At 38.4% G+C, this 142,242-nt stretch overlaps 12 protein-coding genes and 1 non-coding gene across 15 annotated transcripts in view; 4 read left to right on the plus strand and 9 right to left on the minus strand.

Annotated features, from left to right (window-relative positions):
- Positions 1-11,659: 11,659 nt before the first annotated feature.
- LOC121979712 lies at positions 11,660-15,481 on the plus strand. Its single transcript, XM_042531697.1, has 6 exons — positions 11,660-12,517; positions 12,698-13,015; positions 13,088-13,253; positions 13,443-13,760; positions 13,962-14,187; positions 14,740-15,481. The coding sequence occupies exons 1-6, from the start codon at positions 11,660-11,662 to the stop codon at positions 15,479-15,481; spliced, it is 2,628 nt and encodes an 875-aa protein (XP_042387631.1).
- A 5,010-nt stretch (positions 15,482-20,491) lies between these two features.
- LOC121980776 (plant intracellular Ras-group-related LRR protein 5-like) lies at positions 20,492-22,398 on the minus strand. Its single transcript, XM_042532981.1, has 2 exons — positions 21,809-22,398; positions 20,492-21,189 (listed from the first exon to the last, which is right to left on the minus strand). The coding sequence occupies exons 1-2, from the start codon at positions 22,308-22,310 to the stop codon at positions 20,492-20,494; spliced, it is 1,200 nt and encodes a 399-aa protein (XP_042388915.1). The 5' UTR covers positions 22,311-22,398.
- Positions 22,399-22,748: 350 nt separating this feature from the next.
- LOC121980777 lies at positions 22,749-25,567 on the minus strand. Its single transcript, XM_042532982.1, has 5 exons — positions 25,113-25,567; positions 23,730-23,884; positions 23,506-23,572; positions 23,290-23,341; positions 22,749-23,210 (listed from the first exon to the last, which is right to left on the minus strand). The coding sequence occupies exons 1-5, from the start codon at positions 25,531-25,533 to the stop codon at positions 23,126-23,128; spliced, it is 780 nt and encodes a 259-aa protein (XP_042388916.1). The 5' UTR covers positions 25,534-25,567; the 3' UTR covers positions 22,749-23,125.
- A 1,197-nt stretch (positions 25,568-26,764) lies between these two features.
- LOC121980778 (CAAX prenyl protease 1 homolog) lies at positions 26,765-36,817 on the minus strand. The gene is made up of 14 exons (XM_042532983.1): positions 36,601-36,817; positions 35,597-35,744; positions 35,322-35,406; positions 35,146-35,241; positions 34,509-34,574; positions 34,253-34,351; positions 34,036-34,149; positions 33,562-33,672; positions 31,891-31,953; positions 30,943-31,035; positions 28,431-28,544; positions 27,560-27,631; positions 27,368-27,433; positions 26,765-27,177 (listed from the first exon to the last, which is right to left on the minus strand). The coding sequence occupies exons 1-14, from the start codon at positions 36,629-36,631 to the stop codon at positions 27,055-27,057; spliced, it is 1,281 nt and encodes a 426-aa protein (XP_042388917.1). The 5' UTR covers positions 36,632-36,817; the 3' UTR covers positions 26,765-27,054.
- An 8,266-nt stretch (positions 36,818-45,083) lies between these two features.
- LOC121980779 (DNA-directed primase/polymerase protein-like) lies at positions 45,084-60,087 on the minus strand. The gene is made up of 14 exons (XM_042532984.1): positions 59,867-60,087; positions 59,614-59,744; positions 56,563-56,732; positions 56,158-56,304; positions 55,858-55,909; positions 55,506-55,680; positions 54,944-55,026; positions 53,265-53,471; positions 52,567-52,683; positions 51,188-51,335; positions 50,895-51,002; positions 45,851-45,916; positions 45,529-45,779; positions 45,084-45,279 (listed from the first exon to the last, which is right to left on the minus strand). Exons 1-14 carry the CDS (start codon positions 59,934-59,936, stop codon positions 45,199-45,201), a joined length of 1,806 nt encoding a protein of 601 aa, XP_042388918.1. The 5' UTR covers positions 59,937-60,087; the 3' UTR covers positions 45,084-45,198.
- Positions 60,088-61,923: 1,836 nt separating this feature from the next.
- LOC121980781 (heavy metal-associated isoprenylated plant protein 39-like) lies at positions 61,924-62,840 on the plus strand. The gene is made up of 3 exons (XM_042532988.1): positions 61,924-62,055; positions 62,114-62,189; positions 62,270-62,840. Exons 1-3 carry the CDS (start codon positions 61,942-61,944, stop codon positions 62,620-62,622), a joined length of 543 nt encoding a protein of 180 aa, XP_042388922.1. The 5' UTR covers positions 61,924-61,941; the 3' UTR covers positions 62,623-62,840.
- An 83-nt stretch (positions 62,841-62,923) lies between these two features.
- Positions 62,924-66,304, minus strand: LOC121980780 (F-box protein At4g00755-like). 2 transcript variants are annotated; one of them, XM_042532986.1, is made up of 7 exons: positions 66,183-66,304; positions 65,958-66,094; positions 65,335-65,470; positions 65,066-65,247; positions 64,805-64,971; positions 63,396-63,514; positions 62,924-63,214 (listed from the first exon to the last, which is right to left on the minus strand). In XM_042532986.1, the coding sequence occupies exons 2-7, from the start codon at positions 66,082-66,084 to the stop codon at positions 63,103-63,105; spliced, it is 843 nt and encodes a 280-aa protein (XP_042388920.1). In that variant the 5' UTR covers positions 66,085-66,094; positions 66,183-66,304; the 3' UTR covers positions 62,924-63,102. The 2 variants fall into 2 exon arrangements, with proteins under 2 accessions (XP_042388920.1, XP_042388919.1); XM_042532985.1 differs by having other exon boundaries at positions 65,066-65,470.
- Positions 66,305-66,648: 344 nt separating this feature from the next.
- TRNAN-GUU lies at positions 66,649-66,722 on the plus strand. The gene has a single exon. It is a non-coding gene; the product is annotated as a tRNA-Asn (tRNA).
- Positions 66,723-97,427: 30,705 nt separating this feature from the next.
- LOC121980782 (aluminum-activated malate transporter 10-like) lies at positions 97,428-99,226 on the plus strand. Its single transcript, XM_042532989.1, has 3 exons — positions 97,428-98,008; positions 98,109-98,641; positions 98,726-99,226. The coding sequence occupies exons 1-3, from the start codon at positions 97,516-97,518 to the stop codon at positions 99,146-99,148; spliced, it is 1,449 nt and encodes a 482-aa protein (XP_042388923.1). The 5' UTR covers positions 97,428-97,515; the 3' UTR covers positions 99,149-99,226.
- Positions 99,181-101,177, minus strand: LOC121980783 (DNA-directed RNA polymerase III subunit RPC10-like). Its single transcript, XM_042532990.1, has 3 exons — positions 100,609-101,177; positions 100,389-100,476; positions 99,181-99,529 (listed from the first exon to the last, which is right to left on the minus strand). The coding sequence occupies exons 1-3, from the start codon at positions 100,717-100,719 to the stop codon at positions 99,399-99,401; spliced, it is 330 nt and encodes a 109-aa protein (XP_042388924.1). The 5' UTR covers positions 100,720-101,177; the 3' UTR covers positions 99,181-99,398.
- Positions 101,178-103,281: 2,104 nt separating this feature from the next.
- Positions 103,282-124,258, minus strand: LOC121980784 (sphingoid long-chain bases kinase 1-like). Its single transcript, XM_042532991.1, has 9 exons — positions 123,863-124,258; positions 121,681-122,231; positions 121,211-121,582; positions 120,991-121,084; positions 120,873-120,910; positions 119,538-119,684; positions 119,162-119,261; positions 108,288-109,255; positions 103,282-103,719 (listed from the first exon to the last, which is right to left on the minus strand). Exons 2-9 carry the CDS (start codon positions 122,095-122,097, stop codon positions 103,570-103,572), a joined length of 2,286 nt encoding a protein of 761 aa, XP_042388925.1. The 5' UTR covers positions 122,098-122,231; positions 123,863-124,258; the 3' UTR covers positions 103,282-103,569.
- A 4,108-nt stretch (positions 124,259-128,366) lies between these two features.
- LOC121980785 (formin-like protein 3) overlaps positions 128,367-142,242 on the minus strand; it is a 30,382-nt gene continuing 16,506 nt past the window's right edge. The window contains exons 9-21 of one of the 2 annotated variants that reach the window (XM_042532992.1): positions 138,441-138,539; positions 137,401-137,442; positions 137,243-137,323; positions 137,098-137,148; positions 136,938-137,019; positions 136,760-136,854; positions 135,755-135,826; positions 135,487-135,603; positions 134,598-134,666; positions 134,452-134,518; positions 131,550-132,501; positions 131,396-131,462; positions 128,367-129,653 (exon numbers count right to left, since the gene is read on the minus strand). In XM_042532992.1, coding sequence (XP_042388926.1) covers positions 132,350-132,501; positions 134,452-134,518; positions 134,598-134,666; positions 135,487-135,603; positions 135,755-135,826; positions 136,760-136,854; positions 136,938-137,019; positions 137,098-137,148; positions 137,243-137,323; positions 137,401-137,442; positions 138,441-138,539 — 927 coding nt within the window. In that variant the 3' untranslated portion in view covers positions 128,367-129,653; positions 131,396-131,462; positions 131,550-132,349. Of the gene's footprint in view, positions 129,654-131,395; positions 131,463-131,549; positions 132,502-134,451; positions 134,519-134,597; positions 134,667-135,486; positions 135,604-135,754; positions 135,827-136,759; positions 136,855-136,937; positions 137,020-137,097; positions 137,149-137,242; positions 137,324-137,400; positions 137,443-138,440; positions 138,540-142,242 lie in introns of those variants that run through there. The other variant, XM_042532993.1, reaches the window with a different exon arrangement.
- On the minus strand, positions 128,527-129,633 carry LOC121979716 (UPF0496 protein 4-like). Its single transcript, XM_042531699.1, has one exon. It carries the CDS (start codon positions 129,631-129,633, stop codon positions 128,527-128,529), a length of 1,107 nt encoding a protein of 368 aa, XP_042387633.1.

Consider the following 142,242-nt stretch of genomic DNA (forward strand, 5'->3'; position numbering starts at 1 on the left):
ATATAAACAAGAAATTGGCAAATCCATGAGTTTTACATCAATTCACATCACAATTATTCCTTTAATCTTAGAACAAGAGATCTACTCCATAACTAGGAAGAGAGAATCCAAAGACATCAAGATCTAAGCCAAAAACACCGAAACTCAATAAGAGAAGGGAAGAAGGCTTATCTTATATGAAGAGTAGTCTTCGAATCCTAAGCTTCTGGAGTGATGGAGATGCTGAATTTGGTTTCAGGTCATCCAAGGATGTGATGAAGAAGTTCATATCTTGCCCAAGTTGGATCTCCTAAAGGGGAGAACATTTCTCCCTTGGAGAAGGGGAAGAACTTCCCTTAAATAGAGCTGGGCATTGGCCGGGTACAGTCGTGCCATGACTGTGTGGAATCCATACGGCCGAAGCCTACATTGGCTCTGGTCCAATGGCACAACCATGTGGATTACACACGACCATGTGCTGATTCAGCTATGGAAATTGACACGACCGTGTGGATTCCACATGGCTATGTGGTTGCTTACTCTGCTTTATGGCACGACCGTGTGCGTTCACACAGCCATGGCCTTCTCCTCCTCCGGGCATGTGGCACAACCATGTGGATTTCACACAACCGAACCCTTTTTCTTCATTTGTTCTCCAAGTCATCTACGAACGTCGTTTTCACTCCAAAAGCACATCCTGTCAATAAGAAAATACACAAAGAGCATATCTTTGCTAAAGAAGAGTAATTATACTGAAAATATGATAAGAGGTATAAAAGTACATAGATCAAACACAAATAAAGTACGTGAATGTGCATTAAAGCATGCATAAAAGTGTAGATAATCTACGCACATTATACCCTCAAATTTGAACCTTTGCTTGTCCTCAAGCAAAAGACCGCAATCTAAATTCATGTACTCCTATAATATATCATAATCTCTAGTACACTTGCTTAACTCTACCAACTACAACTAGTTTCATTTGTGAGTATGATTGTAGAATAACCTAAGTATGCCCTAAACATAAATTTTTGTGCATAATGCAATAAGTGACCGAAGCTTTTCAAGTTTCAATCTCTATCCTTATCAAGTCGTCATCCAATTGAGTTCCTTATTCTCTCGGTGATAGATACTTACCTGCCACACACTTGATTCATATTCTTAGACTATACTGTTGGTTGCTACTCGGAAAACCTAATGGTTCCACTGTATAAAAATTTTGTACAAAGGTCTGAACCTTTTCCTAGCTACCATGTGTTCTTTTAAATTAAACTTGGATCGCCTGCGGAACTTAACACGTTTGATCCAAAGTTTAATCTATTTGTTCTTTTAGGTTTAGACTTGGATCTCCTGCGGAACTTAACACGTTCGATCCAAATCACCTAGGTTATTAATTTCATTAAATATTAATTTCCAAAATTGGCTTCCAGTACTGACGTGACGAGGCGCATGACCTTCTTGGATATGGGAACAACCACCACCGACTAGACAAAGCCTTTTAAGGAAAGTTAATATTTAATTTCCTTAAATAACTTTAGGTCAACCGAAAAGAACAATCAAATCACAAGGAAAAGAAAACAAAAAAAACAAAAGAACACAACATCGAAAACAAATTCGAAATACTAGAATCGCATGCCTCTTGTATTTGGTATTATTTCCAAAAATAACTAGTATGATGCGGAAAGGAAAAATACTAGTTATACCTTTAAGAAAGACCTCTTGATCTTCTACCGTATTACTCTTCTAACCTCGGACGTTGTGTGGGCAATGATCTTCCGAGATGAGAAACCACCAAAGCACCTTCTTCTCCTTTTTTCAAGTTTCGGCCAAGCACAATGCTTCCAAAAGATGAAGATCTTTTTCCACCAACCAAGCTCCAAGGGATGCATGAAACAAGACTCCTTTCTCTCCTTTTCTCCAAGCTAGATCCGACCACTTCTATGCCTCCAAGAGATGATGAAGTCTCGGCCACAAGAAGGAGAAGAGAGAAGGAGAAGGGGAACCTCTAGGGGCCGGCCACACCAAGGAAGAAAAGAGAGGAAGAAAAAAAATAGAGTCGTTCACCATGAAGCCTCTTCTACCCCCTCTTTTATAATCCTTGGTCTTGGCAAATAAGGAAATTTAAATAAAAACTTCCTTAATTCTTTTGCCATGAAAAGGAAAATTTATTTAATTAAAAATAATTTTCTCTTCTCTAATTTATTTGGCCGGCCACCTCTTTCCCCAAAACAAGGAGAGTTTTAATTAAAACAAAAATTAAAACTTCCTAATTTGTTTCTAGAAATTTATAAAAATTTCTCCAATAATTTTAATCCCTTCATGATTGGTTAATAAAAAGAAATTTTATAAATTAAAATCTTTCTTTTAAACATGTGGATAATTTCCAAAAAGGAAAGTTATCTCTAAAAATTAAAATCTCCTTTCAATCTACAAATAAGGAAAGATATTAAATCTTTTCTTAATCTTTTGTAGAAACTAATAAAAGAGAATTTTTAATTTTTAAACTTTCTTTTAAATCATGAACATAATTAAAAGGAAAGTTTTTACCAAAATTAAAATCAACCTTTTAATCTACAAATAAGGAAAGAGATTTAGCTCTTCTCTTAATCTTTTGTAGAATCTTATAAAAGGAAAGATTTAAAATTTTCAACTCTCTTTTAAATCATGTTATCCACATAAGAAAATTTTAAATAAATAAAAAACCTTTTATTTTAATTTGGGCCGGCCACACCAAGCTTGAACCCAAGCTAGGGCCGGCCACCTTGAAGCACCCATGAACCAAACTTTGGCCGGCCCTAGCTTGGTCTCCAAGCTAGCTTGGCCGACCCCTATGGGATGGGTAAGAAGGTGGGTATAGGTGGGTATAGTACTCTATAATTAAGAGGCTACGATAGGGACCGAGAGGAGGAATTGGTTTTGGTCTCCCGATAAAATTAAGCATCCTGTGTTCGCCCCGAACACACAACTTAATTTTATCAATAATAATTCATTCCACTAGAGAACTATTATTGAACTACCGCACCAATCCCAAATTACATTTTGGGCTCCTTCTTATTATGAGTGTGTTAGTCTCCCTGTGTTTAAGATAACAAATGTCCATTAATTAAGTAAGTTACTGACAACTCACTTAATTAATATCTTGCTCCAAGAGTAGTACCACTCAACTTCATCGTCATGTCGGACTAAGTCCACCTGCAGGATTTAACATGACAATCCTTATGAGCTCCTCTTGGGGACATTCTCAACCTAGATCACTAGGACACAGTTTCCTTCTATAATCAACAACACACACTATAAGTGATATCATTTCCCAACTTATCGGGCTTATTGATTTATCGAACTAAATCTCACCCATTGATAAATTAAAGAAATAAATATCAAATATATGTGCTTGTTATTATATCAAATAAATGTAGACATTTGACCAATGTGATTCTTATTTCTAGATAAATGTTTATACCAAAAGCTAGGCTTTTAGTATACATTCTAACATGTACAAGGTCTCAAAGGACTACTCGGAATCAAGAGAAACATAACATTTATTTTCCCAGTAACCTAACTCAGTCTCAAAGGGGTAAATTATTAGTTTCCACTTACGATAATTGTTTTTATCTCTTTATTTATATATTTTTTTTTTCAGTGCTTAATAAGGTGAAGCATTGATACATATGTAAATATAATACAAATGTAGGGATTTTATTTTTTTCAAGTGAGTTACCATGATCCGAGGTCATCTAGTAATCAAACTGTAGTCCAAGAAATCACCATAGGAACCTAAGTACTAAATAATTAAGATGAATTATGACTATTCCAAAGTTATCTACTATTTAAGCTTAAGTGAAGTGAAGGTAAGAATCTTAAGGTTAGACCAAAATTTAAATTTATTTCCTTACAATACTTAGCTCACTTCATACTACTAAAGATAGAGAAAAGAGATCCACTAAACATACTAGCACTATCTCCACAACAACATGAATGAAGAAATGAATGTGCTAACCACTTTGTTATTGGATAAGTCAGCAGTAATATGAGGATTGATGTTCTCAATATGCCACAAAACAACAAGAAAAATTAAAACTAAATATAAAACAAGAAAAAATGTTGAAAATGCAAAGAAAGGAAATAAGACTATGTATAACATCCCCCCCCCTCCAAACTTAGACTTTTCATCATCCCGATGAAATCAATATGGTGATGGAGGTGGAAGATCAGGGAAATCTAAAATTTCAGGCAATAATTTAATAAATCATTTCACCTTATCTCTCACAAATTTATGATATGAAAATAGTTCATTGATATCATTTTGAAGAAATATCATGAATCCCCTAAAATCCTCATTTAATATCATTTGATTTCTATGAGCTTCCATGAATTCAGTCTTTTTTTTTTTTGCACAATTTTTTCTCACTCCTAAAATAATCTTGCAAATATTTAAATTGTTCATCCGACATATAAATGTCATTTGTCAACAGCTTTTTGTGTAGTTCATGATTGTTATGAAGGCTATCTAAAATAGAGTGAAACTCATGGAAGTTAAATCTAGCAAGGTCTCAACTGACTAAAGGGACGCCCATGTGGCCTAAAGTGAGGGGGATACTAAAATGTTGGTTGGCCAAAGACAAGCACCAATTATCTTTAATTTAAATTGTAGTCAATCTCTGATTAGGCAACCATAAAGGAAAGTTATTTTTAAGTAAAAGATTATAATCGTATCTATCACATTGTATCATACATATTACCAAATATGAATTTAAATCTATTCCTGGGACATTTTTGACCATCTCTAAATTATCGAGGTCACATCCTAACACTAGTGTCATGCGAGTAAGCATCCCTCCTAGAACAACGGGACTAGTAGAAGACACCTTCCCTAATTTCACTAGGTGTTTTAGATAGTTATATCTAGAATTGATTGAAACATTTTCTACCATTGTCCATAAACAATATAAATCAAAAAGTCTCATTATTCCTTCATTATCTCCACATTCAAATATAGTATTCCTCATAATCAATTGAAGATATTGAAAGACCGAGTTAATGATACTAGTAGCCTTAGATGAGTGTAGGTTATAATGAGATTGCTCAGTGATTGATTGTCATATATTTGAATTTTTGAATTCAGGGAGTATTATAGTATTATATTTGTTTCATCTCTGTGCAAATCAAAGCATGCATTAAAATCATCAAGTGTCCACTCATAATCATCATTAAGCACACAAAATTTAATTATCCCACCTCCTTGAACATTATCAACATTGATGGAGGTTAAGATTTCTAAGACAATTCTAGGGTAAGTTGTGTATTTCATGCTCATCAAGTTGTTCCATCCTATCCTCTCAAGGAGTCAATCATGTTGGTACAGTGAGCACCAGATAATCGAACCTGAGTTTTGATTATGGCAAAGGGTTCAAAGTTAAGCTGTGGTGTTATCTAACAAGGTTCATGGAGCTTACAGGAAAGTCCTAAGTGATGCTTAGGCAAAAGTCCTAACTGCGGTTAGGCAAGGTAAAAACCTAAGGGGGGTAACCACCTTAGGTCATAGGGGGTGGTAACCCTAGGTGAAGGAAAAATCCTAAGGGGGGGCAACCTTAGGTCCTAGGGGGTGGTAACCCTAGGTGGCGGAAAACCCTAAGGGGCGGCAACCTTAGGTCATAGGGGGTGGTAACCCTAGGTGGAGAAAAACCCTATGGGGTGGTAACCCTAGGTCCTAGGGGGTGGTAACCCTAGGCGGAAAGTCCAGTCGGTCTGGAGAATCGGACTGGCATCAGGTAATCTCTCCTGAGGGGAGTAGGTGAGGACAATCTAGGGTTTTCGGTTGGAAATCCGAAGTCAGACCCGGACAGTCCGATGACTGTCAAACTTCATATTCATGATATTATATGTGCTAACTTTTGTTTTGCAAGATATGTTTGTGTTTTGTATCTAACATGTCTTGCAGGTACGAAAGAACAAGGTTAAGCCTCGGATAAACAGTGTCTGAGGCGCCTCCATGGAGCTTGGAGGTGCCTCGGGCGCAAAAGATGAGCTGGCTGCGAAGAAGGCTTGGAGGCGCCTTGAAGGAAGCTCAAGGCACCTTGGACTGGTGGATGAAGGCGCCTTGGAGAGCAAAGAAGGCGCCTTGAACCTGATAAGGTTCGACCAGTTCAACCCTTATCTCAGCGTGTGACTCAGCTAGCATGAAGGCACCTTGGATGGCTTTCAAGGCGCCTTGAACACCCTTTATAAGAGGGTCTCGACCAGCAGCTAAGAACAATGAATTCAAAGCTTCTCTTCTTCAACGTGCTGCCAACGAAACAATACCGAAGTGCTGCAACGACATCCCGACGAACCAGAGCTTCATTTTTGACTTTATTGTTGTCGGTATAAAGTTTAATTCAGTTTATAATTGTACTTAATTTGTAATACTTATCGTGAATATAGTTGTTGCCCACGGAAAGTAAATTCCTTCGAGTAGGAGTCGTCACAGGCTCCGAACGAAGTAAATTCCTTCGTGTCTGTGTGCTTGTTCTAATTTTCCGATGCTTATTACTATGTTAGTTTTTCGTACGATTTACGAATTCGAAAAGTGAAAGCCATGAGCGCTATTCACCCCCCTCTAGCGCTTCTTGATCCAACAAATCCATATCATCTTGAAAACCTAAAACATCTAAGGTTACATGATCCATGAATGTAGTGCTCAAAATGGAATATTTAGATAATGAATTATAGCGATGCATTTGTTTATCACTAGAAAACATAATACCGAAGTTATTAGACATACCCTTGAAATGTGCATTTTGTTCTCTTAAAGAATCTATCTTCTCCTTTCCTTTTTTTTGTTGGAGTGCTTTCTTTAATGAGATTTGATATTGTAGATGATGGAGAAGTCGAGTCTAAAGTGGGGTGAAAACTCTAGGAAGAGGGAAGGAAGTGGAAGGTGGGAGTTGAAGGAAGCAAGTTGAGGGCTTTTGGAAAGAGAGGGAATTGGAAAGGGGTGTGGAAGAAGGAGGAATCAGCGGGCATGGTCCTGTGGTTTCCACACACCCATGTCCTAGCTAGGGTTTATATGGACTAGGTTGTGTGGTGCTACACGGCCATGTTCACAGTTTTTTTTACACGGTCATGTCAAATGACATGGTTTTGGTCTTCTTTGCCTCGGTTGAAATCACACGGTCATGTCGAATGACACAGCCACACCCTACTCCCTCTCTAGTTGAGTCACATGGCTGTGCCATTTAACACGGCCACACCCTCCTTTCTCTCTGCTAGATTGACATGGCCATGTCATTTGACACAACCATCCCTTATTTGCTCTCGGCCAACCCCACACGATCGCATGGATTCATACGACTTTAGTCCTCTTTCTCTCGGCTAGCCTCACACGGTCATGTGAGGTCATACGACCGACTCCTTGACATATGCGAGGGATGAGTTCTTCTATAGCTTTTCTCCTCTTCAACTTCACCAGCATCTCTACACTAATGAGAGGATCATGGACATCTTGTGGAGGCTGTGTAAAACCTGAAAACAAAATTAAAAGATCAATAAAACAACTAATTAAAGAAAGAAGATTACAATCTAAACGAAATAGAACATTTGGGTTGTTGCTTCCCAAGCAGTGCTTGTTTTAGGTCTTTAGCTCGACCCCTTGTTTAGTTCACTCAGGTGGTCGTGGTTCAGAAAAGTATAGCTTTTCACATTCATTAATTGGTGATCCAAGGAAATACTTCTTAAGACGCTGCCCGTTTACCTTGCAAAGTCCGGATTCTTTGTTCCAAATATCAATTACTCCGTATGGATACACTTTTTGAATTTTAAATGATTTTGTCTGTAAGTACCTGATAAGCTATGAATTGGCACATTAATTTTGGGTTAATATTTGGTATTCTTTATATATTTGCACATGTTTAATTCCAATTTTGATCATGTTTCCCCAAACAAGGTTTTTATGAGCTTTATGATGTTCTTCCATCTTATGCATGATTTATTTCTCATTATGTGAATTTGGTCTTGTAGGGTACTAATGGGTTCATGATTCAAGTGGAGGTATGGTTCACTCAACCAAATGGAGCCCAAAACCCTAACTGACCCCAATTGAGCTTGGATTCGAGTCAAACCCCAGCTGGACCAAACCCTAGGTATAAAAGGGAATTTTTGGCACGGTGAACAGTGAGCTCGCGCTACTGTTCATCGTGCCAGTTTCTTGACGGCGCGAACGCAACTCCCTCTCTTCGTTCAGATCTTCCATCCAGCTTGTATTCGTCGGCGTGAAGTTCCTCAGCCACCAGTGATCAGATTCCGACCATAGTGCTTCGCCAGAAAGAAGATTTCGGGCGTGGATTACTGTTCCTGGGAGTCGCGCGTTTTCTCTCGGGTTGGAGGTGTTCTTCCGATTCGAGCTTCCCCTCCTCTACAGAATCATCGGCGGTGGCCCTCCGGTGATTCTGAGTCATTTCCGACATCACTTCATCTCTCGCAGCTTATTTCCAGCGTCGCGTATCCAAAATCAGGAACCCCAGAACGCGACAGAGCATAACGCCTGAGTTCCAGGCTTGTTGAAGATTTCTGTGGTTCATTCAGTGAATCTGAGTTCATCTTGAAGCTTGAGGGAACCATATCGATAACAGTTGGAGTGTTCTCTGTTGTTCCCTTGTGTGACGGCAAGGAGAAGACAAGTTTGGTCCGAGATTTGGGTGTAGAGATGATTAGCTTTCCTGAACTTTGTTTCTTAGCTTAGATTATCCTGTTCTTGAAATTTTGTTCTTGAATTTGTTATTTTATAGTTTGGATTTAGTTGTAGTTTCATTTTCTACATGAATCTGATATGCTTAATTCTGTTTTTGTGTGCTGTCTAGTTCTGTTCGTGCAGCATAATTGCTGCAAATTTTGTTTTCTTTGTTTGATATCAGCATTTATGTTTTAACCTTCTATCCATTGATAATTTAGTTGGAGTATAGAATAGAGAATTTGTAGTGTGATGAGTTAGATGTGATGTTAAGCTCTTGCATGTTTTGGTTATGCAGTTAATTACATTGAATTCTGCAACTTGGTTCCCATTTGGTCAATTAAAGTAGTTAAGTGCATTCAGTTCAGATTAGTTTCAAATAACCAAAGATTAGTTCTTAAATTTGTCTAGGAATAAGTTAGAATCTGTGGTTCTCACAAGTGAAATTTGGTTGCATTCCATTTAATGCAAATGTGGTTTAAGTGTTTCATTCCTAGCTTGTTTTAAAATTCATTGCTGAAAAATTAACTATTGCCAGCAAGTTCAATTCTGTTCTCTTTTGCATTTTAATACCAAACCCCTATTTTTATATCTAGGAAACCCAAAAAGAGTGTTCTTAATCCAAGACAAGCATGTTTCTAGCATAATCCTTGAAAAATTCGACTCGGGCCTTATACTAAAACATTTCCTTGTGTAGTTGTGGGTTTTCGATCATAACATTAATTTGGGAGTTTATTTGTGACATCGAATTTGATAGCTACCAAATTTTGGCGCCGTTGCCGGGGAACTTTAAACTTTGCTAGATTTGTTTGTTTGTTTTGGATTGTGAATAATTTTCTCAGCTTTAGTTTGCTGATTTTTTCTGATTTCATTGAATATCTACTGAATTTTGATTGTTGAATTGCTTGCATGACTAGGTCTTCCTTTGTAACATTGCTTGAACTTGACTCGGAGATTGAGAGAACCTTTTGGGCTTTAAGGAGACAAGCTAGGTCAGCAGCAACTTATAAGAGCAGAATTTCAGAGATGGATAATCAGATAACAGAAGGGGATCGAACTATGAAAGAGCTTGCAGCACCAGATGTGGCTTATAAGTACTCATGCATCACTTATCCAGATTTGGCAGGAGATTTTGAACTCAGATAAGGACTTATTCATCTGCTTCCCAAATTTCAAGGCTTATCAGGAGAGGATCCCAACCGCCATCTACATGAATTCCATGTGGTTTGTTCAACCATGAAGCCACAGGGGATTTCAGAAGAAGACATTAAGTTGAGGGCTTTTCCATTCTCTTTGACGGGAGCAGCTAAAGACTAGTTATATTGCCTTCCAGCTGGATACATTACAAGTTGGATTGATATGAAGAAAGCCTTTTTAGAGAAATTTTTCTCAGCTTCTAGGACTGCAACTATCAGGAAGAGCATTTGTGGTATTCAACAAGTAGTGGGAGAGACTCTGTATGACTATTGGAAGAGATTCAAGAAGCTGTGTTCGAGTTGTCCACAACATAAAATTAGTGACCAGCTCCTTGTTCAATATTTTTATGAGGGTTTACTTCCCATGGATAGGAGCATGATAGATGCAGCAGCTGGAGGAGCTTTGGTGAATAAGACTCCAAATCAAGCAAGAGAGCTAATTTCAAATATGGTGGAAAACTCACAGCAATTTGGGAGTAGAGCTCTTGGTACTAGAGTGGTTAATGAAACTCATTTGGTTTCAACTGAACAACAAGAAATTAGGAACAATTTGCAAGAATTGACTTCTCTAGTAAAGCAAATGGCGTTGCAAAATTCGAGTCATGTTTCAAATTTTCCTTTACCAATGATGAAGTTGTGTGGAATTTGTGCAAGCCAAGATCACTCTTTGGATCATTGTCCTAATCTACATCAAGATGAATCCGTTGCAGTCATTTCAAGACCTCAAATTCAGCAACACAAATATGATCCCAACTCTTCAACTTACAATCCAGGATGGAGGGATCACCCTAATTTGAGGTATGGGAATGCATTTTATCAGCAACAACCACAAGGGCAGATTCATTAGCCATATTATCAGCATCAACAGAATCAACATTATTACCAGAATCATCTAGCAAGTCATTCACAGCAATTTCAGCAACAACAACAGCCTCAATTTCAGCAAAATTTCAGCCAAAATTAGCAATTTCAACCATTTCAGAATTTCCAGCATTCAAATATTGCAAGTCAGCCACAGTTTCAGAATTCACAGAATTAGCACACACATTTCCAGCATGTTCAACAACCTTTGCAGAATTTTCAGCAGCCAAGTAGTGCAAATCAGCACTAATCTCAACTTGCACTACCTTCTTCTACAAGCCCAAGATCAATGCAACCTCAGCAGAACTTTAGTAGCTAAAAAATTGAGGATTTGATGCAGCAAGTGCTTCAACAACAATAGCAAATGATGCAACAGTAGCAACATCAGCAAAGGACTGATATAACACTGCAAAATATTGAAAGGCAGATTGGGCAACTGGCTAGTAATATTAATCAGATGCAAAATCAAGGATCTGGACAATTGCCTTCACAACCGACTCCAAATCCTAAAGGAAATGTGAGTGCATTAACTCTTCGCAGTGGTAAAACAATTTCAGACCCAAATCCGAATTTTTTAGCAGGAGCACAGCAGAATATTTTCAGGCCATTTGCAGCTTCGAGTTCACAAAATTTCCAGAATTTTCCAGCGAATTCATAGCAGCCAGATTCTGCACAGCATGGGAGTATTGGAGCTGATCAGCAACATTTTAATCAACCTGCAACTTCAGAATCTGATCAATTAGATGGAGCAGATTTCGGCTTGGAATTTACTCCAGCATCAGCTTCAAATTCAGCTCCAAATTCAGCACAGAATCTAGAAAATTCTGCACAGAATCTAGACAGCAATATTACCCAGCAAGGAGCTGAGTCTTCCATTCCGTTACCTTTCCCTCAAAGAAGTGTACAACCAAGAAAAGAAATGGAGGAAGAAAAGGCTAGGGAATATCAAGAATTGGTGAAATTATTCAGCAAGGTTGAAGTGAATGTGCCTTTGCTTACCATGATCAAGCAAATTCCAAAATATGCCAAATTCCTCAAGGATCTTTGTGTGCACAAAAAGAAATTAAAGGGGAATGAATTGATAAGTATGGGAAAGAATGTTTCAGCATTACTTCAGCCAGTACCTCAGAAGTGTGAAGATCCAGGAGTTTTCACCGTGCCTTGTGTGATAGGAGATTGTATCTTTGAGGATGCGATGTTAGATCTTGGAGCTTCTATTAATGTGATGCCTAAATCAGTTTTTCAGTCATTAAGAATTGGACCTTTGCAGCCTACAGGTGTAGTGATTCAGTTGGCCAACCGTAGTCAAGCACACCTAGCAGGAGTGATTGAGGATGTATTGGTAAAAGTGAGGGAGTTAATTTTTCCTGCAGATTTTTACATCTTAGATATGGAGGGTGATGTGCTTGCAAACAGGGCTCTGCTTATTCTTGGACGCTCATTCTTGAAGACTGCTAGAACCAAGATAGATGTACATGCAGGAACTCTTTCTATGGAGATAGGAGACACAGTGGTTCATTTCAGCATTTTTGAGGCTATGAAGCATCCTAGAGAGGATCATTCTATACTTAGCATGGATATCTCGGAGGAATTGGATGGCATGGAGTTCTTGTCAGATATTGATTCAGACTTAGAGGTTTCTGATTTTGGTATGGAGAATGAATTCGTTGCATTGTTGGAAGATATTTTAGATGTGGAATCTGATGTTAACTTAAGTGAATGCGTAGGGGATTGCTTAGGAGAAGCATTACCCCTAGGATCGCTCAGAGAGGAAGAGGTATGTGTAGGGGATTGCTCAGCAGCACTACCCCTAGAATCACCTACTATTGACCAGACACAGGAGGAATTAAAGCCATTGCCTCAGCATTTGAAGTATGCCTATTTGGGAGAGAATCAGCAACTACCTGTCATCATAGCTCAGAATTTGGAACCGGATCAGGAGGAATGATTGCTACAGATTCTGAGACAGCATAGGAAGGCAATTGGATGGACTCTGGCAGACATTCCTGGGATCATTCCTTCCATTTGTATGCATAAGATTCACTTAGAGGAGGATGTGAGGCCAGTGAGACAACCACAGAGACGACTGAACCCTTTGATTTTGGATGTGGTAAAGAAGGAGGTGACTAGACTCTTACAGGCTGGCATTATTTATCCAATTTCTGATAGTAAATGGGTCAGTCTCATCCATGTGGTTCTGAAGAAGTCAGGGGTGACAGTGGTAGCTAATGAAGAGAATGAACTGGTGCCCACGGGAGTGAAGAATTCCTGGAGAGTATGTGTGGACTATAGGAAGTTGAATCAAGCAAGCTGAAAGGATCATTATCCACTTCCTTTTATTGATTAGATGTTAGAGCGGCTGGCAGGTAAATCCCATTATTGTTTTCTTGACGGTTATACTGGTTATTTTCATATTTGCATCGACCCAGAGGACCAGGAGAAGACTACCTTCACCTCCCCTTTTGGTACATTCGCATATCGTAGGATGCCATTTGGATTGTGCAACGCTCCAGGTACTTTTCAGCGATGCATGGTGAGTATTTTTGGTGATTTATTAGAGCATTGCATGGAAGTATTCATGGATGATTTTTCTGTTTATGGCTCTTCTTTTGATGCATGTTTGGAAAACTTGTCTCGAGTTTTGAGTAGATGTATCGACACGGATTTGGTGTTAAATTTTGAAAAGTGTCACTTTATGGTAGAGTATGGTATTGTTTTAGGTCATATAGTCTCTAGGAAGGGCATTGAAGTAGATTCTGCTAAAGTTAGCACTATATCTTCTTTATCTTACCCCGCATGCGTGCGGGAGGTTCGAGCTTTTCTTGGACATGCAGGTTTCTACAGGAGATTTATTAGAGACTTCAGTAAGATTGCTCTACCATTGTCTCAGCTGCTTCAGAAGGATGTTTTGTTTGATTTCGATCAGAGGTGCAGAGAGGCTTTTGACAGATTGAAGGAGGCTCTTACTTCAGCACCTATTATCAGACCCCCAGACTGGTCCTTACCTTTCGAGTTGATGTGTGACGCTTCAGATTATGCAGTGGGAGCGGTACTAGCGCAGAGAGTGGATGGAGCACCACATGCTATTTGCTACGCTTCCAAGACTTTGGACTCAGCTCAAGCAAACTACTCAACAACAGAAAAAGAGCTTCTTTCTATTGTTTTTGCTTTAGATAAATTCAGATCATATCTTCTTTGTTCTCATGTGATTATTTTTTCAGATCATGCAGCTTTGAAGTATCTCCTCAAGAAGCCTGATGCAAAGCCTAGATTAATCAGATGGATGCTTCTGCTTCAAGAATTCGACGTAGAGATACGTGATAGGAGCGGGAAGGAGAACTTGGTTGCCGATCACTTGAGCAGGATTGAAGGAGACTTGGACCATTCAGCTATTGATGATGATTTCAGGGATGAACAGCTTCTACAGCTGCAGGGTGAGTCTCCATGGTATGCGGATCTAGTGAATTTCTTAGTTGCACATGTTTATCCCAAATAATTTTTGAAAGCTCAAAGAGATAAATTAAAAAGTGATTCAAAATTCTATGTTTGGGATGATCCTTATTTGTGGAAGTTTTGTAATGATCAGATCATTAGGAGATGCATACCTGACTCTGAGTTTCAGTCTGTACTTACTTTTTGTCATTCTTTTGAGTGTGGAGGACATTTTGGACCACAAAGAACTGCTAGGAAAGTTTTAGAATGTAGTTTGTATTGGTCTACCCTTTTTCATGATGCTTATGCTTTTTATCGATCATGTGATAGGTGTCAACGAACTGGGAACATAGGACTTAGAAATGAAATGCCTCAACAATTCATATTATTTTGTGAGATTTTTGATGTTTGGGGTATTGACTTTATGGGTCCATTTCCTGGCTCTTTCGGTTTTGCTTACATTTTATTGGCAGTTGATTATGTTTCCAAATAGGTGGAGGGTATTCCCACTCGGACTGATGACTCTTCTGTTGTTGTTAGCTTTGTCGGGTCTCACATATTTTGCAGGTTTGGAGTACCCAAGGCGATCATAAGTGATCAAGGGTCTCATTTTTGTAACAGATACATGAAGGCTTTGCTACATAAGTATGGGGTTACACATAAAGTTTCTACATCATATCATCCTCAAACAAATGGGCAAGCAGAAGTGTCTAACAGGGAGGTGAAATCAATTCTTGGAAAGACTGTGAGACCGGATAGAAAGGATTGGAGTAAGAGACTTGAAGATGCACTATGGGCTTATAGGACTGCTTTCAAGACCCTTATAGGAATGTCTCCATATAGGATTGTGTATGGAAAAGCTTGCCATTTACCCGTGGAGATTGAGCATAGGGCGTATTGGGCGGTTAAAGCATGCAATCTTGATAGTGAAACGGTTGGAGAAGAAAGGAAATTGCAACTTCAAGAACTTGAAGAGATTAGATTGGAAGCTTATGAGAACTCACGGATTTATAAAGAAAAGACCAAGAGATTTCATGACAAACAAATTGAGGTGAAAGACTTCCAAATTGGTGACAAAGTACTTTTATATCGATCTCGTCTCAAATTGATTAAAGGTAAGTTGAGATCTAGATGGGAAGGACCTTATTGTGTTACTAATGTTTTCTTTTATGGAGTGGTTGAGATCCAGGATATGTCTACTGGCCAGATTTTTAAAGTTAATGGACAAAGGCTTAAAAAGTTTCATGAAGGAGTTAAGGGCTTGGTGGTGGAGGAAATGGAACATGTTGATGCTATCTACCCGAGTTAGAGGGGAGTTTCACTTTATCTTTTGTTTCTTTGCAAATGAATAAATTTTTGGTGCTAGAAATTTTCTTATTTGTTTAGGAAAAGTTTCGGTTTCATTTAGAATTTTCTTGCATAAATAAATTTTGAGTCTCATTAGTAGTTTTTATTTTTGCATAGTTATAGTTTTGGAATTTAGGTTTTATGTTCATGGTAGTTACCATTTCTTTGAGTTTGATAGTCTTTGTTTTAGGAATAAATGGTACTTCCTTCTTTTGACATTTCTTTGTATCATTTTTAGGGATTTGAAAAGGAATGTTAAATTTGATTATCATGTTTAAAGACTTTATGGCATGATTGAACTCTAGGATTGCAAGAGGTTGATACTAGTGATGGATTCTTTATTGATGGAATGGTATGATAACTTTTATTTACCTAGTGAGGTTTGAGCCTATTTTAAGTGATGCACTTGTAACTTATTTCACTCTAGAACTTGCTTCAAATCTGATTTATACCTTTAGATCATTGTTGAGTCATTTTTATGAAACTTACTCCATTATCACATTGTCCTCACATATTTTTGCTATTTCTCTTGTCATGAATCATCATATCTTTATTCTTTTCTCATGTTCTATTTCTTTGGATGTGGTTAATTTGGATAATATGTGATGATTTTATTTGGCCGGGACGGACAAATGAGTAAGTGTGGGGGAGGTGTTTAGTTTGAAATTGGAGTTCTTTTGAGCTGGAATCAGAAATGTATTAAGCTGGAAAGAGGAAGCACAGTGGGAGTTGGCTGTGTTATATTGTTTCGGTAATTGATACATTTGAGTGTGAGAAGATATATTGTGATTAGCTTGGAATTCTGGAAACTGAGTAGCTGTGGAAATCTGTAGGAATTCAGGTGCAGAGCTGAAATCTTGTGTATCAGTTTTAGTATCAAAATCAGAATGCAAGATTCTAAGTGAAGGAAGTTTAGTTAGAATTTGAGAAGATGTTGAAACAAATGGTATACAATATTTTTATTGCATATGCAAACACAAGGAATGATGGCTTCAGAATTTATTCTGAACAAAAAGAATGCCGGAACAATTCAGTGAGGAAATTGAAGGAAAGGGGCAGCAATTGAACTAATACAGTGAGGAAAATGCCAGAAACAGAATTCAGAAAAAAAATAAACAACAAACTGTGCAACTCTGAATTATCATACTTTGAAAACCTTAGGAACTCTTAAGATTCCAGCAGCAATTGTTGTTTAAATCTTGATAGCACTCTCAACCGGCTGGAAGAATTCTGGTAGTAGTAACTTGCTGAAATTCTGAATTTTCAGCAACTTCTAAGTGATGTTATTAGCTGAAATAAGATGGAAATCAAGTTATCTTTTGACTTAAATGATTGTAAAGATTAGTGAGTTGTTGCAGCATGAAGTGAAGCAGCAACATTAGGTGAGGATACTAAGTATTAAGTTGAAAATTCAGAGAACGGTGAAGAAGATTGTGACATTCTGTGAAGATGAAGTTGAGAGCTGTTGGAGTAGTAAAAAAAAAAAAATTCAACAATGGTTTCAAGGAGAAGAGAAGCTCAGATGAAGTGTTGAAATTCGAAGTAACAAATGGGACGTTAGCATAAATAGCTTCTACAAAAATGCAATTCAATCATTGAAATCTAGAAATGGCAAGTCATTTGATAGTACTTGAAAGGCTGAATTTTGGTGAATGAGAGGAGTAAAAGAAGACAATGATAGGTCTCAAGTTGGGAAGTGAAATTCAATTCAATGAAGAACAAGTGAAAATCAAAAGGAAGGGTTGTAACGACCCGATTTTCCCTATTTCAAGTTCCAAATGTCCATAAAAATATTTGGAAATACTTTTAAAATATTCTAGAGATTTTTAGAAATTTTTAGAGTATTTTTACGTAATTTTTTGAGGTCGTTTAGTATGTTTACAAAAAGAAAGAGATTTTGAAAAAAATCGTTGAAGGCGAGGTTCGAACCCACGACCTCGGGTCGGACGGACCCAAGCCAAAACCGGCTTGACCAATTGAGCTAGGAGAATTTTGTTAACTCTATATAGAAAGAATTAAGGATATAGTATAGTTTGGAATAAAACCCTTATATATATAAGGGAATTAGGTTTTGGATTTTTCCAAAAACCCAACATCTTCTCCCGAATCTCCTCTCCTCCCACGCACGGCGCGGCAATTTACTCCTGCTCGGGCGACGGCGAAGAAAAGGCTGGGTTTCAATTTCCGGCGCCGGCGAAGCTTCCTCCCGGCTAGTTTTAATCCGTGGGTGGTTGTCTCGACAGAGGAGAACTTGGGAGCACGAAGGGATCGCCGGGAAAAGTAGCTACCCGAACCCTAGAAGCTTCCTTTCCTTCTTTCCGGTTGTAAGTGCAAGAAACCCTAAGTAAGTACTACTCACCTGTAGTAGGATAGCTTCGAAGTCTAATTCTTGTAATTTTCTTCTTGTTCCTGAAGTTTCGGTTGAAACTTAGGGCTGTGGATGAGATTGGATTCGAGTTTTCTGTAGTGAATGGTGTTCGGCATTCTGCGTGAAACCTGCTTGTTTAAATGTGAGACAGAGATGGCTGTTATGATTTGTGCTCTATATGAAACTTTGGATTTGGTTGAGATCTTAGAGTAGATTTTATGCTACCTAATTGCACCTGTGTTGACCACTACAGAACTTTGTTTTTAAGCATGCATAAAGTCTTATTACAAACTTGAACCACAATAATTCTCTAGATCTTTAATGTTGCACGTAGTTGGAAACTTCTTTGTTGTTTGTTGCTTGTTACATCTATAGATTCCAAGCTAATTAATGGAAGTGCGTCTGATATTAATTTGGCTAGCTTTACAGTTCTATGTAGAGAATTAAGGCATGAGATGAATTTTGGAAAGTTGGAAAACTACTCTTACAGAATCATAGCAATAGCACATTTTAGATGTTACAAAGATGCAACAAAATGGATTTTTCCAGAGTTCGGATAGTCTTTTAAGTTGACTTTTGAAGTAGTACACCTTGCCTTTTTGGAATAGACATGCTTAGCTTGGATGGGAACTTTATTTTCAGATTATTTAATTAACATTTTCAAAAAAAAATAGCATGCTTAGAAAGTCCAAGTTAGCTCTCTTTTGCTCTATTTTATAGCATGATTAATAAGTTCAGATGTGCCTTCTTTTCCTTTATTTACAGTATGTTTAGAAAGTTCAGATTTGCTTTCTTTTGCTTTGTTTTATAACATGCTTAGAGAGTTTAGATTTGTTTCCCTTGTGTTATTTTTATATAGCATGCTTGGTTAATTGTAATCGTATACTTGTTAGATATATCTAAAGGATTATAATAAACTCTAATAAAGGATTATGAGAAGAATGAGTAAAGAAAAAGACCAAGGTCTAGTTAAAAAGATATAACAAGTAAACCAAAGTAAGAGGCTAGTATCCAACTTCCAAGATTGTCGTTAAATAAATCCAGATGACCAATTCCAAGGTCTTGGCCCTGGTAAGACCAAGGTCTTTACCTCATAGGACTAGAGGCTCGCTACCTCAGTCACTATTAGAGAGCGCGCAAAACAAAGATGGTACTAAGCCTGGGCCCAAAGAAAAGTAAAAAAAAAAAGAAAGAAAAGAACAAGTAGAAGAAAGTAAAATAGAAATTAAAAGATTAATTTCTAGTATAAGGATATAAGAAAATGAAGTAAGTTTTATGCTTAGAATCAATAAAAGTTTAGTTTCTTTAATTCTAAGCTTATAGTGTTAATTTCCTTATTATCCTGTCAGTTAGTGAGCATGTTTAGTATTCAGTTTTATTTCTGTATACCATGAGTACATGCAGTTTTGCTTTAGCATTTCAGTTTCAGTATTATTGCATTACTTTTATGCACTTCGAGTTTTTATGAGATAGATTAGTACTTACTAAGCGTTTTCGCTTATAGTTTTGTTTTCTTTCCTCCTACTGCAGATAAAGGAAAAGCTAAGATATGAAAGGGAGGCGACAGGGTGGTGGTGGTGATGAAGGTGTGTGGTGACTGGACTATGGAGAGATCCAAAGAGTGCTACCAAACCTGCAAGACCTATTTGATTAGAGTTTATGCTTTAGTTCTTTTCTTTAACACTATTATGAAGTTTGTGAGATTGTAGTTGAGTTTATTTCCGCATATGCACTTAGTCACTTTAATTATTTGTGGAGTGAGATAGTTGGTTGTTTTACTGTTATTTTTATAACTGCATGGTTGTGAAAAATGAGTTCCAGCCGCCTGTGGCTGCGTATATATCTTATGTACTATGGATTTGGTCACCGGTACAGGGGAGACTCTGCCGAAATTTTCTGTAGGAATTCCTCTGAACCGTGATAAATCTAAGTATTACTAATACTAGCGTCAGTGACACTAGTAAGTAGAGTAGTAATTAGGTAACGGTCGCCCTTAGAGAATAGTAGTAAGAAGGGTGGGTTGTTACAGTTGGTATCAGAGCAGTGTTCCATTCTCCAGCATCACACACATATCAACATCATCCTCGCCGTCTCCAAGTAAGAAAGTATTTAAATCCTTTCTTTATTCTGCTTTTCTTATTATTAACTGCAGTATAGAGTACTTTTTTTTTTTGAGTACTAAAGTAAGATAGAAGATTTAGTTTCCCTTTTCTTTATTAATATTTATGTATGATTAGAAGGGTTAGAGAGAGGATACCAAGTCTTTTTCCTTGCATAATTAGATGTTAAGAAAAAGGATGTCCCCGTACCGTTCGTACGAACCAAGATCAGGAGAACGAAGAGCTTAGATCAACTGAGCCCAATCTCTCTGAAGTTGTTGCCTAACCCGTAGACAAGTAGCGTAACAACAACAAGTGATTGTCAATGATGGCAAACAGCTGCCAGGCCTCTCCCTCCTCCTCCTATCACTACAGAGGCTCCGTGGTAATTGAGACTCACCACCACCTGTGGAGCCACCACAAGATCCCAGACCGTATACCTATACAAGGTCAAGTCGAAACCAGAGCTTCAGCACGATCGAGCCCCGGGATGCCTGTGCTTGGTTTAAACACTCAAGCAAAGGCTCTCAGGGATCGACTCAAGCTCATTGAAGCTGACATTGAGTTCTTTAAGCTTAGAAAGTGAAGACATAGTACTAGGCAATGATTTAACTCTATTGTAGTGCAGTGTAAGAATTTCCAAGCACTCGAGTTTCCCGATTGCTTCAGGTAATGCTTTTAGCTGATTGAAATCTAACCTGAGCTCGATGAGAGCAGTACACGATCCAATAGTGTAAGGGAGCTCTTCAAGTTCATTTGTCTCGATGTTCAACCATCTCAAATTTGTTAGGTTCCCTATTGTGTGGGGAAGAACATAGAACTGGTTAGAACTCAGATTGAGGTTGACTAGATTTGTAAGGTTCCCAAATGTAGAAGGCAGAGTTTTTAGGCGGTTTGCATGCAAATCGAGATCGATCAGATTGGATAGTTCTCCAAATGATTCAGGTAGGTTTATGAGTTGATTGGAGTGGATGTCAAGCTTTGTTAAGCATTTCAAGCTTCCTATAGACGTTGGAAGAGCCATGATTCGGTTCTCTGATATCTTCAATTCAGTGGCTTCTTGTAATTTTCCAAGTGAGTTTGGAAGCCACTCGATTTGGTCCATTAGCTTGCCTTGGAGATCAATGACTCGAACTCCTTTCTTAGCTGAAGTTTCAATTAAGTTTGCCACTTGGATGAGGCTTAGCTTTGTATCGCCATTAACTATAGGGAGAATGAGACAGATTTTGAGAGCACGAGGATACCAAAAATTCAAATATCTATGTCGAGTGAATAGACACAATGAAACAACAAATTTATATCCCAATAGTTTGAGTTTGGCTGAGTGAATCTTATCATGCTAAACAAATTAAGGTCGCTTAGATTAATCATACTTTAAACTCTAAATGAGCCAATCCATCAAGTTAAGAAATCTAGGTCGTCTTTGAGCATTCCAAAACACCAAGTTGAATCTTTAACAAGGCAACAAGTAAGAAAATATAATAATATTACCTAAGATTTTTTACCTAGCAACAATCAAATGGTTAATCACAAAGGCATGCATGATCTTAAATTGTTAGATAGTACCTTAAAGGTTGGCATGAATCTTGCTCTTTTTCACTTATTTATTTTAGCAAAATGGCAATGGAATTCGAAAGGCTTGAAGAAAAATTTGCCTTGGGACCTTCAAATTGCCCCGTGCTTACAACTCTATGAGCTCAAGAAGCACTCTTCACAAACAATCATTCAATCAACAAACTTACTTCAACATAATTGAAGAAAGAATTAAGCAAAGAAAGCATCCATTGCAGAGAAAATAAGCTCAAGCAGAGAATAAACTGACCTGAGTGGGCATCATCAAGCTTCGATAAAGAATTCGCCTCCTCTTTCTTCTCATCCTTCAATTTTTCGACCAAACTCAAACTTCTACCAATCCCATCGTTAACTTCCTCCTTCCACTTCTCCTCTTCCTCCTCCTCTTCGGTTTCCTCTCCTGAGACAGTCTTAGATACTCTCTGAATCAATTCATCAAACACTTGAAGGCTCTTATCCAGCTCCAGCAAGGCCATGGCCTCCCTCCTATGCTGCTGGCTCTGCAACAGGGCTAGGTTCCTCTTTACCTCCTGCAGCAAAGAGAAGAGCTTCTGCGGAACATCAGGGGGCCTCTGCGTCTTGGCAATCTCCCAGACTCTGAGCTCCTGCTCACTGTCTGCTGTCCTGATCACAGCTATGGCTGCCTCAACTTCCTCTATGGACGGCCTTGGTGGCAGGGACCTGTAGGCCATCATGATCTCCTCCACAGCCTCTATCACCCCAACGGAGGTTGATTGTGTTGGATTCCCCATTGCTTTTCAATTCTGAACTCTCTTTCACAAAACTCCCTTAAGAGGATCTGCTTTGTATATGACGATGAGTTGGAGCGACCTGGACTCTTCTTTTATATTATTATTATTATTATTATTATTATTATTATTAATCCATCTTCGAATCCATTAATATCGGATATGATTGATCCAGGCTCGCAGAAATTTTTCACCAAGATAAATCTAGAATTATAACCAATTGTCTTTGTACTGGATTAAGATTAAGTGTGTCACAATTAAAAAAAAAAATTAAATAAATCCAGTTAGCCTTAATAAATACATATAAAGGGAACATTCTCTAGAGTGCAAAAGTGATCCAGAGGATCCCGCCTGACAACTTGAACCTACTGCTGTATTATAGTCCCGAAGACGTCACAATTAAGAATTGATATGTGAAATCAAGAGTATAAATAGATTTAGTAAGCATCTAAGAGTTCATCGATTTTGATTTGATTTGAAGTGATTCTAAATTCTCCGTGTCCGTGAGAAACCTACATGTAAATTGTAAAATACCAAATGACAAAATAGCCATTACGTGTACGAACCCACATTTTCTATCCGAAGGAAATACCGCATGCTTTCTGAGTTTTTCTGCATTCCAGTGCCATAGTCATGCACTATGTGGCATCACTCACTGATTCCCTAAACAGCCTAATGAGCTTCTATTTGACATTTATATACTAGAGATGAGAAAGAACACGCCATGTAACAGCTTTGCGGCGGACCTTTGCCAACCATTAGTACCAGCTGAGATTTCTCATGGCTCTAGGAATTTCGAATCTTTGCATTGAAGTCTTTCAGCGCGTCTCCCATACCCAGCGGCTGGGTCTGAATATTTGCTTAAGAAGTGCCATTTTTGGAACATTCCAATGCTCCACATGCCTGCATAAGAACCAAACTCAATCATCTGTTCATGAAAAATGGAACTATTGACTTTGTGGTTGCAGAATAATTTCATTGCCTGCAAACCCTCCCGGATTCAGCATCGAAATAGTATTCTGTATAGCCAGTAGCTGCACAAAAACAACAGATGAAACGAAAGAATGAATGTATCGAGAAGTTGGAATGAAATACTCAGGTAACACAAAGGACATCAATTTCATGTACATAATCAAGAAATTAATCATATGGGGGGATAACAGAAAAAGTAAACTCTTGAAGGCGGGATCAGATATACCGGAAAGAATTGGTCTCCAAGGAAATGACATGATGCAACTGAAACGCCAATGTCCAATTGATTTATCCTGAGATCAACTACTTTGGCTGTAATGTTTGATAAATATACAAATGTATCAACTCAGAATGAGGATGATAGCTGACGAGTGAGATGCATGCAACTTTTGCAGCCTTGCATTTACTTGGGGAGAGATCATATCCTACCAAATATGAAAACCACTTTACCTCAAAATCCTCCCATTTTGTGAGTTTCATGTTAGATTTTTCAAGCAGTGATCCGAAATTTGAACAATTTCTTTTAAAACGACGTAGACCTCTGAAAGAACCTGCTGGGTCAGCAAATTCACAGTCATCTTCATAAGCATTCGGTGTCAAGTTCCCTGTATCAAAACCAATGACAAAATAGACTTTACAAGTGAATGTCGAAAGTAGATCAAAGACTTACCTGTCTTAATAGACAAGCGTTTTAGAATGATCTAAAAAGGCCCATAAAAATTGTCATTGTTGCACTTTAATAATACTCATAAGCAAGTGCCTATAATTGTGGGCAAGGGAAGTATTGAATGCTGATGGAGAGTAACTCCAGTGTGATGTGTGACAGAAATTTAAACACTCAGATTGATGAATGGATGTTTTCCCACATGAACTACAAGGATAGCACTTGTTAAAGGAATATTATTAATCTCCTGCTGATTTGCATCGATATTCTTAGAGCTACAAACGAGCTGAACCAAGTTGAGTTTGATGATGTTCAAGCTCGTTTGTTTATCTTATCGAGCTTATTCAAGCTTGTTCGCTATTAAGCTCAAGCCAAGGTGAAGCATCAGCTGAGCTCAACTAGCAACATGTTTGCCCATAGTTAACCTATTGACAAAATAAATAAAACTTCCATTATTACTGATATTATAGATAATCAAAAAGGGTAACATTTGTAAGGTAAAAAAAAGACACGACACTCAGATTATATTCTTGAAATGTTTGAATTAAAAACCAAACAAACTAAGATCATAATGTAACTTTAGATAAGTTTACAAATAACTTGGTTCGTAAAATATTTGGAAGCTTTATTCACGAACTTTATCGAAGTTAAGCTCTTATTGAGTGAATATCAATCTTGTTAATGGATAATATGCCCGTTTACAGCCTTAGATATATTACTATGTTCCATCACAATTGTTCCCTACATGATATTGAATACAATCATTTCCCCACAATATCTATCGATAAAATCTCAAAAAGTGTTGTAGCTACCAAATTCACGTGATTTACAACAAAGTTAACCACAAAAATGCAATCTTGTGGTATTTGTGTCACCGAATATATCATAAGAGTCAGAAGATTGGTAGAAAATATCCATAAATCTATGCTGGTGAATGAAATTACACAAACTTCCATGAAGTTTAAATTAGTTTCGACCCTATGCCATTCCAAAATTTTAGTTCATGAATGAGCATGAAAAGAAGAGTAGCGGCCTAAAATCCATCAATCCAAAATTTATAGTTCATGAATGGAAACGAAATTAAGAAGTGTAGCAGACTAAATCCAAAAGCTCAACAGATGCAAACGTTCTTCGTTGGAAACCCTAGGAATGGAAGTTCTTTTACAAACCTGTGACGAAGTAGGAGCGGGCGAAGTCCTCCTTGATGGCTTCCGCAACCTGCGCTCTGCCAGTCAACAATCCGATCGCGCCGGCGGAGACCTCCTCAGCGGGGCCAGTCGGCGGAGACGGCCGGAAGAGAGAAGCGGCGATACCGAGGAGCTCGGAGCCGTACCAGGCCAGCTTGAGAACAACGTTTTCCGACTTGGACCCCTCGCGGCTCGCAGGCGAAGGGCTCCTGCCCTCGCACCGGACTTGAGTAGGCCTCCCGGAGGCAGCCTGGCGGCGGAAGCAGACGATGCGGGGTGGTGCGGGCGAGAGGCGGAGGACCGAAGCCATGGCTTTCCGCTGTTGCCCTGGGCAACGCGAAGGAAATGGTATACTTGCCGTATACCGTAACGGTGAGAGTAGAGTTCCTGTCACCGCCGCCATTCTCTCCTCAGACTCGTTGCCTGGCTTCCAAAAATCGAACATGTTTAATAATTTTTCAAGACGAATTTAAACTCATGATATTTTATCCAATGATTTGCCAGCCGCTGATGAACTTTATATATTTATTATTCTTTATTATATTATACAATAAATATACTTTCATTTCCAATATGTTTCCATTCAACTTTGAATAATTCAAATTATACTTGAATTTGTCATTTCAAATTGATGCAACAATGCAAACCAAATTTAACTTCGAATTTAAATAAAATTAATATTTCATAAAATTTCGCCATTTTTTTGCTACTCTAAAAAGTACAACTATAATAGTTAATTACTAAGTGCTATTTTGGATAAAATGATAATTATTCCATGAGTAACAAATAAAAAAGTTTATATTGTTTCCTAAATTAGAGGATGTTTGGCAAGTTGTTTTGAACTTATAAGCTCTTTCGTAATTTTTTTTATAAATAATTTATAAGTGGTCAAAATAAATTGTTTTTAAAAAAGTGCTTATTTTAAAAAACAATTAAGGGAGATCCTATTTTTTTTTAAAAAAAAATATTTTTTATTAATTTTCTTCTCTAAAATATCTTTATATATTTTTATTAATCTCCATCTTATCCTCTATAAAATTTTACTTTTTTTTTTTTGCCTAACTTTATCTTAAGATTTAGAAAAATAAAAATATCAAATATATTATTGATCAATTTTTAACTTATAATTTTTATTTGAAATATTAATGATATCATTAAATTTTTTTGAAAAAATCTAAATCAAATTATCAAATAATTTTATTTTTTTTATATAAGTTTAACCCATTATAAAATTATAAATTATTATACACAATATATTAATAGTATTATACCCTTTTGATAATTTTGATAATAAAACGATTTTATAATATTAAACACATCAATATTTTTAAATTATTTAAAATAAATCCATCCAAACATTTTAATAACTTATTTTTAAAATAAGACCTATAAACTGCTTTTAATCAATTTAGCCAAACAATCTCTTAATATTAAAAATATCCTAAAACAAAATAACCTCAAAGAACACTAAACAGTCCTTATTTCAAATATATATCGTAATCTGTGAAGTGTAACAATCTCTCTTTTCATTTCTTCTTAGATTTTTCAATTCCAAATTTTATCCGAGTCTGATTGCAATGAATAAACCAGCATCATAGCTATCAGCTCCAAATCCCTAATCCACACAGCAAAAATAAGACAGTTCAAAATATGCCCAATTAATCTGCAAGTACATCTTTCACTATGTGTCATCCTAAAGGAGTAGAAAGATTTGCAAATTCACATATAACAATCCTAATTCTAGGAAACAAACAGCGTCGATAACTAACACGAGAAGACTTGTTTGGACCAACATCTACTACACGAGAAGACTTGAAGAAATACGGTCTACCATTGCACATAACAGCAATCTATATCATCCATGTAAACCGATTGAACCAGATGGCCAAAACTTTTCATGTTCTAAGAGCAATACGCATTCGCACTAGTCCTCTTTCTTAGCTGTCTCAGGTTCTTCGATTGCAGCTAATCTTTCAACAAGAGGTGGATGGGAGTAATGGTATGCTGAATACCATGGATCAGTGTTCATGGCAGAAAGGTTCTCCTCCTGAATGGGGACGGAAAAAAAAGATGTGTGACCCAGAATGATATCTCAAATCATAAATTCTATCAGCGGGCATTCGGAGATTAGCAGAGGAAAGCAGAAAACTTCTCAAATGTTTACGTTGCAATCTAGATAAGAAAATGCGAGGCGATGAGGGAATATCAAATGCGAAGAGAAGGTTACTAAAACTCACTTGCAATTTGACAAGGCCTGCACGAAGCGGTTTGGCATAACCTAGTTTCTTGGCAAAAGCATCAGCCTATTATGCACATAAAATTACATTTAAGAATACACGGCGTACCAAGGTAAGAAAACAATATGAACATCTATGATGGAAACCAAATAACTCCATTGTTACAGGATAATAACATACTAACTAAAGTACCTGAAATTCGAATGTCCGGCTTACAAGATTGAGACCAAAGTTCAGAAGGTGCTGGAGGGGTATAACAGTATGCTGGAAATAAGATACTCTAAATTAGTACAATGTGATGCTGTCAATCTAAACACATTGCACATGGTGCTCCTGTGTAGACACATGGCAATAAGGAACCTGCACTAATAATTAAAAACAAGGCAGTGATATCTACATGAGATTTAAGATACAGAATTCAAGAGTCATGCCATGATGAAAGTTCAAGGCACTCGGTTTGACTTGCCATCTATGTCATGTATAATTTGGTCAAACATTTTGTTCGTTTCAAAGCTACTAGTGCAGTAATATTTCTCATCTATAACACTGCTCCATTCACAAGTTCTAATTTCAAGATATACTACAGTACGTCTTACAAGGATTATTCATTTATTCCAATCTTCAAGACACTGAACAGACAGACAATACCAAAACAAAGGAAGCAGAAATAGTACTCGACCTCAGAAAGCTACATAGTTCTAACCTTTCAAATTTTGTAGTTCAAATTTTCCGCATGTGTCATTTTCAACATGCAATGGAACAAATTGAACAAAGGTGAATTTGCTATTATTATTGTTAAAATTATCAGCATTTCTATAATTAAACATGATCTTCAATTAAAATCAACATGCTGTACCAACTCCACTTTCACTTAAGAATAACTTTCCAAGTTAGTTGCAAAGTAAATTAAGGGGATACTAAAGTCAACTGACTAACTTTTAAGTCCAAAAAAAAAAAAAAATTAGTAAAGATTATGTAGAACGCTGGTAAGGATACTACTAATAGAAGAGATGTTACTATAATGAAAGCATTGAAAATAAAACAAAATGCAGAGGAAAGACACCTGAAATATTATGAGACCAATAAGTATTGGCTGAGTATCAAAGCCAAAACTTTCAAAAAGATCTTTTGAGTTCCTCACAAGAGTGTATCCTCCAAATTGCAAAAGTGTGAGAATCTGCAAAAATAAATAAACAAGTTATTAAGTCATAGCAGTCAGGTAGTATTAGGATATCAGACAAAGGTAACTTTTAGCTATCTCGATTTATAAAAGCTCAACCTGAGCCTCTTACCACAACAAAAATAAAAAAGTCTACCAGTAAAGGAACCAAAAGTATTTAGTACATAATCTTCATGTTTTTAATACCAATACAATTGCATCAGTCCCTAAAACAAATAGCATTGCCGAAGGGCAACTTTAATGGATGTTTTACTACTGCATATATGCATTTAATAGGATATGTTCAAGGAACAGAGACATAACTCTCCAATTATCATGGATAAAACAATTGATACACAAATGCTCAAGATGGACATGATTTATCATGGATAAAATAATTGATAGATAAATGTTAAAGATAAAAACATGATTCTTACAATCAAATTTATCTAGCTTTGCTATTACAACAAAGCAATTACGAGAACATATTCATGGTTGTGCTCATTGAAGCCGGAGAAAATTGTCCTGATCCTTGGTAAAAATTGATGAGAAAACATTTGGGATAAGCACTAAACAGAAATCCTTCAAATTTACAAACATTATCAAGATATACGTGGGCATTTGCAATCTTAATAACTACCATTTGGTAATTATTCTCTATCTGAGTTAATTGATTTCATATCGCAAGTTTAGCCATTAGGTATTTTATTTAGGCCTCAAATATAGTTGTACAAATCAGAACAAATATTACATTAAAGATTTCTTCCACTTCGATCACCTTGAGGGGAGGGCTCAAATCTATTGAAATCATACGACCTTACCTCCGCTGTTCTCCTCATTCCCCCCTCCACAGATCATGATATCTACCAATTCTTGGCGGTTAGATAGCATGTAGCATGAATCCTCACAGAATCCTTCCCTATACCATTGGTCCATTGTATCCATGAGCCAAAAAATGCTGAATGATAGGATCGAGACCAACCACACTATCACAGCCTACTTTCTATTTCTGCATGATCCCTGGCTACACCTATTTTGTGTATCATGCAATGCAAACCAGGTCATTAAATCCCTAGATCACACCTTTGCTGCTTCCTCTAGATCTTTGTTCTGAAAATCAAATACAAAATCCTCAGATTGGGTGAAAATAATGCTCACAACCACACGACAGATCCAATCAACACCTTGACAAATCTAAATGCCAGTTAAGATCCAGGCCTTGCAGCCAATAATTTGAATCTGCGTCTAGGCTCCAGTTCTTATGCACCTTTAAATTGAGGCATCGTGAGTTCACCAAAGTGTAAAAAGGCTCCATGGCACACTAAACCCACCTAGAGAATAACTTAAAATCCTCCAATAAGTATCTTTCGGTCATAATGCATGCAAAATGCTTTTCATAGTTTGTGCTGTAACCATTTTTTTGCATCTTCCATCTTAGAAGACAGATGACAAACAACAGAAAAAAAAATACAAGTCTTGTGATGAAAGTTAGAAGCCTTGTGATGCTAATGACAATATAATTTTTTGCATGACAAGGATAATTGAATCTTTTAGATAGTACATAGGAGGTAGATGAGCATTAAAACCACATATTTATCCCATTCTTTTGATTTCTGATTCATGGGTGAAAATTGAATGTTTCATATGTGAATTATAATGTGCATCAATGATACAAATTGTGAATTTGTATGATTCAACAATTATGCATGTTCCTACGCCTTGCACCTTGCCTCTTAGGTCCTATTATGTCTTAGTACCTAGTTGGACTAGTGCCTTCGAATACATTGCTTGTAGCAATCACATTCAATAAGTTGTGAGACCTGCCCTTATGATGCTTATCCTCGTGTCCTCCAAATTGCCACCCAGTAACCAGGATTACTCTGTTAATCACTTGTTTTCTCACCTATCTCCTTCATGAAACTTCTCAACACTACCCACAGCTTCTATGCCCTATACCTCTCCTTACTCCTTCATGACACTACTTTTCATTGAAGGACAGGAAGCTACTATTACCAAGCCTGCCAAAATCCAGTACCTCTTAATGTATAAAATTGGGAAGGAAGCAAGGGTGTGGCCCCTGCACCCCTCACGTGACCAAAAATGAGAGAACCTTGGGGATGCCTATAAGTAAAAAAAAAAAGGAAAGAAGAAAAAATGGGGAAGAAAAGCTTAAGTAGGCAAAAAAGGATTTAGCAAGCAAATTTGAAAGTCTTCATTAAGTCACTCCCTATTGCAGGTAGTAACATTAATTCAATGTTGTAAATTAATCCTCCTAATTAACAAAATACACATGCTTAGCAACTTAAACAACTAAATTATATCAGATGTCAAAATCAAAATCATGATTTTACAAATATTATGGCATTAAACATGATAAGAAGCTTCAGAAATATTGAAGTGGAGTATAAAAAAGCACCTGAACAGCAATGAAAGAATACATTGTGTGATTGAGTTTCCAATGTCCAAGTTCATGGGCAATAACTGCAACAACTTCCTCTTCATCTTTGCACTACCAAAATTTTTTATTTTAAATATTCAGCAATGGAAAAGCATTTAGTTCCGATGAAATATCAATAGTGTTTGTGCTCAATCATCAGACTCATCTAAGTAACATATTTGATCAACCAGTTTATTATTAACAAAATTGGTAATTTTGAGTGAGTTCAATTTCTATATGGAAGAAAATTAACTTTTAAATAGGAACACAATCAGAATGAAATTCAACCTTGCAAAATTTGCATATCAACAAAGCCTTGGGTAATTAATTTACAAATCAAAACATGGGATGTTCACAAAGAGAAAGATAAAAGAGAACTATTGTAAAGGTAGATTGAGCATGGAGAGAGAAGCAAGAAAATCAAGTGATCCTAGAAATGAAGCATCACGTCGAGCAAAAGAAATACCACCTTGGAACCAACTGAAATAAGGTCATCATAATAAGCTTTAACACAGAAAGAAATACAAAGTTCTTTTTTCTCAATTATGCTGACAAATACTCAATCATGCTGCAAAATTTCCATTTCATTACGAGAAATTAGCTATTGTATAAGGCAGAGATATCAAAACTTGGTGAATAATAACTAGGTTGACAGTTAGTTCGAACATAATTCCTGATAAGGCAAAATAAATTGGGACTAACATGCTAATGTCTCAATTTAAATTATCAAGATCCTAAAGAACTAAGTCAATATATTCACACAATGAGATTCATGTTTCTCCTATCTCTGTTAAGCAAACTATTTGTTTCTTATTGAAGAATTTTACAAGAAGAAGAAATTTGGTATATTTTCATTCATTTTATGAAGAGCGCCAACAGATAATGAAGTGAAAAATAAATACAAATGAAAATTGAACCAAAACAAACCTGTTGGATCAAGGTGTCATAGAGAACAATACGTTTATTCTTTAAAAATCCATACATATAAGCCTGTTGAGTAGAAAATACATAAAGAATTAGAGCTTGTGTGAGGTGGATATTAGGTTAAATCATTGCATAGTGCATTTGTATTATGCAAGCACATGCACAGATACATATGCAATCCTGTTAAGTAAAATATGATTTACATAATATTTAAGAGCTTAATCAACATAATAAAATCATAAAAAATAAAATTCACTTATCATAGGATGAATAACAAATGCAAATAACATCTAAAATACTGCCAATTGTATGGAAAAAAATTATTTTTTATTCTAATGGATATCAAAAGTATTTATGTGAAGGAGCAAATTAGTGTGATCTGGATAAGGCAAATGATTGATTGAAGCAATATGCGATCACATGGATAGCAGGTAATATTCTATATATGTGGAAGTAGTAAGAGAATGGAATTCACCAGTACCCAGACTTTGTACCAGAGCCTATACTATGTAAACACAAAAGAGAGGGACAGACTCATAGTACAGAAAATTTAGCTCCCAATACAAGAATTTTTCTGCAGTGTTGTGCATTTAGGTCTGTAAGTTAAAAATATTTACACAAATAGGACTATAAATTCGTGATCCAGAAACCTTTTATCAAATAGGTCCATTGTCAAACCAATGTCTAATGCACAGTATCTGGTAAATCTTCAGATTGCTTGAAGAGCAGCTAACAAGTAAAGATTATAACTTAGGTAGACTTCTATATGAGAAGCAACAGTAAGAAACTATTGCTCAGAGAGACGAGACGCTGACTTGTGCTCTTGCAAGTCAATCAAAGAAATCATACTTGATATCAAGGACAATTTGTTAAGACTAAGAAATCTTTTCCAATTAAACATATCATTCAAAACACTTCAAGAGAGAGACACTAAGGACAGCAACTACATTTCATCAACATATGCAATTCATCTATCGAAAGAATTTCCCGATACAGAAACTATGTCAATAGCCACCAAACGCACAAACCCAAAACACTGCAGGATCAAGGGTATGCTTAATGTGCAGCACTTTACTTTTGCAGCTTTACTTTTAAAGAAACCATTGTAAGTCAACATAAGTCAGCTTTCCACAATTTCATTGTCATTTTTCACAATATAATGGGCAATTGCCTCAAAAATAGACCAAGAATTTGCAATGAGCAGAATGTGAACATAATAGAACCAACCATGAGAATTTAATTACCCTGAGAAGCACAGATACTGAATGTTGGACAAGATTCCCACGATTGTCAAAAACACAAACAACACATAGCCCAAAGAATATTTATCAAGCGTGGAAAATTCAATGCTAAGCAATGAGAAACTATCTAACATTTGGCTACTAAAAAGGTCTGTCCACAACTTCTGACTTCATCTTAAAACAGGATGGATCTGTGTCATGGGTGAGTTTTATTCACTACCTCTCAAACAGCTCAGATAAGAAGCCACTTTCACTCATTTTGTCACAAATAGTATAGTATGTTTAACCATGAAGAAAATTTACATTGAACAGACAACTACTACAACAATGGGATTGAAATAAGGAAATCATCAGCGAGATTCAATGCTGAATAAAACATATAATATTATTAGTAAAAAACGAAATTCAAGTTTCATATAAAAAAATCGCTCACATTGCTATGTTTAGACCTTGTCGATCCATCAACAACAAAGAGCTTCTTCAAAGGGAACTTCAGTGAAGCAGCAAGCTTTTCTATTTTCTCCCTCAGCTCTCCAGCGGGAAGCTGTTAAAAAGTGATTACACAAACTAATAAATATATTTTGGATTGCCTTGATTCTATAAGTTTATTAATGCTTAATAACAAAAAAAACATGCAACTTATAATACTAGCTAGAGAAAAAAGCTTTCAAATAATTGAGACTATAAAGGGTCCATATGTGATGGATGAAATGCAAAAAGTGTGTGCTGCATTTGTGTTTTTTTATCTACTAATTGCTAGAGCCTAGAAGAGCATCGTGTCAAGTCATAGCCGGAGTATTCTTCAACATATTATAATCTATAACATATAAGAAAGTAAATTAGCATTATGCCATTATATGCTCTGCATACAAACAACTAAGCGACTAAGTGGCAAAAAGATACTTACAGGAGTGAACTTATTAAACAGAGGCGCTATTAAAATGGGATACACTGTCATCATCGCGAGGCAAAGAACAAGGATGAAAACCCAAAGATATATTGCCAGGTATGGACCTCCTTTCTGCAGCAAACCAGAGTAAAAATTGAAAAATATTGACAAATTATAGAAAATAAGCCTCAATCTCGCCAACAATCAGCTTATATAAATGGCTCAAGATTATAACCTGGACTATGACTATAATTGCTGCAACAATTGGTGGGCCAAGGAAGATAGAGATGCAAATTCCCTTAAACATGTCCATCAGAAAAAGCCGTAGTGATTGCTGCACGAAGTGCACGAAATTAAAACTAAGTGTAGTGATTGGTGCACAAAGTGCACAAAATTAAAACTAACCTAAGTTAGCATCTAAGTTTTGATCAAAATCATAAAAAAAAAATTACAAAATTATCATATAGAAAAGAGAATTGAAGTTGACAAACCTTGTTAAACCCATGTCGTGCCTCAATCACAAATGTAGAATAAAGCGAAAATGGCAAATCAGTTATCTGCACGATGGAAGCCATAGCGGTAAATACATTATTGTGTAAAAGAGAATCCCTGAGCACAAAGTTTATCACCAAAAATAGCAATTGCCAATAGTAAGTGTAACTTTAATTCTAAAATTTAATAATTGTCAAGAAGTAACCCAATTGAACTTCCTTCATAACAGCAAAAAAATAGATATGATGTCACACTAATCTGCTTAGGTGCCCTAACATATTTATCCAATAGCTTATAGATTCAAACATGCAAAATTCAGAAGATACTTTAAGTGCAACAGAATGAAGAACAAAAGTACAGTTTAATGGTTTAGGTGAGATCTTAGATTTTTTAAATTTTGCTCCAATTCTTTGTAAAGTTGCTCACACCATAACCAAATTGGACTGGTGCAAGAATGTCATTTGAACTTTAAAAACCACTGAATAATATCACTAAGTCATACTCATTTGAACTTTAAAAGAACTATATTATGATCTTGTTCAACTATCATGAGCATGCAAGAATGTTAATGAGGGTAAATATCAGAAGAAAAAAATGTTGATGACCTGAAGGTTGTTAAGAAGAATAAATACATACCTGTGACCAAACCATAACACCAGCCAGAAATGACAATGTATGTATGATTTCATTCTTTGGATTTAAACCGATGTACAAAGCAAAGTTCCCAGATAGCTGTTGTGAAATATATATTACAAATGAAACAATAATAAGAAAATGTTAAATATAAAACAAAACAAAGGCTATTACTTTACCTTCCAAAACCAAGGTAATATTTTATAGTATAGAATTGCAGTGTCCATCACTATGGTCACAGCTTCATGAACAAAGTGAAAGTAGCTGAAGAATCAAAGACAAGAGACATGTTATCAAGATGAAAAATGGTCTAGCTAACATAATACCTGAAAAGTAACCTAAACCAAAGCAATAAGTATTAAATTTGGTTGTGCACAAAAGACCGCACATTACTAAAACTGCATCATTTGGGGCAAAATCATCAGTATTAATAAGATAAGTAAATAAAATAAACCTTTTATCAATGCTATAAGCTCGAGCTCTTTCAAATTTTTCATCACTAATTACTCCCAGCAGCGGCTTAGGTAAGTTGGGTAGTTTAAGAGCTGCATGTTGCCGAATATCTAAGTATGTTTCAAAGATATACATACAGATCATAAAGCCTGCCATAAAGTGAAAAATTAGTCAATGACAAAATAACACACTAGACCATCTTCTCATCCAATTTTGAATAAAAAAATGCAACCAGTAAATTGCTCAAATTATCAAGAATATCCATCATCTACAGAACAAATGATCCACAACAAACATCTTGTACAATTAAGAACTGTTGAAATCCCAATGCCTTTTTGTGTAAGAAAAACTGCAAATCAGGTTTCATATCAGACATAGATCACTGAATTGTAATATGGTGAGTCAATTTGCTGGTATGTGAAATGTGAAGTTAATAATTTAGCAAGATGTTAATCACAAAGGATGAAAATGTGAAAAGATTCTCCATATTCCAGTACACAGTCCAATCATTTTAGAAAGAAAAACGTATTAATATTTGTACTAAATCTAGCAGGAAAACCTCAATGAAGTTCATTGGTGGGATCAAATTCATACCGATAAACCCAAATAATTTGAACTCACGTCCTTTCGTTGTTGGTAGAAGGAAAGTCTCAGTATTTACAAGACATTGTTCATAAAACCTAGTGACCAATCACGGTACTGAAATATGAGATGAACAACACAAATCGAACGAAACAGGACTTTTGATCCACCTCAGGTGTCTTCCTTATATCGCAGACACCAAAATAAACAACGATCTATATTTTAAAAAAAAAAAAAGAAAAAAAAAACGACATGGAAATGAAAATTGAAGCAGCAGAAATAGAAGGGCGAAAATCCGACAAACGCCTTGCATTTCCCAATCACGAAATCTCGTGGATGAACCAGGAACTCGAAATCGAGCAAGCCCAATGGGTCAACCCCAAAACCCATGGGAGATCAACAGAGGCAAGAGAAAGTGCCCACCTAGGACAGCCTCGAGGTAAGGGAACTCCATCTTTTGCGGAGAGGAAGAGGAAGAAGAAGAAGAAGAAGAAGAACAGCGGCTGTCGGAGACTACAGCAGCCGTGTAGAGCAGCGTCTGGTCGGGGGAATGGAGAGAAGCGGCCGACGTTGCCGAGAACTGCGTCGTCTGCGATCGCGTAGAAACTGCTCGATGGGGAACTAATTGCGACCTAATGACCGTAAATTTCTTGTTAAATAGGTCCTTTATTTTATTGGTTTTGCTTAATTGCTGCCCGAGAAAAACTTTTTTAAAGTATAACCGTGAACCTGTCTGTATTTAGAGGTGTTTGGTTTAGAGGAATAAAAGTGGACATGGGAATAATAATTATTCATTGTTATTGTTAATATTTGAATTACATGAATAAAATTTTTATAATTAGATAATCATTTATTCTCATATTTCTTTTTAAATGAGTTATTACATTATTTTCAACAATTAAAATATTCTCTTATTCTAAAAATATCTTTTGATCTAAAATTAAAATTTACCTATTAATATCAAATATCAAAATATATTTATTTAATTTTTCTTTCATATTATTTTATTTTTCATTGTTCTCTCTCATCATATTTTCTCTTTTCTTGTCCCCTCGGATGGGTCTAGTGGTTAGCACATGAGGTGTTGCCACAATATCTTCTCTTTTCTTATTTTATCACAACTTTCTCTCTCCTCAATCTCTCTGTAAAGCCTGAAAAATTCCCGAATTTATTTTAGAAATATCCTATGATTTCTCAAGATTTTTAGGATATTTTTACATAATTTTTTGAGTACCGGAAGTAGTAAAAACAAATAAGTCGCAAAATGTTTACGCGGGAATCGAACCCGGGACCCATCGAAGCCTACGACTTATTATGTGTTCCGGAAACCAAGTGAACCCAGCAGGGCCGTGCTGAAAGGATAGGAAATCAAATATATTTATATTTGATTTGGGAGAAATAACTATTCGATATAAATAGAAAACTTAAGTGGGATTGGTTTATTTCTTTTGGGTTCGGCATTTTCTCTCCTCACCGAAGCCTTTCTCTCCCTCTCCCGTTTCTTTCTCTCGGCGCAGCAAACAAAGCAAAGGAGACCTAGGGTTCCTTCCCTAGGATAGTGTGTTCACTTTCCGGCGACAACACCAGCACGAAGTCGGTTCTTCTCCGCGAGAGCGAGGGCGTAAGCGGTCGTCGAGCAGGCGATTTTCCGAAAACCTAGCGGATAGGATCGTGAAAACCTTACAATTGAAGTAAGAAACCCCTCACTGCGGTATAATTGCTCTCGCTTGTTAGTTTTGGCATTAGTTCGGTAGTTCTACAGTTTTCGGTTTTAGGGTGTGCTTTTAGTGCACACCAAGCATTCGGTAGAATGCACCAGTAGGCGTCCTAACAGCATGAAAAATGTATTAGAAACATTTTATTCACTTATTATCGGTTATTACAGCTATATGGATCGGATATCCATTGACACAGTAGCCTCTAGGTTCGGATAACCTAGCTCTAGGTTCGGATAACCTAGAAGTAAAATAAAACAATATTCAGTATTTTACTTTTATTCAGATGGTACTGTACTTGGATCGAGATATCCATGGGTTGGACTCCTCGTCCCTAGGTTGAGATAACCTAGTAACCGGATTGTTGGAATGCACGCACGTAGGTACAGTTGCCAGGGCCCCAGCAGCATGTTTAGTATTTTCATCTATTATTATATATAGTTTTTCCAAATATATACTCAGTGATGGAAACACTAACTTAGTTTCAGTTTCAGTTAATTATCTCAGTTAAGTTTCATGATTTGAGTTCATGACCAGTTAGATGTATATGCATGACCAGTTCAGTATTTCTGCTTAGTTTCAGATACAGTATGCTATGCTCAGCTTGTTCGTATGCCATGATTAGTTCAGTACATGTTTGTATGCCATGCCATGTTGTCATGCTCAGTTCAGTTTTCAAACAGCATGTTTTTAAAAACATAATCGCATCGTTGCATGTTTTTGTGAAGTAGATGGTTTCTTACTAAGCTTCTTAGCTTACAAATGTTACTTTTCTTATACTGCATATACCGGTAAAAGAAAAGTGGACTAGCGGAGGCTGGAGGGCGATGCTACGATGATGTGTGTGTGCAAGGGGTCTGGAATAAAGATCCTTGGGATCTACACGCTTTTATTTCAGTTTTAGTACTTAACATGTCTAGTTCTATGACTTAGTCTTGTTACTAGGTGTTATAGCTTAGTAAACTATGCCTTGTTTAGTTTATCATGTTTAGAATGTTAGTATTTACATGCTAGAGTATTTTTCATGTATCTAGAGCTTGTGTATGTGACTTTTGGCACGAATCAGTGCTGGAAATCAGAAATTCTGATTTCGTTTCAGACTATCAGAACCTGGATCGGTCATCAGACCGATCCAGTGCCATTCCTTTTCCTGGATCGGTCAGCCGACCGATCCAGATGGATACAGTAGCCTACTGTATCTCCCTGGATCGGTCAACCGACCGACCTAGCATCGAACAGAAGGCATCCCAGCGTCTCCAGGTGCCTGGATCGGTCTGCAGACCGATCCAGACACACCTGGATCGGTCTTGCCGACCGATCCAGCAAGGCACAGAATCGCGGCAAGTTTGATCGATCCGTGGATCGAACAGCAGCTAGCTGGGAAGTTAGCTTTGAGTTCTAGCTCAGATGGGAGGTTAAGTATCCTCCTTAGCACATATACCCCAACCGGAAAGGTCTTGAACCCTTCCTTATAACAGCATGGGTGTACCAGTTGTCAGTTTAATAGAGTCAGTTAGTGAAATTTTATTTTACCCAGTTTCCGCACAGTACAGCACAGTAGCTTGAGTAGTTAATGTAGCGTTTCCAGCTCACAGCTTAGTACCCAGGAGTTGGGTCGTTACACTCTCTCATCGCACTCTCTTCCTTCTTTTTTTCTCATCACACTTTCTCTCTCATCATATTTTCTCTCCCCTCAATCTCTCTCATCACACTCTCTTTTCTCTTTTTCTCAAGAAAAGTAAGCTATGAGCACACAAGGCTCAGTAAGATCCTTCCTACTCACAAAAAACCGTAAAGCATAGCATATTCATAAGGCATAAAGCATAAAGACAACTCATCATATCATGTATAAAAGCATCATATCGTAACATAATCGTAAGGTATCATTGCATATCATAAAGTGCATCCTATCACAATATAACATAATCGTAGTATCATGGCATATCATAACATAATCATAAAGTGCATCCTAACATAACATAACATAATCGTAGTATCATGGCATATCATAACATAATCATAAAGTGCATCCTAGCAGATCATAACATAGTCATAGGTATTATGCAAGATGACTTTCAAAAACATGTATCATGAAAAATATATGCAACATGTCTTTTGAAAACTTATTACATACATACTTAAACATAATCTCAACATGATTAGGGCCTCCGGCTTATACCACATACATAAATACGCGCGTCCTATGTAGGTCCAAGGTAGCAAGTCTTGAACCCTACAAGGCATACATACTAGGCCCGTTTCTTAGTCCATCGACCTAGGGGCAATTAGGAGTCCATCCCTAACGAGGCTCGTTTCTTAGTCCATCGACCCCGGGGCGCTTATGGAGCCCACCCTTGGTACAAGCCATATAAAGTAAAGTAGCATGTCATACATATCATGGTTCTTATTATTTCATGCATATCATATTTCTTAACATATCATAAACATGCATAATCTGGGCACACAGCTCCTCATAATAGCATGCATAAGTTTCGGCACACAGCACTTCATAAAAACATGCATAACTTGGGCACACAGCTCATCATAATAGCATGCATAATTTGGGCACACAACACATCATATAAACATGCATAATTTTGGGCACACGGCACATCATAAGGGTTATCCACATGCATAGGTCATGAGCATACATAAACATAAAAGCATAGCAAGTTCTTATCATAACATGGAGCATTACATGTGAGACACATAGGAATCATAATTAGGTCTCTAACCCTAATATCATATAGTGGCCGAACATATAATGATAGCTTAGGTTAACCATCAACATACAAGCATGTGAACCCTAAATCAATATCATATCATACATCATAAGGAACATCATAAACATGTTTAGTTTAGGTTCTAGGTTTCCTAAGCTTATAAACTTATCATGGCCGAATCTTATCAAGCATTTCATTTGGTTAAAATCAACATACAAGCATGTGAACTCTAAACCAATATCATATCATATATCATGAGGAACATCATAAGCATGTATAGTTTAGGTTCTAGGTTTCCTAAGCTTATGAACTTATCATGGCCGAATCTTATCAAGCATGTCATTTGGTTAAAATCAACATACAAGCATGTGAACTATAAACCAATATCATATCATATATCATGAGGAACATCATAAGCATGTATAGTTTAGTTTCTAGGTTTCCTAAGCTTATAAGCTTGTCATGGCCGAAACTTGTGAACCATGTAACTAGGTTTCATGTGGCATAAAAGCATGGAAACCCTAGCCTATTTTCATAGTATTTATTATCAAGAACATCATGAGCATGTATAGTTCAAATTCTAGGTTTTCCTAGGCTTATAAACTTGTTGTGGCCGAAAGTTCATGGAGCATGAAATAAGGTTCTAACTAACTTACAAGCATGAGTATATCATATTAATTTCATATCTTGTCTTAGGGAGAATCATGGCATGCTTAGTTTAGGTTTAAAGATTTCCTAGGCCCTTAGTCCTACCATGGCCAAATGTTATAAGCATGAAATAAAGTTCATTTCAACATACAAGCATGAGCATATCATGGTAACTTCATATCTTATCTTAAGAAAGATCATGGCATGCTTAGATTAGGTTTAAAGATTTCCTAAGCCCTTAATCCTACCATGGCCGAATGTTATAAGCATGAAATAAAATTCATTTCAACATACAAGCATGAGCATATCATGGTAACTTCATATCTTATCTTAAGAAAGATCATGGCATGCTTAGATTAGGTTTAAAGATTTCCTAAGCCCTTAATCCTACCATGGCCGAATGTTATAAGCATGAAATAAAGTTCATTTCAACATACAAGCATGAGCATATCATGGTAACTTCATATCTTATCTTAAGAAAGATCATGACATGCTTAGATTAGGTTTAAAGATTTCCTAAGTCCTTAATCTTATCATGGCCGAATGTTATAAGCATGAAATAAAGTTCATTTCAACATACAAGCATGAGCATATCATGGCAACTTCATATCTTATCTTAAGAAAGATCATGGCATGCTTAGATTAGGTTTAAAGATTTCCTAAGCCCTTAATCTTATCATGGCCAAAAGTTGAAAGGGAGACATCTTATTTCCAAGCAACATACAAGTATGAGAAATGTTAACAACTCTCTTATCATAAGGTATATATATCGTAAAAAAAACCAAGGAAGCATGTTTAGTTTAAGTCTTAAGCTTACCTAGCTCTTTTATCCATGCTTGGCCGAGAGTCTAGGGACATGAATCTAAATTCTAACCCAACATTCTAGCATAGAAACATTAGATTAATCCCTTACCATAAGATACATGTTACAAGAAATATATTGAGCATACTTAGTTGGGTCTTAACGTTTTCTAGGTCCTTTTTCTTATTTTTCTTTTTCTTTGTCTTGGCCGAAAATCCCATGAAGAGATCCTAGGTTTTCAAGCAACCTAATCTCATGGAAAAGCACATAAACTATTGTACCACAGGTGAGGGAAAACTTACATCCTTTCGCTTGTGGTTTTTCTTAAGGAAGAAGGTACCCTAGGTGCAAAGGAAGGAGAGAGCTTCTTCTTCTTGCACCTCCTTTTGTTTGTCTTGCTTGGAAGGGGTAGATCTTGAAGGCTTCTTCTTGTAAATTAGTTTTCTTGGAGAGGAAACTTAGTTTAGCTTTTGGAATGAGGAGAGGGAGGGCTCTTGGTTTCGGTGGAGAATGAAGAAGGAGAAGGAAGGAGGAAGAAGAAGAATTAAATCCCTTGCTTTTCATCTCCCAATCCTATTTATTCCTATGTAAATGAAGCATGTCTTCATTCATTCCCTCAACTCCTCTTTTCCCTCATTCCTTTAATCCCACGAAAATAGAGAGAGGGAGGGAAGTAGGCAATTTATCTTTTGCTTGCTTCTTCTCTTAATCAAGAGGAAGAGAAAGTAAGCAACATGGTTTTCTCTTGCTCTTTTACTTAACCATCTTCTCTCCTTTAACTACCATTTCCATTCTCTTTTATTCACTTATCATTCATTACTCTAGTGGTTACAATCCACTAATTTAACTCTATTACTTGTGGGAGGTTCAAGGTTCAATCCTTGACCTCACCTCTTCTTATTCTATTTTTTTTGTTTCTATTTTTCCTTTTCTCTTATTCTTTTTATTTTTATGCTCTAAGAAAAATAACACTCATATACTTATCTTATAATTTCGTGGGTGTTACACTCATAAGTATTGTCATGTTAAACTCTGCAGGTGGACTTAGTCCGATATGACGATACCGGCACAGAATCTTTTACCGGAGAAGGGTTTTCCAGGTGAAAACCTAGCCGTGCAGTTTGGAGTGGGCGGCTGATCGTGGCATGGGCAGAGATATCTCGCATCTGAGCTTCGCGCGAGAGAGGCGATTCAGTTTCGGGGTTCGGAGAGGGAGGCGCTGGCGCTTCTGCTAGGGTTCGCGGAGAGGGAGAGCTTGCGGCTGGAGACGACTCGCGGAGCGGAAGGTGACTCGCAGACAGGAGACGGCTTGCGAAGAGGAGATGGTTCGCGGCAAGTTTCGAAGAGGGAGAGCTTGTGGCTAGAGAGGAAGGTGGCTCGCGGAGAGGAGGTGGCTCGTGGCAGGAGGTGGCCACTTCTGCTAGGGTTCGCGGAGAGGCAACCCACGTTTACTCAACTTCTCACGGCTTCTCAAGGGTGTGTGCGTTTTGTTTTCACATGGCTGATGTGGACTACACCGCACGATACCACACGACACCGCACCATAAGCACCGTAGCATAAGCTCTGTGTGTGTGTATATATATATATATATATATATATATATATATATTAGTATGATAATTATTTTTTATTATATTATTATTGTTAAAATATTATGAATGGAAGCCTTTGCGTAACGATAAAGTTGTTACTTTGTGATCTAAAGGTCATGGATTCAAATTCTGAAAATAGCCTCTTGCAAAAGGTAAGGTAAGACTGTTTATAATGAATCCTTTCACGGGACCCTGTATGATAAAAGTTTCATACACTAGGTTGTCCATTGTCTTCTCAGGACCTCATATGAAGAAAATTTCATGCCGTAGGTTATCCATTGTAAATAGATATTTAGTATATTATAAAATAATCTTGTACTTATATTTAAAAATATTATTATTTTAATACATATTGGTAATAAAATTATTGATGAAATTTTATAAGATGGCTTTTTCTACAAAATGACGTTGAGTATGACTTCTTAAGAAATGAATTTATATTGCTGATTTTGAAATAAAAATTGCCCTAAATACGATGTATTGCATTGAATGTTAAGGACAGAGATACAATACAGTCGGAAAAACTAAATGAATATATCGGTCTTAGTTTTATATATTACTCATTTTTGGAACGAAATCGACATTAATTTTGTCTAATATAAGAATGTCCAATGAACTTATTTGTGATTTCAAATAGTAAGTATCGTCATCATTTTATTTATAGTGAGCTTACAACTTCATTTCTAATACCCAGAATGAGTGGGAAAATAATTGGGCTGAATACATTGTATCACATTTGTGTTTAATATATTGTGTGTCTTGTAATTTAACCTAAGTTAAAAGTTATAATTTCTAAAATATTACTCAACCTACACATTCTAACCAATATAAAATCGTAATTAGTACAACTATAAATTCAATTTTAAAAAAATCATAACTTTTAATTTACGAGACAACACAATAAATCAAATCAAAATTTAATCAGAGATCTTTAATTTAATATATTATATATTATACATCTCATAATTCAACTGGATAAAAATTATGATTTCCCATAATTGTAGCTTACAGATAAACAACTAGGATTTCATATTTATTATATGTTACTAATCAATAACATATTGCTGAGCTTCAAAAGGATCAGCAACAAAGACCAACAATACAATATTCAAAAGATTAACAACAAAAATCAACAACAATGTATTTAAACATAAATTTTAAGAGATTATAATTTTTAATCCAGATTAAATCATAAAATCATTTATTTATTTGATATATTATATATCCCACCAAATCAATAATAATAAATGTTGGACCATTTCTTCACTCTTTTAGTTTTACAACTAATTCTAAAAATAAGTAATTAATAAATGTATCACAATATTCGATGACAAGGAAAAAGCAGAAAGAAAAATTTAGTAATTTCCATCGCCATATTTTCTTTTGGTTTGTTGAATTCAGAATTAAAAATAAAACTCCCAGAAGGATAATAACAGATTGAGCCTTTTATTTTACGTAGCATAGAAAAATAATAATTACAGTCAACCGAAAAAGGATCAAAGTGAGTTGGTGAATTGTTACAAATTTTCGACACTAGAGGTCAACCAAGCCCTTCTTCAACCTGTGACACCAGCAGTTCCACATCCATCCACCAGCTGCAGTCTTCAACAGCTTCCTCGTTCTGCAAAGTGGCAAACAATGTGAAACCAGTAAATTATTAAGTCTAATAGATGCTAGGTCACAAATTTCCTTGCTCTCCGTGATTAGTTTGCATATTGTTTAGGGGGCAAGTGGGCAGATCTGATTGATTGTGGTGACTTTTCAAGAAATCCAGTGGCTAAATCAGACCATAATTAGCAATATAGAATCTTGCATCCTAGCTACTGTTATTCACCGTACACAAATCTAATGAAAATTAGTAAGGTCTAACCAGAATTCCAAAATCAGGTGCATTCCTCGAATTTTCGACACAATCTGCAAACTTCATGGCTTCCTGCAACCAGCTATTTTCTTCCATACAGCTTTCGGTAACCAACTTGTCATTGTCATTTGAGTAAAGTTCCAAATGGCTTCCACCAAGATCACCATTGATGTTTGTCATCGTCACCTCAGTTGAATTCAGAAATGGAACATTGTCAGGAATCACATCATGTGGTAATGGCCGTAAAGGAGATCGATATCCTGTTACAAGTAGTATGCTAAGTAGTGTAAAAAAGCCTGTTCGATAATTATATCAGAATGACAAACCATACCTCTGCAATCAGGATCATAACACTTCTGGTAATACACAGCTCTATGAAGATCAGCAACGTACATAACTGAACCACATTCGGGTGAGACCAATGATAGATATTTACGATGTTAGGCAACTATAATACTGATAAGTAATAAATGAATGTTGAATCACAATCAAGCATGCAACAAGAAGTAGAATCGTGAATTTATAGCCACCCACATTGAAGCCCTACATGCAATGGAAAGAAAAGAGAGCAAACATTCTAATCACTGACACTCTAAGGTGGGGTAGAGAGGACCAGCAAAATTATTGTCCCAAAAACATTGACACAATCAAAACAAGTATCTCAAGAGACAACTTCAAATCTCAATCTGTACTACCTAGCAAAGGTGCAATATAGCTAGCAGCAGTACATAAGATGCACAGTACACCAGTCAGGCATACTACTGATGGGATCCAGATTATACGCTGAGCATCAGAAGGGGTCATCATAATTAGAATAGGAGTTACACGAAGGTAAGAGAGGGGGAAACTTCACACTTAATTGGACTTCATTCGATTGTACTCCCGACTTCAGTGGCGAATCCAGATAAAAATTTAAAGGGGTGCTCAAAGAAGACTAAAACAATATTTCTTGCTATCAAATAAATATATTATAAGAAAAAAGTACTGAATTGATAACGATAATAATATAGATATAAAAATATGTGCATATCAATAAAGTAATTATTTCTTGATACTTGAACTACCAATACCAGGTCTAGGCATATAAACAAGAGGAGGCAACTATATCCTACAAGTGTTCATCTGTTGAAAATGTTGTAAAATTTGTTTATTTTCAATTATGGCAAAAATATCCATCTTAATATATACTACCAAATTATCATTCATCCACTCATCCCCCATCTCATTATGCAAATCAGTCTTGATAAATTTCATCACATGAAAAACCCTTTCAATAAAAGCAGTTGCAACCGGTAAAATCAATGCTAACTCGATCAAACCATATACCAATGAAAAACCTATATTCTTACCCGTTTCAACCATCTTTTTAGCAAGACTTCCCAAATCTTCAATCATAGAAAATTCATTTCGTACATTTTAAATGTAAATCTCAAGTTGGTCCTCAAGTATTACACAATAAGTCAATGAAAAATCCTCTGGATAAAGTTCAGCAAGGCGGAGTAGCATACCAATGTCAAATTGAGAAAGAGAGTTCAACACAATAGTAATAAAAATTAGTAATCATTTGCCCATTACGTCTGCTATTACCACGAGTTCTCATATTTCCTTCCGGATTTGGTGTTTGACGACATCCAAAAATAATTCTCCCATCCTTCCTCTCTAAATTTTTGTAATCCAACTTTCATCGTCTTGATCAAACTGATAACTAGTACAATGTTTTGATCCTTTTGTTGTAAGGCAAGCGACAATTCATTTATGATTCCCAATAAAGGATTTATCAAATGCATCAAAATTCATAACTCTCCATCTTATCAACCAGTGGCGATACCACTATATTATCATCATTAGTACCACCATCATACACATTCTCAAGCACTTGTAAAATAGAAGCCCATGTAGACATCAAACGGACAATAGTCATGTAATGTGAACCCCAACAAGTATCCCCTGGTCATCTTAAACTAATTTTGTTGATTTTTTTTTTCCTTTACCACTAACAATATCTCCTTTCTCCAAACATTCTACAAGTCTGTCATATTCAAGTTGTCTAAACTTGTCTTTCCTTTTACATGAAGCACCAGTAATATTCACAATCATAGCAACATATTAGAAGAAATCACTCACAATTCGATTGCTTTTAGCAACTGCTACAACAACTAGTTGAAGTTGGTGAGCAAAACAATGGACATACCTTGCAAATGAACCTCAATATGAGAGCTTTCAATTCATTATACTTACCTCGCATATTTGAAGCCCCGTCGTATCCTTGACCTCTCAATTTTGATAATGACAACTTATGTTTTGCAAACAATTCATCAATAGCCTTCATCAAAGAAATAGCAAAAGTGTCAAACACGCACAATAGCAAGAAATCTTTCAATAACACATCCATGTTTGTTTACGTATCTTAAAATAACTCTCATTTGCTCTTTGACTGAAATGTCTCGACACTCATTAACCATAAGAGAAAATATATTGCCTTTTATATCATTAAGAATGACATTTGTAACTTCAGTAGCACAAGCCCATGTTAAATCCTTTTGAACTGTTGGAGACTTCATTTGATTGTTTCCAGGGGCAAACTCATTCATTGTCTTGGCAACCTCTTCATTTATTTGGGTATACCACTCAATCAATTCAAAAAAAAAAATTACCTCTATTTGAGGAACTCAATGACTCGTCAAGTCCATAGAAAGGCAAACCTTATTTCAAAAGAAAGTGTGTAACATCCAAAGTTGTCGTTAATCAAGTGCGATATGCAATCTCCATTGCATGCCCCTGTGCTTGTAGCAAATGTGACACGCTTTGTCATTGATTTTGAAAAGCCTCAAGTTGTGTTCTTGCATCATTGTGAGCACTAGCTACACCACCAACATGTGTTAAATACTTCCATTGCTTTTCTCCAATTATGCATCCCTGAATTAGTAAATGCCTCATCTCCAACTCGACATCCTCTATAAGAATTTTTAAAGAGATCGCACCAAAAACAAAAAACTGCATTTTTGATATGTTGTACTCTAACCATGAAAATTTTTTAAACCAAGCAACTTGAAAACTTCTATGCTCTTTACCAAATTATCTTTAGGGATAACTATGGCCCAATGGTTGACAAGGTCCTCTAATTAAATATTCTCTTCGAATATGATCTCTGAAAGGGAATCTTGGCGCAACGGTAAAGTTATTGCTTTGTGACCAAAAGATCACGGGTTCAAATCCTGGAAATAGCTTCTTGCAAAAAGCAGGGTAAGGTTGCGTACAATAAATCCTTCCCCGAAACCCCGTATAATAAGAGCTTCGTGCACCGGGCTGCCCTTTCGAATATGATCTCTAATAGAAACATCAAATTCATTAATTGGTTTGCGTAGCCCTAGATCACTAACAACATCTTCCAGGTTGAATTCAACGTGAGAATATTTTCTCTTACTATTTTCTACCTTAGAACTCTTAGAAGACTAAACACTTTGTTTTAAAAATTTCCCTATAACCTATGTCAATTTATCAAAATTATTGATTTATGCAATCAACATAGTAGTTATAGTACTACCAAGTATAAATCATGAAATTAGGAATCAAATGAAATAAGGAACCAGATTCACCTAAATTGAAGGGATTTTGATTGTAGTGGAGGATCAACGACGGAGCACAGCGGTAGCAGCGTCAACAGAACAGCAGTGGCATCGACGGACAAAGTAAAGAGGCGATAAAGATGAGGGCAACGATTTAAGGAAAGGGAGAAATGATGAGATCTCTTAGAGATTAGGGTTTTTGGTTTGAACAAATCGTGGATCATGGCTGGAAAAAGGGATGATTCATGGGAAGGCGAAAAGGAAAGGTTCGGCTGTGGTTTTTTTAATGGCGCTTTTTTGAAAAAATTTAATAAATTTGAAAAATCACAATTGTACCCTTTATTTTTTTCTAGAAGCAACGGGGTGCTTCCGCACACCCTCGCACCCCCTTGCCTCCGCCACTGCCCAACTTGAAGGAGAGACATCTTATGGGATCCAGATTATATGCCGAGTAATATTGCTAAGTTCTTCCGAGCAATATGGCTAAGTTCCGCCAAACAATTTAAATAAGTTCCGTCGAACAATACGGCTAAGTTCTTCCAAGCAATATGGCTAAGTTCCACCGAAAGTTCCATCGAACAATAAGGCTAAGTTCTGCCGAGCAATATGGCTAAGTTTTCTGTCGCGCAATATGGCTCAGTTCTTCCAAGCAATACGGCATGTTCCGCTGAGCAATACGACTAAGTTCCGCCGATCCATACGGCTAACTTCTTTCGAGCAATATGACTAAGTTCTTCCGAGCAACATGAATAAGTTCTTTCGAGCAGCATGGATAAGTTCCGCTGAGTAATATGATTAAGTTCTTCCGAGCAATATGGCTAAATTCTATTAACATAGCTATCTTCTACTAAGCATCGAGTATAACTTCCACCGAGCATCAAAAGATCCGAAGTTTTTGGTTAAGAGTATGTGGCAAACAGTGAATGGAGAACAAGTAGTGGATGTAAGAGTTGGTTCCCTTGATTCCTTCCTCTCCGCGATCAGTGAATGGAGAAACAAGTAATGGATGTCAGAGTTGGTTCCCTTGCTTCCTTCTTCTCCATACGTGGCGATCAGTGAATGGAGAAGTAATGGAAGTTACAGTTGGTTCCCTAGATTCCTTCCTCTCCATACGTGATGATCAGTGAATGAAGAAACAAGTAGTGGATGTCAGAATTGATTCTCTTGATGTCTTCCTCTCAATACGTGGTGATCAATGTGTGGAGGAACGATAACGGATTGTCATAGGCCTCATTTTCACCAATTCACATGGGAAGAAATAAAAGGGCGTGAAATGTCTAACGAGGAGATGCCGCTCACCAAGGGAGGTAAGTCAAAGGTATGGTATTCTTATTCTCATAAACAGAGACAACTCTTCTCCAATAAGCTCTCTTCTTCCTCTTCTTTGCATTTTCTTCTTCTTCTTCCACTTCTTCCGATGACTATCTTGGATCGTGTCGGTAAGCCGGTCCAAGCTCTAATCTATGTTACATCTCAAGATATTGAACTTCGCAAGTTGGAAGGCCGACCTAGATTTCTAGAGAAGAGGAGCCTAAGCTGACGGAAAAAGAGACCATCAACTACCAGAACCAGTCCAGTCCCAAGTTTGACTATGAGACCTTAAACCATGATACAGACTTCAAAATAATGTATTAGAAGCCAAAAATGACACTTCAGAATATTTATACCGCAATGATTCTAATTCTTGAGAAGACCATTGATAGAATAGATTTGAATCAACTATTAACAGAAAACAACAAAACCACAGCAAGTTGAGCAAACATTGTGCACAAGGAAAGATTCTAGAGCAATGGTCAACAAACAAGTTACCATGATTGCTTTTATGTTCTCTACCAATCCTCTCACAATATCTGCTTCTTAACATACTGTAAACAATTAGACCGTGTGATGAAAACCAATACCAACTTCGAATTTTTCCTGGAACAAAAAAAATCATCAAGTCAATACCAGATTTATGTAATCATGAAACCATAAATACCTATACCAAATGTCGAACTGTATGTGAGGTAGCAACATATACCAGCAGCCAAATCCAAGGGCCCCAAAAACATAAATACAAAAAATTCAGGAGGCTCGTTACATAAGAGTATCTAAAGGAATACCTAAAGCATTCCCTGATGATGCTATATATTCCACAAATGCATCTAAAGCTGGAAATGGAGATTTTCCTGAAGTAAATGTGTTTGGGAAATCACTTCTATATACATCAAATGCAGCATATTGTGAAACACCTTGAGCTTGTTGTTGAACCTGATCTACGAACAATCAAGACTTAGAAAGCACAATACTAAGAAAATGACGAGGCAACAAATTCAATAGAAAGTTAGAAACACTAGACGAAAACTGGTTTCATTAGGTCACACTCTGTTTTAAGAAATACAAGGAATTGCTATGTAATAACAACCAAGACTTTTAAAAGAGCACAATGGTGATAAAATGAAGAGGCAATAAATTTTTACACAAACAATTGCACAGTGTTGATTTCATAAGGCACCACATTATCTTAAACAATAAAAAATTGCAAAAAAAAAAGTATACCAATCAGAATTTCTTGAGAATAGGTCTGAAACATGATAAAGACAAGCACTTTCCATTGCAAACATCACAGCATTCTCTGGTAAACCATGACATGATTACTTACACAGCAACTCAAAACACCATGAAATGCCAGATTACATTCAACATTTGCTGCTCAAACATTGTGCTATGTCAGAACCAGATTGTTACAGGACAACACTACTAAGAAATGTTACACTCCTAACGTAACTAAGAAATGGCACAATTTTGCACCTTGTGTGATAAGTGAACATCATGTTGTTTAGATTAATTGATTCCCATTATACTATAGAAGGATCCATGTGGTGATTTATGGATATCAGAAATGATTTTTACATGTTAATAGTGTGTATAATTGGATACTTATTTAGGAACCAGAACTTATAGATTGAAAAAGTAATAAGCTATTTTCAATCAGAATAAAGAAGGAAACTGTATCTATAGCAGAATTTCAAACTACATCATTTCTTTACGCTGAGAAAAATGGCTCTTCATGAACTCTATAGTTCTAAAGTGACATACTATTCTTGGAAACCTCAATAAACTATGTCCTACTGTTTATTGAGATTAGTATTTTTTTCTCAAGTAACCAAGCTAATACTAAATACATCATTTCAAAAGAGTTGAATAGATATAGATAGGCGGTGTTAAGTCTTATGTATTCAAATACAGTAGTTTGCTGGAGGAAAATTATATTATGACAATCAAACAGTTCATATCAGTAAAGTGCTGAAGTCTTTTCAACTCAACAATATCATTCAGTATTATTATATTGTTTTGCGTACTAAAGTAGGTTAGGCCACCCTATGATATTTGTTCCTAGTATAAACTTGGCAAAACTATTGACTACACCATACAGTAAACATTTCTTCGATCACCTGTTAAAAAAATCTATGAAGAAGATAACACACAAATAGTAGATAACCTCAAAATCAAAGCACAAGGTTTTTCTGCAATCCGCATCTATTTGACAAACTAAAAGTTTACTGCAATCACAGTCCATTCTGCAGATTAAGGATTCCATGAACACGTCCTGTTTACTCTGTAATAGAATAATGCAGGAAAAATGAGATATCTGAATACTGAGCTTGAATGAGCCAATAAAAAAGGAGAGTGAAGGATGTAAGACAACTTTAGACTACCTGTATAATTTGCATCAGTCTTGAAATAGAAGAATTAGTGAAGTCAATGGAATCAGGTTATTGTACCGAGTCAAGTGAAAACTCAAATGAATATATAAGCCACCTAATCAGCCTAGTAGGAGGTACACCCAACACAGTAAAAATTGTCAAGTCTTAAATGTCCTGCAATTATGATCAGAATTTTTCTCCAAAAGGAATTTTCTTATCTATTTTCGCTGGTGTTGGAAATGCACATGCAAATAAGATGATTAATTCAATTAAAATACTAGAAATTTTCACACAAAAAGAATTTGTGGTTTGTGATTCAAAATCTATCTAATGAGTACAAATACAGATAAGTCCAACACAAACAAGTCATAATAATATGACCTGTTTATTGTACAACTGAAACAAAGTTACAGGAGAAAAGCATAGCCTGCAGTTTCCATTTTCCTAAATAGGTAAAATGCAGCAGCAACATTATTGAAGAAGACATACTCACCATGTTCTTACATTTAAAGCGTTCAGTAGGCAAAAGAAAAGAATTCTTCCCGGCCTTTGAAGAGAAAGCTAGACGGAAACAACGATTTCGAGAATAGACAGCATTGTCAAGAAAAGGCTGACGATCAGAAGAGCTAGCGTCTTTCTTGACATACAATTTGTCAACCTGCGGGACACTTCCTCTTTGACTGGTGATACGAGAATACACCTAATCAGCGAAAAGTGAGAGTTATATATACATTTTACATAAAGGGCAGCCCGGTGCACGAAACTCCCCATGCGGGGTCCCGGGGAAGGATCCATTGTACGCAGTCCTACCTTGCTTTTTGCATGAGGCTGTTTACAGGATTCAAACCCGTGACCTTTTGGTCACATGACAACAACTTTACCGTTGCGCCAACTTTACCGTTATATATACATTTTACATAACTAAGCAAAAAATACAAAATATCCAATAATTAAAATTGATGAAATTATAAACAAAGCTTCCAACAATACTCCCTTTTAGTAGGAATAACTTGACAATTTATAAATTAGGACAAATAAAGAAATGCAAATATTGTCAATGACAACCTTGCAAATCTGAGGTTTTCGTTTTCAATTATTTTATGCAACCTTTTGTTTCAGCAGCTTTAGGTCTTTCATCTATCAAAATTCTAAACAAGGTAAAGAAAGCAGGTGCATGTAAAACAGTATAAGCAGTCCAAAGGGACATAGAAATCATTCTAACTTGTAAAAATACTCTGTTTTCATTTTCCAGTTATAAGATCTAACTCTAACATAATTGTTCAGACTACTTTATGAAACAGTTAATTTCCCAAATTGGAACTCAAACCTTTTAAGTAATTTGATTAATCAGGTAGAAGCAAAGAAGCTGCTACACAGCTAAACCTGCAAATCAAGCCTAAATCTCATGCAACCATGATAAATTTTCAGTCCAGTGGCATAATGAATATAAAACAGCATAAAAAGTTCCAAGAGGTTCTCAAATATCATAATAAAGTCATTGTTGGACAAATCCACTATCAACATTTATTCTCCTGGTTAAGCCCAACTATAATTGATTGTTAATCAGTTGCTTGTCAGACAGGTATTCTCAAAATTCGAACTTGAACATTTAAATACTTAATATCATGACAAAGCTATCAACTGATGCCACCAGTGTAAATTTTACAGTTGTAGTTGCTTTGGGTCAGGTGGCATGGCAGGGTCAGAAGCATCTGACATAAGTTACATAGGAAAACTACGTACTGTTGTTCTTAAAAGAAATGGATTCACTTTATAACTAAGGAATTAATATGACATGGACCTTGGCAGAAACTTCTCTCTTCAATCTTGTAAGTGGAAACATTAATGGTGTCTTACAAATTTTTACAAGGGACTTAAGCCAAAAAATTTTGAGGCAAACAACTCTATAGGCAGAAATATTTTACGAGAATAATTAGAATAAGATGTTCTACTAATAAGATTTTTATTCATTACAAAATTCTATACTTCCTGAACCAGGAAAACCCCAAATGAGATTCTATCTTTTTTGAAATATAACAAAAACTTGCTTGGAATATAAATTGGTCACTATAGTTAACAAATTTATGTAGAAATAATAACAATGAGAAATTTCTTGATATCATAAAAGTTACAAGAATGTAGAAAACAATGACTTTATAAATCTTCAAGTACCTCCATAACAAATGCACCAACATGTGAGTTGTCCTTGAAGGCAACTCTTGGTATGCGAATAATCACATGGCGTGAAAATTTTACTGCAAAATGAAATTTACTTTATCCAAATTGAACAATTAACTCATGGTTTATAAGTGCATATGTAATCAGTCCTATGCTAGTTTCTTTGGAACCAACAATTCAGAAGAAATAGCCAAAAAAAAAAAAAGTTCAAGAGAATGAATTCCATATGAATAATAAGGAATTATTATTTATCACACAATAATTGTACATTTCAAAACTGTTTATGTTTTCTAGTTAAATCTTGCATAACATAACACCTCCAATTATATCAATGCATTATAAAAGTGAACATTGATGACCATGATAATACTGATTAGACATATGAAGGTAATGCAAATCTATATACAAATTGGATCTGACTAATATCAGAACTAGGATATAGGTAGATTGCATCTTAGAAAGCATATTAGTTATATCAAACAGAAAAAATGTTAAGACAAAAAGGACAGATTACAGTAACAGGCAATATGTAGATGAACAAACACAAATAAGATACCTGACGTGGATGAATCAAGTTCTATGATCCATCCATTATTTCCTTCAATTGAATACTTGTCAAATAAGAGATCGTAAGTAAATGATACCAAAATGTCCACCATTTCATCAACATCTTTGTCAGCATTAACTTTCTTATCAAACTCCAAATCAAAATATAAGTGGCAAGGCGTACCCTGTCAAAAATTAACTTGTGAAACATAAAGTTATTTTTAGTATATTACAAATTTAAAAAAGAAAGGCATGTATGGGATTATAAAGAAATTAATCAAACGAGTGATTCTATTTCATATGATTAAGTAGCATGCTTGTCATTTTTACTCCTTTACACATGCTAGGAGGTAAACTATCACCTCTTGAATGACTTCGTAGTGATGACGTAACTTAGAATCCATACCTATATATCTGCAATGGAAAAATAAGCTTTCACATTCTACAGAAACTAATTCAGACAAACTACTGAAAAGGAATTATGGTAATTTGAGTGTTTTAACATATTGCTATATAGTGTCCAGAAAATGCTCCAATCATGTTTTTATTTTGAGTTCTCAGGTAATTCTACCTTTGCAATCAGAAGAACATATGAATGGTCTTAGTGAATAGCATTCAAATTTAACATTTCAGAGTATGATAAGTCAGCATCACATGGTAACCTTGTCCAGAATTCATTGTATGTAGAGGCAAGAAACCTTCTTTGTCCACTCAAGTGATCTTGATAACTAAACAGTTTAGCTTGTGTATGCCCTTTCAAGAATCTGATTGCTTCCTCTTGTCTTGGGAAAGTTGCCCAGACACCTTTCCTGTATAAGGTGTAACAATTAACTGAGACAATGAACAAAATTTAGTTCAAAATATTATATTTTAAAATGATGGTCAACCTTGTATGAACCAACTGGAATTTACCAGTCCAAACAAATATCAACATTCAACCCACTAGGGTACAGAATCATAGAGAATAAGAAGAATGCTACTATGCTAGCCATCAATGTTATAACATCAATATAGTGGTATTGGGAGGAGAGAAAAAACATCTAACAGGGTGTAGCATAAAGAGTTACCTTGAAATGAAGTCATTTTCTTCATTGAGATCAACATGAATCTCATGCAACAATCGAAGCAATCGTGATGGTCTTTTAAGTGGGGCTCCATGTGGAGACCCATAAAAAATAATAGGAGAAATCTGCTTTCCGCTCTTTAGTTTGATTGCTGCAGACATATATGCACCATGCTGAGAAGATGAATGACAGAATTAACAATGATTATAATTTTTAAAAGCTTGATGACTAAAGGTTGCAATACTAACATCTTATGGAATTAAGTGGCTAAGAAGTAACTCACATATTCACAAGGTCTTGTTTCAAACTATTCGGGTTACACAAACTGTTCCTCGAAATAAGCACATACCTCTTTAGAAAAGTGATTTTATAATATAATACATTATTTAAGATCCCATACCATACTAGATGGCATCATACAGTACCAAGTGGATTTGTCAAAATATATCGATCCAATATATTACTAAAATCGAATATTGTTTGACGCTAGTAATCTCTTTTTGTTGCATGCACCGATCATGTTGATGCCTATCATAGCAAGCCAATACTAAGCATGCCTTGGCATACTACAATACGTGTTAAGATGAATTCAAGTAATGCTTCTTTTTTAGCCTTGTTTCTCTCAAATTTTAATACGATTATCTAATAATTTTTTTTATAAGTAAATAAGTTAAGTGAAAAAATTATAATAGTACACATGAATTCAATCTGACATGCATTGAATTAAAATAAAATAAAACCATTTTAAATTTAATTACTAATTGATATATCCTTACCAAATTTTTTTTAAAAAAAAACTACTTGACAAAGGATTAAGTGAGTATTCATTAAAATTCATATCACAATACTTTAACACATGTCAAAATTGAAGCCTGTATGCCAAAGCATGCTAAGTGTCAGCACAATATGATGCTCAATCGACAAAACAATGCTATTCTAGTTGTAAATCAGAACATTATTCCATAGAATAATACTTCAATAATTGCCCCCAAGCTTATAGTTGACTTTCCTTCTTCATTTCCTTCTATCCTTCCCAATTTACCAACAACAACATGCATCAACACTCCAACATAGTAATGAAAACGTATTGTTCCAATCAAAGACAAAAAGTTTGACATCGGTAGAGATTTCAACCCATGATAAAATAAATAAACTATTCATATAATAAATTGGCCCTAACAAAACAATGATTTATCGTCTTCTTATTGTTACAAAACTCTAAGAAAATGATTCACCTGATAAACCAATGAAACTAACTAACTTGGTAAACGTGGAAAATATTTCTTATGACCACAATGCTAGGATGCAAGTGTGTAACTACATGCACATAAGTTCAGAAGAAACCCGACATATTGTTGAATAAGTGTGAATGGGGAAGAGGAGGAAGAGAAGAAGCTCTATTGTGCATGGGACTTTAGTCCCACATTGGGAGTTTCTTGGCATCTTTGTTGGTTTATATTGATTCACATACATTGAGGATGTGAACAAATGCATGGGGAGAGACTCTCTCTCACGCGTGGATGCGCAGGGGGGTGCAAATCCAGGGCCCGGATTGCACTGAACCAAGTTGACTTGTGCGCGAGCGCGACCTGCGCGCACGAATGCCCGACCGGTCGGGGCAAAATTTGTCCAAGCGGAACAACCAACATTTTGCCACATATATCTTTTTGCTGCTTGTGTAACGAATGCATTAAAGAAAGATTAATGCAGAATCGAAACGGCCAAGTGAAACGCTGGCGTTAAGTATTGATCATTAATGCTGTCCATTGGTCTTGAGCTCCTATATAAGGAAGCTGCAACCACAGGCAAAAGGTTACATAGATAACACAGCGAAGAAGGCAGAAGCTCTCCTCCACATTCCCCTCCTCTGTCATGCAACTCTTGCTCGGCAGAGTGCCCGTGGTAGCATTCGGGTGCCACTCAGTTCGCCGTGACCACCAGTGCTTGGTGGAGTTCACGATCGATCGTTGTATCCTGGAAACAGACGACCCGAGTAAACCTCGAAGCACAGCCGGAGGTGGGCGAATCTGTTTCAAGGAAACTACTACTCGCAGGCCTCGGTCAACTTGCCCGGTCGGAATTTTCGCCCGACCTTACTGTCTGGTCTGTCCCACTGTAGACCTGGTCTTCCTTTCTGCAGACCTGCTCGAACAGACCTAGTCATTTTGCTCTGCAGACCTGGTCTTCCTTTCTGCAGACCTGCTCATACAGACTTGGTCATTCTGCTCTACAGACCTGGTCATTTTGCTCTGCAGACCTGGTCTTTCATTTTGCAGACCTGCTACTTTGGTCTACCACTCTACAGATCTGTTCTGCTGCTCTGGTCTGCCGCTCTGCAGACCTGCCCTGCCACTCTGGTCTTCCGCACTGCAGCGCTGGTCTGCTCTTCTGCTCTGCAGATTTGGCCTGTCGCTCTGATCTGCCACTCTGCAGACCTGCTCTACCGCTCTGCAAACTTGCCCTGTCGCTCAGCTCTGCTGCGTTACAGAAACCAACCCCTGCTGGCAGCCGAAAATTATCTGCTCAAGTCATTTCGACTGTAAGTTGAATTTAAATTCCGTGTAAGTTTTAAATTCAACTAAGTCCCCTAAAATCTCCGGCAACAGATTGTTTGTATTGTCTAACACATATATCATGTTTTCTACAACGTTGGAGAGAAAAATTGGTCAAGTGTGCTGTTAAATATGAGAATTGATCTTAGTTAATGATATTAATGATTCCGTAACAATGCTAAGGTGATTAAATGGATCTGAAATTCTGAATGCCCTTCTAGTTAGGAAGCATCACTATAATCCTCTGAGAATAACATTACATAACTGAAATAAAAGTTATGGATTAACCATGACAAAAGCAAATTCTGCAACACATCCATCATTACAGGATGAAGAAGAAACAGTGTAACAATAACTAGAATGGCAACAGGAGAAAAATGGTGACAAGTTCAAATACAAAATTCACAGAAGGATCGACATCGGACTTCTTTCTGGCAATAAGTAATACATGTAGAGAAATTAGACTTCCACTTTAATGCGAAATGAGAAATGCAGCAAATACCTTCTCTTTTTCACCGGAATCCTTACAGGATCGCTTAGATGAGCTTGGCTTTGAAACTTCAGGCGCCTCCCCTCTCCCCGAGGTCGCCTTGAGTCTTGCGACCGAGAGCCTTCTTTCTCTGACTGCCGATTCTGGCACATAAATATCTCCCAAGATCAAGCCGGTTACAGAGAAAGAGACCAAAATCAGGCCTCAAATGATTAAACTAAGAATAACCAAGGAATCGAAATGGCGAGTAATTAGGGTTTATCACCGGGGGTGGAGACTCCGCACTTGAAGCAAGCGAAGAGTCGGTCAACGTCGTCCTTTGGGTCGTAGGCCATCTTTGTGAGACAAGGGCTGGCGACAGCGATGCCTCCGCTTCGCCCTCCTCTCCCGCCGGAACGGCGAACGGCAGAAGCGAGAAGATCGGGCAGCCGGTGACTTTCAAAAGAGTTTGAGCGGGAAGAGTGGAAAGAGAGACCAAAAATGGGCCTTCTTGCTTTTCAGAAAAGCCCAATTTACGGTAAAAAAAATAACCAGAACCGACCGTACAAATTAAGAGCCGGAACCCGGAAGCCAACACAGGCCGACTTTTAGATTGAACGGCGTCATCTTGACTATTGCTATCAACGCTAGTTCCACCTAAACGTGCAAGTCAAACATAGCCGTTATAAAAAAAAATAATTTATATATATTTAATAAAAAATTAGATTAAAGTTCATCGTAATTTAATAAGAAATATTACTATTTTATTTATTAACAAAGTTTGGTGACCCCCAAATAAAAATATAACAAACGTATTAATCAGATATATAATTCGAAACACAGTTATAGTATATTATTGAAAATTTTTTTTATTAATCAATTAAAAATTAAAATTTTTTTTAGAATTGGTAATATTATGAGAAACTTCTATAAATACTTTGGGTCGATAATATTAGAAAACATATTTTTCTTAAATTTTTTTTACTATAATCAAATATTATTAAATTAATTTCTTATAAAAGGAAATCCATTACAATAACTTGTTGCTGGAATTCTCGAAGTCATCCTAGTATTACATGAGTATGGGGTGCACTTTTACTTAATTTATGGATGATCTTTTAGCTAAAATTAAGTGTAGTATTTATTCTTATCAATTTAATATCTAATGTTTTGGTGGGCAGTTGTCACACTTCAATTTTTTGTAACTACCTTTAGTGGTGTATAAAATTATAAAAATATTATAGTCTTACCTCAATAAAAAAATAAAAGTACGAGCAATTATCAAAAATTAAAATTATTTTTTATAGGTCAATTCTTTTTCCCTTAGATCTCCCCACCTGATATAAGGGTATAGCTTACGCAACGCGTGTGCATAAATGATAATCCTAATTAGCCTCATTGACTATGGGGGTGACCGACTTGGCCCCACGAAAGTTTTCTATTGACCACCAGGATAAATCGAAAAACACATGCAGCAGTCAACTCAGAGGTCCAACATCCTTTAGTTGTACTCCTCCATTTAGAAGAAAAAATAATCGTAGATTCTTATGAGGCGGGATCCTTTGGGCCATTTTTGTGGTCAAAAAGATGTTCTCTTTACATATATTGATAGGGATAGATGGTCCTCATATATTTTATAAATACGGACCATCCATCTCTATTAATATATAATAAAGAAGCATCCTCCAAATCACAAAAAATGATTCAAAGGCTTTCCTTTTGATTCTTAGGTGATAACATGTATATTTTATCGCATAGACACATAAATTGTTTTTATGGAAAGTGACTAACGGAGACAGAAAAACAAAACAAAAACAATGGCTTAAATTAAAATACTTTACATAAAAAACAAAGTGTTTGTTGTCATTAAATATTTTTGCTACATCTTAACCTCATTGATGGATTGATTGTTTGTGACAAGACACCAACTTCATCTTATAATTTAATGTGCTGTAATTATAATAATAATTCTTCGATGAGTTGAAGTTCAAAAAGAAGAAACAAAGTGATGGATTAAAATATGATTAGGTTAATGCCATGAGAGAGTAGCACTTTAGATAATTAAAGCTTAATTAACTATGATATTAATTATACATTTTTTTTCATTTTATTGCCACATTACCTTCCTCTTAGATATTGATTATCAACTATAAAGAATTCGTTGTCTACTAAGAGATCAAGTCGAAAATGGATTGATCTCTCTCTGTTCGATTGATTTAACGCAAAACCTAACTCGAAGAAGTAGGTCATAATCGTGACGAAAGTGTAAGGAAAAAAGAAAGAATAAAATTGTATAACAGTAGAAGAGGCATATCGACTATGGCAATTAAGAATTTTTAAATCGAAACCACTTGATGCTCCATGAGAGAAATTGTATTTAGACCCACTCCATCTCTCATCCACTTCATCTCTAACTTCTCGTACATTGCTCGACTAGCATTTTTTTCCTTGTCTATTGCGAGACAAGATATGAAGGTGAGACTTCTTTCTTTATTTGTAGAATGTTTGTGTTTTAATTGCATTTTCTTTGTAGAAAATCGTGGTGAGGGTGGATGTGCCCGATGACAAGGAGAAGGCAAAGGCAATGCAAAAAGTCTCTACTCTTCAAGGTTCTACCTATCTCATTCTTCATCATCGATAGACTTTCTCTTTGCTTAACTTGGTCCCTAGATCTTTATTGTATGAATAGGGATCGAGTCCATTTCCGTTGACATGAAAGATAGGAAGATGACCGTGATCGGAGATGTTGATGCCATTGATGTTGTGGGCAAGTTGAGAAAAGGGTGGCCGACCGAGATAGTCACGGTAGGACCAAAAGAAGAACCGAAGGATGAGGAAACAAAGAAGAAAGAAGAGGAGAAAAAGAAGAAAGAAGAAGAGGAGAAGCGAAAAGAGACTGAAAAGATGATCAAACAAATCCTTTCGGAAAACTATTGTAACCCGTGCATGCCTCCTCAACATAAGAATTGTTATCCTTACGTGCCCATCGAATACTGTGATGAAATTGCGGAAGCGAATCCAAACGCTTGTGTGGTCATGTAAGTTATGTTTAGTCAAAAAGATATCCAAATAAAACAAATCAACTATGGATGGATTAATTGTTTGACAAAATTATTTAGGTTTTGATTTGTGACAACAACCTCTTGTAGTTGTTGAATTGATAAACATGCCACTTGAATGAATGTCAACTGTTAATCATTAGAGGATGGTTAGGTTTAGAAGTTGGAGAAGAAACAAAGAAGAAATTAAGGCATGACAAGTGTTTAAGGTCAAACAATAGTATACTAATGTAAAAGAGATTATATTTTTGTATACTTAAACACATGAAAGCAACTCTTAATCATGAAAAATATGCCATCTTTTTTTTTTCCTCATAGCTTTCACAAACGCCATGTCCACAAAATTATTTTGCACAACAAATTGTAATTCAAAAGATGCAAAATTTGAAGAGTCCATTTTCAAGTAATATGGTAAATCAATCCTCGCATTGGATCATAACAAACAAAAATTTTGAGTTGTGTATCATACACAACTTCTCCGCAGGTACCATAGTGTCATACTCCCAGGAGTGAGAAGATTAATAACTTGGAAGGGAGGCGAAAGCGATCTTCCAATTGCTTCGACATGGCACACGCTTCAAAATGGCAAAAAAGAGGGGAAAAACATTAACACGTAGTCATGGAGGGATGCAATTCATAGAGTTGATCTAGAGAAACATGGCTTGATAAGGATGATGACAAACTAGACACATGCCGGGCAGATCCTTCAGCATAATATCAAACTTTAGTAGAATAGCACTGGGCAAACAGACTCACCATATGTAAAACAGACCATCTGCTGCTTGCCTCTGGACCCTTTCCATCAGCTCAATCTGCAAGATTCCACCAATGCAGATGACTGGATGCGGAAGTTTGAATGATTGCAATACATTTTCCTGCACAAATCAGGATGAATTAAAACACTTACTTTCATGAGGCAAGTCTTTTGCCACTAAACATTTGTTCTTTTATTAAGTTAAACCTTGCGCGGATAATACAGATGAGGCAAAGAACATTTTATTTAGATCCTATTTCCTTCTTAGGCAAAAAAAATGTCTAGGGAAAAAAATGATAGGGGTATTAGAAAATTTTTCCTAGAAGCAAAATTTCATTCCAATCATTTCCTTGGGAAGGAAGAGGAAGGAGAGCATAAATTTTTCTTTGTTGAAAAGTAAAAAAAAAAAATAGATATAGGCTTGAAAAAAAATGAAATTTTGAGCTCCATTGCATGCGAAGACTTATCCATACAAATCGAACTGAAGCATAATTGAGGCAAACTGAAAGATTTCAACATTATTTTCTTTTCCACCCTCTATTTCTGCCAAGGAGAGAAAGTACCTTGGGAAAATCCTATATCACCTTGCTTGTACCTGGGAGAACAATTAGAAGCAGCCCAAGCTAGCTTCCAATTCCAAGACAATTCGCCTTGGGGTGAAGAATATGAAATTTGAATGGGCTAACAAAAATATTAGACATTAAATGATATCTATCACCTGCATTATATGACTATTCAATGACCAATCTATGAACCCTCATAGAAACAAATAAACCGGTAAGATTGTTATGTTGCTATTACTGAATATGCGATTTCGCACATGAATAAAATGCTATGATATATGACAGACCCTTCATCTACCCTATACTCATTTTAAACACCAGACACTCTGGCATCAATGCTCTTAGTCAGGCACTACATCTCCATTGACCATATATAAGCATCAGACACCTAGAACAATATCCATGACAATGCCAATACTCGCTAATGGGCCTTCCAACATAAGAATCATAAGAGTTTGGTGTGTATAGGCTAATGGGCCTTCCAATAAACCAATGAAGAGAACACCAGACACTCTGGCACCAATGCTCTTAGTCAGGCACTACATCTCCATTGACCATATATAAGCATCAGACACCTAGAACAATATCCATGACAATGCCAACACTCGCTAATGGGCCTTCCAACATAAGAATCATAAGAGTTTGGTGTGTATAGGCTAATGGGCCTTCCAATAAACCAATGAAGAGAACAATCACAGGCATATCAGAATTTCTGAGATAACATATATTTGTTATGAGAATAGAACTGTTGGTCTTCCATGCTCTAGGGATGACAACTGGCTTCAAATCAATATAATACACACCCAAATTTGAGACAGACTTTAATATCTGAGATGCTAAGAAATCACCTGTATCATTGCAAATTTGGGAGAAACATATGTCCAGTTGTACTTCTCACTATGATCTAACTGTAGAGATTTGTTGGTGTATGCACTGATTGCTTTTCTTGATCTAGAACCAAACCGAAACCGAACAAATTTTGAGGAATATATGGGATGGCCATCCTGGAAGAAAGCTGCATCAAAGATAATAAGAGAGATAGTATGCACAGAGAAACAACAAATAAGAATTAATGATGTTACTGAAAATTCATTAATGTAACAAAAAACCTTTAAATGGCTGGATTTTTATTTCGTCCACAACACAGAAGTCAGAGATCAAGCTGTAGGTAAGAGTTTCAGGCACTGCAGTATCATTTTGTCCACCACTTGACCAATATGAAGGAAGGCCACCTACTATCTCATTTGCCACCAAAGTATTCTGAATGCTTTCAAATGGTTCATCATCAGTGCTGGAAGCAAATATCCCCAGATCAATGCAATCCGTTTTACCTTCAGGAGAAGAAATTAAATGACATAAAAGGGAATATAATATGTGCCTTTTCTCCAGGCTTGTCCAATCATATGAACTGCTACACTCCACATCTGCATTGCTTTCGTTAATGACATTGGAGAAGTTTAATACCTCAGGAAACTTTCTTGTACACAAACTCCTACTAAGACCATGTTCTACAACTGTAATGTGCCAAAAAAGTTCCGTTAAAAGGAGTGTTATACATCGATGTACAAAACTAAGAACCAAATAAACGGGTATTTAAATTCCTAACAATTGTCACAAGGTTCAATACAAAATTCTATTATAAACCACAAGCAAATTTACAGATAAATAGACTTCGCTACTAATCATTAAGTTCAACTGGGATGACTATCCTACATTTGACCTTTGCATCAACCAGTGAGCATTGATAAATTTACAGTCAGCTTGGTATCGGCTAATCAAATCGTAAACCTGGGACTAACAAAATTCTTGCAATACGTCATTATCCTGATATTGGCAGAAGTGTTAAATTTAATGAAAATGGAAGCAATGACAGTACATTCGCCATCACCAAGCATATTCCTTTCATTCGCAAATGATACAACAGCAAGGAACAACAACACAAAAAAACTTTTTTTCTTCGATATCAAACAAAAGCAAACTCGAGAAGAAAGGAATACGTACCGAACCGACGCCACGATCGCGACACGGCACTAGCCCGCACGAGATCCGCCGGTTCATCTAACCTCGTAAAGACGGAGGTAGACGCATCCGGCCCCAGCCATTGTAAGAAATCCCAGCGATTCTCCATCAACAATTCCCTGGAGCCGCCTCCACGATCAGATCCCGTCAACCAAATCAATACAATGAATTACACGGCCAGCCAGGGAAAAAGAAAGATCTTTCTACTTGGATTCAACAATGAGGACGGAAGCGGAATCCACAGAGCGAGATCATCCGATCGAGAGGGAACCCTAGAAAAAGACGACGGAACTGAAGCCGACCGAGCCCTTCGGCGGCAAAAAGGCAATGGACTAAAATAAAGAAAAATAAAATCATTTTTGAGATTTGTTCTTCAATTTCCTATACCCTTCATTTGTACCCGCTCTTTGATCGGATGAGCGTCGGGTGAAGGCTATAAGAGACCGAAAATTGCCAGGGATCGGCGTGGGTACATGTTCCCTTGTTGCGCTTCAGAACCAGGTTTCCCATCCTCGTTCAGCTTTATGTTCATTTATTTTTATTAAAAAAATATTAAAACAAAAAAGGGACGCCTTCGATTTTTGCCTTTAAATCTGACTAAATCTTTGATTTACAATGTAATTATTAAGATTTAAATAGATCTAATATACAAATACCATGACAAAAATAACAAGCTGGAATAGCTCAGTTGGTTAGAGCGTGTGGCTGTTAACCACGAGGTCGGAGGTTCAAGCCCTCCTTCTAGCGCACTAAATTAAAATTTTTATTAAAGTCCCAGTTTTAAAAAGTTTTTTTTAGAAAAAACATTAAAAACGCTTCTCTATTATTTCCCTTTTTAATCCTTCTTCATCTTCTAATAGTTTTTTTTAGAAATACAAATTTTAGTTTTATTTATACCTTCTAACGCACTAAAATTAAGTTTTTTTTATAAAAAGAAGGCCCAGTTTTTTTATAGAAAAAAACATTAAAAACGCTTCTCTATTATTTCCTTTTTTAATCCTTCTTCATCTTCTAATAGTTTGTTTTAGAAATACAAATTTTAGTTTTATTTATATTGTAAATAATACTTTCAGAGGAACTTTAAATTAAAAAAAAAACATTGTAAAGTCATATTTTCCAAATACATATTTTTATAAATCCATATTTTTAATTGCATAAAATTAACATTTACACGGTTCAATTAATTTTAAGAAATTTTAGAAATTCAGTTTAAACAGTTGAGATTTAAATTCCTAGGTCTCTACGTATAATAAACTTTATAAAATCCATATTTGTATAATAAATTTAATAGGTTTAATAAGTTATGGGTTAGTTTCAACTTGTAGGGACTTCCCTGTATAATAAATTAATATGTGTTAATTTTGTAGGGATTTATTGTGCACATGAAAAAAAAAATTAATTTATCAGGTTAGGTAACGTCAAGTCTGGGGTGACCGGTTCGGTCCGACGAAAATTTCCCACCGACTATCAAGGTAAATCGAGAAGAGATGAAGCTCAAAGCGTTTGTGGTTTATGGAGCGCGCAATTAAAAGATGTTGGACTTCTTAACTACCTATTACGAGTACTTCCTGATTTATCTTTATAGTTAGTAGAAAAATTTCAGAGTATCGAACCGATTACCTCAAGACTAGTCAATAAAACTAATTGAATTTATCATTTTCTCTGGGACATGACAACATCGAGTAGCATGGTGTTGACATAGCATGACCAAAGTAGTTCAACTCAAAGCTCGAGAGATCCGTAGGAGTTCAGAGAAAAATGATATGAGATATATCAGAGAACGTAGATGCTTAATTGAGTATGACAATTACTATGGAGTATGAATGATTTCATAACTTTGGATTCAAGATTTCACATTAGTGTTAGGAGATCGTTGTTGTAATCATCCAGATTAAGGTTAGATAATCTGACTAAGTTCAAGTTGATTCAAGTTTAAATTCAATATTTGAAAAATATGTGAAGAAGAGGTTAAAAAGATCAAGGTTGATCGGATACTTGACAATAAGTAAGAGAGAAGTTAAGTAGGTCATGAAAGACCGAATATTAACTGATAATTTACTATCTAAATATTAGGTAAGAAAAAGTCTTAATTCAAGAGTTAGACAAGGTTAAAGTCTTAATTGCAGGTTAGGCAAAACAAAATTTTAACTCGACGGTTATGCAAAGAAAAGTTCAAGTGGATCAAAGAGAACCGCACGTTGACAAAGAAAAGTCCTAACTGTGGTTAGACATATAAAAGTCCAAATAAGTCAAAAAGGACTGCACATTAGCAAAGGGAAGTCCTAATTGCAATTAGGCAAAGGGATGTCCAAGTGGTCAAGGAGGACCATACATTGGCAAAGAAAAATCCTAACTATGATTAGGCAAAAGAAAGCCTAAGTTAATCAAAAAGGACAACACGTAGACAAGAGAAAAACCCTAACTATGGTTAGGTAAGAGGGACATTCAAATGGGTGAAGATGGACTGTGCACTTGGTGATTGGAAGTCTAACGAGAAGTTGACAAAGAAAAAGTCAAAGTGGGTCAAAGGTGGACCAGACATTTATATAAGAGAAACTCTAAATAGGTCAAAAGGTTGATCGGATACTTAGAGGAAGACCCAACAAGTCACAGTTGATAGGATGTTGTGTAAGGAAAACCGTAACTCAGATCAAGTGAATTAGGGTTAGTCAATCGATTGAGACACTAATCAATTGGGTGATCGATTAGAGTGATATTTCTCTCAAAGGTGCCACAATCAATTGGGGCATTCAATTTCGGCTATATTAATCAACTGGGATGATTGATTAAAAAGATCTTGATTGATTAGGTCAATTGCTAATCAATTAAGAGTTGTTTGTTGTGAGAAGTACAGTGAATTGGGGAATCAATTGGGAGAAGTTTGTGAAGCATAGTAAGGCTTGTAATCAATTGGACAATCGATTAAGACTCTGTTAATCGATTGGGCTAATTAATTAAGACTTTTCGCAAGAGAACAAAAGGTTAGGTAATCAATTGGGCAATCGATTAAAGTATTTTTAATCAATTGGGATGACTCACCAATCGATTAGAGTTCGAAAAAATAATCATTATGTAGGTTTTCAAATGATTGAATGGCGTGACAATCGATTAGGGAAAAACTGAATCGATTGGGAGGCATTGACAGACCCTAGAAAAGGATTTTCATGGATATTTCGAAGCATGTCTCGTAAGCATTCAAAGTCGCCAGTTCTTGAGCTTTTGAAAGACAAGTGTTACTGTACTTTCCAACCAATCAAGAGTCAATCCATAGCAACAAGATATCAAGAGCAAGATTCCTTATTTTTGTATCTATTTACTTGTTTTGGTTGTATTTCTTGTTGGATGTTCTCATATTTGTTTGCTTCTCTGCCTCTGGGAAAGAGATGTTTATAGTAGAGCTATGAGTGTGAGAAGCGGACCCTTGGATTAGTCAACTCAAGGAGGTGAATACCAAGTAAAATCAAGGGTGTTAGCATTGCTTCAAGTTTCCACTACAAATCATTATAGATGAAGCGATTGAAATTAATCATCTCCGCTAACTCCCAAAGTGTACTAACAATTAGATATGCTTAATTAATTGTCTTCATAAGGAACATGGACTCTTTGTTATCATCTAAGTATGAGCTACGATCTTGGAGGATTAAAAGGGTTAAAATCTATCTAAGTTAATTGGGACGCTAAGTTGACTTCATGATCAATTAGAATTTCATGATCAAGTAAACACTTTCAATTAGAATTAAAGGGGTATCAATCGTTTGAACATTCTAGGATGTCCCCCCTCCCAGGAAGTGCAACGCTTAGGTGGACGTCAAAACTGAGAGGTAGTCAGCTAAGGGACCAGCCGAGCGGATGTCTATATAGGTCGGTCGCCCGGAAGAATTCGCTGAGCGATCGGAAGAATTGAAGAAGAGTTGGGTCAGCCTGCGGCACACTGAAACCAAAGTCACTCACGCCGCTCGGATGTGATATACTCGTAAGGGGATATGGAATTAGCTGGTTAGAACGATCAAGGGAAGTTCAATTAGATTAACGGCCGATAAATCAGATGGGAGATATGTGCCAACATCCTTTTGGGAGTCAATGTCGCTGGCTGACGGCGCTGATGGACGGAAAATCGTACGGGAGAAGATCCCGCCGCCTTGACAGAGAGGCGTTCGCCCCGTTATAGCAGGACGTCAGGGACCCTTTCTCGATGTTAACTTTTGGGAAAATTTTGGGAATGCGCGACTGCTCGGGGAATGTGCAGTCAGCCTGCCGAAGCTCTATATAAGAGAGGAGGTGGTCATCCGGAGAGGTATGCGCAGATACGTCTTTGAGCACCACCATTCACTTCTTCATTTCCTTTATTTTTCCTTCCTGCTGTTATGTGACTTGAGCGTCGGAGGGTCATCACCGGGAACCCCTCCCCGGCTTGGCACTAATGACTTGTGATTGCAGGAGCGAGGCGTTTCCACCGCACACGGAGGTCCACATCAGCGTTATTTCCCGGCAGCCGTCCACTCAGCTTCAGGGCAGGATCAAATTGGCGCCGTCTGTGGGAACTTCAACCTGAACCCTGAAGCGGAGGATGGAAGACACCGGACGATCAACAACCGTAACGCTGACGACAGAAGAGTTGGAGAGGCTGATCCAAGCCGGAGTGGCAAGAGCAATGGAACAACAACAGCGAATGCTAGCCAATCGACCGGCACAGGAGCCAGCCATCTCAGGATCTGGCCATCCTGTAGATCCTGGTCGCGGAGCCGAACCCATAGCCCACCCGGACGTGGGCAAGAGATCAGACACGATCGGGCCAGCACCAAACGCGCCAATCCCTTTTCACCGAGCATTGTTTAGGACGCCCTCAGAGGAAGGAGGCAGAGCCCGCCGAGACCGAGGTTCCTCGTCAGATGAGGCGCCCGAAAGGGATGCGAGGAAGGGAAAAGCGCCAAGAGACGGAGACTCGCTCGAACGGATCAACGACCAATTCTCGCGAGGAATCATGGAGGATCCCTTTCCTCGCCACTACACCCCATTAGTGATTGGGGAGTACAATGGGAGCGCCGATTCAGATGATCACTTGGCCAAGTTCGACAACGCGGCCACTCTGCATCAGTACACCGATGGGGTGTAGTGAAGGGTATTCTTGACAACGCTTTCGGGACCAGCTCAATGGTGGTTCACCAGGTTGCCAACCGGGTCTATACGCAGCTTCAAGGATTTCCGGGCCGCTTTCCTGCACCACTTCGCGAGTAGCCGCCGACATCAGAAAACGAGCGTCAACTTGTTTTCACTGAAGCAAGATCCTCGAGAAGCGCTCAGAGCTTACATTCAACGACTTAACCAGACGGCGATGGACATACCAGCAGTCTCATCAGAAGTGCTGGTAAACACTTTTACTCAAGGGCTCGTAGAGGGTGAGTTCTTCCGATCGCTCATCCGCGGACCCCCAAAAGATTTCGCTCATCTTCAAAAGAAGGCCACGGAGTACATCAACGTGGAAGAAGCACAAGCGGCCCAAAGGAAAGAGGCGCCTGCCGAGTCTCAACTGTCGGCCGATCGGAGGAGACCAAGCAACCACCAGCCTCCGACCGGTCCCAGGGCCGCGGGGTCGCAATCGTATCCCGAGCCGAGAACGCATGCAATCCATATGGAGGTCGGCCAACTCAAGAAGGGCAAAAAGTGGACCCCGATGTTCTGTAAGTTCCATCAATCAGGGACGCACAACACGTGGGAGTGCCGAGGTGACCCTAATGTGCATCGACCCGTGCCAAAGGAGTATAGACGTCGGTCGCCTACGTCGGATCGGCAACCCGAGCGCCGAATCGACCGAAAAACCGAGGGTAGAAGGGCTCACGAGCCACGAGAGCATCATCCCCGAGAAAGAAACCCTACTCACGCCTCGGCCGATCAGAACAGACATTCAGTGTGAGAAGAGGAGAACAGAAGGAACGCTTCCCGTGGAGAAATTGGGATGATCTCAGGTGGCCCGACCGGGGGAGATTCCAACCAAGCCTGGAAGGGCCACGCGAGGCAGCTGACCATATACGCGGTAGGGTGCAGCAAGGAGAAGGCAGAGGAGCCCGAGATCAGTTTTGGCCCTAAGGACTTGAAGGGGATCGAGATCCCTCATGATGACGCACTGATCATCAAGGCGGTGATCGCAAATTACACCATTCGCCGGACTTTCATCGACACAGGAAGCTCGGTAAACATTATTTTCAAACAAGCATTTGATTTATTGCAGATTGATTGGGTTGAACTCCTGCCCATGGCAACACCGCTGTACGGCTTCACCGGCAATGAAGTCTCGCCAATCGGGTAGACGAGGCTGGTCGTCTCGCTTGGAGAGGAGCCCCTGATTAGGACGCGCACCACGAATTTTATCGTGGTAGATGCGCCCTCGGTGTACAATGTGATATTGGGTCGACCGGCCCTCAACGAATTTCGGGCGGTAGTGTCAACCTACTGCCAGAAGATCAAATTCCCGGTAGGGAATCTGGTAGGCAAAGTTCGAGGGGACCAAGTGGCAGCCCGGCGGTGTTATGTTGAGATGGTCAAGGCGGACGCTAAAGCTGCCAGGAAATGCCCCTATTGGAAGTAAATGCCATCAGAGAAAAGTCGTCCCTATTGGTATACGACAACAAGGAGGAGATGCAGATACATCTGAGCCGGCCGGAGGCTACTACATTTGTAGCATCCGATCTGGCCGCTCCGCAAAAGGAGGAGTTGATCGCCTGCCTTCAAAGAAACCATGATGTGTTTGCCTGGTCGATGCATGAGCTACCCGGGGTCGATCCAAGTGTGGAACTGCATGAGCTACACGTTCGACCTGACGCCCGACCGGTCAAGCAAAAGAAGCGCGACTTTAGCGCTGAGCAAGACCTGATTATCTGAGCCGAGGTAGAAAAGCTACTGGAGGCTTGACACATAGAGGAAATTCAGTTTCCAACCTGGCTCACCAATGTAGTGCTAGTCTCCAAGCCAAGTAATAAATGGCGAGTGTGCATCGATTTCAGAGATTTAAACAAAGCCTGACCCAAGGACTCCTACCCGCTACCAATGATAGACCAGATGGTGGACTCGACGGTCGGATGCGAGTTGATTTGTATGCTCGATGCCTATCAAGGCTATCACCAGGTTCCACTCGCGCGCGAAGACCAGGAGAAGGTCAGTTTCATAACGGCCGATGAGACGTTCTGTTACAAGGTCATTGTTGGAGCAATCTAGGTGCCCTAAGTTTTGATGTTTGGACAAAAGTTTAAGTTAGGTTTATTGTTGTATTTGATATGCATTGTGAGTGTGCAGGATACAGGTACAACAAGGAAAGTCTAAGGATGAGTCTTGGCGGTGTAAGTCCAAGCATGTAGTCTTGGCAACGTAAGTCCAAGTGTGACTTGGCAATGGATGAAGTCCCGGAGGCGCGATCTCTTGGCAAAGGAAGACCCGACAACAATGACAAGGCCGATGGAAGCTCCAGAAGGCAAGACGTGAAGGATGGGGAGGCATCCGAGGGACGCAAGGCTGATGGAGGAGGCTAGAAGGCTAGGTCTAGGTTGGTCGGGCGAGAACGAGTGTTGAGTGAATGTACTCGAGGTAAAATCCTAGAATTAGGGTTACTGTAGCAGTACTGTAGCGTTACTGTAGCAGTCGACTGGTGGTTCATCAGTCGACTGGTGCAGTCGATGGGAGCGAACAGAGGGCTGACACCGAGTCGTTGGCAAGCCGACTGGTAACGGGCAAATCAGCTTACTGATTTTTTCCAAGCTCTATAAGAAGGAGCTTGGGATGGCCGGCCAAGGTGACGAAATTAGACTTGGTTAAAGCCTAATTAGTAGTCACCAAAGTGCTCAAGGATCTCTTGTGTCCAAGTGATCTTGGTTGGAGTTGTGGTGAGGTTTCTCCACCCACAAGGAGGTTGAGCTAGCCGGAGTTTGCCGGGGACTAATCCACCGACGGATTGAAGGATCGTCCACCTTACGGACACGCCGTGGAGTAGGAGCAAGTTATCTCCGAACCACGTAAACACCTTGTGTTAGGGTTTGTGTTTGGTTTGTTGTCTTCTTCTTTCTTGTTTTAGGTTAACTTTCGTATTTGTTAGTTTGTTTTTGTATTCCGCTGTGCACTAACATTATAGGAAGTAAAGTTTTGGGTGAGACGCTATTCACCCCCCCTCTAGCGGACGTCAAGGTCCTACCAAGTGGTATCAGAGCGTGGTCGCTCTTCTACGGCTAACCGCCAAGAGAGCAAGAAGCTAGAGGAAGAAGAAGATGGAGTCCGAAGGACCGCTCGGATGGGATATCCGAATTCCACCTCTGTATGACAAATAAGACTTCAATTATTGGAGGAAGCGGTTGGAGACATGGTTCCAAATGGATTGGAATCAATGGGTTGTCTTGAGTGACCCATTTGAAGCTCCTACGGACAAGAAGGGTAAACGCCTCCGACCTCGGCATTGGACCGAAGAGCAACGAGAGCAATCGGAGGCGGACAAGGAGGTAACGAGAATTTTGCATAATTTACTACCTTCTAATATCATTGTGAGTGTAGGTGAATGTACAAGTGCATGTGATCTTTGGAAAAAGATCATTGCCTATCATGAAGACCCGTCACAATTCCAAGGAGTAGAGGAGTCCAAGGAGAAGGGTTCATTGGTCCAAGAAGAGAATGACCAATCCGATGTTGACATAAGGTCAACATCCGAGGAGGAGAAGGAAGATGAGGAGGTATCATCCACATCTTCAAGGGAGGAAGAAGTGGAATCATCGACATCTTCAAGTGAAGAGGAAGAAGAGCAATCCAAGGAAGAGGAGATCTTGGAAGCTCAACCCTCCACCTCAACTACCAAGAAGAGCACAAAGGACCACATCAAATGCTTTGAGTGTGGTAAGATGGGGCACTACAAGAGTAGGTGTCCTTCACTCAAGAAGGTAAAGGAGGTAAACCCTAAACTCACTAAAGTTAATTTAGAAACTAATGTGAGTTGTAGGAAGAAGAAGAAGGAGGAGAAGCACATTAGGTGCTTTACATGTGGTGAGTGGGGTCACTACCACACAAAGTGCCCAAGGAGAGGAGAGCTCAAGAAATTGGTGCACTTGAAGAAGTGGGAGAAGAAGAGAGCTTCAAGGGTAAGGGAGGTAAATCCTAACTTGAATGCTAGTTCAAATTTAAATCGTTATAATGTTATTTATCATGAAAATAGAATGCATGATAAATCTAAGGATAAATATATCCCTCCTCATGCTAGATTTATCACACCTAAGGCTAGGAAGGTAAATAATAATTTAGGCAATAACTCTAAGGATTATAGATATATGCCTAGATATAGAAATACTCATATGGGTCAAGAAAAATCCAAGTCTATGGATTCAATGACGGAAAACCCAGTCTTGAGGTCAAGACTTGATAATTTAGAAAGAACCCTAGCAAGAATGGAAAATATTCTTAAGGGTCAAAATGAGCATAACCTAGGAAAAGCTAGACAAGAGCCATCCAATGGCTATATAAGTTTGGGATACAAACCTAAAGTCAAGAAGGATGTGACTTCCTTTCATAGGATTCCATATAGTTATGGGACCAACCCTAGGTTTAGTGGTCAAGCTAAAAGTACAAGGGAAGTTGTCCCTAAGAGTACTTTTGCAAAGACCAATGTGACTAAGACTTCTAAGAAGTCTAATAATGTCACAAAGAAGGTCACAAGGGAGGTCATCCCTAGAGTTGACTTAGTAAAGGTGACTAAGGCTCCAAAAAGGCTAAACAAAGTCACAAATAAGGTTACAAGGGGAGTTAACCCTAGAAGTGACCTAGTGGAAGTGACCAAGGTTTCTAAGAAGCCTAAAAAGGTCATTAGGAAGGTATCTATGGAAGTCATCCCTAGTGAGTACCTAGAGCATCCAAGGAGCACCAATAGGTTTTGGGTTCCTAGGAGCATATTCTCTACACCCTAGATAGGTTAGAGAGTGTCAACTCCAATTGGAAAGGTAGTTGATCCTGTCCGAACCAGAGGTCAACGAACGCTGGGGATGTGGCGCTCCCTGCTGGATCCTTGAGTGCTCCGGCGAACCTGCAACAAAACCGAGCCGGGAGGGGTGTCCCGGCGACGGCCCTCCGACGCTCAAGTCAGGCGAGGAATAACAAAGAGGTGACTTAGAAACAGAAGACTTGTGTACCTCCAGTGAAGTAATGGAGACCTTATATAGACCTCTCGAATGAGCCTAGACGCGCCAATCAAAGCAATCACCTGCTTTCGACCACGCCCAGGTATGGGTCTGTCAGAAGGGCATCCATAAGGCCATACCGTTACTGTATCAACCTCTCCATGATGTGACGGCAAGATCCTCTATCGTGAAATCTTGTGTACGGCATAATCATTAGACATGCCTCTGCTGACATCCCATATCCCGAGCCGAACGAATAGGCCGCTCGGCTAACCTTTGTATCCTCGCCCTTATCCTGGCCGAACGGACCACCCGCTCGGCCCTTCGGTTCCAGCCGGGCAGACACCCGCTCGGCCCTTCGGTTCCAGCCGGGCAGACACCCGCCTTGGCGTCGGAAACCCAAGCCGATGGCTGGGTTATATCTGGCTCCGCTCGGACCCGCTCAACCGCTCGACGCGGCCCTTACCCGCTTAGTCAGCCCTCCATCTGCCGGATCACTTGCCTCCCCTTCAAGTCTAGTCGAAGGAGGCAGTGAGTCCGACTGACTGGACTATGTGTCCGAGCGGGCGGTCGTCGCCTTACCGTCGCTTATAATATCCCTTGAGCCGTTCGACCCTTATGCCAAATTCAGCCGTTCGACTCTTCGTTTTGAATGTCTTGGCGCTCAACGTGGATGTTTGCTTGTCTAAATCTTCTCGAAAATCACGCAAATCCTTTTCATTAAGTCGAAGCATGCGCGGTATGGTGCACATTAAATGCGCCAGATTGCTCAGTGCCACGCGTCGACCATCGCGTGGCAGCAGCGTTACTTATGATGGGACGTCACCGCTTGAAATGGACGGCCCGATGGCGTCCTTGTTTCTCGTGACCTGGATCGGACGGTGGAGGCCAATTGACTTCGGCCGTATAAAGCCTTAGTCCTCCTCCTCTGCCGCACCTTTGCTCGTGCTTTGTCCTCCTGACTCCTCTGCTGCTGCGGCCTCCGGCGATCCAGTTCCCGTTTTTCGGCGGCTACCATCTCACCGGCAATCTTCTCCGCCCATCTCCTTCTTAGTGAGCCTTCTTTCCTCGCTTACCGGGTCTTCCCTAATCGTTTTACCTCTCTTTCGTTGCTATCCTTTTGTCTCTTCGAGATTGCGAGCTCTTCCGAACCCGCTACCCATGTTCACGGTCCATGGTATATTAGTATGGAAAGTAAATTTGACGAGGAGGGCGCTCGGCGTCTTGTTCGGACGTACGGGATCCCGGACGACCATGAAATAGTTATAGCCGACCCGACCGATCGGCCCCATAACCCGCCGATTGGTACCATTTGCTTTTTTCTAGACCAATTCCAGGGCGGCCTTAGATTTCCTACCCATCCATTTATTTTGGAAGTTTGTAATTATTTCTGCATCCCGCTCGGCCAACTTGTGCCGAATTCCTTTAGGCTGCTGAGCGGGGTGGTCGTCCTCTTTAGGCTGCATAGTATTCCACTTGACCCCAAAATATTCCACTTCTTCTTCTACCCCAAACAATCCGAGTTGGGCACCTTTATTTTCCAAAGTAGAATAGGCTTCAAATTTTTTGATAATATGCCGACCTCCAACAAGTACTGGAAGGAGTTTTTCTTCTATATATGACTTCCCGAGCGGCCAGCATTCCGAACCAAATGGCAGAGCTCGGCAAATTCAGAAGCAATCCAGCCTACCTTCATGCGGCAAACTGGTTGTCTGGTCAGCGGTACAAAATCGACCAGTTGCTTTCTCAAGGGGGTGTTGTACATTTTTGGATTATATCCCGTTCGGGCCAATCTCCCCTACCGCATGGGTAAGGACCTTTTACTCTCTTCGCCTTTTTTGTCTAACTGATTTTAATTTCTTCCATTGCAGCTGAAGTCATGTGGCGCTCCAAGACTACTGATCATCTAAAATTGAAAGCCGTGGAGATTGAGGCGGCTACCATAAAAGAACTCGCCGAGCGGGGTCTAATCTCCAGCCGCCCGGCAGCTACAGGAGAGGGGGGGACGCAGTCCACCCCTGAAACAGAAGTTACTCCATCCGCTTCAACGGAGGTTGAGGCGGATCCTGTTTCCTCTGCCCCAGACGAGTTGGGAGTCCCCCAGGTCGGGGATTCACCACTGGAAGCTCGGCGGAAACGTCGAAGAGACCCCAGCTTTCCGCCGACCCAAGAGGGCGAACCACAGGCGCCGATCGAGGTCGCTTCGCCAGATCGCACACCGTCGCAGATTGGGACCTCAGTGGCCTCGCCCACCGCACAGCCCTCTGGCTCTCCTCCACGGACTCGTCGTCGCTTACGACGGTTGGGCGAAACTTCAACCATTGGGGAGTCCTCGGGCCAGGCAACTGAGGCTGAGGAAGTGCCAGCCGGCCACCCGACCGTCAAGACTACCCTTCGATTCCCATCGGAGGAATATTTACTGTCTTCCGATCGGCCTTCAAGCCCCGTTCATGAGATAACCTTGAGGGGTCCGCTCGCCAAGCTTTTTGAGGACGCCATTCGGGTGGCCTCATGACGGCTTGGTGATAACCACATGAGCCACTCGGTAGGTTCATTTTCTTCTCGTGCCTCGTTTGGTTTCTGATTTTATTATTTCCCTTACAGCATTGGGCCGAGCAAATCGCCACTAGCCATCGGCTGGCCGAGCTGGAGGATCTCATGGAAAAACTCCAAGTCTCGGGGGGTCCATCGGCCGAGCGGGAGAAACAAGCCCGTGAGGCCGAACAGAAGAGGGTCGCCGACCTGGCTACAGAGGTGGCTCGACTTGAAGGCCTGGTGAAGGAACGCGACGCAGACGTGAAGCGCACCAGTAGCCGGAAGAAGCGGGCGATTGCTGATCTGGACAAGATGAAAGTTGAAGTCCGAGCCCTAGATCAACAATCTATGAATCTGGAAGCCCAACTAGCTGCCGAACGGGATGGGCGCTCCGCTGAACGCACTAAAGCGGAGGTGGACCAGAAAGTTCTCCAGGACTCGCTAATTGCCTCCCGAGCGGCTCTCAGAAAGTACAAGGAAGGGGAGCCGAGTCGCCTAGGAGCAGCGCGCCAAGAATACCTCCGCTCGGAGCGGTTCGGCGAAAAGTTCGGTGGCAACCTCTCCTCAACTTTCGCCGAGGCGGTCAAGGTCACCATGGCATACTTGAAGAAGGAGGGGCACCTTCCTGCTGACCTGAGCATTCCCTCATCAGATCTGGCGGCTATGATTGACGATATCCCGGACGCCTTTTTTAATTTTGAGGACCCGGAGTGAAGCGAGTTCTTCCAAGTACTTTCTGTATTTCATCTGCTGATGTAAAATTTTTGCATGTGTCGATCGGCGTAATTGTCTTCCTTTGCCTCTATTTTTGCTTGCCCTTCATTGCCGTCTTTTGTCTGTTTGGTGCTTATTCGTAGAGTCAGTTAAGCTCCACGTGTTCCCCACTAGACGACCGATCAGGTTAATCAGTTGACTTGTTTTCCTCGAAATCGTTTAGCGCTTGGCTATGCTGTTTGCATTCAGTGAATGCGAAGTATTGGCAAACTGATGGCCAATCGGACTTAATCAATTTAGTACTTGCGAACGCTCGTTATTTGGCGTCCTTAGTTTCGTCCAGTAAGCTCACAGTCGTGGGTTCGACTCTCGATCTTTAACGTCGGAGCTCGACGGCGCGGATATTTATAGCCGGCTCTCGATTTTAACGTCGGAGCTCGACGGCGGATATTTATAGCCGGTCGGCACGGCTCTCGATCTTTAACGAGGGAGCTCGGCGCGGATATTTATAGCGGTCGGCGCGGCTCTCGATTTTCGTCGTCGCGGATATTTATAGCCGGTCAGCGGCTCGATCTTTAACGACGGAGCTCGTCGCGGATATTTATAGCTTGTCGGCTCAGTTTAACGTCTGGCTAGGTCTTGGTAGCGGATATTTATAGGGTCGGACTCTGATTTAACGTCTGGGCTAGACGGTCTTCGGCACGGATATTTATAGCCGGTCGGCGCGGCTCTACGGTTTAACGTCTGGGCTAGACGGTCTTCGGCGCGGATATTTATAGCCGGTCGGCGCGGCTCTACGGTTTAACGTCTGGGCTAGACGGTCTTCTAAGCCTAATTTGGACAACGTTTACCTGGCCGAACGGCACAGGGTCTTCGGAATCGAGCCTTTGGCTCGTACAATATACCTCCAGCCAAGCGGCACGGGGCCTTCGGAATTGAGCCCTTGGCTCGTACAATATACCTCCGGCCGAGCGGCACGGGGCCTTCGGACCTCGTTGACGATGCCTTATATTTGTTCTCTTGATTTTTCATTTCTGCATTTCAAGTATTCAGTCGAAAAAAGTACACAGGATGATTTTGCACACCTTTCACCTCGCCTAAGGAGGTGGTTCGCTCCACGGCCTATCTAGCATCCTCATCCTCCAAATAATATTCGCCGGAGCTTTTCGATGATTTTGAAGGGCCTTCCACGAGCTTCAAGCTTCCGACATCGCCGGCTTGACTTTCTTCGAACAAGATCGCCACGGAATGATGGGAATGGCCCGGTTGTAGTTTTACTTCATCCGTTGACGGTACACCGATGCCTTGGCCCGCTCCTCATCAACCAAATCCAGCTCCATGTTCCTCCGCTCGGCGTTGCTTCCATCGTAACATTGGACCCGGACGGACTCGACGCCGACTTCAACCGGAATGACCACTTCGCCTCCGTACACTAGATGAAAAGGTGTGACGCCCGTTCCTTCCTTGGGAGTCGTTCGGATGGCCCATAAAACGCCCGGCACTTCATCTGGCCAACTTCCTCCCAAGTGGTCGAGCCGAGCGCGCAGAATACTTCGGCTTGACCGTTGCTTTGGGGGTAAGCCACGGATGTGAAGTGTTGCTCGATGCCGTAGCTTTTGCACCAATCTTCTAGCACCTTCCCTATGAATTGCCGCCCATTGTCGGAAACCAATCGAGAAATCTCGTCCATTGCCTCTGCTCAGATGCAGGTGCGTTCCCACAGACGGCGCCAAATTGATCCTGTCCGAACCAGAGGTCAACGAACGCTGGGGATGTGGCGCTCCCTGTTGGATCCTTGAGTGCTCCGGCAAACCTGCAACAAAACCGAGCCGGGAGGGGTGTCCCGGCGACGGCCCTCCGATGCTCAAGTCAGGCGAGGAATAACAAAGAGGTGACTTAGAAACAGAAGACTTGTGTACCTCTGGTGAAGTAATGGAGACCTTATATAGACCTCTCGAAGGAGCCTAGGCGCGCCAATCAAAGCAATCACCTGCTTTCGACCACGCCCAGGTATGGGTCTGTCAGAAGGGCATCCATAAGGCCATACCGTTACTGTATCAACATCTCCATGATGTGACGGCAAGATCCTCTATCGTGAAATCTTGTGTATGGCATAATCATTAGACATGCCTCTGCTGACATCCCATATCCCGAGCCGAACGAATAGGCCGCTCGGCTAACCTTTGTATCCTCGCTCTTATCCTGGCCGAACGGACCACCCGCTCGGCCCTTATGTTCCAGCCGGGCAGACACCCGATCGGCCCTTCGGTTCCAGCCGGGCAGACACCCGCCTTGGCGTCGGAAACCTAAGCCGATGGCTGGGTTATATCTGGCTCCGCTCGGACCTGCTCAACTGCTCGACGCGGCCCTCGCCCGCTTAGTCAGCCCTCCATCCGTCCTCAGGCTGGGACCCTTCAGGAAGTGGGTCCCCCATTCTTACTGTCGGATCAGTAGTTAACCCAACCTTTGTAAAGTTGACACTTGAGAGCATTTTCAAGGTTATTGTTAACCTTTGAAAAAGAAAAAGGTTATTGGGTTACTCTTTGAAAGAGTAATATATGTGTCAAAATTTGAGGAGTTAAATATAATTTAAATTGACACACTAGAGAGAAGCAAAAGTAATGCCAAATTTGGAATTCGACATTTTCTTATGGAATTAAGGGAAATGCAAACCTTAATCCAAATTGTCACTCTTGGAAAGAGTAACATGTGCCAAATCTTAAGGAATTATGTTTGAATTAAATTGGCACAATGTGGAAAAACATAAGAAATACCAAATTGGGGGTTTGGTATCTTCTTAGGGTAATTAAAGGAAAATCTAGGTCCTAATGTAAGATGTTTACTCTTTGGAAGAGTAAAATGTGTCAAACTTTGAGGTTTTGAACTTAATTTAAATTGACACATTTAGAAAAGGATAAGAAATGTCAAGTTGGAGTTTTGACATTTTCTTAGAAGGTTAAAGGCGAATCTAAGTTTTAATTTGATTTCATTTACTCTTGGAAAGAGTAAAATGTGTCATACTTTGAGGAATTTGTTTAACTTAAAATGGCACAAATTTATAAAGAAATTAAAGAAATGTCAAGTTGGGGTTTGACATTTTCTTGATAAAATTAGGCAATCTAGGGTTAAATTTTGAGTTATCTAGGGTTAAGAATACTTAGATAGGTAATCTAGGTAAATTTTATTTATGCTAACTTGCCATGATTGTTTGCCCATCATATGTCATGACATCATATTTAGCATTCACATTTTATTATGAAAAATACAAAAATACCATGTCATGTCATACATACATCATATAGCTATAACATGCTTTGCTTTTGAAAATTGCTTATTTTGATGTATGTCATTAATCATCATGCAGTATGTCAATTTCCTTGTGATTAAGGACAAAAGGCATTTATTATGTATGGAAGTGTTCCAACAAGAGGGATCATATCAAGTGACATCCTAGATGGATGATCATGATTTTTACAATGTCTAGATAGAGATGCATGATCCCTTAGTTTAGGGCAAGACCAAATATACATCTCACAAAGAACTATAAGGTAACTTGTATGTGTTTTAATATACGTTAGATACAAGTGAGATGTTAAGATGGTGAACAAAACTCAAGATGTTGATCTAGTGCATCTTGTTGAGTTTTAGGTTCATCAAAACACATAGTTATGTGTCTTCCAATCATTGAGAAAGCTAATGTACAAGTCATGTGCATTGAGCCCAAAGAACGTGGTTGGATATTGGTTTTGAAAATGATTTCAAAATACTTTTGAAAAACCTTTGTGAAGACTATCTTTTGATAGTAATCATCATTGAAAAATTAGACACAAATTAGGAGAAAACATTGAAGTTTTCAAGAGTTTTCAAATTTGTGTAAATCTTTGAAAATAGAAAGTATTTTCATAGAAAACTATTTTTCCCTGATAAAGTATACCCTAAATAATGTCTACATGAGTTTTCATGATGAAAACAAGTATGAATTGGTTAAGAAAAAGTAGAGTGAAGTTTCGGTTGAAGTTTAGTTTCATTATTGAACTTTGAACCTCAAAACTTCAAGTTTTGGTTTTCCTAATTATTTAAGAACCCCAAGTCATTGTTGGTGCAATGATAGAAGTTTGACCATATTTTTAGAGGGAGTTACTATTTGAAAACATAAAAATCTTTTCCAAGATCAAAAGGAGGTCAAGTGTTAAGGTAGCACATGACATTGGTAGGAGAGGTGTTACCAAGGACAAGGGAGAGTCATCCATGGTTAATAAGAAGGAATATGCTAGGGTAGCATATAATTATAGCAAGGATGAGGTGTCCAAGATTAAGGACAAGAAGAAATTAATCAAAGACAAGGTGTCTAAGGTTAAGAATGTGAGTTTAGTAGTCCAAGTGTCACCCGAGGTGCATCGAAGTGGCTTAGCCATAGTGGATGAGTCACCAAGGGAGGTGACTAAGGTTAAGATTCCTAAGGATAGGAAGAGCTTTTGGGACCCATGATATATGGGTTATCAAATGTGCCAAGTGGTTAGGAGACAGACTTAAGTCTCTAACCTAGTGGGTTGGCACAATTGAGATGTGTTTCATGCATGAAAATATGACATTAGGGGTCATATTGCATAAAAATTAGTTTTTGATGTATAGATGTCATATAAACCCATGCTAGGGAAGTATTGTGATTTAGTATGGGCAGATACATCAAGAGGAAGCCAAAATTAGGACTTTAGGTCAATGTTCAATTGAACTATTTAGCTAGTTTTGAATTTTGTGTCAATCTTGGGATATGTGATAAATATATTTTTATATATATTTTTCCCAAGTAGACAAGGGTACAATAGACCTCTCTACAAAATTTGGGGATTTTTGGAGGTCTAGGGAATTTCTGAAGTTGGCCTGAAAAGGTTGATTTTTGCAGAAATAGGGTGCCAGTCGACTGGTGCAGATACCAGTCAACTGGTAACAGTGTTTTTGAGCACAGAATGTCTCCTGGTGCCGATACCAATCGACTGGTAACAGTAGATTTCGATTACAGAATGCTTCTGTAAGGTTCTGTCGAAGGGGGCAGTCGACTGGTACCTAGTTCAGTCGACTGATACCAGCCTAAAAATGTTTTTTAACGTTGTTCTTGACCGTGTCAACTCGTTTAAATGTATGAGATCCATGGGGGATAAATACATGAGTTTAGGGTCAATTTGGATGACATATTTTCAACAATTGAGATATTGTTGGAGCTCTTTTTGATGTATGGCAAAGGGGGAGAAGTCTAGGTTTAAGTGGGAAACCTATACACCTTTGCAAGAAATCCTAACTCGAGGGAGAGCTTAGGTGAAGGGGGAGCGATTGTTTAGGCAAAGGGGGAGAAGTTTACCTTTGCGGGAAATCCTAGCTCAAGGGGGAGCTTAGGTGAAGGGGGAGCCTAGAGATTTAGGTTCCATTATTTATGCATGAGTTGATTTGCATATTTATTTGCATATGTATTGCATTTATGTTTCCCTAACTTAAACAGGTTGCCAAACATCAAAAAGGGGGAGATTGTTGGAGTAATCTAGGTGCCCTAAGTTTTGATGTTTGGACAAAGGTTTAAGTTAGGTTTATTGTTGTATTTGATATGCATTGTGAGTGTGCAGGATACAGGTACAACAAGGAAAGTCCAAGGATGAGTCTTGGCGGTGTAAGTCCAAGCATGTAGTCTTGGCAACGTAAGTCCAAGTGTGACTTGGCAATGGATGAAGTCCCGGAGGCGCGATCTCTTGGCAAAGGAAGACCCGACAACAATGACAAGGCCGATGAAAGCTCCAGAAGGCAAGACGTGAAGGATGGGGAGGCATCCGAGGGACGCAAGGCTGATGGAGGAGGCTAGAAGGCTAGGTCTAGGTTGGTCGGGCGAGAACGAGTGTTGAGTGAATGTACTCGAGGTAAAATCCTAGAATTAGGGTTTACTATAGCGCTACTGTAGCAGTACTGTAACGTTACTGTAGCAGTACTGTAGCAGTCGACTGGTGACTGTAGCAGTCGACTGGTGCACTGGTAACGGGCAAATCAGCTTACTGATTTTTTCCAAGCTCTATAAGAAGGAGCTTGGGATGGCCGGCCAAGGTGACGAAATTAGACTTGGTTAAAGCCTAATTAGTAGTCACCAAAGTGCTCAAGGATCTCTTGTGTCCAAGTGATCTTGGTTGGAGTTGTGGTGAGGTTTCTCCACCCACAAGGAGGTTGAGCTAGCCGGAGTTTGCCGGGGACTAATCCATCGACGGATTGAAGGATCGTCCATCTTACGGACACGCCGTGGAGTAGGAGCAAGTTATCTCCGAACCACGTAAACACCTTGTGTTAGGGTTTGTGTTTGGTTTGTTGTCTTCTTCTTTCTTGTTTTAGGTTAACTTTCGTATTTGTTAGTTTGTTTTTGTATTCCGCTGTGCACTAACATTATAGGAAGTAAAGTTTTGGGTGAGACGCTATTCACCCCCCCTCTAGTGGACGTCAAGGTCCTAACAGTCATGTCGTTCGGATTGAAGAACGCAGGCACCTCCTATCAGAGAATGATGAACAAGGTGTTCCAGAAGCAGATCGGACGAAATTTGGAGGTATACGTTGACGACATACTCATTATGTCACTCCGATCTGTCGACCTATGTGCAGATGTGGAGGAAACATGCAGACGCTGAGAAATTACGGGATCAAGCTCAACCCAACCAAGTGTCTGTTCGGTGCTAAGGGTGGATGGTTCCTGGGCTATATAGTCACCGAACGGGGAATCGAAGCGAACCCCAATAAAGTAAAAGCTTTCCACGACATGGCGCTGCCTCGCAACCTGAAGGAAGTACAAAGGCTGTCCGGAAGGATCACAGCTCTATCAAGTTCATATCTAAATCAGCTGATCGGAGCCTGATATTTTTCAAGATTATGAGGCGAGCGACCAAGTTCCAGTGGGATGGCGAGTGTGACAAGGCGTTCGAGGAACTCAAGCAATATCTCAGCTCCTTGCCCATCTTAGCCAAGCCAGCTGTGGGGGAACCACTTTTAATTTATTTATTATCAACCGAGCATGCCATCGGTTCAGCGTTAATCACTGAGAAAGGGGGGAAGCAGCAACCGGTATATTTTTTGAGCCACATATTGAAAGACGCAGAATCTCGCTATACAGGTCTTGAGAAGCTGTCTTACGCTCTGATCCTCGTCGCTTGGAGGCTTCGACCCTATTTCCTGGCCCGCTCTATAATTGTGATGACCAATAGTGCCTTGGGTCGGGTCCTGCTCAACCCTGAAGAGTCTGGCCGGTTAATCAAATGGACCACTGAGCTCAGTGAGTTCGATATCCAATACCGACCCCGGTCGGCTATAAGAGCTCAGGCGTTGGCGGATTTCATCACAGAAGTACCAGACCCTGAGCCAGAGTACTCATGGAGGGTATACGTGGATGGTTCGTCCGCCCGATCGGGTAGTGGAATAGGCATCCTGCTTATATCCCCAAAAGAAGACCGAATGCATCTATCCATTCGATTGGACTACTGAGCCACCAACAACAGGCTGAGTTCGAAGCGCTCATAGCTGGTCTCCAAGCCGCTCGGCACGTCGGGGCCACGAAGGTACTCTTACATTCAGATTCACAGTTGGTGGCTCAGCAGCTGAACGGAACGTTCGAGATCAATAGCGCTCGACTCAGGCTATATGCGGACTCCTTCTAAAAGCTTAAGGCAAATTTCCAAGAGTCGTTATTCACAAAATTCCCCTATCAGAGAACCAAGCGGCGGATGAACTGGCAAAGCTGGCTATCACAATGACACCGATCATCGCCACTTCCCCCATTAAGCGGGTCTACCTAGTGGCACACGTTCACCGGTCAAGGGGGATACCATTTCCGGAAGACTGGAGGACACCCATCATTAGGTTCCTTCAGTCAGGAGGCTTATCAGGAGGTCACGAAATCGATCGAATCTTAAGAAGGAGAGTCGCTCGGTTCACCTTTGTGGGTGAACAATTGTATAAAAAAGCTTTCTCGCGCCCTCTGCTCAAATGTGTGGGCACCGAGGACGCTGAATACATCTTTCAAGAAGTACATCAAGGCTCTTGCGGAGAGCACCCGGGTGGGCGATCACTAGCAAAGAAAGTTATCCTAGCAGGATATTTTTGGCCAACACTCCAGAAAGATGCGAGCAAGTTGGTAGCCACTTGCTTATCCTGCGAAAACTACAGCAATCTGACTCACCGACCGACCTCTGAAATGAAAGTGTCCTCTGTTGCGTGCTCATTCGACCAATGGGGAATGGACATAGTCGGCTCTTTTCCTATGGCGACCGGTCAGATAAGGTTCCTACTTGTGGTCGTTGATTATTTTTCAAAATGGGTGGAAGCCGAACCGCTGGCGAGAATAACGGAAAGCATGGTCAAGAAGTTTTTATGGCAGAATATTATATGCCGGTTCGGCATATCACGCTGACTTGTCTCGGATAATGGGAGACAGTTCATGGGCCAATAGTTGGGGGAATGGTGCGTGGGTTATGGCATACAGCAAGCTTTTACCCCCGTGGCCTACCCTCAAAGTAATGGACAAGCTGAAGTTAGCAACCGGGAAATCCTCAAGGCGTTGCGCGCTCGGCTCGATCACATGGTGGGCAACTGGGTGGACGAGCTACCCAGTGTGTTATGGGCGCTACGGACGACTCCCAAGGAAGGAACTGGCTTCACGCCATTCCATTTAGTATACGGAGGAGAGGCGGTCGTCCCAATCGAGGTCGAGATTGAGTCCGATCGGGTGCTTCACTACGACGAAGAAAATGGAGAAAGGCGACGGTTGGAGCTCGACATGGTCGAAGAGACGTGAGACAAAGCGACCGTCCGGCTGATAGCATATAGACAAAGGATGCGGCAAAACTACAATCGTCGGGTGATCCCCGGATCTTTCCAGGTGGAGGACCTAGTCTGGAAAAGGGTCAAGCCGATCGGAGATGTCAAAAAGTTGGAAGCTCCATGGACGGGCCCATTCAAAGTAGCAGAAAGGTTGCGGTTGGGTGCATACTACTTGGAGGACGCGGAGGGAAGGAAGTTGGAGAGACCGTGGAGCGCAAATCACCTCCAACCTTACAGAGTCGGATGAGAGGTGAGCGAGTGAATTCATGTACACTTGCTTAAATGTATGTTTCCTTAGACACAGGAAGAAAACAATGGGATCTCTCCTAACCCCTTCTTATCAAACGCTTTATCGACGGTCGAGCGGCGACCTTAAACTCTTGCGTCATCGACGGTCGAGCGGCGACCTTAAACCCACGTATGATCAAGCGACAAGTAAGAATAAGATGATTGCCTAATCATATTCAAAGACGATAAAAATATCGAGGAAAATTGTCAAAGATAAGACAGAAGCCAGTTACGTCTTAAAAGTTCATGCCAATCGGGTACACCCGATGGTCGATTAGTACAATTGAAAAAAGCACTTAGCAAACCAAGCGAACAGAAACACTTTAGAGGGTTCACTCCAAATAAGCCAAGGCATCGTCGGGGATAGAGTCATTGAGCTGGTCGCGATCAATCGTGGAGCCGGGCAGATCGGCAGGCAGATGTCCCTTTTTCTTGAGTTGATTAAAAATGTTGTCCACGACGCAACCGAAAAGTCAGAGAACTCGGGCAACGAACTTATCCACGAAGGTGTCAGACCGGATGTAAGCCACCTTCATCTCTTCGAATCGGCTAGGCTCGCTTTCCTTATAGGCCTCCAAGGCCGACCGGGTGCTTTCCAGATCTGCCTTCACCACCGCAAGATCGACGTCCTTGTCGGATAGCTGGCTTCTTAAAGTGGCCTCTTCAGACTCGCGAGCTTGCCGCTCGAACATCAACAGACCTTCAACATTTTTCATCTTGTCTTCAGTCTGCTTTAACTTCTGCTCGAGAGCCCGGGCTTCCACATTTTTCTTCTCCAGATCCTCAACAACCCTTTGCTTACGGCTGGTGGCCAGAGTGATTTTTCCCTCGAAGGTGGAGATCTCTTTCTTGAGTCGGTCAATATACCCGACTCGCTCGGCGCTCTTACCTCGCTCGGCGGTCAGCAGCTCTTCACTCTTGGCTAAGTTAGCTTGCAGCTGAGCCACCTGAGTGTCGTTTAGACCATGAGTGGTGCCCGACTGGCCGGGGGTTTTCTTCAGCCGTTTCAACTCATCCTCTACAAAGGCAAGTCTCTGGCTCATAGCCAGACCGTCCACCCAAAACTGCGAAAGTCGTGATGGGAAGGGATCAGAAACAAGGCCAAATTAATCGGTATGGAAGTTAAGAGAAAAACTCACGCCGGTAATCTGCTTAGTGTAGTTGTTCGCTAATACACCCAGAGGAGCAGCCACCGCCCGGGCGCGCACATCTTCCCATATCTCGGCTAAATGACCTTTAATGATAATCCGGTGTTCAGTCTAATCGGCTGAGCTACTCGGCGGTGAAAGATCTTCAGTAGGAAGGTGGAGTGTGGCCGTGACGTGTCTCCGACGAGTTGTGGCCGAATGAGAAGAGGTTGATCGGCCCGCGCGAGAAGAAGAAGGCACTGGGTTGATGTTTGACCTTAAGATGCGACCCTGAGCCGATAGTGGCGACAGACTAGCGGCGGGAGAGGCAACGAGAGGGGCGGAGGGTGTCCGGTCAGAAGAAACATTGGCAGCCTCCGACAGTATCTGACCGGAAGCACCGGTCTGATCGGCAACCCTCGCCACCGAAGTCGCGGAGCACGCAGCTTTCTTTGCGCGACGCCTCTTATGCGTATTCTCAAGTGGCGCTTCCGATTGCGAGCCCTCTTCTGGAGCTAGTTGATCCGCCGGAAACTCCACGATCGGCATTCTCCCTACTGCTGCTCCGATTGGCATCAGGTTCGACTCCCCACCGGCCTCCTGAGTAGGCTCCTGTTTGGGCAGTACCGGTCCGGGGAGATCTTCCGACTGAAACCCTCGCTCGACCAACACTTCAACCACTACCTGGTCAACATCGGCAGTGGTAAGCTTCGACTGCCCGACCAAGCGCGCTCGAATCATGATGTCGGCTGCAAAATAAAGAAAGAAATCAGTTAGATAAAGAGAAAGGAGGAAAATTGATGGTGTACCTAGGTTGATCGGCTCGTCGGGGCTGATCGGAACAAGGTCAAAAAGCGCCAAGACTCCTTCCTCTAGCAGCTTGTGAATGTTGAACTTTTGACCAGCTAGCATGGAGGCAGCAAGCAAGTAGGCGGGAGTGTTCTTGTAGCGAGGCAACGAAGGTTGGGGCCCTAGCAAAAGTTGCCAAGTGGTTTGGAAGGAAGGTCGGTCGGGGAAGTGGACAAAGAAGAAGTGTTCTCTCCAATGCTTATTGGAGGAAGGCATCCTATCAAAAAAGACCAAGCCCGGCCGAGCTTGTAGGAGGAAAGTGCCTGGCTGATCGGACAGCTTGGGGTAATAAAAAAAGTGAAAAATCGAAGGGGTCAGGGGAATGCGATGCAAGCGGAATAGGATAATTACCCCGCACAGAAGGCGAAAGGAGTTAGGGACTAGCTGAGAAAGGGATAGACTGAAGTATCTACAAACATCAATGATGAAGGGATGAAGAGGAAGCCGCAGACCGGCAGCAAATTGGTCGCGGAAGAAGCAGACACAGCCGGTCGGCAGAGCGGAAGGCCGATCGGTGGCTAGCGGGACATGGATCTCATAGCCAGGAGGGAGTTCAAAGGTATTGGCTAAGGTTTGAGTATCATCCTCATCGAATCGCGACTCCATAGTATCGTACCAAGGGCCCGGAGTGGAGGACGAAGGCTGCGATACACCGTCCATGATAGAAGGGAGGAAACGAGAGGAGTTGGGAGGAAGTGCAAAAAGAAAAAGCGGGCAGAAGCAAGAGAAGGAGCTCGCCGGAAGATCGCAGAAGACAAAGCAGTTAGGGGCTACAGAAGAAGACAATGGACTCACCAGGAACGGGAATGACAGGGGAACAGGAGGATTTGCTGAAGAACATGAAGTATTCGCCAGCGAACACGGGGGAAATCACCAAAGAATGTGGAAGAAGTCGCTGGAAGCAAAAGCATGAGAGAAAGAAGACGGCGGCGACAATCTTATAAACATCAAGGGACCTCGCTTAGCTGTCCGATTGACAGCGCGAACACCTAGAGGCAAATCCGACCATTGAAATTCAAACAACCCAAAGGTCACATCCTAGCCTGTCACCTCAAACATGCGCTAGCAGGAGGAGACGCGTGGCGTGTGTTGATAAGGCAGTTGTCAGAGCAATTAAGGAAGCGTGCTTCACATCAATGCCTCAGGCTGATACAGGTTTCGAAGAGATTTTTGCGAGGGGCGCCTTAGCAAAGGCTCCAGAAGCCAACCAAGCAAAGATAGAAAGCTCGCGGATAAACAATCCAGCAGGCTGCCTGGCGGGCTCGTGAAGGGGGTCGACCGACATAGGTGACCGCATGCTCGCAGGAAATCACATCTTCACAACATTTTGTCCAGTCAGTCGGACTTACAACCTCCTTCGACTAGACTTAAAGGGGGGCATGTGATCCGGTGATAATCTAGGAGGGCCCCCCCCCTCCCAGAAAGTGCAACGCTTAGGTGGACGTCAAAATCGAGAGGTGGTCAGCTAAGGGACCAGCCGAGCGGATGTCTATACAGGCCGGTCAGCCGGAAGAATTCACCGACCAACCGGAAGAATTCAAGAAGAGTTGGGTCAGCCTGCGGCGCACTGAAACCAAAGTCACTCATGTCGCTCGGATGTGATATACTCGTAAGGGGATATGAAATTGGCTGGTCAGAACGATCAAGGGAAGTTCAATCAGATTAACGACCGACAAATCAGACGGGAGATATGTGCCAACATCTTTTTGGGAGTCAATGCCGCTGGCTGACGGCGCTGATGGACGGAAAATCATACGGGAGAAGATCCCACCGCCTTGACAGAGAGGCGTTCGCCCCGTTATAGTAGGACGTCAGGGACCCTTTCTCGATGTTAGCTTTTGGGGAAATTTTGGGAATGCGCGACTGCTCGGGGAATGTGCAGTCAACCTGCCGAAGCTCTATATAAGAGAGGAGGTGGTCATCCGAGGAGGTATGCGCAGATACGTCTTTGAGCACTACCATTCACTTCTTCATTTCCTTTATTTTTTCTTCCTGCTGTTGTGTGACTTGAGCGTCGGAGGGCCGTCGTCGGGAACCCCTTCCCGGCTTGGTACTAACGACCTGTGATTGCAGGAGCGAGGCGTTTCCACCGCACACGGAGATCCACATCAGTGTTATTTCCCGACAGTCGTCCACTCAGCTTCAGGGCAGGATCAACAAGTGTTATTGCACTTTCCAACCAATCAAGAGTCAATCCATAGCAACAAGATATCAAGAGCAAGATTCCTTATTTTTGTATCTATTTACTTGTTCAGGTTGTATTTCTTGTTGGATGTTCTCATATTTGTTTGCTTCTCCGTCTCTGGAAAAGAGATGTTTATAGTAGAGCTATGAGTGTGAGAAGCGGACCCTTGGATTAGTCAACTCAAGGAGGTGAATACCAAGTAAAATCAAGGGTGTTAGTATTGCTTCAAGTTTCCACTACAAATCATTATAGATGAAGTGATTGAAATTAATCATCTCCTCTAACTCCCAAAATATACTAACAATTAGATATGCTTAATTGATTGTCTTCATAAGGAACATGAACTCTTATTATAATCTAAGTATGAGCTTCGATCTTGGAGGATTAAAAGGGATACAATTTATCTAAGTTGACTTTATGATCAATTAGAATTTCATGATCAAGTAAACACTTTTCCCTGTGTTGATTTGAGTTGACTCATGTGACTGTTGGATAAACTAAGTCTGTTGTATATATCAACTGACTGAATTGACTATCATGGTATCAATCGTTTGAACGTGATTGAGTCGACTAGATCCTCACGGAGTCAACAAAAGACAAAAGTCATTGGTCGATAAGCATGTGAACTTATACAACTCAATCCATTGGCCAAATACAAAGGTAGTTATATATAAAACAATAATTCTCTCCTTCTTTCCTTCTTCCTCCTTTTAACAACCTTTTAGAAAGAAAATTCAACACAAATTACCAATTTAAATCCAACCATTTTTCAATAAAAACCAAACAAACAAACACCGCCCATTCTCACCCTCCTTCCACTAAAAGATTCAAAAGGCTAAATTTAGCCACCATTCTCGAATAGCTAAGAACTCGCCATTTACCTTTCATTGTCTCTCGTGCAAGGGAATATTCTCTTAGCTTATCGTACAACGCTTTCGTACAAAGCACTTGACCTCTCTTTTTCCGATCGACTTCTCTAGTCCCCAAAGACGAAAGGGACCCCTAAGCATGCACTTGACCTCTCTAGACCCCTAATTAAGCACTTTCTTTTGAGTTAGAGGTCAACATATGCACTGATCCCCGACCATTCCTTTAGGAAGCACAACTATTTCTCTTTAGTTGTGGCGATGATAGTTGAGTTCGGTTCTCAAATAAGCAACATTCACCAAACCTAAGGATAAGTAATGGCCATTCTCAAGCACTAATCCCTAATTAACAAGTAATAAATAGATAAAAAAGGACTTTGTGGATTGTTGTTCAAAGGAGAGTTAATTAGTTAGTGTGCTTACCTAATTAGAGAGAAAAGTGAAGATAAAAGTCGAGGAGGATATGCTTAGTTGATAAGTTTGTTCTTAACCCATTGAGTAAAAGAAGGTAATTAGGCAAAGTTTGAGCATCACTAATCTCCTCAACCATGTTTATCATCATCGTAAAGCTCCTCTAAGACGTGTCGTGTAGTCGTTTTCTATTAATCATTTTTTTGCATAGTTAGGTCATTTTGAAAATATTTAAAACTTAGTAGTAACTTTTTTTCTAAGATAATATTAATTTTACTTTTTTTTTTTTTTTATCCTTCTCTACTTTTTGTACCTATGTGGTGATTGTCTCCTAAAGGAAAAAGGCTATTGATGACTTTGATAGTATCAAATATATCTATATATATTTTTATAAAAGAAGAAAAGAAAAGAGAGAGATTAGTAAATTAGGTCGTGGCTAGTGCAACTTTATAGGACACATTTTTCTTTTAAGATATCGTCATTTTTTTTTCTCATCATGACCTTGTACGCACTTGTTCTTATGTCAATCAAGCTGTCGAGCATTAATTTTCTTGTAATTTAGACATAGTTATTTATTTATTTATTTTAAAAAATATTTTGATATATAAATATCGAAGTAAGATATTTGAAAAGGCGAATTTCATTTTGATAGTTTGTAGTCTTTTTAGATTTTTTTTTCCATTTTCAAATATTTTTTCTTGATGCAAACAAAATTAGCTACAATTGTCTTGGTCTAAGCTTTGGCTTGGTGTGATTGTAAGAGTGAAGGTGCATTTCTAACTATTTATTTATCCTGATAACGAGGGTTCAAATCTTATTCAAGATATATTAAACATGATACTATAGGGTTGGATCAATCATTTTAAGAATTAGTTAGATCATAAAAAATTGGATATCTAGAAAAAATGATTGACTCATTTTGTCTAAAAATTTAGAATAACTAAGCACGTGCAATATTATTTCACCAAGATATATGCTAGATACATATATCCTCTTGGGATGGTCTAGTGGTTTGCGCATGAGGTACTGCTACCATGATTGCCGAGGTAAATATCTTCCTCATGTGTCAGTCACTATTCCAAAAGTTAATAGTCACCTATGATTTATCTCTTCCATGTTAACTTTGAGACGAGTTGACGGGGACGCTGGACGAGCGTAATATAATCACTCGTGCCATCATATATACTAGACATATAAAAATATTATTCTTGCAAAACAAATACACCATCAATATTCTTAAATTTACAACTTAATTTCAAGAAGATAATTCTTAGCTTGAATATCCTAGATAATATCTATCTATCGATAGAAACTTTTTAGGTCATAAGGTGCATGCCTTCTTTATTCATACGTTGGATTAATATCCTAAAAAGGAGTGGTATCCACGTTGGACAATATCACCATTCTTGCAGACACCTTCAAACATTCGATCGAGTGTTCACATCTTAGGTTTTAAGATTATAAGTTGATTCAAAAAATTATTATTATAAAAATATAATTGTCCCTATTTGAGATCGTTATCAGGTGAGTCATTAGGGAGCAACTACCGTGGAGAGAAGTGTTGAAGATCTATGGCGAAGTAAGCTCTCAGGGTCTTTGAAACACTCAACAAGAGGTTAGCATAGGGCATGCATGAGGCCACTAGGTGAGCCCACTTACCCTCATTTCCTGCCACTGCATCCGGAGGTATGTGGAAAGAGTTGACCTGTGGGTGTCTGATGTGACCGAGCCGAGGGAGTCAGGTGTGACCGAGTTGAGTGAGTCGGGAATGATCGAGCTTAGGGAGTTGGGTGTGACTAAGCTCAGGGAGTCGGGCGTGACCTAGCTAAGTGAGTCGAGTGTCGCTGAGTGGAGGGAGTTGAGCTTGACTGAGTTGAGAAAGTCGAGGGTGACCGAGCTGAGTGAATTGTGGGTGATCGAGCTCATGGAATTGGGGGTGGGAGAGCTAAGTGAGTTAGAGGTGACCAAACACAGGGAATCGAAGGTGGCCAAATTGTAATTCAGCTTCACTTCTGACTAATCCGGTGGCGTTACATGTAGGCTACATATATCTGTCACATTAATAATCATTTAAGTTGTTAATTGTAAAGAAATACTTAATTGAAATCATGATCATTGAATCATTAGTTAGATTCATTCAGGCATAAACTACCATGAGATGTAATTAATACCATGAGCACCAAATAAGACCTAGCTAGATCTAACCTAATCTAACCTAACTTAGCCTCCTTGGAATCTTTGGACCTAAATCCCTTCGAATGTTTTTAACCTTCTTAGTGATACCCTAAACCCTAGTAGCTAATCTTAGGACTCTTAATGAATCAAACGTTCGTGAACAACCTTGGTATTCAACTTGGTAAGAGTTTATTTATATTCATTCAATAAACAGAAGATCAATTAAATGAATAAACTTGAAAACTAATTAAACTAAACGAATAAACTTAAACATATGCATTCAACTCGTTAATATTCGTGAATAATATTCATAAATAATGTTCATCAATAAAATTTTTATCAACATGCTAAATAAATAAAGAAAGTTTCAAAAAAAATAAATAAATTTATAATATCAAACTCAATAATCAAATAAACAAATTTAAAATATAAAAATTTTAAATTAAATAAATTTAAATTGAGAACTCGATAATAACTAAATGAACCTCTAACTCCAGCTTCAATCAAATTTAAGTTTGGAAAAAAAAAACAGAGTCAAGCTATCCACACATGACCAACAATTCTCTATATTATACACCCAAAAAAAGAAAAAAATAACAAAATCAAAGAGAGAGAAAGGGGGGAAGAAGTCTTATGCATGACAGCTTGGATCGGCGCATTGACTACTACACTAACTCACGGCTAGCTCTTTTGGCGCAAGTAGTCTCATTTGATTTTGCTTTCCTTCTCATCATATTTCTAGCTCTCATTTAACAATCTCCTTCTCTTTCTCGAACAACTTGCACTAGGCCATGTTCCTGCCTTTCTAGCTACCGACAAATGCCTTACAAATATCTTAACCATATATATATATATATATATATTTTATGTTCGACGAAACCGAGTCAAAACGCTCAGGACACTGGACCGAGTCAGAGTATCTTTTCCTAAGATACGATAGCTCAACAACATTAGCAACTAAGTACACATTGTCCATAGCTCATCGAATGCATTACTCAGGTAATTTTTGTTTGCCTCGTGGTTTGGCATTCCAAGTGTTTCTTAGATCGCACTCGTACACGAGTTAACCTGATTGTTCATCTAACCTTTTTTTCACTTTATCGCTTTGACATCCCGAAACTAAAAAGCTAGCTATATATATAGTAACTTTCCACTTAGGGACTACGTATAAGAATTGAGCGATACACGTACTCTACAAAAATATCCTGTCTAAGGTTTGGTCCTTCCACTGAGTCCTATGGCCTTTACATGCCCTATCCGTTGTCACCTTCTTAGTGCCCTCGCCACTTATATAACCCATAGACGCTAGCTCTTCCACTACGTGCAAAGAATTGGCCGTCGCAACTCCTTCCTTCGTCGATATACAATAGGCTCCGGCGACCTCCGGCATCGTCTCCGACCGCCGGGGATTCGCCAATTATGGCTATGGCTACTTCTGCGAAGGAAGTGCAGGACGGTTTGGAATGGCGGGTGAGGGTGCCTCAAGGCTCATTGGCTGTGGTGGTCGAGTCTCAGCCCGTTTGGGTCGACCGAGCATGGGCTTGGTTGACCGGGATCGTGCTGGCTGTCGTATCGAAGGCGGTCGGGTTCGGGAGGAAGGCTTGGTCGGTCGGCTCCGACGATCCCCGGAGAGTGGTGCATGGCGTCAAGGTGGGGACTGGACTCACGTTAGTGTCGTTGTTCTACTACACGAGGCCACTCTACGATGGCGTGGGAGGGTGGGCTATGTGGGCGGTCATGACCGTCGTGGTGGTCTTCGAGTACACCGTCGGTGGATGCCTGTGCAAAGGATTCAACCGAGCAATCGCGACGTCGACCGCCGGATTCCTCGCCGTCGGCATCCACTGGGCCGCGAGTAAAGCAGGGGAGAAAGCAGAGCCTGTCATCTTGAGTGCCTCCGTGTTCATCCTCGGTGATGCTTCGATGGACCCTCATCCTAATTCTCCTTCTCGAAGCAAACAGATTGGTTTTCTGATGATTTCTGTGTGCTTTGCTTGATTTGCCTATTTCAGCTTCGGCCGCCACATTTTCTAGATTCATTCCGGCGATCAAAGCCCGGTTCGACTACGGCATCACCATCTTCATCCTCACCTTCAGCTTGGTGGCCGTCTCCGGGTACCGAGTCGACCAACTGCTCTTTCTCGCGCAGGAGCGTGTGTACACCATCAGCATCGGCGTCGGCATTTGCCTCATTGTCTGCGTCCTCGTTTGCCCTGTTTGGGCCGGCCAAGAGCTCCACCTCCTTGTCTCCGGCAACCTGGTGAAGCTCGCAGATTCCCTACAAGGCCTAGTGGAAGAGTGTTTCATGGAGGACGAGGCCGAGGAAGGAAAGGAGCTGCCCACCGCGAAGTCGCGGGGCTACAAGTGTGTCCTCAACTCGAAAGCGACCGAAGATTCTCAGGCCAATTTGGCAAAGTGGGAGCCCGGGCATGGCCGGTTTAGGTTTCGGCATCCATGGAGCCAGTACCTCAAGGTGGCAGCCGCCATGAGGTATTGTGCATATTGCATGGAGGCCTTCAATGGCAGCATCTCCTCTGAGATCAAGGTATAACATGACTGTGTTTAAGCCTAATGCAATCTTCAACCTGTTTTAAGAAGCTTACCGGAGTTCCATTTCGATATTGAATAGGCGCCGGAGGACATGAAGAGCCATCTGCGCGGCGCCTGCATCAAACTGAGCTTGGACTCATCGAACGTCTTGAAGGAGCTATCGAGCTCCATCATGTCGATGAAAGAGTCTCGAAGCATCCAGTGCTTGGTTGTCGAGATGAAGAACGGAGTGCAAGAGTTGCAAGTTGCTCTCAGGTCACTCCCCACTGACCATGTGAAGAAGCATAGAGCGACATTGTCACTGATGGAGGCCATGCCGCTCGTCACGGCAGCTTCCCTGCTGATCGAGGTCTCCGAGCGGGTTGAGAGTGTCATCGAGGCAGTAGGCGTGCTCGCGCGCCTCGCGAGCTTTGAGCCGAGCCTCGACAGGAAGAAGGCTTCCTCCTACTCCTCCGTAGTCCCCCAAGATGAGTCAGTGAGGCCTCAACCTCAAGAGGTTTAGACACCAACATCCTCAAAGGGCACACTTAAGTATTAACATAAGACACTAATTTACTTGCTAATCCGTAACAGTGATGATATGGATTAGATAAGTGTAATAAGTGTTAACCTAGTTTAGGGACAATAAAATCAACTTTAATTTACTGATAATGCACAAAGTAAAACTAAAATATTGACTCTGAAATCCAGACAGCAGAAATAAGTTCAGTAATAGATGTCACTCGGCTATTCCAGTTGCAACTGATGTATTACTAGTCTTCTCGCCATTGATGGTTGCATATCTCATTGCAACACTGGTAGAATGTCGACATTGGTTCGTCGGCCGATCGAATTTGCATTTGCCTGAAGTATGCCTCTCCGTGATGGCATCTTGGGCACGTTGCTGTAGGTATGAGAGAAAAGGTTCATAAGAGAGGCCAATGAATATTTTGAAACTACAAATCATTGTTTGCTGTAGAAGATTACAAAAACACAACCTTCCAGTTGAAGATTAGAAAGCATTACATGATATAATACGATGGTATGAACAATTTGTTGAAGAAAGAATTCAGAACAGATTCTTCTTGCAAAAGCTTAGTTTGTAAATTTTACCAATATGAAAAATAAATGATGGTATATGTTATTGATCAAATTTGAAATATAGAGATTGCTCTAACAAGATGTGCAACATATCATGGTATCTAGAAAAATTCTTATCGTTAGCTCAATCCTAGAGCAAAGCATTAGACCGAGAGAATATGATATGATACAATGGTATGAACAATTTGTTGAAAAAAGCATTCAGAATAGATTCTTTTTGCAAACGCTTAGTATACAAATTTTACCAATATGAAAAATAAATGATGGTATATGTTATTGATCAAATTTGAAATATAGAGATTGCTCTAACAAGATGTGCAACATATCATGGTATCTAGAAAAATTCTTAGCGTTGGCTCAATCCTAGAGCAAAGCATCAGACCTAGAGAAGCTAATACATTCTTTTGCATCACTGTATCAGACCTATGAATGAAATACCTTCTTCATACTGAATTACAAATAAAAAATTGTTTTTTTTTTGGGGTGGTTTTGCAAAACCATGACAGTGGCATTTTAACAAGCAAGAAAGTGCAGGAGAACCTTCACCGGAACAAGCCAAACATACAGATGTTGGTGTCCTTCCCAGCACGAAATTCAATTCGAAAAGATGAAAATAACTGGAGAGAGAGAGAGAGAGAGAGAGAGAGAGAGAGACAACGTACTTTGGGTTTTAGAGGCAAACTTCATGGCGTCGGCTCCGCTGAAGATGGGGTCCAACTCCTTCTTCACCAATCGTTGCCTCCGGACAATCTGAACAATCGAAGCAGAAAAAAAAAGGGTTTTTTTTTAATACATTAAAATGAGCGATCAACGCGTGACCATGAACCAGAGAAGAACCCTAGAAAGAGAGGAAAAAAGGAGAAATCAGAGATCGATACGCTCCTTATTGATGGCGGTGCAAACGTAGGGGCAAGTGGGGCAATAGAAGCGAACCCTCTGGCCAATCCCCGGTTGGATCTGCAGCAGATTCCCGCAGCTTGCGCAGAACTCCATCGTCGGCGACGGCGACAGCAGCGGCGTCTCGCTCTGGTGCCGATTTTGCTTCGGCTTAAAACTTAAACCGGGAGGCCTCTTCCTTTTAAATCCACTTATCAGAGCCGTCCATTGACGGTTACTGCACTAATCTCAGCGCAAATTTACAGGTCGAACCCTAACATCTAGAAAAATCAAAATTAAACCCTCCAATTCCTCTCTTGACCTCTCCCTTGTGCATAATATTTATATATATCAAAATTAAAAATTAATACAAAAAAAAATTGATACATCTTATTAATGCATTTAAACTAATTTTTATTTTTTTTATAAAAAATATATCTCTAAAATTACTCCTTTTTTACCTTTGAAAATTCATTAGATTTTTTTAAAAAAATTGTTTTTTGAAACCTTCTCTTTAAAAAAACTAAAAACATTTGAAAAATCCAAAAGAAAAAAAAACTAAAAACAGCATCAAAATAAATCCTTCAAATGATGAGATCATGATTAAAACCTCTTTCTTCCTTCTCTCAATGAAGAAAAGCACAAACAGAAGCACTGAAAACTAAATATTAAAGTTCAGAAACAGCACCTTGATTTCTGATATGGAGAAACCTACAGAATCATCCAAGAAATCAGTATATATATATATATAAAAAGTTGCACAGGAGAGAGATGGATTGGAAGCTACGTTTAAGGGGAATGAAGCCTGGTCCGAGATCATAAGAACAATAATGTATAATAGAAAGAAAATGGAGTTGTATAAAACTATGATTGTTCGATCTGAGGCCTCGACGCAGACATCATTCCCCTCAAATGAAAAGCTTCCTTAAGACGACGACGACGACGATCATGCCTCTTCAGATAAACCCTCTGCAGGGTCGAGGGGGAGAGTGTTAATTTGGAGTTTGGAAGAGGAAGATAAAGGATGTCATCGTGCAATAGTGAGCCTATGAGCATATTTACCAATGGGATAACTTTTTGCTAAGGGTTAGGGCTGTACTCTTGGTCTCAAATGAAAAAAATAATTTTGCATTCGGTCGATATTGTGCGTGGTATGTTATAATCTCCGGCGATGTATTTATGGTTTCTCCTCTCTTCATCTTTCTCCTTTTTAGTCCTTCTTAATTACAATTGTTCATTTTCTTTGACACTTTGTTTAACATCTAAAAGTTATGTTTGGAATCTAATAGATTGAGAAGAGAGGAAGAGGCGAAGATAATACTAACAAATTAATTAGTTGCCGCACACCTCGTGAGCTGTGTATTCTTTTTTTCTTCCAAGCTTAGGATTTAGAAAGTTAAGTTTTAGGATATAAGTGTACAACAAATCATATTATATATGAATTTTGTTATCTTACATCTCCATTGGTGAGCACCTATAGCAAGTATTAATATGTATATTTTTTTATTTTTATTTGCTTTAACCTAAATATTATACTCTAACTTAAATTTTAAACCCTAGGTCCTAAAAAAATAACACTAGATACTTTTATTTATATATATATATATATATATATATATATATATATATATATATATGATTTTTTTTTCTCTTTATTACTTTTCATTCTAATTGTGTTTCTTCCCTCTCCCTTCCCGTATATATATATATATATGATTTTTTTTTCGCTTTATTACTTTTCATTCTAATTGTGTTTCTTCCCTCTCCCTTCCCGTCCCTCCCAGTTCTCAGACTCCTCACCGGGCCCTTTAAATCTTTATTCAAAAGTCAAACCAATTGTCTTCTCACTCCCAAACCCATCCATCCATCCATCACTCACTCACTCACTCACTCACAACCCTACAACACGTAAACGTCCACTCCACCAGTACTTGCTTTGTAAATCTCCAGTACTTGCTAATCAGATGTTTTTGAGCACTATAACAGAGTCCTCCTCTTGGATTTTGTAGCAGCGCAATAGCAGTAAAAGGAGTCAAGTCAGCAGCTGCGTACCTTGCCCAACGCACGTCGTCCGAACGCAGACTGACCGCGTCTTGAGCGGCGGGATTCATGCAGACCATCGTCACTCGCTGTCCCCTCTTTCTCTCTCAATCAGAATCCCGCTTGACTTGTGCAAGAAGAGGGTTCTCAAGGTGAATAGTGAAAAGGACGGAACGAGGAGGAACGATCTTGTCGACCATGAACAAGGCCAACTCCATGCATTCATTCTCTGAGCGTGACAACTCGATCATCAACGGCAGCGACCGACTCCTTCTCTGTGTACTACTACTGCTTCATGTTCATTCTGCTACAGAAGCCATGCACGATAAAGAGTAGCAAATGCAGCAGATATTGCGGAGTTAACGATTGCCTTTGATATATGAAATTTCGGCAATTGATCTAATAAGTCACATTTGTTTTTTGTTTTATCTCTCCCGTCAATCACTATAACCATTTCAAAAATCAACACTATAACAAAAATGGTTTAAAGATTTATGCAGTGCCTAATGGTATTGAATTTTAAAAATCAACACCACAATGCATATTAATCGGAGAGATAAAATCAGAAATAAATATGCCTTTTTCAGAAATTTGAAAGTTATGGGTGCCTTTTAGGAATTCCATCAGCCTTTTTGAACAAGAATGCAATCAGCAGAAGCATCTGGATATTAGCAGAAAATAATAAGTTGTTTATACAAAAACCGAGAAAAAATGAAATAAAGAACAGAAAAAGAAAGAGAAGGAGGGAGGGAGGGAATGCTATGCTCGTAATACAACAGGAAAGCATACAACAAAAGTTCCGGGGATTTAGAAAGAAAAGATCACTCACACATATGAACATCAGGAACACTGTTTGTTTCTTCGACTAGATGCTTGCAGGTCAGAATTCGTCTTAGAAATCCAGATCTCAGAGTTTAAGATATATAGTTATTTACAATCTTCGGCGGGGCGGCCAATGAGTCTGCATTGGGTCGGAAGCAAAGAACACATAACCTGTCCTTTAACACGAAGAAGTTCCCCATCGATACCACAGCCGTTGTGAGTGCCTGTCCCAGGCTTAATCTTCACTGACTTAACCTGCAATGTCAACTTGTGACTAAGTGGATGCTTATTGCCCAAGAGAAGGCAAAAGGATGGAGTGTCGATGGAAGATGAAATCGTTATGAAACAGAAAAGGAAGATCCTATGAAAAGCATGCACAAAAATCTACATACAGAGCACAATACGTGAATTTTACAATAGAATCAGTCAACAAGATGATCAATTGTTTTTTTCTATTATTCTATTTATCCTTTCGAAGACATTATCCTATTTTGTTCATCACTTATCAACTAAACAACAACAATCAAGTCTTATCCCACTAGGTGAGGTCGATTATATGAATCCGTTTACGTCATTAAACTGTATCTCATACTATATTAGCATTGATCTGGATATAGTTTAGGGCATGAGAGGAATTAAGGAGAGGGAAGGGGACATTTTCATCCTTTCAGGGGTTAATGCCTTTAGGGTTTTAGTGCTTAAAGCACTGTTCACAGAGAGGAAAAAGGGGGCCGTCGCCAGCCAAGGAGCGTTTTCTCCCTCTCGCACCCTTCGCCGGCGCCGACGAAGCCGCCGACGCTCCCTTCCTCCTCTCTTATATCTCCTTTCCTCTTCTCCGCAACGTCGCCACTAGGGAGGCCTAGTTTCGCCGCCACCACTTGGGGAAGAAGAAAGAGCTTCTTCTTGGTCCATCGTCATCGACGCCGAAGAGATCCGCCGGCGACGAGCGTCCTCGGGCCACCTCCTCCTTTCTCTCTCAACATCGGTGCCTCTCGCCGCTACTGCCGACACATCACGCGGCTCCGCCGTCGTCGAGCCGTGGCTCCACGCCACCGCGACCTAACCGCCAGCATCGTCTACTCCTTCGCCGGCGCCGGTCGTTGGCCGCCACCTCTTCTTCCTTTCTTCGCGCGAGCAGCATTATGCCGCCAAGCACCACGATGAGTTCTCCAGGCCTCCACCTCTAGCGACAGGCGCCGTTGTTTCTGGCTAGCGCCACCTCCTCCAGCTGCAACCGGCCTCCCCCACCGTCACTGCCGCTTCCGGAGGCTACCACAGCCGCTGCCAACGTCTCCAGTAGCCACCGACACCTCCGCCACCACCGTCGGCACTTCTAGTGGTCGCTCTCCAGGCAGTCGCCCGCCGTCGCTCTCCAGGCAGCCGCCCGCCGTTGCTCTCCGGGCAGCTGTCCGCCGCCACCATCCGTGTAGCTGTCCGCCGTTACCATCGGTGCAACCGTCCGCCATCACCCTCCGGACAGCCGCAGTCTGAAGTGCTCAGGTTTGTTTACCCCGACCTTCGGGTCGAGATGATGTTCGGCCTGCGAGCCGATGTGGTTCCGGACATCGAGCCGCTGTATTTTACTCTTCGTATCGCTATTATGATTGTGGGTGCCGTATTATCGGGCCTGTGTGCCGTGCACCGTCCTACGAGACGCTATCATACCCGGCCTACGTGTTGTCTTTCTGGAGCCCTGCCGCACTGGATTCCAGGGCGTCGCTCTTAGATCCGACTCCCCAGCTAGCTCACGTCCATCTACTCATCTGGGCCACGACAACTCGATCAGCATCGCGATCAGCTCACCGACCCATCCGAGGGCGGGGGCCAGGGTACGTTCTCGTAGTTCTTATTCGTGCATTTATTTCTCTATTATTATCTAGCTGCTCATATGTTCGCGGAACCCACCTCGAGCATCGAGGTACCAGGGATCGGGGTAACCCGGTCGCTGGTTGTAGGTGTTGTTGACCAGAAGACTTTGGACGACTTGGTCAACGCGGAAGACAGCTCATCACCGAATCATGGGGATGCGGTCAACTTTCCAGACATGTCATTCCGGCAAGTTCGTCTTCTCCGCTTCCCGACAGGATCAATCATCTATACTTAAATAAATTTTATCTTGTTTTATTATTGCTAACCAAATCTTTTTTAGTCTTTCTCCTCGTTTGACATGCGTGTTTGTCATAGTTTGACATCGCCTAACTGGATTGATTGTCTAAGTATACCATCTTAAACGTGTCTCTTGTAGTTTTCCCTCAATAGATGCAACTCCGACTTTCTCTCTAATGCTCTCATTTCTTATTTTGTCCATCCTCATATGTCCGCACATCCACCTTAACATCCTTATCTATGCAACTCAGATCTTTTGCTCATGTGCTCGAGTCATAGTCTAACATTCTATATAAAGCTACCAACATTTAGCTCCATATAACATAGCAGGTCTAACTGCGATTTTATAGAACTTTCCTTTAAGTATACTTTACGATCATATAAAATACCCGATGCTCTCCATTTCAACCATCCTGCTTGTATTCTATATAAGACATCTCTCTCAATTCCTTTATGTTTTTGCAAAAATGATCCTAAATATTTAAAACTCTCGGTTCCGAGCAACTTGTCATCTCCTATTTTAACAGTTGTTTCATCACGTCTAATATTGTTAAACTTAAATTTCATTTATTCTGTCTTTATTCTACTAAGCCTAATATTTTTCCTTCTAGTATTTTCTACCAGATTCTAGTTTAGCATTTACTTCTGCACTTGTTTCATCTATCAAAATAATATTATTTGCAAACAACATGCACCACGATACTGTGTCTTATATGTACACAGAGACTTAGAGTTGATCCTTAATGTAACCTTATCTTTATTAGAAATGCTTCAATTACTCCGCCCGAAGTCTTTACTCTAGTTGTTACATCCTCGTACATATCCTTAATTAGTTCAATAGATGTTACACTAACACCGATTTTTCTAGAATTTTTCATATAATTTTTCTTGTAACTCTATTATAAGTTTTTTATAAGTCAATGAATACTATGTGTAGATCTTATTTTTGCTCCCGATATGTTTCAATTAATTGTCGAAGAAGATGTATAACTTCTATTGTCGACCTTCCCGACATGAACCCAAATTGATTTTTGATCACCATGGTCTCCTTCCTTAATCTTTTTTCTATTACTTTTTCTCAGAGTTCCATGGTATGACTCATTAATTTAATACTCCTATAGTTTGCACAATTTCATACGTCTCCCTTGTTCTTATATAAGGAAACTAGAGTACTTATCCACCATTGATCAGGTATTTTTTTTCATTTTTAATATCATGTTAAATAATTTTAGAAGTCATTCAATATCTTATTTCCCTAGATATTTCCATACATCTATCAGAATATTATCTAGTCCAACGACTTTTCCATGTGCATTCCATTTAAAATTTGTTAAATTTCTAAAGTTTGAATTCTATGATAAAAATTTACATTTCTATGTTCATTTGACCTACTTAAATTAACTAAGTTAAATTGATCATCTAAACTTTCATTAAAAAATTGATGAAAATATCTCTTTCATCGCTCTTTTATTTCTTCATCATTTGCTAGTATCCTATTACATTCATCTTTAATACATTTTATTTAGATAAGATCTCTTGGCTTACTTTATTTCACTTTAGCTATTCTATAAATGTCCCTTTCCCCTTCTTTTGCATCTAATTTTTGATATAATCGTTCAAAAGTTTCATTCTTTGCTTCATTCACTATTTTCTCAGATTCTTTTTTGACTATTGTATATATTTTTTTAAAAAATTTTCCTTATTCTTATAAATATATAATTCCTTATAAGCTATTTATTTTTCCTTCACTTTCTTTTGTACTTTTTCATTCCACCACCAAGATTCTTTAGTGGTGCATGTCCCTTTGACTCACCGAGTACACTCTTAGTTACTATTTTTAACTTTAATACCATCTTTATCCTATGTTATATTAGAGTCATTGTATATTTCGCCTAATGCTTGTACTACTACTTTCTACTTAAATATATTTTGTTTCCCATCCTTTAACTTCCACCACTTAATTCTAGGAGTCGTATAGATTTTCTTTTTATTGATACTATATTTGAGGCATATATCCAACACTACTAACCTATGTTGGATAGTTAAGTTTTCTTCAAGGACGACCTTGTAATCTTTACAATCTATCATTCTTCCTAACCATAAGAAAATCAATTTGTGATTTATTATTCTCATTTTTAAACGTGATTAAGAGTTCTTCTCTTTTCTTAAAAAAAACGTATTAGCTAATATAAGGTTATATGCTATCGCAAAATCTAATATAATTTTCCCTTCCTCATTTCTCGTTCCAAACTCATAACCCCCATGTATCCTCTCATATTTATCATTTTTCACTCCGACATACTCATTTACATCACCTCCTATGAAAATCATTTCATTTGGCGGAATGTTGTGTAATATTTCACCTAAATCATCTCAAAACTTTGATTTAGTCCTACTAATCGACTAAACAATAATAGAATTAGTAACTACTAATATTATCTTTTTTTCAAATCTGGATGAGTGCTCTTATTCCGTGACTCCTAATATACTACAATAAATACAGAGCTCTTGGTCAAAATGATAGCCTGTTACACTCAAGTTTAATTGATGTAAGTTGCAGGTGATAAAAGCTTTATGAGAATAGAACAGTAAACTACTCTTAATTTGAAATAACTGAAAGAATTAAATGTAGAAATAAATAACAAGAAGTCAAACAAAGAACAAAATTAGAGGGAAAGCTGAAGCACACACAAGCTGGGGGTTAGGCATGAACATACCTTGATGTAGTCCACATAGGGGAGGGCTATATGCTTACCAAACTGCAAAGAAATGAGAAATCTTAATAATCTTAACCTCCCACTTCCACCAACTAACAACAAGTCTAGACTGTTGTCGTCATGTATAGCTTTCGGTGCCACAACCTGAGAACTCAAACTCTGAACAGTTTTGCAGGAATGGTTGCACACAAGAACACCTAGAAATCTGCCCTTTTTGACAACCCATTTGTCCTCCAAGCTTGGGACCAGTTCCTTCGTTGATCCTAGTTCAATATCAACTGGTGGCACCAGCAATTCAACAGGATTCGCAACTTCCCAGTTGGGCTCTGCATCCCATTTTGGTCCTGTGCCCCACCTTGGTTCAGCATCCCAGACTGGTCCAGGATCTGATACTGTGGATGAATTATCTTCTTTATCATACAGCATCACTGATGCTCTCGTGCCCCTTGTATCATTTGTACCACTCAGGTCAACTCGGGTTTTATCTGTCCTTGACTTTGACCTGGTCCTTGGCCAGTTAGAGTTGGTAGAAAGATGAGGTTGAGGATGAAGTACTTCATCTGGCTCAGTCACCAAGTTGCCTTTTCCTGAGGAAAGGCGCTTCGTTTTGGGATCGATTCCTCTAACATAATCAGATGGCTCACTGCAAGCAGGTGTTCTACCCCCAGTGTCTATTTCTTCAATAGGTGTTCTGTTTGGAGACATCAATGAATCAATACTGGATAAACTTGAAACCCTTGGTATTCCTTCTTTTCTTGACCTGCGCATTATGTCTGCATAAAACTCAGACATATCAGCTCTGCCTTGATCTTCAAAAACCTCTTCCACAGGGTTTTCTGATTTCTTCGACATGGGAAGATACTCCAATTCAAAGCTATAGTTTGGCAAGCACAGAAATTTGAGAAAGCCGGCAACAAAGTAGCGTAATGGACCAAAGCGCTTTTGATACTTCTCGGAGAGTTCCAAAACTACATTTGAACATCAATGATTATCATATATAGCCTCTAAACAGTAAATATAAGCAATGATACAGTTGCTAACGAATCAAATACATAATAACAATCAAGTCTTTATCCTACTAAGTGAGGTAGACTCTATAGATCCTCCTATGTCATTAGGCTTGATCCCCTAATATATCCTCATTTATATTCAAAAGAATTTTATCCTGTTCTATTGTTGCTAACAAATCAAAAACAATCATTTAAAATCATTTAAAACAACTTTTGGCATTTGGGTCAGCAAGCATTTCAAAGCTAACATGATGGAGAGGATGTTTATTAATATATACCAAGTTGTTAACTACTTCAAAAAATCATTGAACTTTTGAGACAACCACTAATCTTAAATGCCAACCATTAGCAATTAATAAACAGAAACCTAGGGGTATAATCTACTCCTTTAGAATCTAAAACAATTAGAATAGGTGTTATCCAAGTACTTAGGTGAGTAATCTCCTTTCTAGAGCAGATGTTGAAAACCTAATTTCATCCAAATATATCTCTTTTCCTGTAATCCTTTCACATTTGTCTCTTCATCTTCACAAACTTTAAAATTCTATAGACCTTCAGTTTGACAAAAACTCAAGAAAACAATAACATTTTGAAGTTCTCTTTTGGAACACTAAAAGATTTCAGCATTACATTTACCAAAACTCTTAAACACTATACTATAGCTGAATCTTGGATATCTTCATTGAGAGTTGTAGTTAGACTTAATTTTCAATTTTCAGTAATCTTTTCTATTTCATGTAATTAGCAGAAGATTGTTCAATATAATATGCCACAGTTTGACGGAGTGTTAGAATATATAATTATTCTCACATAAGGGAATATCTCTATTAGTTATCATGTTAGTTGTTAGTTCTTTTATACAAGTTATTTTTTGATCCAATTATAAGTCTGTTTTCAATTGGACCAACAATATAACAAACCACTCTAAAGTATTCTTTCCAAACACCATTCTAGATGCATTTCAATTGCAACACTATCGAACAGTTGTAAATAGTTTGCAGAGTAGAAAATCCCTTAAGCTAAGGGATTTAGTTAGAAAGATATCTTTAGGAATAATTAATTTCCTATTCTCTCTTCTATTGTAATTTTGTATATAATACTGGGTATTTCCATTATATAAGGAGTGTCAATTTTTTCACTTCAATTCTTTCCACATGGTATCAGAGTTTTAGCCTTCATTGCTAATTCTCTCTTTTTTCCTTTCAGCTTCTGCATTTCTTCATCATCTGATTCTCAAACAACCATTTCCAACAATCCTAGCCAACCTATTGTGTGTAATTCAATCCAGAAAATTGGTGATCTGCAAACTATTCAGGCTTCAAATAGACTCAACGGGAAGAAACTACTTGAAATGGTCTCAGGTGGTTTGTACGTACCTCAAAGGCAAAGGGAAACTTAGCCATATCCTTGGGATAAGGTCTTGCCACGACTGATCAATTTTTGAGGCATGGGATGAAAAAGACTCTATGATTATGTCTTGGTTATGAGATTCTATGGAACCATCCACCGGTGATACATATATGTTTCTCTCTACTGCTAATGAAATTTGATACGACCTTACCCGCACTTACTCAAAAGCCTGTAATGTTGCTCAAGTTTATGAACTCAAAGTCAAAGCAAGTGCTACTAAGCAAGAAGATAAATCAATAATTGAATATGCCACGATTTTACAAAATCTGTGGCATAAATTGGATTATTACCAAGTAATTGAGATGCAATGTGCTATAGATGCTGTTGTTTTGAAGAATTTTATTGAAAATGAGCGTGTATATGATTTTTTGGCCGGCTTAAATCCTGAATTTGATCCGATCCGGATCCAAATCATTAGCAAAGACTACATACCGTCCTTAGCAAAGGCGATCTCTCTACTCCGAGCTAAGAAAAGTCGACGAAGTGTGATGCTTGAGCCCCAACCCATGGCTGGATCAACCCTTCCAAAACTGAAAGATAAGTGTGGTGCGCCTCTGACTAAAGACAATAGAGTCCATCTTTGGTGCAACTACTATAAGAAACCGCGCCACACCAAAGAGACGTATTGAAAACTAATTGATAAACTACCAAGTCGAGAATGGGGAAGTCGTGGGGGCAACATAAACCTTAGGCACACCTAATCGAGCAATCCCACACTAAAGACAGCTCAATCCTAGGAGGATTCAACTGTGTAGAAATTGAGAAACTTCGAAGATTGTTGGATTCTCTTGATAAACCATTTGGTGTGTGCTTTGATTCTCTCATGTATCCCCTCACTCCCTTTTTGCATGAATACCTCCAATAATTTTTTTGATAACTTATGGATAATAGACTCCGGTGTCACAAACCACATGACTCTCAATTCTTAAAGTTTCCACACTTATAACCCCAACCAAAGTAATAGAAAAATTGTAGTAGCCAATGGATCTTTAGCTACTATTACTGGTTTTGGAAATGTTCACCTTACCCCAAGCCTTATCCTTAAAAGTGTCCTCCATGTACCAAAATTGTTTGTCAACCTTGTTTTCATTCAAAAATTAGCTACTCACTATCATGCCATTTTTTCCCCCTTCTTATTGTGTTTTCCAGAATCACGACTCGGGGAGGAGGATTGGACTTGCTAAGGGGCATAGTGGTCTTTACTACCTTGAATCCACTAAGAAGAATAATTTGTTTTTGTCCTTTCACGGTTCTTCTAATAAAGATAACATTTGGTTGTATCACCAACGTTCCTCATATTTTTCAAGGATTGAATGTTTCTAAATTTCAGTGTGATGTTTGCAAATTGACAAAGCATTCTCATGTACCCTTTTCTTTAATTCATAATGACATATGGGGTCCTTCTAATATTCCCAATGTTTCTGGGGCTCAATGATTTGTCTCCTTAATTGATAATTGCACTCGGGTTAAATGAGTATTTCTCCTCAAACAAAAATCTGTTGTCAGCATTATTATTCCTAATTTTCACTCAATAATTCAGAATCAATTTGGAGTGAAAATCAAAAGCTTTAGAACCGATAACGCTAGAGATTACTTCAACCAAACCTTATCCTTCTATTTCCAATCCCAGGAGATTATTCATGATTCATCTTATTGTTCATATACTCTAATAGAATGGAATAACAAAAAGAAAAAATGGATATTTACTTAACACTACTCATATCATTCTTTTCCACAATAGTGTCCCAAAATCCTATTTGGGAGAGGCTATCCGTAATGTCATATACATGATAAATAGACTTCCCTCATGTGTGTTAGACAATAAAAGTCTCATGCAACTCCTCAATGTTTTTTTATCCTCATTTCTGAACCACAAATGGACTTCCTCCTATGATTTTTGGGTGCACTACTTTTATCCATATCCACAGTCCACTTCGAGGTAAACTAAACCCTCGTGCTATTAAATGTGTCTTCCTTGGTTACTCATCCACTCAAAAAGGGTACAAGTGTTACCACCTTTCGTCTCAAAAGTTTACATCTTGGTTAATGTTACCTTCTTTGAAGATACTTCGTTCTTCTCTAAGTTCTATTCTCAGGGGGAGATTTTAGTGACAAAAGATAGCACTTATGAGTCATTTGAACCCATTAACACTCTTGATCTTTCTCCTACCCAAGTCTATACCAAATCATCTTCCATTCCTATTCCATCTAGTGAGTCTCCTCCAAGTGTTTCTTGTGATACTCCAAGTATCCCTCAAGTGTATTCAAGGAGAAAGACCGCTCCAGAAGCAGTACAAGTCCAAGAACCTCAACCACAAACCGCCGACCTTGATGTTGAGATCATGTTAAGATCTGACCCATCTTTGCAACCTCCTGAATCATCCACTGACCTAACAGATAGCCTTGACCTTCCCATTGCTATTAGAAAAAGTACTAGAGAATGCACCAAACACCGTCTCTACCCTCTATCTCACTATGTTTCTTTTAAACATCTATCACCATCCCACAAAAGATTCATTGTGTCTAAATACCATGACTATTCCCAATACTATTTTTGAGGCATTATCAAAAAGGGAATGGAGGGATGCCAAGAAGGAGGAAATAGATGCATTAAAAAAGAATAAGACATGGGAGGTTGTTAAGAAGCCAAAGGAGAAGAACATTGCTTATTGTAAGTGAATTTTCACAATAAAATACAAAGCAAACGACTCTCTTAGAGACATAAAGCTAGGTTGGTGGCCAAAGGTTATACTCAGACTTATGGGGATTCAGGAGACCTTCGCTCTCATTGTAAAAATAAATACGATCAGAGTTTTACTATCTTTAGTTGCACAGTTCAACTGACAACTCCTACATTATGATGTTAAAAACGCATTTCTCCATGGAGATTTAGCTGAAGAAATTTATGTAAACCTCTCACCGGGGTTTGCAAGGGATACTGGTAACATAGTAGGTAAACTGAGGAAGACTCTTTATGCTCTAAAACAAGCTCCTAGGGCATGGTTTGGAAGATTTGCAAAAGTCATGAAGAAGTCTGGATATAACCAAAGCCAAGGGGATCATACTCTCTTTGTTAAGCACTCAACAGTAAGGGAGGTGACAGCTCTTCTAGTCATGTAGATGATATCGTTGTAACCGAAAATGATGAAAAAGAAAAAACACGATATAAAGCCGAAATTGATAGGGAGTTTGAAATAAAGGAACTAGGAACTGAAGTACTTCCTTGGTATTGAGGTAGCATACTCTACGAGGAATTTTTATTTCTCAGCAGAAGTATAGGACTGATCTATTAGCTGAAACAGGGAACATTAGGTGTAAATTGATTTCTAGTTCGATGGATCCAATCCATAAGATAGGAGCATCTAAGAAAGAACCAATTGTTGACAAAAGAATGTATGAAGTTGGTTAGTAGACTCATATAGCTTGCTCACACTCGTCCAGACATAGCACATGTTGCGAGTGTAATTAGCCAATTCATGCATGATTCAAGAGAATCTCACCTTCAAGCTACTCACATAGTATTACATTACTTAAAATGCACTCCTGGAAAGAGAATTTTGTTCAAGAGAAATGAGACACTTATTGGAATGTATACTAAAAGCCTAGCTTTTTGTATAAACATTTACTTAGAAATAAGAATCATATTGATTAAATATCTACATTTATAAGCTAAGTGTAGTTGTTCAATTAATTTATATTGTAGATAACATAATGTGTGGTGTCACACACAGAAGATAATGTTATCAATTCCTTATAAATTATAAACAGTAGCTCACGACTGAGATGGGAAGGAACAAACCATTGGAATAGTCGTAGTGTAATTAGGTATTAGTTTATCTTGACTGATAAATTACACTAGTACACTCTGAGTGTATTGAGCAAGACCATTTAAGGTAAGTTCTTTTTATACTGACTTAATAAAAGAACAAGACCTTAATTATTATGGAAGTGTGTGCTCTTAATCCTAATATAATAACAAGCACATATATTTAGTATTTATTTCTTTGACTTATCAAAGGGTGAGATTTAGCTCGATAAATCAATAGGCCCAATAAGTTGGGAAATGATATTACTTATAGTGTGTGTTGTTGATTATAGAAGGAAACTGTGTCCTAGTAATCTAGGTTATTAATATCCCCAAGAGGAGCTCATAAGGATTGTCATGTTAAACCCTGCAGGTGGACTTAGTCCGACACGAAAATATGGTTGAGTGGTACTACTCTTGGACTAAGATATTAATTAAAATGAGTTGTCAGTAACTCAATTAATTAATGGACATCCGACATATTAAACACAGGGAGATTAACACACTCATGATAAGAAGGAGCCCAAAATGTAATTTGAGATTGATGCGATAGTTCAATAATAATTTTTTAGTGGTATGAATTATTATTGATAAAAATAAGTTGGATGTTCGGGGCGAACATGGAAAACTTAATTTCATCGGGAGACCAAAACCAATTCCTCCTCTCGGTCCCTATCGTAGCCTCTTGTATATAGAGAATTATACCCACCACATACTCACTTCCTACCCACCCTTAGGTGGCCGGCCGAGCAAGCTTGGAGCCCAAGCTTGGGTCGGCCAAAGCCAAGGGATTGAGCCAAGATTAGTGGTTGGCCCTAGCTTGGAGCCCAAGCTAGATGTGGCCGACCACATATAAAATAAAAGGGATTTTATTTAAAATCTTTCATTGTGTGGAAGCCATGGTTTTAAAAGAGAGTTTAAATTTAAATCTTTCCTTTTATAGCTTTCTATAAAAGATTAAGTGAAAGATTTGATATCTTTCCTTATTTGTAGATAAAAGGAAGATTTTAATTTTTTGATAAAACTTTTCTTTTTTGTAACCATGTTCATGATTTAAAAAGAGAGTTTTAAAATTAAATATTTCCTTTTATAAGTTTCTACAAAAGATTAAGAAAAGATTTGATATCTTTCCTTATTTGTAGATTGAAAGAGAGATTTTAATTTTAGAGAAAACTTTTCTTTTTGGAAATCATCCACATGTTTTAATAGAGAGATTTTAATTTATAAAATTTCCTTTTATAACCAACCATGAAGGGAAAAAAAATTAATAGAGAAATTTTTATTTTAAAATTTCCGGAAACAAATAAGGAAGTTTTAATTTTGTGTTTAAAACTTGCCTTATTTGGAGCATGTGATGTGGCCGGCCATGATGAGGGTTAAAAGGAAAGTTTAATTAAATTTTCCTTATTAACCAATGGCTAGGAGAATAAGGGAATTTTAATTATAATTAAATTTCCTTATTTGCCAAGACCAAGGAATATAAAAGAGGGGGTAGAGGTGCCTCACCTTACATAACTCTATTCTATTTTCCTCTCCTCTCTTCCTTGGTGGTGGTCGGCCCTAGTTCCTTGCTCTTCTCCTTTTCTCTTCCTCCTTGGTGGTCGGCGGCATCAACACTAGAGGAGTCCTTGGTGGTCGGTTCTAGCTAGGAGAAGAAGGAGAGAAAGGAGGCTTTGCTCTTGCATCCCTTGGAGCTTGAAGGTTGGTGACCGAATCTTGCAAGAAGGAAGGTGTTGGTGGTTCTCATCTCGGTAGATCGTTGCCCACACAATGTCCGAGATAAGAAGAGGAATACAGTAGAAGATCAAGAGGTTATTGCTTACAAAGAAAGGTATAACTAGTAATTGTTTTCCGCATCATACTAGTTTTTCTTTGTATGAATTCTAAACACAAGAGGCTAGAGATTCTAGATTTTCGGATTTGTAATTCGAAGTTGTGTTTCTTTTATTTTATTTGTCGATCTTGTGATTCGATTGTTCCTTTTGGTTAAACCTAAGGTTATATAAGGAAATTAAATATTGAATTTCGTCAAGAGGCTTTGTCGAGGCAGTGGTGGATGTTCCCATATCCAAGAAGGCCATGTGCCTCGCCATATTTGACCTGGGAGCCGATTTCCGAAATTAATATTTAATTAAATTTGTAACCTAGGTGGATTTGGATCTATAATGTTAAGTATCGTTTGCGATCCAAGTCTAAACCATTAAGAACAGATAAGTTAAATTTGGAATCAATAATGTGAAGTTCCGTTTGCGATTCCGAATTTAATTTCTAAAGAACACAATAGGTTGTTAGGAAAGGTTCGACACTTGTATAAAATTTTTGTACAGTGGAACCGATACGATCTTCCTAGGACCAACCAACAACACTAAGTTTAGAAGCTTATATAGATGGAAACTATGCAAGTTCTCTAGTAAATAGAAGATCAACTACAGGATATTGTACTTACCTTGATGGTAATATGGTGACATAAAGGAGCAGAAAGCAAATGTGGTGGCAAGATCATTTGCAAAATTAGAATTTAGGGTCATTGCTCAAGGATTATGTTTATGTCAACTACTCTGTTTGAAGATTATTCTAGATTATTTGAAAATCAAATAGGAATGCCCCATGAAACTCTATTGTGACAATAAGTCAAGTAACAATATTGTTCATAATCCTATTCAATATGATAGGACTAAGCATAGTGAAATTGATAGGCATTTCATCAAGGAAAAATTTAGTGTGTATGTCATATGTCCCTTTAAAATTATAATTTGTTGATGTGTTAACAAAGAGACTGAACAGTTCTAGATTTCATGATCTTATAGTCAAGTTAGAAATGGAAAATATCTATTCCTCGGCCTGAAGGGAGTGTCGAGCAACATAGAAATAACAGGAATAAACAGCTTGAGAACAGAGTAAGAAATCCCTTAAATTAAGGGATTTAGTTAGAAAGATATCTTTAGGAATAATTAGTTTCCTATTCTCTCTTCTATTCTAATTTTGTATACAATGCTGGGTATTCCCATTATGTAAGGAATGTGAATTTTTCCACATCAATTCTTTCCACAAACACTAATGATTTGTTTAGTTAATACGAATAGTTATTCCCTGTAAACTCTTAAGAAATAAGTTTTTTAATATTTGGTTACAAAAATAAGCCCGAATACAAATTCCATAGGAACACTTATTCATTAATTGCAGAATAGCTATCACTCTTTTATTCAATCCTCTGAAAATTACCAATTCTTACTCCATGGGGAAATGTGGATGTCGGGCAGCCAGGCCAAACACGTCTTGTGAATTGGATGAATTGAACCAATTATTTCATGAAGGACTACTTTATCTTTGTGAAAACAATTACTTCTATATTACTGATAATATTACTACAAATGAAACATAGGAATTCAAATGAAGTATCCATTTCTTCCTGCAAACCAAATTAACGAATTGGCATTGCTAATATATTCAATGTCAATTCTATTCCTTAATAATTATTTTATTCTTTAGCAATTCCTTCTATATATCAAATGAACCAAACCTTCAAGGTTAGTTATCCAACCCTCTTAAAGTTCACTTTTATGTACATCACTCGAAAATAAAATTTTAAAAAAAAAGAGAGAGAAAAAAAACAGGTCGAGACAGAACATACATGTTCAAAGCTAATCCATGCATTCTATTAGACAAGTTGAGTCAATAAAATTAAATGTGTGATGGATAGTAGAAGACCAATGAAAACTCTATTTAATGTAATTGAAGTTGATTTAAGAGAGAAAATTTTACCAATGAGCTTGCATAGACTTCGTGGAAGATAAGTATGAGAGAAACCAAGGCCAGGTAATGCATCGCAGTTCGGAAAGCACAAATAAGGGATAGAGAAAGAATGATTGAGAGAGGGAGAGATCACGAAGGGATACCTCTATAGATCCTTATAGAGAGTGGCTCTCATACTATATAGAATTTGGGAAAAACCAAAAAAAAAAATTGCATTGTATTCATTTTTGATATAAATTTATTCATGGGCTAGAACTACTAATAAGGGACTAAACTCACTAGACAAATACCCCTATTTAATCTAATACCTCTAGCAAAATATTAAGAATATAGTAAATTAGCATGTATTGGCATGCCAACTTCTTACCACATTGAATCAATTCAAGGATGAAAACAAGAATTGAATGCAAATCATGTAGATACATGGTGGACTGGATTCACTAGAAAGTATTGTGACTTGGACAAGGGCCTAAGTTATACTAAAACTACTTTGACTAAATGGAAATACTAATGGATACTCATATCATCCAAACTAAAGATTCATGATAATAGCAACAATTTTACAGAAAAGAGAAGAATCACACTTCCTCACGAGAATCCTAGTTATCATTCCTGCTAGCACTTGCATTAGATGAGCCACTAATATTTGGTGCTATAAACTGACTCACTAGCAAGTTATGACACTGAAATCAGGCACATTAAATTCTATCAGAGAAGTATCTATTCTTGCTACATATTTAAATGCTGCCAACTATATATCCAATCGGCATTTTTAGAAATAGATTTACCAATGATCATATGGAAATGTAGGAAACTTCATTTATATTAACATCTAAAAAGGCAGCCAGTTTAAAACAATTGAAGCTAGAACCAGAGAGACAATAAAAAAAAATTACCATCACTAAGAAAGCCAAAGTATGAAACAGTTGACCCATAATGAATAGCTCCACTCTGAATCCATTCAACAGCAAAAACATCAGTAGAAGTCAGTCCACCCTGTGTTTGGAAGGTAACAACAGAGAAATAAGAAAAAAATCATTTACAGAAGCAAAATGACAGATTCAGCAAGAAATTTCTTTCCAATTGGAATATCTACAAACAAACCAGAACTATACTAAAACAATTGTGAGATATTTTTGGAAAATCTAGGAACACATAAATTGCTCAAAATAACAAATATAATTAAATGAGGAATGCAAACTGACAGAAAACCATCAAGAATGTTGAGAAGAAGATTATGCTTCAGCTAGTTCCAGTTAGTTACGAACCTACCTTTACAATAGCCATTGCAGCAGAAATAGGATCCCTGACCCCCAAAATAGTCCAGACTAGTGAATTGTCTGAACCAGCAGGAATGATGCCAATTGGAATAGAAAGTGCTTCCTTCTGGTTATCTCTGCTCAGAAGACCATTAAGTACCTGCATGATCGTGTAAGCTAATTATCAAATTTCAAATAGCCAATGCTTGGTCTATAGAATTATATAACATCACAGGAAAGGTGAATTATCGGGCAGATGACAAACAGACTAAGAAAAAGAACCATAGGAAGCCAGTAGGTTATTGGCATCATTGAGAGTTGGTGTCAAAGTTCATATAGAGTTCATAATTGATCTAATACCAAAAAAGCCGAGACGTAAAGGAGACCTATTAATATAGATCATGCAGTCACAATATAATTGCAATATCATTGATCAGCTTCAAAATGCTCATAGGAAGATGCTAAAATGTTAGTTCAGCTCCTGTCCTATAAAACTCAAAATCTGCAGCAGAAATATTAAGCAAGATATATCAATGCACCAGATATTCATCTGTCAATTTTCACAACCAAATGTATTGACTTCAGCAATGTTGTAATTCCATGGTTTCTATCAAAGTTCTGGCAGGGTAGACAAGTACAAAAAATATTAATTTTCAGCAAATCATGTTGTGCTTACTGTACAGATTATAAAAATAAAATATGTACAGAAAGTGAATAAAAGAATCACTGGGAGAGACATACCACCTAAACTTACTTAAAAAGGAATAGAGCAAAGAAAAATTTACAAAGAGTAAGGGAGATGCAATAGTTCTACAAAGGAGAAAAAGCATTAGCACAAAGTTGATAAGATTCCAGGAAGGGATAAGTTAGTTCTCCATAGTAGTTGTCCATTCAAATTGGTCAATTTAGTGACAAGCTCATAAGATGGTGATCACTAAAAAGAAATAATCAATCAGGTTAAAGGAAATTGATATACAATTGCCAGTCTTTTTAACTAAAAATCAGAAAGAGACAACCTAACTTAGCTTATCCTAGCTGGAAATTTGAATTATTAAATTTTGATTCATTGTAACAGATCATTGGCCAAAGAAGGCAGACTCAACAGGACGTTGGCAACTATGAAACAGTAGAGTAATGAGGAGCTGGAGGTGAAAAAGTGGTAGAATGAAGTGGAAGAAGATGGCCAACATTTTGCAAAACTTTTTTAGCCTTTGGCACTAGTAATGCACACTTATCAAGGAATTTCTATTATTGCATCTAATGATTTTCTTAATCAACTTTAACTTACCCAAACAAATAAAATGCACAAAACAAGATGAGTAAATAGCGGAAAGCAAAATCAATGTACCTCATTCACAATGCCATCTCCTCCAACACATACTATTCCTGAGACATTTTCAGTAGTGAGACAGTAAGCTTTTGATTTTCAAGTGTAAATCTAAGCCAACCAACCTATGTTAGCATACCATCAGGGTAGGTGCTGATTTCTACAGTGGAAGCAAGTTCTCTTGCATGACCAGCATATTCTGTTTTAACCACTTCCATTACAAAGCCTGCAAGCTGTCAATAAGCTTCTCTGTGAATAAACAAGCATAAACACTCATAGTAGTGTCAGATTTTCAATAATTGAAGATATTTTTTAGTTTCTACTATTTCCTAGTCAAGAATGTAGAAGACCTGTCACACCTTAAAAATTGGCTCAACTTTATTATGGAATACTTTACTTGAACGACCATGCCCAGAACGAGGATTCAAAATCACTAATATCCTTGGTTGACTTTTGCATTTTATATATGGAATGGCATACAGAGGCTCAGATGCCACTACATTTGTAGACTGCTTCTTGCAAGACACTATTGGATGCGGCGAGCAGTTTATATAGCATTGGAGATCTGCAAAGCTCTGGACCCACCTTACGGCTTCCTCTGGATTAGATGCTACAAAACAAAAATCTTTTTGATATCTTTGAGGTTTCACAAAACAAGAAAGACCACATGATCTTCTTCTGAGAGGGTATGCATGAACAGTAAAATGTCGGAAACAAGCAGTATATGAAACCTGCCAGAAGTGGGTCAAAATTATCAAAAAAAAACAAGGAATTTTACAGAAAGCATGAGAGAATCGTTTCCACTAAAAGAAAAACTTGTTAAACTCACTGATATGACATCGCCAACATGTAGCACATGGGAACCCCAAGCTAGGGCTTTACTTGAAAGCTTTGCATCAATACTATCAGAGTTTCCAATCCTTGATCCAATTTGTTCATCAGCAGTTGTGCTTTTGTTTTTATTATCTAGAACAAGTTTCCCAGAGTAAACTTCATATCCCAACAAATCATAATTTTCATCTCCAATATCTAATCTGTGTTCTTTAAGCTTCAAAGGATGGTCACTGGTCACATGAGCATCCGATTGCTGCAAAGATTTTACCTTGCCTCTTTTTTCAGGAAAGGCAGATAAGGACATCTTCTGCCTAGCTTCCATGACAGAATGTTTGAGGCTCATTTGATGAACAAATTGATGCAGGGACCCCCTTGGTGACGTGACTGTGTGCTGTGGGACCGACTTGAGCATTTATTTATGCAAGCAAAGTTTCAAGATATTTGTTATTATCACAAATACTGGATGAATTCAGAACAGATGTTTAGAACACAAACACAGTTTTGGAGCAATAGTATCTCATAAGATATCGTTCTCTAGACCTGAACCTGATGCAAAACAATCATAACACAACATCAGAGCCCGCATAACACAGAGCAGAACATCTGTTACTGCCAGAAAACATGTTGTGCAATGACAATTAATGATATCAAATGCTCATGTCATTTTATTGCTGTAGTATTGATTCATCAAAGTAACATTGATTTCAGAAAGGGTAAATACATTAAATAAAACACCAAGTATATGTGCATTTTGTTGCAATTAGACGCACAAGAAATTTTTTTTTTGTTACAGTTACATAATTGTATAATTTCAGTCCCTATGTAGGTGAAATCCACCCCTCCCCATCCCCCCCCCCTCTCTCTCTCTCTTTGATTTTTCTACTCAATCTCTCTCTCCTCTTCCTTGCACTCCCTCCTCCCTAATCATCCTCCTTTCTAGGGCTTTGAAATTCTTGCTGGGTGTTGGATTTGGGTTTCCACGAGAGCAGGAGCATAATGAAGCAGCAAATCAACAAGTTGTCCTGTAAAACCTCCTCAAAAGTTCTTCAAGTATCAAGAAAATTAGGGAGTGAGGAGAAAGTGAGGACGAGAGGGAGAGAGGAATAAACTTTATGGTTCATTATATCTACTTGTTTAACAATTAACTATAGACAAAGAAAAATCACAGAATTTATTAGATCAACTTACACATGAATACAGTATAATACTTGCAGCAATCGCCAACAAATTTCTTGTCTTATAATTATCCTAATTCATATCCTACAAAATAGAAGCTAGATAAACCCTAACATAGGTCTTCAATTTTAACATAGGTCTTCCTGCAATTCTTATAAGCAGATGTCATTTTCTTGCTAATTTATCTCGTGCCAGAATCACAGATGTATTCTGACACTGTTGGCGACCCTTTTCCAGGTCTACTCTAGTGACCACAAAAGGTAATCGTCTATGACCATTCTTACAAGTCTGAGTGGAAACACAACTCGTACTTCTTTCCAGCATCACTCAGAGCATTAACATGGAGCAGTGCCTACTTTCTGGTTTGCCTAGACATAACTTATATTCATGACCTACAGACGTAAAAAGAATTCCTCGAACAGAAAAATAAAAGATAACAGAAGATTCACTGAAATGATCAGCTATCAATGACTTACTCTCACCAAATTATACAAGAAGTAATGGAGCACAAATATGAGTAAAAGAAGCAAAATATCTCCGAGAAAAAGCTAATGCCCAAATATCTGTCTCATTCTCTACTTCTTCAACAAGCAAAATTCTCCGCCCAGAGCAATATCACCAGCAAACCAAATCGTTGTTGGAGCCAGAGGGGGAGAAAAAACTAGTAAACAAAGAAAGGTTCCCTATTAAAACAGTTCAAGGTCACCCTAAACCTACTATTATACACTACACCTAACAAAAGATTTTTTTGCCCCCGTCGGAACAACGAAATGCCAATCCATTCGTTATTAATCTCTTCAAAGCACGAAACCTTCAATTCCAAAGCAAATACACTACCCAAATTTAATTTCTCAAAGGATCCAACAAACAAACAAACAAACAAAAATCGAATCCCTCTGGAAGAACGAACTCGGAGTAAAAGAAACAACATCAATCCCAACTTTGAAGACAATCACGAACCGAACGTCTCAGCCGCAGACAAACAAAGAAAAGAGACGCACCTGGTGCCATAGCTCAATGCAACGGAGCCGATCGGGTGAGATCTAATACGGAGCTCGAGAGGGGGCATCCGCAACAAAGCAACCAAAAGCAGATCGAGCACAACCGCACTCCGTCCCCGCAGCCAAGATTAGCGTTCCGAGAACGTTACGAAACCCCCCTTCTTCCCCCGAGAGAAGAGAACGGCAACAGACAAGCGTCTACTATTTATAGCGTGCACGGCACGGATTGTGCTCTCCGGAGATGTCTACTTTGCATTCGACCCCCTCTCGTCTTCTCGAATTCTAACGATCGCTAACTATGGAACCCTTCGCTTCGGAGGCGGCGGCCGAGAAGAAGAAGAAGAAGAAGCAGCAGCAGCAGCAGCTTCGCTTTCTCCACCAACCGGCGGAGGATTATATCCCATTCGCAACAAGGGGCTTGTGGGTCCGGTCACTCGCCGCCGTGGCCAGTGAGGTTACCAAAATTTGGTGGAGAATTTCCTTTTTTTTAATGAAGTCAAATTGATCCAAAATTGTATACAAAATCAACTACCATTACATTTTTTTTTATTTCGCACGAGTTAAAAATAAATAAATAAAATGAATATACTAAAATTACTATAATTTAACTATTATATAAAAATTTTATTTATCAAATTAATTAAAATCACTAATAATGATGTTGGTTTTAAAACTATAACTTTTAATTTGGATATCAAAATAAAACGTTATTTGACTTAATCAAAATTCAACTTAACTTTCAGATCAAAAAATACCTTTCAAGACATTTCAGACACTCGGAACATCAATTTTACACATTTTAGTAACTTTTATATTTTATATTTAAGGTATTTTTATATTTTCAGCTTGCAAATAGATTTTTGGTCCATAACTCCATATAAACCTGTTTTTAGTTAGTTTGAAATAGTTTTGATTATTGAGGTTATCCGATTCCGGGCTGCATTATATTCATGGAACATTATATTCCTCTTCGAATCAACCTTGTTATAAAAGTTACTTTCATTATTCATACATAAATTAATAGAATCAATAGCTTATGCCACGTGTCAATAATTATTTCAATAGTTGGTCCAATTTATAACAAACTATGTTTATTGAAAAATAAAGATATTTTAAAAAATGGTGTCCTTTTAATTTTTATCAATAAAAAATTAAAATATATCTATCTTTTATTTATCTTTATCGGAAAAATTATAATTTTTAAATTAAAATATCTCCTTTACATAAAGCAACTCCGAAATAAAATGGTTTCCACCAAAGTTGAATCAAAATAGTTTTAGTTTGGAGCAATTTTAATTAAAATTTAATTAAAGCTACTCCAAAATAGTGTTACAGAAATTATTTTAGGTAGTGGTATCATTTACACAATATTGATAAATAAGGATTTTTTTTTTATTTTTATGCCAATTTTTTAAAAATATAATTGATAAAAAATATCAAAAGACAAATATAATTAATTATAAACCTGTATAGCAATAAAAATGGGTAATGTACCATGGGAAGTGATTAAACATCTTAATTCTATTTTTTTTTAGTAATTGGCGTGTTGATTAGAGAGTAACAAATTTATTATAATATCACCTATAAACTTTGTTATTTATCTTCTTTCAAGGTGGCAAAAGATAAATACGCTCACCTCCAGCGTCCCCGCCAACCCATCCCAGGATTAACATGGAGGAGATAAATCACAGACAGCTATTAGTCTTTGGAATAATGACTAACACATAAGGGAAATATTTATTTCAGTTTTATCGAGATTTGAACCCCAGACCTCATGATAACAACAACTCATACGCTAATCACTAGACCATCCTGAGGGGACATTTTTATTTATCTTCTTTCAAGTAACCATGTGAGGACATCAATACTTGCAAATTCCATCAGATTGGTGGCTCTTATTAATCTAATGAATTGTTTGATATCCTTATGATTACATTTTAAACAAATCATAATTTTACACAATTAAACTTGTATTAATTATTGGATATCTATATTAATTTCAAGTAAAAATATAAATTTAATAATTAAAAAACAGATTTTTAATAAGATAAGCCAAATGATTAGCACAAAAATAGTTTAATTTATCAGTAAGATATGAGATAGTTTTAGATATATGTAGCTATTTCAGGCAAGTCATTTTATTCTTCTTCTTTTTCTAATTCTTTTCCTTGTTTAATATAGACGATGATCGCAAAATTGGAATTTAAATAGAAATTAAACGTTAATTATAATGTCAAGTTGGAATTAATTACAAAAAAAAGAAGAGGATTTTAGAAGATCAATCCTAAGTAAATTGTTTTAAATTGGAAATATAAGAGATTATAAGTTTAAGATAAGAAATGACTCATCTCATTTCATTAATTTATATTTTGATTAATATTAAAGAAATAAAAGTTGATTTATGGGAATAAAATATATAAATAAAATTAATTTTAAAAGAAATTTTTTTTGGTAACTCTCTTATTCAATATGAAAGGGTTTTTTTATTTCACATTAAAAGTTGATATTTAGAGTTCTATTTACATCAACTCTCATTAGTAATTTACTTGTGTCAAAATACCTTTCAAATTTTAATTTTATTATCAAAATGCTTCTAATAATTCTATAACATTAATTCCTTTTTGTTTTCTTCTTCCTTTCCTTATCATTCTTCAATAGCGTTTGTTGTTAAGATTATTTTTAAATTTGTCTTAATATTTCTTTATTGCCTTGATAATTATAATTTTATATATTATTATAAAAGTCAATGTTACAATAATTTTTGAGTCCTCCCAATCATTGAAAATAATAATAATAATATTTTTTCCTCTCAATCATTGAAAAAATGATTGAAAAGTACAAGAGATGATTGATTTTAATAACAATAATTTTTAAAAAATCATATCGGAGAATTTTTTTTTTATGATGTTACTATTGCATTGATAAAATAATGATTCTAAAGGAATACTTATCTTAAGCACCCACTGTAGACCCTCTCTCTTCTTTTAAAAAAAAAAATTTACTTGGGCTATAATTCCATGGAGAGATGCTCACATGATTTGGTCCCTAGTTACAGTAATTTTTTTTCCAAATGAGATGTGTAATTATATGATGCTGGATTTCTAAGCTATTTACTTTGAACGCTTTTTAATTTATCCTAATGACCAATGAAAAATTTTTGTAAGACCAAATCGATCATATTAGATTTGATGTTATCTAGTTTATCATTTTTTTTCTCACACTTATTTTTTAATTTTTATAATGTAAATATTGATTAATTTTGAAAATTGATTATCTTCTTTAATTTATCTATTTAATAAATTTAGAAATTAACTTTTATAGGTAACGTAGTTAAAAAAATTAATTAAGTATTATTAATAAAAATTAATTAGAAAATATTTTTAAAAAATAAATATGAAAAAAAGTAAGAAAGGATATAATTGACTCATAAAATATGATATTACTCTAAAAAAAGATATAATGATCCTAAATATTATAAAAAGTTCATTCTAGCTGGATTGTCCTTAAATAAATTAGAATAGTTTAAATAGATAAAAAATAAAAATAAGTATGAAATTGTGTAACTAGAATTTAATTATTAGAAAATTATAATGTAAAATATTGTTGTAGTAGTAGTAGCAGTAGTAGTTGAGTGTGTCATAATATTTCATTGCATTTGAAAAATCCATGCTCACATAGTCACATTACAATCATTAATGGTAGTTCAACTAAGCAAAACGAGTTGATTAGAGCTTCAAGGTGGTTGTGCCATGGAGGTTATACTTTCCTTGAAAAACAAGTTTAGCCCTTGACTTTTAGTAAGAATGAAGAAAAGAAAATTGATAGGGACTTTTAGTTTCTTGTTTTTTTTTTAAAGGAGTATATTTAACTATTATTATGAAAAAAATGGATAATTATCAAATGATTTATAGACCTGAAAATAAACCAATGGCTCTTTATAACAAACTTTTGATGGGATTGTTTCTTTGGTAATAATATTATGTATGACATACATAAATAACTAGTTCAAATGTTTTTTACTTCTTAGTTCTTGTTCCTTTCTTGTTGAACCAATTTGGTTTAATTATGATTGATGGTTATTAGGAAGGCGACATGGTACCTGACCCGCATTAATTAGGCTTTCTTATGTAAAGATTGATAATTATGCTAATTTGGAAGAGGACATGCTACCAAACAACATGCTATCAAACAGGTCTGAAGATATCCTAGATTTGTAGCTGTTTATGTGGGCTACCTGAAATTGTCCTATAAATTGTGGCCCTTAATTTTGTTTAGGAGATTGAAGGAGAAAATCTTTGAGCTTTGCCTGTGAAGCTTCTTGCTGATTTCTTTGACTCTAAGTAGGAAACACAACGACACCTACAAATCACAAAGACATGTAAGAAATGACAACCAAAGATCAAAGATATTGGATTAGTAGATTTGGAGAGGGCATTATGTCCTTACTTGTCCAAATGGTTGTCTCTCTGTAGCAAACACAGAATGACAGAAACACCTCCAAATCTAAATCACGCAATATAAAACTTGTTCAAAAGTACCCAATACACTTTACAGAATACATAAAATACATATGTTGCATGGTCTCTCAAATTAGCTTATCATGGACAGTGAGAGACTTTCAAATCCCACATCCAACAAGACACCAAGTTTTTCATGGGGCAAACTCACCAATCAAATCCTTGCCTCAGTGAAGAATTTTCTGGTGTTAGAAGATGCACTCTGAGATTACAAAGCAAAGCATCTCGTCCTGCCAAAATAAGCTGGAAAAAATCATTTGTCTGTTTCGACAGAGAATCTAGCTCATGCCCGAGTGTCTGTACACCGTCCGCTAAATTGGTAACAGAATCTCGCAACCTTTGTCTTCCGAAGTCGGAACTCTTCCCAGGTACAATTTCTTCCTCTTGCACTGGTTCTCCGTTGCAACTGATGCTGCTAATCATATCTTGTAGCCTCAAAGCACAAACTTTAACTGACTCGAACTCTTTGAATAATGAAACCGTGCCAGTATCACAGAGTCTCTTTATTTCCTCTGTCACAGCAGCTTGCAAGTGACTAAAAGCATCATACCAAACGAACTCTTCGGAAACGTTTAGATCTGGAAATACTTTTGGGCTACCTGACAGTGTTGTTGTAAAAAGATTACAGACAAATAATGTCATGACTTTAACTCCGTATAAGGCTCTCATCAATGCCTTCCCTTTGGAACTCTTGACCTTTGGGAGGTCAAGAGTTCCTTGAAGGCGCTTGATGATCGAAGGACAAGTGCCCAGTTTAGGGCTTTTAGAGTCGATTAGTTCAATCCATTCCTGAAGATATGATCGGGCTTGTACAGGCTTTTGGGCTGGTGGAGCAGCAGTTGACATGTCCACAAGATGCAGCACATACTGCAGCAAAAGCTGGCCCTGACCCAAACGAGATAACCCAGAGGATAGTGCTATGCAGATGTCAAGCAACTTCGCGCTGCCATCCAAGTATACATCAATCCATTTCTCATCCCACTGGGAAACAGGCAATTGAAGCTCGTTAATAAAAGTCCTCAGGCCATTATGAGCATCTGATAGGAGCTGAATCGCAAACCTCATCCAAGATAAGGTAAGGACATCTGAGACATCCTCAGGCATCAGTTTTGTAAATTTTTCTGTCAGATCTTGCTCAAAAGAAAACAGCAATGCATGAATCTTCAGTGATTGATGAGATCCCTTGGGGAAGATAGTCCTGAAAGGATTTCCTAAGGGAAAGAATGTGCGAGGCGCATCGTGTGGGCGACTCATGTTGGCTCAACAAATAGCAACTGTAAACAGCAGACATCGATACAGTTGCCATCAAAATCTGGTAATTAAGGATTAAGATTCTATGCCATTAAGACAATTCAAACAAGAGCAAATAAAAAAAAATGATTTTTTTTTATGTGAAAAGGCTAGGGTTGCAAATTAAAAAGGCCATACTTCTTACTCAACGAATGATATGGAAAATAACTATGTACATCTAACAGGAAAAATTAAAAAACCTTAGTTTCTGAACAAGTGAACAAAGTCTAGATCAGGGGCATATGCTGGTCCTTCCCAGCAGTTCAAAAGATTAAGTCCCCGCATCAAAGGTCTTCTAATCTTCATATCTGAGGTATTAATTCAGGTAGCAAATGAAAGATAAGACGAAGTATGAAACCTGGATCTAGCGATCCAAATTCCTGATGAAGATGAGGTTTCAGAGTTGTAACATGTATTCCCCCTTCCATTCCTTGAAACCAAACGGGACTGTATTAACAACAATACAATGCTTCAAAACATTAATCGATGGTTCCTTGCAAAATAATCATCAGTAAAGACCCTTCCTTTAAGCGTAGGGATATGACCCAGTCACTCCCGATTGCGTAAATTTGGCACACAGTAAAGCCTGAACTAGCAGAGCTGCTTCAAAATCTGTCTTGCACAACAATCGGCATCCTATCGATCGCGGAACCGTGGATCAACCAGATCCACGCACCGATGAAGGAACATGCTCCGGCGAACACAAAGTTAGAATGACGGATCGAATCAAACAGATCCGCGCACGAATCAAGCGACGAAGTCGAGTTAAGAACATTGAAACGGATGATTTCTAGCAAAACATACCTGACAAAGCGGAAAGAAACCAGCAGCCGCACGAGGGAAAGGCGTAGAAGGCAGATGACTATCGCTTGCTTTCTCAAATCTTGTAAAATGTGGATGACGAGGCCCTAATTTTTCAATTATGCCCTTTTAAGGCTAGAAAATTCTGGATTTTGTCGTGTTCGATTAGGAAAGTTGGCAATCCCACGTGTACCTCGTGGGGTCGAGGATTGGATGGTTATATCGAACACCGAGTAGAGGTCTTGCGGCGAGAAGATGACCCCAGGTAAGGGTTGTCGATGAACAGTGGTTGGATTTGGTGTTGGCTGTTGCGTGTTTCGACTACATTGCTTTTTGGGTAAGGTCGGCAGAGCAGGAGTTCGAATCCAATTTGGATTTGGATTGGTTTTGAGTCCAAACAAATATTATATTAAATGATTAAAAATAAAATCAATTTCATGTTTATGACAGTATGCACCTTCGATAAATTTTAAAATTTATAACTAAAAAAACTACTGAAAATCAAGAACACCTGCGAAAAATATACCAATCCACATCGGTAAAGAGCATAAAACAGCCTCATACCAAACCAAACTAAATCTATGAATCTCAACCAAACTGATTCTTGATTTGATACTCTTGTCAAACCAAACTAAATCTATGAATCTCAACCAAACTGATTCTTGATTTGATACTCTTGTTTAACTAAATTGCCGGCATAAATTGAATCATCAAATCAAGCTAAAATCTATGTATTGAAAACATTGCATCGAACAATATAGGGGAGTCTGCTCCCTGTCTAACTATCTCATTTCAAATATTTGGGCAAAAAGGATCATCATAAATGCCCTGCACTAGAATCAATAACTCAATATTTACATGTGAAGCATCTATAGTTGAGCCTAGAAGTTGATAATGTACACCGGAACAAAAGGCAGTGGCATACCACTTTGTATGATGATAAGAACTGATGTTGGAGCCATTCTTGCATCTGTTGAGCTCCCCTTGCACGTCTGCCAAACAAAAAGATTTTAAACTAAAATGTTATAAATTGAATAATCTTTCAAAGAAGCAATACTTGCATCAGTTCGAGTTACTACTTCCAATAATGGCATGTCGTGTATGTCATTCAAGACGTCTGAAACTCTGAATTCAGTTCTTGTACAGATGGTTTTGGTGATTTACTAAAACAACAATCCAATGGAGGAAATTGAGAATAAGATGCATTCACCGACTTGCTAACAAACTGATGAACATGATATGCAGCTTCCATTTTCAGATTCTGTAAAGGACTGAGGTTGTTATGACTTATGAACACTTTAAGAGCATTAATACAATGCCACGTCTACTCATAAGTAACAAAATGTTTCCCTACAATTGCTAATAGAGATATGACCTACAACACTACTGCTTTACACGTTGCTAAACCATATAACTAATCACAAGAATACATCCCAACCATAGCATGATCTACATCTCAAGCTTTTGTAGCAAAAAGGGGAGGACAAAGAAAAGGAAGGATCCCAAGTTTGTACTTCGACAGCATGAACCTTCAGTTGCAAACTCATGTAAGCAGATTCAGTTGGTGTAATGCAAGTCAGGAGACTGTATTGTACGTGCACAAGTTAAATTGTTTCTCAGCAAAGATGAGAGTCTCAAGTCCAGCAAAGAAGTTACCATGGATTTAACAGCTTATGCAACCAAACTCTGCAGTTTTGTAAGAAAATCGATAAATTAGAGTCTCGTACAGCTGGCAGCCTTGTCATAATAATCCTCCATGTAGTATAGAGACCTCAAAAGACCATAATCATAATCTCATGCCAACATTTAATTGGCTGACTTAAATTGTAGTGGTTCTGAGTGAGCATATCAATTTTTCTGGCTCAAGGCACTAAAACTTTCAAGTAAAATCTCGGTGTTTTTTAGCAGAAGCGTTTGATTTTTCTTTCAATGCCTCCTTTTCCATTTTCTTTTTTTCAGCTACAGCATTTCGTCCATTTTCTTCACGCGATTTCTTGAACATATTTACAAAGACTACTAAAATTGATGTGACTGCAAAAAAGTTTAATTGCACATAAGTCAATAAGTACATGATAATACATCAGCATAAAGAAAAGAACAACTCCATCTCATCATCATGAGTGTGTATCTAGAGAAGCTATATAGATATTGATTCCAGGCTCCAGCCCATCTACATTATTATAATTAATGCTTCAGAAACAATGAAAACGACTATGTATTAATTTGCTAAATGATAGAAGTATTTCAACCGTGAATAATTGGCAAGTCAAACACATTTCTAAAGGTAAATGTCATAGATGGTGTATAAAGAAGTGAACAATTAGAATAAAGGGGTGCAAGTATACTCAGTGATATCAAAACCAATAAAATATGTTCCTTGTGTAACTAGAAACCTGTCCTGCCTTACAAAACAGACGAAGAACAAGATTCCAGCCAAACATGTATAGGTAGCAAATGTACTATAAACAAACTACAATGAAGCTAGCATTCAAAATGTAACTTGAACTCAAGTAGTTGTACCAACTATTTAGGGTAAATTACGGGGAACCTATCCCAATCACTGAACTCTACATACGACAACAAGTAAATTGGGTCACTTTTCTTTCTGTAAAATTTTATTTGATCTTGATCTTGCTTTATCCCTCAAACTATGGCATGCTCAACTCAAATTGATTTAATCAATCCTATTAGGAAATCAATTGACCATCTTTAAGCAAAGTTGGTCAGGTTTATAGATTGATGAAACCATTTTCTGTGGGCTTTCTAAGTTTATATTTTGCTATTAAGAGAGGTAATATACTCAGTGAATTTTGACCATAATCTTGGTAGAAGTTATTGCTAGGGATTTGAAAGAAATTGTAGATGCCCATACTTGAGATCATGGGGATTTTGATAGACCATGGTGACCGAGCCATGGAAACAGACTGCAAATGGATGTCATGACCAGCGAGTTTTCTTTTTCTTCCTTTTGATGAAAGACTGTATCCGTCCTCTTTAGTATCATCAGAAGTAAACTGAGAATTTAAAGGAAGGTTTAAACATTGGCTCACCCACCATTTGTCCCCTAAGTAAACAGGAGGTTGGATAGATCTCTCTCAATCCATTCTCCTGTTATCCATTCATTTATTGGCTTTCATCCTCCTCCCAAGCAAACCACCCCAATATATGTAGCATGCTATGCCACAACCTTATTGATTTTTCATTTAACCTAAAGACCACACAAGTTACAACATCTGCATGCTCCAGTACCATCTCTATGTTAACTGAGTCTTTATTCTATTAAAGTATCTTACCAATTTTTCCTTGTTAAAAATAGATCAAAATACAAACTAGTCTGTTTATCAATTAATTATTCCATATTTTCTTTTGATGTTTCTTAGTAGTTTTTTGAAGTTACACTTTATATATTCAATCTCAACTGTACTTACCTTTCACAACTTCAGTTTCTTTCTAAACCATTAAAATCTTAGATAAGATTCCTAGGATAATTAAGATCTTCAAATTGTATGAGTTCTACTAAGTGTGTTGAAAAGAAAGAGAAAATAATTTAGGAATTTCTAATTCTACAAATGATCTTAAAAAAAAATCCTGAATGCTTTTGTTGACATAGGTCACATGTTGATGGAGTTTATTTCCTTATTAACGATAACCTGGTGATCCCATTAAGTTCTGAAGTTTTCCATAAGATATTTGCACTGTCCAGAGCTTTCTAAATGTCCAATTCTGTCACGACTCATTTAGTCAAAAAAGTTAACATATATAAATCTGATATTTGAATCCGGAATAACCTCAAGTTCTTAATCACAATAGGAGCAGAAATGGCAGAGAACAGTCATTCAACAACATGTTAGGACGGATTTTCAAAACCTAAGAGCATTCCCTATAAGCCTACATTCTGAAGGACAAAATAGATATCAAAAACCATACTAATGCAGTATAAAAGAAAAGATGGGGACAGAATATTTAAAAAGACAAAGATACCTTGCTCAAATGGACAACGGGCTGGATCTTCTCCAAAATATTGAGACAAAGAGTCTGCGTTTCTTCCCTGTAACAAAAAACACTCATTAAAGCATAATGATTAAAGACACTCAACATGATGTAAAGGATAACGGAGAGGTACTTACCACCTCGGAATATAATGATGTAAGGAACCTTACATCAGCTTCAGCAGCATCAAGGAAATTTTTCAAGGCCTAAAATTGCAAGAATGGAATCATCCACAATAATGCCAATTATTTTGCGTGATGGTATGACTCCAGAAAAAAGGTTTTAAAAAGGCAGTTGTATGTATATTGTCAAAGATGTACTAGAGTTGGATTATTTATGAAATGCTAGTCTGACCTATAGAAAGCCTAGCAGTTCTTATGTCATGAAGTGGAGATTTGGAATTCATGTGCTATGCGGTGACCCAGTGCTGTGAGTCAAAGATAATCTACCTATATTCCTTTCCTGTATATGGGCTTTTCCATAATTATTTTTTTATTAATTTGTGATTTATATTCTGGTTGTGCATCTTTCTAACTAATATACTCCTGGTGGCATATCACCTTCCAGTCCTCTTAACAAAAAAATATATCTTCAAACAAAACATAATAAGAACCCCAATGGAAAGAAATGTGAAAGACAACATCACGTGCAGTGTCCTTGAACATGTTGCAGTTCAGAAGTAATGTAACATATTGCTCTTGAAATAATAGAATAGTTAATGGAATAATTCAAAAATTCACCTTTTCGAAATAATAAATTACATCAATGCTAAAAGGCAAAAATGTGAGTCTCTGCTATCCAACACAATAAATTTTAATATAAATTCTTAGTAGATAGAGATAAGAGTAGCCTTTGGATAAGAGTAACCTATCAGACTGCACATCACCTAGTCTGACTTTCCATGCAAGAAACACAACTAAATAATGCTATTTTTAAATGATTTGTGTTATTAGTTCAGCCACATTAGTCAACTATAGCATTCAAAATAACAAAAAGGTTAAGTCAGTATCATTGACTATTACGCACCATTCTGAAGCCCATGGATATATCACCATCATTTCCAGAGGCAGTGAGCTCCTGTTCAACCTTGTCAAGGCCCTTACTGACAGCTTGCATCTCTTCAGCTACTATCTTCAACTGAATCTGTGTTTTGCTAAAAACAAGTTACTTCAAAGACTACCATAATTGAGACTCGAACAAGACGTTCATACATCTCCAGAATAAGAAAATATAAACTAAAAGTCCTGCTAAAAAATTAGAATAAATTTGATAGAGGTAAATTTTAATAAACTACCTTGGAGGCTGCTTCCAAATGAATTAAGTCTTTATCAAAATCAAGCAACTCTGGCATTTTCTCTGCAAGGAGCTAAGTAGGATACCCAGAAAAAGAAACAATAAAAATGTCACTGGCTCTTCCATGGTTCCTCCATCATAATAGCCAATAAATAAGTTAAATCCAACTTCAAGTTAGCAAGTAGGAAGTGAAGGCTGAGATAGTTCAAGTGTTGAAGAACAATGAACAATAAACTCAAACAGCTTGGCCAGTAGAGCCACCAACAAAACATCCTTATTAAAACAAACTACTAGTTAATATCAAAACTAATTACTTTTTGTTACAACAAAAAGAAAGTTGGCCAAATAGTCAGGATTCAAGTCATAATATTGTTTTTATTAATAAGAGGAATAGGGGCAAAGAGGATGGACAAAGAAGAAAATAAAGAACTTTTCTAGCCATTTCAAACTAATGAATTAGACTAATAATTTGACACACATTAAATGCTGCGTGTATACTTGAATTTTAACTGGAAAAAAACACTTGTGCCCACATGTGCTGACAGAGCAAAAATCAACCAACTACAATATTAAAATGGCTAGAAAAGTTCTTCATAATGTTGAGGTTCATAAAGAATATCGTAAACCAACATTAGGAATTCAACCTTCTCCATAATGTAGTAACAAACAGGGTCTTATTAATCATATTAAATTATAGTATGAACTTCTATAAATTGTAAATTACAGTAGATAGAAAGGATAACAAGAACTACAAGGTCAATATGATTACTATGTCTATAACCATCATAAAAACGAATAAGGCTAGTATCTCAAAATCTCAGGCTTTAATCCATGAGATTCTTAAGAAAATCATGTCTTGTGGGTTTTATATCACGCAAAAAATCTTCTGGAATTTGAGTTTCATCAACTGAAAACTAAAATCTCATGAAACTGATAATATACATGGGTGACTTACAATGAAATTTTCAAATCCAACTAAATAAATGATGACTATAGTCTAATCTACCTTGCATAGATAGTGCATCAACGTCATTTTGTTGTTTCTTGCTCGAGTATCTGACAATTTAAGGAGACTGTCTATCCTAAATCCAACAGCAGAACCTGTCAAAATTATAAAAGCAAAACCAGGTAAAATTTGATTGAGATGAAAAACAATTCAGGATTTTTTTTTCTTCAAATTTCACCTCGAGCAGTGCCTTGATTCAAGGCATTACCCAATGTAAGAATAGCCTGCATTATTTGGCGCAACTTGGAAGACTCTTTCACCTAAATCATTGAAAATATCTCAATCGAATATGACAGAGGGGGCATACATAGGAGAATGACGGCAAGCACCAAAGGTACCTCGTTAGTTGCATCATTGATTGTTTTCAAATTTGCCCGCAACTCATTTACCTGTTAAAATTAAATACAATAATATGTCCCAGCTACAGCAAGAATATTAAAGGCCTTGGAAACAAAATAAGGACAAGAGAACAGAGGAAACTACCTGAGTGGAAAATGTAATTGTAAATGAGAAAACCCTTAATTTGGATTCTACTCGGGGAACCTTCATTAGCTCCATAAAAAACTAACAAAATTAAAAGCAAACACCAGTTAGTGACAACAAAAATTTAAACAATATTTTTCATAGGGAACTGTGCATACCTGTTCACATGGCCCCAGCATTTCTTTGTTGCCTGTATAATTCTGAATGATAACATAGAAATTAGGAAGGACAGAAACACAGCATCAATGAAACAAATTAAAACATACTCAACTTTGACAAAAAGATAGGAAAATCATTATTGTGTAACACATTTCTTCAAGGAACTGATGGCAAAATTATGTCACACAGTTGAAATGACCAAATAAGAAGTAAAAAGGTCTATACCAAAAATAACTAAAATAGGGCATCTACATAAAGAAAATTATCAAAATACTGTCAAAACAACTGAAAAATAAGATTTAGCACTCGAGTAAAATAAAAAAAACTATCCTTTTTGATAGTTCTAAGATGCTAATAGGATGACAATTTGTATCATGTTAATCATTTAATAAATGAGACATCCATTCAAGTCGACAAAAATTTAGATGAGATAATATGAGAAATATATTTTTTTTAAAAATAATTCTATAAAGGGTAAGATCAATTAAATTATGTTATATGACATAAAAGTTATTTAAAAAAAAAAAAGACAGCCCGGTGCACGAAACTCCTGCCATGAGGAGTCTTGGGAAAGGATCCATTGTACGTAACCTTACCCTGCTTTTTGCAAGAGGTTGTTTTCAAGATTCAAACCCATGACCTTTAGGTCACAAAGTTACTAATATTTTTTAAATTGAATTATACTTATGAATTGATTGATTCATGTCAATTCATTTATAAATTAAAGTTGTGTTGAGTCAATTTCAAGTTGTCTCTGTTACTTATGTTAGGGTCAAGTTGTCTTATAAGGGTGTGGTTAATATTATCTCTCTGTTACTAATGATGTTAAAATCATGGAAGAGCATGAGATCAAGAGAAAAAAAATACTACATTCCAATGTATATCTCAATAAGTTAAAAATGCATCTACAAACAGTAGATATGGAAATAGAAGAAGATGCAAGGAAAGTGAATCAGACTAAACCATTGCTATGGTAACAATCTTCAATAAAGTCAGGCATCTCCAAACATAAAAACATTGAGCAAAGTTGACACCTTACCTTTAGCATCTCCATCTCTTCTTTTGTAGGACAAAACTTGATCAGATTTTCCACTTGATCAATGTCCAAAACTGAGGAATTCAAAGCTAAAACTGCACTCTAGAGATAAACAACAAAGCAATGAATATACCCAAGGATAGACAAAAAGGTTTATCATACAAATAAAATAAGAAAAAAAAAAACAGATCCCAGGGGAAAGGAACTAGGTTTATGAAAACTAGAAAGTAATATTATATTCAAGGAAACCATAACTCACAATTTACATAGCTCGCAATGTTAAAAGTATGAGCAGAGCCACAACATCTCGGAGAATGGATTAAAAGGGATAGTAGAAAGACATGAAATAATAAGGGTTAATGGACGAAAAACCTCAATGGAATTTTTAGGAATTTTTAGAAATTTTTTTGGATTTAATTGGAGCTCGTATGACGTACTTAGAGGGGATGCGCTTATGAGCTCGAGAAAAGCATGTTTGAAAATACCCGGTGTAAAATACAACACCCAAATAAAATATTACCATAAGGGAATTTTCCAGAATTTTTAGAAATTTTCTGAGAATTTTTCGGAGACCGTATGACGTAGGTTACCGGGATAAATATTGGATCCCCAAAAGGCATGTTTAGGATACCCCAAAAGTTGAATTTCTCCTTTTTTTCTTTTCTTTTCTTTTTCTTTTATTTTTTCTCCTCTCCCGTCGCCGTGCCCTAACCCCTCTCTTTTCCCCCGCGCTTTCTCCTCTCCCGATCTCCTCCCGAACCCGATCGTCTCCCAATCGACGCCGCCTTCCAACGCTCGCTTCCTCTTCTTTCCCCGTGTACAAACGTAATCGGCCAAGGCAAGTCCGAGCCTCTGCCCCGATTCTCGTCTCCTTCCTCTTCCCTTTTTCTTCATCGTCGGAGCAGTTCTTCTCGGCCGGTGATGCCCTTGTGAGCCCGAAGAAGTAGTGGCGCCTCCCTTCTTCCACGCGACGCCGACCATCGCCTTTCTCCCGATCCCGCGACGTTGGTGCCCTAATTCCTGATCCATGATCGCCGCCGCACGTCGATCCGACTGTTGATTCCACCTCTAGCCAGCATCAACCGGTCAGAAGAGGACGAAACCCTAGATTTGATTTTTCCGCCGCTGATCTCGGCCCTAGTGCTATCGCCACACTGTCTTCTGGCCGGATCAACACCAGCAGTGAACATCTGGTATAAACAAGGTAACGACTGGGGAGTTTGGATTTAGGGATTTCGATTGGATCGTAGTTGATGTAGATAGGATTGTATGTGCTAACTGTTTTTGTTTTCCAGCAGCAGCTCTAGCTACTGTGATCTGGCAGCAACAATCTCTTTGTGCTGTAAATCAACAGAAGAGGGCTGTGAGAGGTGAGATTTTGTTCTCTGGATCTAGGCAGTGGCGTTTTCTTGTTTGTCCAAGCAGCAACTTGTTCCAGCAGCAACAGCGGCTGTGAATTGAGGTAAGGAGTAGGGTAATTGATCTTAGTCGTAGATCATGCTATAATTTGATCATTTTAGTGGTTGATTGTGCGTAGATTTATTAGTTTAGATTAATCTAATGGAATGATTAGGGCTAAGGCAATTAATCCTAGTTAACCGTTGGATTTAAATTTAGATAGGCAAATAGTTATGTTGATTAGGGTTTTCCCTACCTTAGTCTTGGGGATTTTATTAGCTATTTAATTATTCTGAATTTTAGCTAAATAAAACTATACATGTATGAGTTATTACAGGACTTTGATTCGAGACAGTGTCTCGACGTGAGATTTGTTCTAATACGAACTATTGTTAAAGGCAGGTACTTTGATTTATCTTTTGAGATATTGTCGTTTGATATGCATAGTAATATTTAACGAGTAATAATATTTATGTTCATTTCTATATTGGTATGTCATTATCTATTACCTGAGCATGTTGTATTTATTTCCTGTTGTTGCATTCATGTTCCTTTGATTATATATGACCTTAAGGTAATGACATACCATGCCTTATATATATGTTCAGGACCTAGGTTTTTATACCATGTCTGACCTGTGTACCTAGACCATTGATTTGATCCATTTGTCCTATAGTACACATTATATAGAGGTGGATAGGATCAGGATATTTCCATGCTTAGTGTCATGCATCATCTCGCACGATTGCATGCTGTGCGATAGTTGACTCCATTATTGTTGAGCACATCGCCAGTTACATGGATCTGCGCACATAACCACTCGTGGGTTAGTAGTTTTTATTCGGGCAGGTGTGTTGCAGCAGGTTGCTCTGTCAAGGGCTCCGCTGGTCCACTCATGGATAGTGTGACACAGCGTGGTAGCAGGACAGGGATCCCTCCTCTGGATTGTCTCAGGGAGATGAGAGCATTGTGCTCCCCCACTTATGATTTGGGATAAGGAAGATAGGTGTACTCCGACAACATCCCGTCCACTCGGTCACTCAGGAGCAGTGATGGCAGAGTGCACGATTGACGCAACCCTACCCACTCGGTCTCACCATCGTGTGTGAGACGAGCGACTGGCGTCAGGGGTGACTAGGACATGTTGCATCATATGCACTAACTGCATTTATTGCTTGTGTTTGCTGCACTTTATATTTTACATATTTGGTGGATGCATATGTTTGACATGCATACAAGATTTATGATACTCTCGGTCTGACGACCTTGTTATCCCTATACCAGGTCCTGGTTAGTACAGATACTCCTACTCCTTACAGTTTTGCATTTTTCATATGATATATATCCAGGAGACTGTACGCATATTTATTATTAGTTGTTATTTCTTATTATGCATGTAGTAGTTACCCGCTTAGGAGTTGACTCATCCCGTTGATATTACCATTTTCAAGTTGAGGCTGTCCGAAGGATTTCCAGTCGCTAGTCCCCCTCCAGATTGCGAGAATTTCAGTTTTTGATCTTTTCTTTGATTTTCTTATTATGTTATCGTCTATGTTTTCAGACTGGTATCTTTTTGGCACTTGGATCTTTTATGGTCCTTTATTATCGATGGGTTTTCATCTGGTATATCTTTTTACATGCCTGCCTGGACAACAGAAGAGGTAGATTTGGATGTATGTTGGTGATTTGAGTTTTATGAGTGTAGTTGAATAGGATATTTGAGATGATTTCCTTATCGTTGCTTAGGTTTAATTTTTACTATTAAACTGCGTGGTTGTCACTTTTATTTTTATATATATTCCGGTTGTATTGGTCGAGGTTTGTGTGGCCCAGAGGGCTCATAGGTATGTCTCAAATTGTCACCCGTACAGGGGAGATGCTGTCGAAATTTTTTCTGGCAAAGACTCCCCCGGGGCGTGACACCCGGAGGTGGGAGTTGATTAAGGAATTTAACCTAGGGTTTAATTAAAACCCCTAAGTTTATATCATCCCCTTTACTCCTTATTTCCCTCTATGTGCCAAACCTCTGATTTCCCGAGCCCGCACCTCGCGACACCGCCGACTCCCTCCTTCCCTCTTCCTCGCTCGAGCGCCACAAACACCACCGACTCTTTCTCCCTCGCCCGGGCACCACACAGCCGACGATTTCCTCTCCTCACACGAGCATCACACCTGCGGCTCTCCTCCTCGCGCGAGCACCAAGACGCCGCCGGCTCTCCTCCTCACGCAAGCACCCTAGCGCCGCCGATCCTCTCCTCGCACGCGAGCACCACAGCAGCCGGCGATTTCTCCTCCTCACACCAGCACTAGAAACGCCGCGACGAGCCAACGACCGACGCCGATCCTCTTCTCTCTGAGCCGAGTCGTGCCCTAACTGATTCGGCAAGTATAACCCCTCCTGTATGGG

The sequence above is a fragment of the Zingiber officinale genome, chromosome 5A, assembly GCF_018446385.1.
Source record: "Zingiber officinale cultivar Zhangliang chromosome 5A, Zo_v1.1, whole genome shotgun sequence".
Lineage (NCBI taxonomy): Eukaryota > Viridiplantae > Streptophyta > Magnoliopsida > Zingiberales > Zingiberaceae > Zingiber > Zingiber officinale.

Excerpts from the sequence above, each read along its gene's own strand:
- LOC121979712 (XM_042531697.1), top strand. The coding sequence starts at position 11,660 with ATGGAGGAAGAAAAGGCTAGGGAATATCAAGAATTGGTGAAATTATTC. Across the intron at positions 13,016-13,087 it reads GAGTGAAGAATTCCTGGAGA|ATGTTAGAGCGGCTGGCAGG; the intron begins GTATGTGTGGAC and ends TTTATTGATTAG. Across the intron at positions 13,254-13,442 it reads TGGATTGTGCAACGCTCCAG|AGTATGGTATTGTTTTAGGT; the intron begins GTACTTTTCAGC and ends ACTTTATGGTAG.
- LOC121979716 (XM_042531699.1), bottom strand. The coding sequence starts at position 129,633 with ATGAGTCGCCCACACGATGCGCCTCGCACATTCTTTCCCTTAGGAAAT.
- LOC121980784 (XM_042532991.1), bottom strand. The coding sequence starts at position 122,097 with ATGCTCAAGTCGGTCCCACAGCACACAGTCACGTCACCAAGGGGGTCC. Across the intron at positions 121,085-121,210 it reads AAGTTGAGCCAATTTTTAAG|CTTGCAGGCTTTGTAATGGA; the intron begins GTGTGACAGGTC and ends GCTTATTGACAG. Across the intron at positions 103,720-108,287 it reads CCTATGTGGACTACATCAAG|GTTAAGTCAGTGAAGATTAA; the intron begins GTATGTTCATGC and ends TTGACATTGCAG.
- LOC121980777 (XM_042532982.1), bottom strand. The coding sequence starts at position 25,533 with ATGGCGGCGGTGACAGGAACTCTACTCTCACCGTTACGGTATACGGCA. Across the intron at positions 23,342-23,505 it reads TTGGAGACCAATTCTTTCCG|CTACTGGCTATACAGAATAC; the intron begins GTATATCTGATC and ends GTTTTTGTGCAG. Across the intron at positions 23,211-23,289 it reads GAATCCGGGAGGGTTTGCAG|GCATGTGGAGCATTGGAATG; the intron begins GCAATGAAATTA and ends GTTCTTATGCAG.
- LOC121980776 (XM_042532981.1), bottom strand. The coding sequence starts at position 22,310 with ATGGGGAATCCAACACAATCAACCTCCGTTGGGGTGATAGAGGCTGTG. Across the intron at positions 21,190-21,808 it reads GCTTGATGATGCCCACTCAG|TTAATGGCGATACAAAGCTA; the intron begins GTCAGTTTATTC and ends TTCTCCCTATAG.
- LOC121980781 (XM_042532988.1), top strand. The coding sequence starts at position 61,942 with ATGAGAGAAATTGTATTTAGACCCACTCCATCTCTCATCCACTTCATC. Across the intron at positions 62,056-62,113 it reads TTGCGAGACAAGATATGAAG|AAAATCGTGGTGAGGGTGGA; the intron begins GTGAGACTTCTT and ends TTTTCTTTGTAG. Across the intron at positions 62,190-62,269 it reads AAAAGTCTCTACTCTTCAAG|GGATCGAGTCCATTTCCGTT; the intron begins GTTCTACCTATC and ends TTGTATGAATAG.
- LOC121980778 (XM_042532983.1), bottom strand. The coding sequence starts at position 36,631 with ATGGAGTTCCCTTACCTCGAGGCTGTCCTAG. Across the intron at positions 34,575-35,145 it reads GTGTTATGGTTTGGTCACAG|ATAACTGATTTGCCATTTTC; the intron begins GTATGTATTTAT and ends TCCATCGTGCAG. Across the intron at positions 27,632-28,430 it reads TTGGTCTCATAATATTTCAG|CATACTGTTATACCCCTCCA; the intron begins GTGTCTTTCCTC and ends TCTTATTTCCAG.
- LOC121980783 (XM_042532990.1), bottom strand. The coding sequence starts at position 100,719 with ATGGAGTTCTGCGCAAGCTGCGGGAATCTGCTGCAGATCCAACCGGGG. Across the intron at positions 100,477-100,608 it reads TTTGCACCGCCATCAATAAG|ATTGTCCGGAGGCAACGATT; the intron begins GAGCGTATCGAT and ends TCGATTGTTCAG. Across the intron at positions 99,530-100,388 it reads GTTTGCCTCTAAAACCCAAA|CAACGTGCCCAAGATGCCAT; the intron begins GTACGTTGTCTC and ends TCATACCTACAG.
- LOC121980782 (XM_042532989.1), top strand. The coding sequence starts at position 97,516 with ATGGCTATGGCTACTTCTGCGAAGGAAGTGCAGGACGGTTTGGAATGG. Across the intron at positions 98,009-98,108 it reads TGCCTCCGTGTTCATCCTCG|CTTCGGCCGCCACATTTTCT; the intron begins GTGATGCTTCGA and ends TGCCTATTTCAG. Across the intron at positions 98,642-98,725 it reads GCATCTCCTCTGAGATCAAG|GCGCCGGAGGACATGAAGAG; the intron begins GTATAACATGAC and ends GATATTGAATAG.
- LOC121980780 (XM_042532985.1), bottom strand. The coding sequence starts at position 66,084 with ATGGAGAATCGCTGGGATTTCTTACAATGGCTGGGGCCGGATGCGTCT. Across the intron at positions 64,972-65,065 it reads AAAAATCCAGCCATTTAAAG|CTTTCTTCCAGGATGGCCAT; the intron begins GTTTTTTGTTAC and ends TCTTTGATGCAG. Across the intron at positions 63,515-64,804 it reads CCAAATTTGCAATGATACAG|GAAAATGTATTGCAATCATT; the intron begins GTGATTTCTTAG and ends TGATTTGTGCAG.
- LOC121980779 (XM_042532984.1), bottom strand. The coding sequence starts at position 59,936 with ATGGCCTACGACCCAAAGGACGACGTTGACCGACTCTTCGCTTGCTTC. Across the intron at positions 55,681-55,857 it reads ACTACGAAGTCATTCAAGAG|GGTACGCCTTGCCACTTATA; the intron begins GTGATAGTTTAC and ends AATTTTTGACAG. Across the intron at positions 53,472-54,943 it reads TTGGTGCATTTGTTATGGAG|GTGTATTCTCGTATCACCAG; the intron begins GTACTTGAAGAT and ends TTCGCTGATTAG.